The sequence below is a fragment of the Engystomops pustulosus genome, chromosome 1, assembly GCF_040894005.1.
Source record: "Engystomops pustulosus chromosome 1, aEngPut4.maternal, whole genome shotgun sequence".
Taxonomy (NCBI): Eukaryota; Metazoa; Chordata; class Amphibia; order Anura; family Leptodactylidae; genus Engystomops; species Engystomops pustulosus.
Window position 1 is genome coordinate 301,817,942 of NC_092411.1, and position 144,179 is coordinate 301,962,120.

The 144,179-nt window shown below is 45.0% G+C and overlaps 1 protein-coding gene and 1 pseudogene across 1 annotated transcript; one reads left to right on the top strand and one right to left on the bottom strand.

The window, feature by feature from the left end:
* Positions 1 to 27,309: 27,309 nt before the first annotated feature.
* Positions 27,310 to 27,449, bottom strand: LOC140087450 (U2 spliceosomal RNA; annotated as a pseudogene).
* Positions 27,450 to 28,118: 669 nt separating this feature from the next.
* On the top strand, positions 28,119 to 83,338 carry LOC140133433 (vomeronasal type-2 receptor 26-like). The gene is made up of 5 exons (XM_072153662.1): positions 28,119 to 28,432; positions 29,095 to 29,269; positions 52,086 to 53,042; positions 64,219 to 64,342; positions 82,431 to 83,338. The coding sequence occupies exons 1-5, from the start codon at positions 28,119 to 28,121 to the stop codon at positions 83,336 to 83,338; spliced, it is 2,478 nt and encodes an 825-aa protein (XP_072009763.1).
* Positions 83,339 to 144,179: the final 60,841 nt, after the last annotated feature.

Below are 144,179 nucleotides of genomic sequence, written 5' to 3' on the forward strand. Positions count from 1 at the left end.
AAATCCTTGGAGCTACGGGATGACCTCCAAGGGAAGAAACTTTAAGTCCCCGAGATTCCAACTGGATGCCCAGGTTCGTGGGAACTCGTCCCATGGTTCATGTAACCATCTACGGAATAACCCTACCGGCCTTAATTGATACTGACTCTCAAGTGACTACCCTCCGGAGTGCTACCTTCAAAAGATGCCGAAAAGGAGCATCCTTGACACAGCCTCCCAAGGCTTACTTGTACATTATTGCTACCAATGGAAAAACTGTACCCATCCGCTGCTACTGGGAACCCACACTAACCATTGGAGACACCGAGTTAACCAGGCAGGGCGTAGTGGTGACACAAGTGCCCGAAGACATTAACTTCTCCCTCGTACTGGGCACCAACGTCCTCCGCAATTGCTACCCTGAAGTGCTCAAGGCTCTCCACAACACTCTGCCAACAGTGCACAGTGATTCCCGGAAGGCAATTCAGGAGACTATGCAAGTCCTAGCGGCGCAACAGAAGTTTGCTGGCCCTAAAGGAGAAATCTGCAGAGCCCGGATCAAGGATCTGCAACCTGTCCGCCTTCAACCTGGGACTGAGACGTTAGTATGGTGCCGAGCCTGCATGGGCGTTCAAGGTCAAGACTACCACGCTATGGTAGAACCCCTACCAGCTGATGAAGACTTGCCCATTCTAGCCACCAGGAGCTTAGTCACAGTATCCAGAGGACAAGTACCCATCAGACCACTAAACGTGGGAGACTGCCCAGTGGATCCGAGAAGGTACCAAGCCGTAGCCACTCTCTTCAGCGTCCACCCTGAAGACTTAGTGGAAACCTCTCTGTCTGCCTCCCAACAGCTGGAGGTGAAACAAAGTTCTGAGGGTGAGCCTGCCAAGCAATCCTGGTGGCTGGAGCTCAATATTGGAGACGATGATATTACTCCTGCAGACCAAGTACAAGGTGTCCTGGATGTTGTCATGAAGCACCACCAGGCCTTCAGCAAACACCTGCTGGATTTTGGGCAGACTACCCTGATTCAACACACCATCCCTACAGTCTCTCACCCTCCTATCAAGGAGAGGTATCGGCCAATTCCTCCAGCCCGCTACCAAGAGATGAAGACAGCCAATGTTATCTGGGAGAGTAACAGCCCATGGGCTGCCCCGCTGGTCCTTGTGAAAAAGAAGGATGGAACCCTTCGAATCTGTGTTGACTATAGGAAGATCAACAATATCAACCACAAGGATGCTTATCTGCTGCCTCACAGCCCTGGGGTCAGCTGCCTACTTCTCTACCCTGGATCTGACCAGTGGCTACTGGCATGTGGCCATGGCGCCTGAAGATAGGAAGAAGACGGCTTTCACCACCCCAATGGGCCTGTTCGAGTTCAACAGCATGCCTTTCGGCCTATGCATTGCCCCAGGCATGTTTCAGCAGTTAATGGAGAGATGTTTGGGTCATCGGAACCTTGAGACTGTCCTCCTGTACTTAGACAACATCATCATCTACTCCAAGACCTACGAAGAGCACCTCCAACATCTGGCTGAAGTCTTCCAAATCCTGACCCAGCATGGGTTGAAGGTAAAGCCGTCAAAGGGCCATCTATTGCAGTCTAAATTTAAATAGAACGGAATCAATCCCAAAAATAAGGGAGCCATATCAAATGGTGCTACACACATGAAAAATAGCACATGAGAACCAAAGAACTATAGCAGTCTAGCGTAAAGTACCTAGGACATGTGGTGAGTGCTGATGGAATCAAGCCAGACCCAGATAAAATTGCAGCTGTCCATAACTGGCCTACCCCATCTACTATCCGGGACATCAAGAGCTTCTTGGGATTTACCAGCTACTACAGGTGTTTTATCCCGAAGTTTGCCCAGTTAGCAGCCATTGATTGGACAGCCGCACGAGAAGCAGCCTTCCAAATGCTTAAGCAAAGGCTAACTGAGCCTCCGGTGTTAGGATACCCAGATTACAATCTGCCCTTCATACTCTACACTGATGCCAGCAAGCAGGGATTAGGAGCTGTACTATCCCAGCTTCAGAATGGAACTGAAAGGGTCCTAGCCTACGCAAGCCGTTCCCTTCGAGAACCGGAACAGAACAACCAGAATTACAGCTCATTCAAGTTCATTCTGGCGTTAGTCTGAGCTGTGACTGAAAAGTTCAAAGACTACCTAGCTGCTTCCTTTATCACTGTCTTCACAGACAACAACCCCTTGGCGCATCTAAACACCGCCCGGCTTGGAGCCCTGGAGCAGCGATGGGCTTCCAGGTTAGTGAACTTCAACTTCACTATCAAGTACCAGGCTGGCAAGACCAACAACAATGCTGATGCTCTGTCCCGTCTCGTTGATCAGTGGGAGGTACCCTCCATGGATGCTCAGTGGGAAGATGTGGAGATGCCAGCGTTTTATGCCCGGTTTGTGCACCAAGAGGCCCAGAGAGTCTACTCCTTACCCTCAGACGCAGTACCAGCTACCCCACCAGAAAAGTCTGCGCCACCAGCAGAAAAAGACCTCTGGATGAGTCTGCAGGCTGAAATCCACGCCATATGAGAACTTATGGACTATCTCTCTAGTGGGCGAGTGCCTGAATGGATTCGGAGGAGGAGGGCTGATGGAGAATTGTCCCAATTGTGGCGCCAAAGGAAGACTCTGAGTATGCATCAGGGTCTTCTGAAAAGGATAACTGTGGATCCTATCACCTATGACCGACTGTACCAGATTGTGATCCTCCGGAGGGACGCCAAGATAGTGCTGGATATATACCACGACCAGTCCGGACACTTCGGCACTCAGAAGACTGAAGCTACCCTCTGGAAACGCTGGGTGAACATGAAGCCCGACATCGAGGCCTTTTGCCAGGAATGCCCGGCCTGTGCCATCGCTCAAGGAGAGCGACACAATCAAAGGGCCCCTCTACATCCCATTGTGAGCCAATGGCCTCTGGAGATCCTGGCTCTGGATCATGTGGAGACCAGTAGATCTGGTCACACTTATGCTCTGACAATAATCGAACACTACCAAGTTTGTGGTCGCAGTAACAGTCAGAGATTTGTCCGCCAGGACCACCACAGCGACCCTGTGGAAGAGCTTCATTCTCCCTTATGGCTGTCCGGATAAAATCCTTACGGACCAGGGAACTGCATTTGAGTTGCAAGTGTTCCAGGAGCTATGTACCCTCTACAGCTTCAAGAATCTGAGGACCACAGCCTACCATCCTTAGGGCAATGGGCTCTGTGAGAAAATGAACCAGACTCTCATCAACATGCTGAGAACCCTGACCCCTGCGAAAAGGGATAACTGGCCGAAGTAACTACCGGAGCTAGTATACCTGTACAATAATACTACCCATTGCTCCACAGGACACGCTCCCTACTACTTGAAGTTCAGAAAACTTGGCAATCTCCCTGCAGATTTGGCTTTGGACATGGAAACCCCCGATTCCCAATCTCTACTCCCCCAGACTGATTGGGTTCAGGAACACCAGAAGCGCCTGGTGGATGCCAGAGAAATTGTGGACCTTCGGGTGAAGGAAGCCCGAGACACACAAAAGACCGCAATGCCTGCGCTGAGCCCCTTGCCCCCGGAGAACGAGTGTGGCTAAAAAACAACCATCCCACCAGTAAGTTAGATGGGCGTTGGGAGTGTGAGCCATACATAGTTAGGGACAGGCTTTCCCATGATATCTACGAGATTTCAAGAGGAAACCGTCCATCACTCCGGGTACACAGGAACCGGCTGAAGAGATGTCTATGATCCTTTGCCCCTGTGTCAAGTCCTCTGGCCCCAACTTCCAGTCCAAAAGCCCCATTGTGTTCATCTACTCGCAGTTTTCTTGAACTTCTGATTGTGCCTCAATTTTGTGTGATTGTCTCTACTCCAGCGAGAGTTACTCCAGAGAGGTCACCGTCCCCGCGGCAGTCCCCAATGCTGCTGCCTGTGGAGGATGACCCTATTCCAGAACCTGTTGCCCCCGTTGTCTCTGAGGAGCCTGCGATCCCTACTCCAGTGCCTGGTTCTGGAGACGACGATGAAGAAATGGTAATTTTCTCTCAAAAGGAACTCAGGAGATCTCAGCGAGAGACAAAAGGGAAACCTCCTGGGTATCTGCAGGAGTACCAGCTGTCCCAACACAAAGGTCGGAAGTCGATGGCTGTCTGCTTTCCTGAGGTACTCACTGCTACTGACTGCAAATCTGATACAGAGTATTCCCTGATGGGCTGTAGCCCTTAACAGGTAACTGTGTATATACCATCTTTGTCTGCTACTTCCAGTTGGACTGAGCCCCTTATATCCTCTTAGCCAGAGACTTTCCTGGGACTCTTTCCCCTATTTATTATACAGTCAAGAGACTCTTCTTGAACTGCTCACTATTGGTATATGCTATGTTAGCATCAACCTCTGCTGACACAGCGCCACATCTCCACAAAGGATTCTGTCCCTCCACATCCAGAGGAGCCCCTTTGTTCATCTGCACTTTTCCCCGCATCAAGGGCTGGGCACAGAAGATGGACTTTGTCTTAAAGGCCTTCTGAGAGACTTTTAGCCATTCGCTACCAGGAAAAGTTGCTAATGACTTTGTATATTGCACTGATTGCCTTCATTTGCAGGAATGGACATTCTGTCTGCAATTTCTATGCCTTTTTCTCCACAGGAAAAGAGACATTATTTATCATGTTATCCTGAGTAGCCATTCTCATGTAACGTTTGTTACGTTAAATGTTCAAGCAATTTACCCATTGGGCTGCTAAAAGCCCATGTGCGTAATATAATGTTTGCACAACTGTCAATGCCATTTGTCAGTAAGTTTGCACTTAACATTTTCATAGGCTTTGCATGTGATAATATGACTGTGTTGGACCATCTTATTTGTAAATACTGACTGCAAGCTTACGCCTAGAAGCTGAGCTTAGTCATTGTGTGGCTTCTGTAAACTGCGGGTCTGTAGGGGACCGCGGGTGTTCATCCAGTAGCACCTAGATGTCATACACTCAGGGTAATACCGTCAGACGGCAGGTAAAGTGTACTGTATGCATTGCATGTACTTAATTGTATTACTATTTGTCGCCAAGGAAGAAGAGTTTTCGAACAAATAGTCAGGCCTTGGTGCAAGGAGTGGATTACAGGACATGACACCACACCTTTCCCTACTATACAGTTGGTTTAAGGGCGTTAGCTACCAACTGTCACATATGTTTGTATTTGTGTACCTTGTCCAACACCAACCCAGGTGCCTATCTCCAGGACCATGGGCGGTTTGTCCCCTACACTGCACATAGCCAGCACTTCTAAGCAAATGCATCCTATACCATCTACACCCCTACCGGCTGTTACACACCTGGACCCTCCGGAAAACATCTGCTGCTGGCCAGCATTGGTTCTCATTTCTCACATCTGGTCCAATAGTCGAGCCGTGGGCGGCTCTTTCAATTGCCCTGGGAGTATGCAACATCCCTGCCAATGCAAGGCAGAGGAGTTGTTGTGAATAAGCCCCCGAATGTGGGTTCCCCTGAATAGAGAGTCTAATCAGCTCCTCTGAAGGACACTACATATATACTTAGGTAAAGGTAATTGTGCAGCGGTAGATTCTGCCTGGATAGGCAAGGGTTAAATGTTATTCATTGTTATTGTCCAATGATATGCCTCAATGCACTTAATTGTGAACTGGAGTGTGAGTGGAGGAGGAGACCACCTGACCAGGGATTAACTAAACCCTTGGACAGAGGAGAAGTTACCTTTCCTGAGTCCCAGCTCTTCTAGAGAGAAGACCTAGTCTTAGGATCTAGCTTCTGACTGAGAAGCACCACCTCAGACACAAGCTCTGTCCACAGGCCTCCTAGGCCTCAGCAACTACACACTGAGTGACACAGGACAAACAGGACAAAGCTGCAGCTTCCAGCATTGGACACAGCTACATCCCAGCCTGCCCCTGCATCCAGGCTGGTGACACAACTCCTGAGGTTCCTTCTCCAAGATCACTCCAGTACTGCCTTCGTACAGAATCGTTTGGATTGTTGTTGCTGTTGGTTCGAATAAAGAACTGTAAGTTACTTTTATGCACAACATTGCCTCCGTCTGGTCCCTGCTACGGCTGTATCACCATCAAGGGCGCCCCATCTACCTACCATGGACACATACTACAGACTCTAAGGGCTGCCCCAGGGAGAGCCAGTACATCAGCCTCTCCCTCATCTAATTTCTTGCATACACCGCCTGCTGAAGACCTGCCAGGCTGCAGGACAGCCCTCCGGTCCTCATACCAAGCACCGTGCCACTAGCGTGCCTAGGCCGCAGCCGCCAGCCACTCCGGTATTCTGGGCCCCTGGCTGCCTCCAGGCCCCAAGAAAAGGCTAGGCTCCGGTGGGGATGTTGCACTTGTTATGTTACATTTTGTACCAAATGATGTATTGGGGGGGAAAAAATTTAAAAAATGTTCCATCTTTATAAAATGATGAAACTATTATGAGGGAGCCAATCAAATGCCAATATACAAAATAATTTGGAAAAAGGAGGAGGAATTATTTTTCGAAATGGAATAGTGTCAAAAGATCTCTCTTGTCCTTTGACGGGGAAGAGCTTCTGCTAAAACGATGGGAAAACAAACTTGTTGAATAAAATGCAATGGCAAATTACCTTGATGTCCTCACCGCCCACAGATAATGATTCACAACTGACCCCAACAGGTCCAGACCAGGCAAATATGTCCCCCAATCCCACCCCCAGTACAGCTGTACCAAGGTCTACTCAGCCATCCAAATAGTGAACTGGAACCAAAAGTGGAGTTTATTGCTCAGATCCTACAGTAATGAGGAAAAGCTATTGTCCCCAGGACTATCGCTCCTGCACTTCCTCTACTCCCTTCATTTTCATGGGTAGCCACCAGAGGTTGGTACCACTCCTGCAAGAAGCCTTCCTTCCTGTCACTACATATAGAATACCAAAGTTTAGCCAAGATTAACCCCTATCAATCCCAGGATCACCAAGGTGCAGGGAAAGGGACACCAGATGGAGGACAAAATGCTGAACCCGCTGCCATTTTAACTCTCTTGTCACTCTTTACATTTAGATACATTTTTATTTGCTATTCTAGATAATGTAAGAATTATAGAAGGGAAGGGTCAATCTATGTTGCAGATATGAATCTGCCGCTGCATCTGTATCCTTAGGTCCTATAGTTTTCCTTCTGTGTGTATGAGGATTTATCAGGGACATCAGTAGATTATGGATTCAGAGATAACACAGGTGAAAGAATAACCCGGACAAGAAGAGGCTGCGGATGGTTATTTCTTCTTCTTCATCCCTTTCTACATTTATCCAGTGTAAAGACGGATCAGGACACAATCACCGGGAGCAGATCCAGAATGATGTGAGATGAGATCAGACAATGTAAAATATCTCCCATCATCCTGTATAAGAAGAGGGGAGATGATAGCAGTCACCAGGGTGGCCCTGATGCTGGGAGACGCTGCCTCGTTGTGTGATTTCCTCATCATCTTCCATGCTGCTCCTGCTGATTCTTCCTTGGCTTCCTATGATCCATTTATTGTGCGATCTCAGGATCAGAGAAGTTGATGATAATCTGGAGAAATGTCACCGGGATGGAGATCTCATCATTGGGGGATTATTGACAATGAATGAGTATTTTGAGCTTGAGACAGAAGATTATTCCAGGAAACTAAAATGTGAAGGGTAAGTCCTTGCTTCATGTATCCTCATTATTATTTGTTATGATTTCCAGGGAGTTAAACATGTTAACAAGGGTTGTGGATTCAAGGGAAAAAGTGGAGCTTCCTCTGTGCGCTGCTACATCAATTTCAGGCTCAACCAATTTATTTTATACATATAGTATCGAATAATTAACAACGCGTTTTGGGGACAGACGGCTCCTTCATAAGGTTCTTAAATATTATACAAATACATAATAAGAAAATGGCAACAAAAACAGCGATAGAAAGCAAAAACTGATACAAATGCATTGGAATAAGGTTGTGGTGTGTCCAGGACTTGTTGTGTATCACTGACTCTAATGCATGAGGTGAGGAGTGTATACACGCTGGATACATGCAGGAGGCTGTACATATCACACACATGGAATTCCCCAGATATGACATTGGTTGTGTGATGTACATGTCTACTATTTGTATGAAGTCGTTTTTTGTCCTTACCGTGATCTAGTTGGAGGAGGAATATTGCTGACTGAAGAGCAGTGGTAATCTAAAAAGGAAATCGTAGGTTTCTGAGTTAGTGACCAATAAAAGCAAATTGATATGTGGGAGAAAGAAGAAATGTCTGCATGTAAAATAAATATCTAAAACGAACACATATGAATTCTATGTGCTGATACGTTCCCTCTATATATTGATACATTCCCAATGTATGGGTATTAGACAAGTATGCAGGATACAGTAGTACAGTAGAGCTGGACTGTACCATTGTGTCTTACCTAAAGTGTGGCTGATGTGTTGGTGTGGGCTACGTGGCTTACCCCGTTCCACGGCAGCAGTAAACCCTTTCTCTCCAGGGCAGAGGCGAGCCTGCAGGGCGTTGTTTTATTGGCTGTGCCTCATTATGTCGTCAGTCCTATCAGCTTTTTTTCCCCCTCCATCTCTTTTTTGGTGCAGACACGCAATGCTACAACTTTGTGAGAGCGGGATTGTAATTGGACGTTACTAATGTTAGTGTATAGTGGATGTGATATATTCACTAAGATTAAAATGTGCTGATGCTGTATAATGTTGTGGGTGTACAAGATTTCTAAAATTTAAAAAAAAATGTTTTTTATTCAATAAAAAGGAATACTATGTCCCCAGCAAGGTTAACCCCTTCATAGAAGGGCAAAAGGACTACCTCACAGACACCTAGAAGATCAACATCCTCTCGGAAAATGAAAAGAAAATTCCCCTCTATACCCTACTTTTACCACCTGCCCAAGGTGCACACATCCCTGCAGAATCCACCCAGATGGCCCATTATCTCAGAAGTAAACTCCCTCACCAGCAACCTCTCACAATATCTGGATATCATCTTACAAACTCATGTGTGCAACCTTAAGAGATTCTGCACAACTTATCGTGGAATTGAAACAACTGAAGGGGGAAGAAGACTACCCCTTGATGACACTGGATGTCGCAGTCCTACATTCGATTATAGAGAAGGACTCGGCTGTGTAGAACACTTCCTCAACAGAGACCATAGACTGACTGTGGAGCAACAAGCCTTCCTGTTAAAAGGCTTGGAATTCATCCTAACTAATAACTACTTTATCTGCCAAAAGCAGATTTTCTGATTCAGATTTTTTCATGGGGGTCGTCGAAGAGAAATGCATCTGGGCCAATGACACATGGCGTCACCATATAATGCATTTTAGACGTTATATAGATGACCCATTCTTTCTGTGGAATCTGTGGAACGCAGTATAGAATGCCTAGACATCAATGTATTTCATGAAGGAACTTCTATTATTACAAACTACATATTGTCAAAAGGTAGACGTCAACAGCTACCTGGACTTTCAAAGCGGCCACTAGAAATGGGCGAGTTTTTCAAAATTCGATTCGACCAGGTTTGCTGAATTTTCTGGAAAAATTTGATTCAACCTGAATCGAATCATGCTGAATCACATTAAGAAAAACAGGTATTTCCTGGATGCAGAGAGCCTGTAGGATGTTGTAGAACATTGTGACATTGTGTATTTTAGTATGACACGCACATGACAGCCACCTCTTCACTCTTCAATTCCATGGGCACGTACAGGGGCCAACTTAACCGAATAAGTGAAGTGGGAACACAGCCTGACAAGGTAACATCTGTGCGAGCTCGAAAGGACTGAGCTGAGGGCCAAGATCCCACTATAACATCACAGAGTGCACTCTTTTTACACTGACATCAGATGGTTCCATAGATTACAACAGAACCTATTCTGTTACACGCGGATACATGTAGTTACCCACCAAAAGAGTGGAGAGGGTGTCGGCAGTAATTCAGAATTGACGTCACTGATCATTTTGCCCTTTTTTTCATCCGTCAGTGTCCGCTTTCCATCAGTCAATAATCCATCAGTATTGCTAAAGCCAAAAACAAAAAGGAGTTGATCCACAACAGAGATGACCAGCAAATGGGATATTTGCATGTCCTCTGTGTTCTGTATCCACTCCTGCTTTTATCGATCAATACTGAGGCTTTTCATTACTTCTGACAGTTGAAATGAAGGGAAAAACCAAACATAGTGGCAACTTCATAGAGTGGTGGAGGGTGAAAACAGCATTATAGAAATCACAGGGTTTTCCAGGGAGACAGCGGTGAGTTGGCCGCAGCATGAGTAGGCAGAGTGGCACAATGACAAATTCTGGAGCTGGCGACAACATAGTAGGCCACAGTGTGGCACAATGACAGAGTGTGGAGATGGTGGCAGCAGCATGAGGCCAGAGAGTAGTGCAATGACAAATTCTTGAAGGTGGCTGCAACATGATAGGCCACAGAGTGGCATAATGACAAATTGTGAAGGTGGCGGCAGCAGGAGGTCAGAGTGTGGCACAATGGCAAATTCTGGAGGAGGCAGCAACATGGTAGACCACAAAGTGGCTCAATGACAAAGTGTGGAGGTGGCAGCAGCACCAGAAGCAGCATGAGGCTAGGGAGTGGCACAATCACAGTGTATGCAGGTGGGCGGCAGCAGTAGCAGCAGCATGAGGCCAGAGAGTGGCACAATGACAAATTGTAAGCCACAGTGTGGAGGTGGGGGCATCAGGAGGTCAGAACAAAAATCACTCCATCAACTTTGAGGATTTGAGGACTATAGATCTCTAGAACTCGATTTTTCTAGTTGGCAGATAACAGGTTTGGCAAGAATAGACCAGCTGTTTTAGGAGTTTGAAGAGGAAGTGGGGATTAAAGACTGTTAGAAGTGAACACTGAGGAGAGGGAACTACGAGATGTAGGGAGATGGGACTGTTGGTGCAGGCAATGGGACCAGCAGAGAAGCCAAGCCCGGACAATGTAATTAGAAGAGAGTGAACAGGGTGAGGAATCAGAGGGAAGGGGGTTTGAGATACAACTTTATCGTAAAGGCAGGCGGCCAGATTTGTTTGTTTTTTGTTTCCAGCTCAGCTTTATATTGGCCAATCTAATGGTCATAACAATCCATCAGATGGAGTCTTATGACCAGGATGACAGGATCTTAGAGCTGTTCACCAACATTTATTAGAGTTTCTCTTGTACTTTTCTAATCTGGAAATTTTTCTAAATGTTCATCTATTCACAGGCCAGATCTGAAGGGAATCTTTCACTTACTTATTTTCTTCTTTGCCATTGATAATATTAACCGGAATCCTGACATCTTACGCAATATTACACTGGGATACAATGTCTATGACTCGTGTCTAAATGAAAAAGTGGCGGTCAGCCGTGTGTTACATCTTCTGTCTGGTCCAGATAAGGTGATACCAAATTACTCCTGTCCGGGGCGTGGCCAGCTGGTTGGTGTCATTGGGGATCAGTACTCATCTACCACTATTCCCACAGCACAGATCGTGGGACTATACGGATATCCTGCAGACATTGTTTATTGGTGCAGTTATGACATGATGGGAACAGGATATATGATGTGTGTATACATCTATTGTGGGAACATCTGTCTCCAGTGTCTGTGGGATATGTGCGTAGGACGTCTCCTGTGATAACATAATATCCCAATGCAATGGGTTTGGACCCACCAAGTAGAACATTAACAAAACCTAATAAATTAAAAAGAGCAATCAATCATTAAACATGGAATCAAAGTTTGAAGCTTTTATACCTGAAGTGCAGGCAGTCCCCTTCTTAAGAACACCTGACTTACAGACGACTCCTAGTTACAAACAGCGGTAACAGTTATCAGAGGTGTCTGTAATTAAGCTTCATTGTTAATCCTGATTTTTATGACAATCCAACATTTTTAAAATTCAATTGTCACAGAGACCAAAAAAACTTTACAATGATAAAATATACAGTTCTGACTTGCATACAAATTCAACTTAAGAACAAACCTACAGAACCTATATTGTGTGTAACCCGGGGACTGCCTGTACTAATAAACATTGGTTCATTGCATCCTAAAGTTCTGGGACTTGTTCTTCTCTTGGACACCACCCATGTTCTTACATAGTATAGTGTTCACACTATAATCAGTAGAGCGCACATAATTCTAGAGTAAGAACCATAGGGGGAGGTTGTAGGGGAGAAACTCTACTTGGTAAACATATAGGAATCAAATGTTTATGGTTCAGTCCCTAGACAGGAATGAAGGGAACTATAGACTCCTCCGGCTCCTATAAGACTCCCTCCTGACCAACTGCTTGTCCTTGATTTTTCAAAAGCAGAAAGATGCTCCATTTTGCAATTGTATTTTAGTGAGAGAAAATTTATAAAAAACTCCTTATAAAGGGCTGATTTTAGACAAAGTGGGGCCCTGGGCAATATTAAAAGTGGGACCCCAAAATATTAAATTAACAACAGTTCAGTAATAGTTCTCCCCAACCACAGATCATTGCTTCTTCATAGTCGTCCTCCATAGTTCTCGGAGGTCTAGGTCGCTGGGCCTATAGTACTGCCAGCCAAAATAGCCAATTTTATTCTTAAAATGTCTCCTTATGAACTTTCATACGTTTCAGGTGGTGTGGCCCATGGTGAGGCTGCCACTTTGCTCTGGATACAAGCTTTCCATGGAGCGGCATCTTCTATTGGTGAAACTCAAATCTGTTCCAGCTAAAGTAGCAGCTGGCATATGTCTGTGCTGCTTTCAGGGCCGCGACATCTTAGTCAGGGTGCAGGGCCTTCTGCAGCCTGACTAAGATGCAGCAGCCCTGAAAGCAGCACAGAAGTCAGGCTGCAGAAGGCCCTGCACCCTCATGCTGTGCCCCAGACACTGGGGTGCAGGGCAGGATGAAAATTACGCCTCAGGCGGCAGATGCGGAGCCCTGAAGGAGGCAGCAAACAGCTGTGGGTGATTCGGGCACTCGACCAGGGGCAAATTGTTATAACTTCCCTCACATAACATCCCCCCCTCCCCCCGCAGCCTCTGTGAACAAACCAAGAGAAGGGAGGAATGAAGAAAGGGATTACTTTATTTTTATTTCACTGCCTCCCCCGGCAGTGCCTAGAAATTCCCAGATCCCAGACTCTCCCAATATTCCTATGTAGAAGTAGGATGGGCCTCAGTCCGACCGTTTTCTGGCAGCCCTGAAGACTGTCCCCCATAGTATATATGTTTGTGTAAATAACAATGTAGTTTATTAATTATAATATATTGGACGGTCCCTTCTATCTGCTCTTCATATTAACAAGGCTCAGTTCACACTTGTGTTTTGCAGATTCTGCTCCCCCTTCCAGTATGAAACAGCAGATAAAATATTGCTGTGGCCTGCCTCTGTTTTTGCGCTATGAATAAAGGGAGGAGCCTTTATATACATTTAAGGTGAAGGTGAAGTCTTCATGACTCTCCTAGATGTGCGCTGGGCCTTACACTGAAAATATATAACACATGCTGCTGTGTTATTTTTAACTTTCTATATTAAAATAGTCATAAAGAAAAAAACGTTTTATGTTTAATGAACCTCTTCACGCTCCACATCAGATATATCGGACACAAAGCGCAGTGACTTAACGCTCAGCATCCGATATATCGGACGCAGAGCTGTTGCCGGTTCAACTCCAGATCTGAGCTAGCCTCGGGATACATGGGGTGCCGGCTCAAAATAACAGCTGATACCCTAGTGTAACACCCGTGGTTGGAGTTGGCTCCGTTTGCGTGTGTTTAACTTGTTAAATGCCACGGTCAGAGAGACTGCGGCATTTAAAATGCGCCCCATGCTATTTTCAGGGGGCGCCGATCATTCCTATGGCAGGCCTGGGGTCCAATCAGGACCCCAGGGCTGCCTGTAGGCAGTGCCTGTAAGATGGCGGCTATGATGTGTGCATGTGCATAGGCTGACACTGCTAATACCCCACAATACCTTAGTATTGCAGAGTATTATCATGAACAAGCAATCAGGTGATCGCTTATCCATGTCCCATAGTGGAAACTGTAAAAAAGTTAAAAAAAAAAATTTATTCAATAAATAATAAATTAATAAAAATGCCCATAAGCCCCAAAACATATAAAGAGACATATAACGCACAAAAAAGTCTAAATAATAACACAAACCCCACATATATAGTGTCACCGCATTCGTAACAACCAGTAGAATAAAAGTAAATAATTATTGAACCCACACGATGAACTCCATTAAAAAACTGTTAAAACGCGATAAAAATTATGATTTTTACCTATTTAATCCCACAAAAAATGCAAAAAAAAAGTGATCAAAAAATGTGCACATACTGACTCCTTAGTAAAACAGAATTTAAAAAATTCAAGTCTGATCTCGGTAATCGTATCGACCCATAGAATAAAGTTACCATGATTATTAGGCAGGGAACACCAAAAAAAAAAAAAAAAGTTAAAAATCCAGTACAGAATTGATGCTTTTCTACTCTTGCCCCCCAAAAAAAGTTCATACATTTTCAACAATAGGAGAAACCAACCCCAAAATGGTAACACTGGAAAAAGCATCTCATCACACACAAAAAAATGCCGTCACATGACCCAATAGCTAAAGCTAAAATTTTATATCCTATGACTATGGCTGGCCCCGTACCAAGGCCTGGATCAGGCGGTACAGGCAAAAAATAATGCCGGAACTGTTGTGCAATGTCCGTTAAGTCGAAGAATGGAGACAAATTAGGAGACCGTTTTGGGGTACACGCGCAGGTTTTAAGTGTAAACAGAAGAAGAGGGGGATGAGACCGTTTGTTCCGTCGGTGTTAACTGGAAATGTAAGATCTCTAAGTAACAAAATGGATGAATTACATTCTATGATCGTGAATGATAATGAAATGTTGAAGTGCTGTATTATGTGATTCACTGAGTCAATTTTGGCATGATATGATCCCGGATAGCCTGACTAGTGTACCAGGCTTTTCCCAGGTTAGACGGGATAGGGATTGTAGAAGTAGTGGGAAGAAAAAAGGAGGAGGTGTTATCATTTATGTTAATCAGGGGTGGTGTTTAGCCGAACATATTACGGTAAGAATGAAACATTGTTGTGGAGATGTGGAGATCTTGGCACTGGTGATTAGGCCCTTCTATTTGCCGAGGGAGTTCTCAGCGGTAATTCTGGTTGGAATATATATCCCACCATGAGCCAACTATGATACGGCACTCGCAGTACTTCAGGAGGTGGTTGGTGACCTGCAAGGTAGATATAGTGATACTTATTGATCCTAACAGGGATCATTAAAGGCTGGTATATGGTAAACTTAACGCTGGTAAACTTAACGCAGTATGTGATTAGGCCAACTAGCGGAGAACATATACTTGATCTATTCTATGCTAATGCTACTGATGCCTATACATCTGTGACATTACCACCCCTGAGAAATTCGGACCACAATCTGATTTTTCTTAAACCTCGGTATCACCCGGTTCTAAAAAGGACTTCCTACAAAAGAGATAGTGGTACGTAAATGGTCAGGGTCAGTGGAAGAGGAATTGCAATGCTGTTTTGCAACAACGGACTAGGAATTGCTATGTGGGGAAGCTCAGGGTGATGTAAATCTGATCACTGACTATATCAGGTTCTGTGTAGACAGTATACTGATCCGACTGATTCGGGCTGAGCGCGGGATTTAAGATTAAAATTTAGAGATGAGCGAGCACTAAAATGCTCGGGTACTCGTTATTCGAGACAAACTTTTCCCGATGCTCGAGTGCTCGTCTCGAATAACAAGCCCCATTGAAGTCAATGGGAGACTCAAGCATTTTTCAAGGGGACCAAGGGTCTGCACAGGAAAGCTTGGCCAAACACCTGGGAACCTCAGAAAAGGATGGAAACACCACGGAAATGGACAGGAAACAGCAGGGGCAGCATGCTTGGATGCCTCTGAGGCTGCTTAATCGTACCATTATGCCAAAATGGCATAACAGAGTGACCGAATGAGGCTAGATAGCATCTAAAACATGCAATAATTGACCCTGACACTATAGGGGACGGCATGCAGAGGCAGCGGCAGCAGCGGCAGGCTAGAGAGTGTCATGGCGACATATCCTAAATGGACTCGGGCTTCACCAAAGGAGGTGAGCAAGAAGCGCTGAAATGATTTCCTATGTGAACAAAAGGTTGACGGTATATTTAGTCGATAACACAGCATGGTGGTGACATAGTGACCAAGTTCCATAACGTATCTGGTGAAACACCCGAAAAATGAGCCTGACACAGCTCTTTTGATAAGGGGACGACATGTGGAGGCAGCCATGGAGACGACTTCCATGATTAAGAGCGACAGTATGGGGCATTCATATTGCGCTGCTATGATTGCAACTTCAGGTCTCCAGCATGGCGGTGACAGATGGGCCGAGTTCCACTATGTATCTGGTGAAACACCTGAAAATTCTGCCTGACACAGCTCGTTTGATAAGGGGATGATGTGCTGCATATCCTCTCGTGCTCCAGTGTCTGGGGTAAAGAGAGTTGAAATGAGACATTGGTGGACGCTGTGGAGGATCGTGGAGGCAAAATGGACAGGAAACAGCAGGGGCAGCATGCATGGATGCCTCTGAGGCTGCCTAATCTTGGGATGGAGCTGGCGGTCCACTGCCAGGCGAGCTTTCGCCTGTCCAAGCCCCTGCATCTCGGCTCCTCCCCACCCAAAATGGGCCTGGGGGCCAGAAGCGTTTACTTTGAAAAAATTATAATTTTCAAGCAGGCCGGGTCGTTTGAATATTTCACCTAGGAATAATGGAATAGCATAGTGGTTCTATTTTTAATTGTTTTTACGGAAATGGTTCCATGATTAAGAGCGACAGTATGGGGCATTCATATTGCGCTGCTATGATTGCAACTTCAGGTCTCCAGCATGGCGGCGACAGATGGGCCGAGTTCCACTATGTATCTGGTGAAACACCTGAAAATTCTGCCTGACACAGCTCGTCTGATAAGGGGACGATGTATGGAGGCAGTGAACTAGTAGTAGATTAAAGGTGCTCCGGTAAAACTATGTTAGTTGGATATTGGGATGGAGCTGGTGCTCCGCTGCCAGACAAGCTTTCACCTATCCAAGCCCCTGTCTCTCGGCTACTCCCCAAACAGCACTTCTAAGAACCTTTTGTATAAGATCAAGTGTAGCAGCGTTCTTATAAGTTTGGGATATGGCGGGTGAGGGGAATGTAAACAGATGCGCAAGAAGCGCTGAAATAATATCGGTAAATGATAAAAGTTTGCCAGTATATTTTGTGGATTACACAGCAGGGTGGCGACAAAGTTACTAAGTTTGATGTGGAAGCCATGAAAACAACCCAAAATTCTGCCTGACACAGCTCGTTTGATAAGGGGACGATGTATGGAGGCAGCTATATGGACAACTTTTGGAGGCAGCTATGGCGATGACGTGTGGAGGTAGCAATGGAGACAACGTGTGGAGGCAGCTGAAAAGACGACATGTGGAGGCTGCTATGGAGACAATTTAATTAGGATAGTGCCTGTATGTGGCAGTCCAAAAAAGTTTTCAAACCAGAGGAGCAGGTAGGTGGTCTTCCAGAAAAATTAAATAAATTGAGTGCCTGTATGTGGCAGTCCAAAAAAGTTTTCAAACCAGAGAAGCAGGTAGGTGGTCCTCCAGATAAATTAAATAGATTGAGTGCCTGTATGTGACACTCCCAAAAATTGTTTAAAACCGAGGACCGGGTAGGTGGCCCTCCAGAAAAATTAAAAAAATAGAGTACTATAGCTAGAACCAGTTGGCCCTGGCGAAAAATAGCCAGTTTCCTCTGCTTTAGTGTACAAAGAGGAGGAGAAGGAGGACAATGAGGAGGAGGAGTGCATAAATTATTTAGGTTGAGCTTCTTTCACCTGGTGGAGAATGAAAATCCGGAGAAATCCAGGCTTTATTCATCTTGATAAGCGTCAGCCTGTCAGCGCTGTCATTCGACAGGCGTGTACAATTATCGGTGATGATGCCACCAGCTGCACTGAAAACCCGCTCTGACAACACGCTAGCGGCAGGGCAGGCAAGAACCTCCAAGGCGTACAGTGCCAGTTCGTGCCACATGTCCAGCTTTGAAACTCAGTAGTTGTAGGGAGCTGTGTGATCATTTAGGATGATGGTATGGTCAGCTACGTACTCCCTCACCATCTTTCTGTAAAGATCAGCCCTACTCTGCCGAGACTGGGGACAGGTGACAGTGTCTTGCTGGGGTGACATAAAGCTGGCAAAAGCCTTGTAAAGCGTACCCCTGCCAGTGCTGAACAAGCTGCCTGCTCACCTACTCTCCCTCCCTACTTGTCCCGCAGAAGTAAGCCCTCTGCCGCTAGCGCTGTCAGAGGGGAAATACTGTTTCAGCTTGTGCACCAGGGCCTGCTGGTATTCATGCATTCTCACACTCCTTTCCTCTCCAGGGATGAGAGTGGAAATATTTTGCTTGTACCGTGGGTCCAGGAGAGTGAATACCCAGTAATTGGTGCTGGAATAAATTCTTTGAACGCGAGGGTCACGGGATAGGCTGCCTAGCATGAAATCTGCCATATGCGCCAGAGTCCCAACGCGCAAGAATTCACTCCCCTTACTGGCCTGACTCTCCATTTCCTCCTCCTCCAACTCCTCTTCTTCTGCCCATACACGCTGAACAGTGAAGGACTAAACAATGGTCCCCTCTTCTGTCTCGCCAACATTCTCCTCCTCTTCCTCCTCATCCTCCTCCACCTCCTCCGATATGCGCTGAGAAACAGACCTAAGGGTGCTTTGGCTATCAACAAGGGAATCTTCTTCCCCCGTCTCTTGTGACGAGCACAAAGCTTCCGACTTCATGCTGACCAGAGAGTTTTTCAACAGGTCAAGCAGCGGGATGGTGAGGCTGATGATGGCGGCATCGCCACTGACCATCTGTGTTGACTCCTCAAAGTTACTCAGCACCTGACAGATATCAGACATCCACGTCCACTCCTCATTGTAGACTTGAGGAAGCTGACTGACCTGACTACCAGTTCTGGTGGAAGTTGACATCTGGCAGTCTACAATCTCTCTGCGCTGCTGGTAAACTCTGGATAACATGGTTAATGTTGAATTCCACCTCGTGGGCACGTCGCACAACAGTCGGTGAGTGGGCAGTTGGAGGAGGCGCTGCGCTGCCCTGAGAGTGGCAGCATCTGTGCTGGACTTCCTGAAATGCGGACAGATGCGGCACACCATCGTGAGCAAATCAGACAGATTGGCGTATGTCTTGAGGAAACGCTGAACTATGAGATTTAACACATGGGCCAGGCACATGTGTCAGTCTGCCGAGTTGGAGAGCCGCCACCAGGTTACGGCCGTTGTCACACACAACCATGCCTGGCTTCAGGTTCAGCGGTGCCAGCCACAGATCAGTCTGCGCCGTGATGCCCTGTAATAGCTCTTGGGCGGTGTGCCTTTTATCGCCTAGGCTCAGCAGTTCTGTCGCTTAGCGATGGCACTGCTGCTGTGCCTAGAGCTACCGAATGAGGGCGCCATGCCCACGGGTGGTAATTCGGAGGAGGAGGAGGGGTGGGAGGAGGAGGAGGCATAGTATGCCTTTGAGACCAAGACCGAGGTAGGCCCCGCAATTCTCGGCGTCGGCAGTATATGACCAGCCCCAGGGTCAGACTCGGTCCCAGCCTCCACCAAGTTATCCCAATGTGCCGTCAGCGATATATAGTGGCCCTGCCCGGCAGCACTCGTCCACATGTCCGTGGTCAGGTGGACCTTGTCAGAAACGGCATTGGTCAGGGCACGGATGATGTTCTCTGACACGTGCATGTGCATAGCTGGGACGGCACATCGGGAAAAGTAGTGGCGGCTGGGCACCGAACACCGAGGGGCGGCCGCCGCCATGAGGTTTCGAAAGGCCTCGGTCTCTACCAGCCTATAGGGCAGCATCTCCAGGCTAAGCAGTTTGGAGATGTGGACGTTGAGGGCTTGGGCGTGTGGGTGGGTTGCACTATACTTCCTTTTGCGCTCCAGCGTCTGGGGTATGGAGTGCTGAACGCTGGTGGATGCTGTGGAGGATCATGGAGGCGAAGATGGGGTTTTCGCACGGGAGGTGTTTGGGCCGGGGTCCTGGGCAGGGGGCTGACTATCAGCTGACACAGGGGAAGGAGCAGTGGTGTGCACGGCCGGAGGTGAATGGGTTTGGTGCCATTGAGTGGGGTGTTTAGCACTCATATGCCTGCGCATACTGGTGGTAGTTAAGCTAGTAGTTGTGGAACCCCTGCTGATCCTGGTGTGGCACAGGTTGCACACCACAGTCCGTCGGTCATCCAGTGTTTCTTTAAAGAACCTCCAGACTTCTGAAAATCTAGCCCTCGCCACGGGAGCTTGACTACGGGAAACATTTGGCGCTGATGCACCAGCTCTGGCCCTGGCTCTCCGTCTGGCCCCACCCCTGCCTCTTCCAACCTCTTCTCCTATAGGACTCACCTCTGTCTCAGAAGCACTGTGTTCACCCGGCCTATCAACCCAGCTTGGGTCTGTCACCTCATCATCCTCCGATCCCTCAGTCTGCTCCCCCCTCGGACTTCCTGCCCTGACAACAACTTCACCACTGTCTGACAACCGTGTCTCCTCATCGTCCGACACCTCTTTACACACTTCTTCCACTACGTCAATAATGTCATCATCACCCACAGACTGTGACCGGTGGAAAACCTGGGCATCGGAATATAGCTCAGCAGCAACCGGACAAGTGGTTTGTGACTGTGGGAAGGGTCCAGAAAACAGTTCCTCAGAGTATGCCGGTTCAAATGCTAAATTTTGCTGGGAGGGGGCAGACTGGGGGGAAGGAGGCTGAGGTGGAGGAGCTGGAGGAGTGCTGATTTCGGTGACATGGGTGGACTGCGTGGAAGACTGACTGGTGGACAAATGGCTAGAAGCATTGTCCGCAATCCACTACATCACCTCTTCGCACTGTTCTGGCCTCAACAGTGCTCTACCACGAGTCGCAGTAACTTGAGACATGATAAACCTAGGGAGTGTAGCTCTGCGGCGTTCCCCTGCTCCCTCATCAGCAGGTGGTGTCTCACCCCGCCCAGGACCACGGCCTCTGACCCCTGCAGTAGTTGGACACCCACGTCCACGCCCTCATCCTCTACCCCAAGCCCTCGGGTTAAACATTTTCCAAATTAAAGTGTAAACTTTATTTATTTATTTTTGTGTTTATTTTTTTTATTTTTATTTTTTTTTAAACAAAACGATGCTATCTTATTGCTATGGCTAGTTTCTAACCTACACTGACAGCACACAACTGGATTTTGTGCTGTGCCTGATGACTTTGAGTTATAAAAAGAAATAAACGTAAAAAATAAATAAATCAGCAGACTGTACCTAATTCAAATCAAACCCCTAATAAATTGTCCCACTTCGGTGTTTGAGATGGATATGTGTGTCACTAAGAGCTAAACACAACGGTCGCAAGTCTCCCTGAAAATTCCTCACAATATGGTACTAGCTGCACTACTAATGCCAGCAAGCCCAGCCACAAGCAAACAAAAAAAAGTAAAATATAACGCTGTTGTAGGCCTAAGTAAGCCGTTGGGGTTCTCCTATGGCTATTTTGTAGCTTACACTGAAAGCACACTGCTTTGCCAGATTACTTTGAGCTATAAAAAGAAATAAAGGTAAAAAAAAATAAATCAGCAGACTCTTCCTAATTCAAATCAAACCCCTAATAAATTGTCCCACTTCGGTGTTTAAGGTGGATATGTGTGTCACTAAGAGCTAAACACAACGGTAGCAAGTCTCCCTGCAAATTCCTCACAATATGGTACTAGCTGCACTACTAATGCCAGCAAGCCCAGCCACAGGCAAACCAAAAAAAGTAAAATAAAATGTTATTGTAGCCCTAAGAAGGGCTGTTGGGTTCTTGGAGAATCACTCCTGCCTAACACTATTCTAATAGAACAGCCTAACGCTTTCCCTGACCAGCAGCAACTCACTCCCCAGCGGCATCCAGACAGAGAATGATCCGAGCAGCGCGGGCAGGGGCTAGTCTATTCCAGGGTCACCTGATCAGACCAGCCAACCACTGTTATCGACGTGTAAGGGTACCATGTCATGCTGGGTGGAGTGCAGAGTCTCCTGGCTTGTGATTGGCTCTGTTTCTGGCCGCCAAAAATCACAACGGCGGGAGATGCCATTTTCTCGAGCAGGCGAAGTATTCGTCCGAGTAATGTGCAGTTTCGAGTACGCTAATGCTCGAACGAGCATCAAGCTCGGACGAGTATGTTCGCTCATCTCTAATTGTTACGTTTTAGGCTACAGAGCTGGTTGATGGCTTGTTTTTTGCATGGCATGTTGTATTTTGCAACAGTATCATTCTGGAGTACACATGTTTTGTTCATCACTTTTTATTGCATTTTTAGTGGGATTCAATTGGTTAAAAGTCATAATTTTTGGCGGGTTTTTAAGGCGTTCATTGAACGGGATCAACAGATATTTAGTTTTATTCTGTGGATTGTTATGGACGCAGTGATACTATGCATGTGGAGTTTGTGTTAGGATTTAGACTTTTTTGAGCGTTCTATGTCTCTTTATATGTTATGGGGCTTATGGACATTTTTAGTGATTTATAAAGTTATTTATTATTAAAAAACATTTTTTTTACATTTTTTTACCATGGTACACCATGGTACATGGTTCCACCATGTTACATGAACAAGCAATCATCTGACTGCTTGGTCATGGTAATATTCTGCAATACTTATGTATTGCAGAGTATTAGCAGTGTCAGCCTCTGCACATGCATAGGTTGACACTGTGCCTTTGAAATGACGTCACAGACGCCATCTTAAAGGCTCTACCTTCAGGCATATCTGGGGTCCCGATCAGACCTCATAGATGCCATAGCAGCAATCGGCTCCCCCGAAAACGGCACGGGGACGCCGATCGTGGGGGAAAAACCCCCAGAAGGCAGGTTAAATAATGCAGTCGCATTGACCGCAGCATTTAACGGGTTAAACACCCACAATCGTAGCCCACTAGATTACCGCTGACATCCCGCGACCCCCGATGCCGGTTCAGCTCTGCACCGGGGGCATCGTCTCTGCGCAGTAGCAGTACTGCGCTGAGCGCTATTCGCAGGACTCAGCGCAGTACAGCTATGGTGCAGAGCGCTAAGGGGTCAAAGAACAACCAGGGATTGGTCCTTCAATAGCTACTGCAGATGCATGAAAGTCAAACAGATTTCTTCCTATTCGATTTTGTCACTAAATAGAACTGCTATTTGGGGTATATAGAACCCCCTTAAAGAACAACCTGGGATCGCAGCAGGAATCGCTATTGCACAGAACAGTAGCAGCAGCTACACGCTACAGGCAGCACATGAAGTGTGAAGTGCTGATGTAAAATGGCTGCGTTTATAGGGCTGTGTGACATCACATAAGCCTGCCGGTCACTGATTGGCTTACAGGTCTGCAGATGTCATCGGGGGTGTTCCTTTCTTCTTCCCAGAGTTCTCTGCCCCTTGTAACACATTGTTCTCGTGCCCATTTAGCTGAAAAAAGAGGGGAAAAACCAACTTCGTTCCAGCGAATCAGCATAAACTTCGGTTTTGTGATGAACCAAATTTTTCCTGAAATTTTAACCGAAGCTAGAATCTTTAGAATCGATTCACCCATCTCTATTGCCAATATATTGACAGAGAAATCGCTCTCCACCAAAACAGCATGTCGACTACCTTGAATACCCTTCAGAAGACAAAGCAACTGAACATTTTACGTCCAAAGCATGTTGGCCACATACACCATGGTATTATATGGATCTTGCAAATGTTCTGCCTTCTAATGGACAACATGAGTTGCAGAGGTATCCTGAAACTGGGGTACTTTACTTACCCGATCCAGTCGCGATCCCGCGGCACGTTGTCTGACAAGAATTCGGATCTGCAGGGATTCACTAAGTTTGTGCGCCGATATCCAACAGGTGTCGCTACTCCGCCATGGAGTTCGCCTTCTTCTTCCTGGTGCATGTAAGGTGTTCTTGTGACACAAATTGTTTTTTAAATTCCATGGTTTTTCAGAATCCGTTGGGTTGTCCGATGGCCACGCCCCCCGATTTCTGTCACCAAAACGATGGTGAACTCTGTTGGACCTGAGCTGGGAATCGACATTCATGATATCAGGCACACAATCTTAGTGAATTGCGGCACAGCGCATTATACTTGGACAATGCACAGTGAACTCCAGTGACTGGGTAAGTAAATGTGTCCTAATGACCTCTGTACCGAACTAGAGGAAATTGTTACCAGAACTGTTGGTGGAGGAACAAAACCAAAGGTGAGAACAGATGGTTTGAGTTCATCCGAACATTCTCAAGAAGTGAGGATATTTGGCTATGCTACCCACATCAGTAATGGGAAGTGCTGTATTCATTTTATAGTGCTCTGAATCTCAAGGGGTGCACCTCATTTGAGGGTTGCCAAGAAGTGCAGGGGCCCATCTATGAGTCCCTGAGGAGATGTTCCCGAGTACAAGCTCTCTTTCCTTCTACCTTTCCCAAAAATCCATCTGATTGAAAAACTGACAAGAACAGTTTTATTTTTTTTAATCGAAAGAGCCTTTATTCACATGTACACAGTAAAACTCCCGGACAGCATGTGCCATGTAGCAGCATGGGCTTTGTACAAAGCACACAATACATTAAGATAAGCTCCTAACACTATGGCAGTATAAAGTGCTACTCTAGCATTCTAGCTCAGGCAAACAAAAAACATACAAATAAAGCAACTGCCTGGACCTTGGAAAACAGATAGGAGGATGCCTCAATCTGTGAAGAAAGGGGCAAAGTCCCATAACTCTCTAAATAAGGTCCACAATTAACTAAAAATGGTAAGGTCAACAAGAGAAACAAAAGTGAAGAAGTGGGCATGTCAGTCCTCTTCTTCTGAGTCCATCCAGCTGTCAGAGGATGCATAGTCTCTGAGCTGGCTAAAGACTAGCCAATGACAGTCCTGGATTAAGAAAGTTTCTCTGTGCATGGTATGGAGCCTCCTCCCACACTGTGGGTGCCTTGAAATAGAACAAAAAGAGCAGCGTGGCAAGTCATGGTGTTCGTAGGCACAGAAATCCAGGGCTTTCAACAGGCCCCGAGGAAACGGGAATTCCCAGAACAAGTGCAATGATGTCTCCTCAGCAAAGGCACACCAGGGGCAGTATTGGGTCTTCCGCAGGTTGTAATCCATAAATGACCGGGTGGGGAGGCCCCGGTGAATGACCATCTATGACAAATCCTTGTGCCAGTTGTAAAGCCTTTATACGTGACATGTTGGACCACACGGTGTCCATGGTGCTGGAGGCCAGCCCCGAAACACACTACATGATGTCCTTGGCTCTGATGAGTTTTTGGATATCTATAGGAAGAAAGAAAAAGTGCTGGCACTCACCAATAAAATGTAGTCTTAATTCCAAAAGTAGTCTAAGGATACAGCAGGAGCCCACTGAAGGAAAAAGTCTGTTTCTTAAATGCTTTACAAGTGCTTAATCCTGGCAGGTACCTTACGGACTGTTTGAGCTAGAGAACCTCCTGTCTCATGCATCCATGTATGCTACACCTCATAATGGTGAACTGAATTTATATATACGTCTCATGTAAGATGTTTGGTAACAGTGCCCCTCATATTCCTTCTTCTTGATGAGTTTGTGGATAGTCTTGGGCTTCTACAAATCCGGCTTGAGTCCCTACAGATGTTGATCGCTCAGAAATTTCACCGCCCTGGCATAGTACCAGGGAGGATCCCAGTTGAAGGGAAGGAGCTGTTCCACTTGTCCCAGCCAAGACCCTGTACCAGGGGAAGAAGGAAAAAAAGGGACACAGACTTTCCGGCAGTGTCCCTTGGTGTTCTCAGAGTTCTTCAGACGCAGTCATAAACAAAGGAAATCCCTAGCAAAGTGGGGATGTTGGGGATGCCCCTACCATCCTAGCGAGGCTCCTTGTACATGATTGACCAAAAACACTTAAACACAGTCCTGGTAATGGCTTTGCTGACTTCGGCCATGGGTGGCCATGCCTGTACCGTGTAGTGTAGCACAGGTAGCACCTCGTTATGCAGGACCAGTGCTTACCCCATGAGGGTAAGGTGTCTGAGGGCCCACAGTCAAATCCGTTGGTTTACCTTGGTCATGCATTCTTGCCAAGACTTTGTGGCTGTTCCGTCTTTCCCAAACCAAACCCCCAAAACTTTGTGCAGAATATGCAAGATGCCAGTCCCTGAAGAGCATGACCTCTGACTTCTTGCAGTTGACTCTTGCCCCAAAGCTTGTCCGAACAGCTCACAGGTCGAGCTCCATTACCAAACACTGGTCTGCACAGAAGACGGTCATGTCGTCCATGTAGAGTGAGCACTTGACCAACACTGTGCTGCAAATATCCGAATACATCAGGTTAACATAGGTACAAAACATTTTTCCCAGACCAAGCTTGCGCAGTTCTTTAACCATGAATTCATGCGAGACTTGGTTGAAGGCCTTCTCCTGATCATGGCTGACCAGAGCTGCACGGATGCGGCAGCTTCTGATACAGTGTACCGTGTCTCTCCTGAGGGCTTGACTGTCTGCAATCCTGCAGCCTGGGATGCCGCAGGTCTGGTTTTGGTCGATGATCTCCCCTATGACGACCTTCAGTCTGTTTGCTAGGACCTTTGCCAGAATCTTGTAGTCCAAGTTAAGAAGCGAGATGGGACGCCAATTCTTCAGATCACACCTCTCTCCCTTACGCTTGTACAGGATCGTGATCATTCCTTGCCTCAATGATGGCAGCATCCTGCCCTCCACCACCATCTCCTCAAAGAGCTCCAGCAAGTCCGGGCAGATGAGGTCCCCCAGTGCTACATAGAGCTTGGCTGGGAAACCATGACTGCTTGGAGTCCTGCCAGGCCTAAAGGATTTAGCAGCAGAGAGCAGCTCGTCCACCGTCAAAGGGTCATCCATTGCCATAGCACCTGCAAGATCAAGGGGGTTAGTGATACCTACTAGGAACCTCTCAGCAGCTTCTTGGTCTGTGCTTTTCGAGGTGTAGAGGCTGCTGTAGAAGTCGGCGATGACTCCCATCGTGGCCTCCTTGCCCCGCTGCATGTTTCCAGCTTCATTGCGCAGTTCAGTAAGGGGCGTGTGGCTGACGTGGACTCTCCTGAAAAAGAAAGAGTAACATTTTTCACCCCTCTCCAGGGAAGTTCTCCACCGTGAGGGCTAGGGGTTCAGCTAGGGGATGAAGGTTTGGGTTAGTGCCGCTGATTCCTGGGGGTTGCCTTATGGGCTGGTTTCTGAAATGCTGAGACCCCGACTAGGGGGGTGATGGTGGTCTCAGTGAAGGGAAGGGAGGGTTTGGAGTTGGTTGGTCTGATAAGAACAGATACTACACTTGATCTTAGCCAAAAGGCCGAGTAGCGATCACAGCAAGGAGAATTTTGGCCAACCCTATGATGATAAGAGTTCATAGACTGACAAGGCCTTCTTCCAGATTCACTAATTTAAACCCAGTGGATTTTTAAACCCCTGGCTGAGATTTCACTGAGAGGGGGAAGTCTGTATTTCCTCCTCCCTCCAGAAAGGTACCTTCTGTGTCTGGGTTTTTATTAAAATCTTATAACATTTGATTGGAAGATGGCACAACCATCACTTCCAATAATTAGGGTACCTCGCTACCTCTCACACTCTACCAAATTGGGGTGTCTAGGCCTAACATTAGGTGTGTTCTGGGTTTCCATGCAGCTACGTTTTTGATACGCTGGCCAGGAGGGCATCTAGATCCTTTAACTCTCACATGTAACTGAGGGCACATAATTATGAATTATGTCCTAGTTATGGGACAGCTATGATACCTCTTTGTCCTGTCCTGGCATTTGGTAGGAAAGCAACACTTTAATCCCCTCATCTCAGGAATAAATCTGTATAACACTAGGACGGCTGGAAATGGTTAATTCTTCTTCTTTCTTCTTCTACATTTATCCAGTGTAAAGACGGATGAGGACACAATCACCGGGGATCAGATCCAGAATGATGTGAGATGAGATCAGACAATGTAAAATATATCCCATCATCCTGTATAAGAAGAGGGGAGATGATAGCAGTCACCAGGGTGGCCCTGATCCTGGGAGCCGCTGTCTCTGTGTCACCATCACATCGAGCACAGGAGATTGTTCCATCATCATCTTATTCCTACAAGGAGATGTTCAGTCTCTTTCTTCTGCTGCTTCTTCACTGGTTTCCTTTCACAGAATTAGGTTGTGATCTCAGGATAAGAAAAGTTAAAGATTATGAACATAACACTCACCAGGATGGAGACCTCATCATTGGGGGGCTGATAACAAAATATAAATCTTCATATAATCTACTACTTCCATCAGAATACTTCCCAGATATACGTTGTGTAGTGTAAGTCCTTGTCATTCTGTATATCATGTTCTGTAGTGTGAAGGAGCTCGTGTTTCTGGGGTCTCCTTTCGGACCCTCTGCAGACAGTCTCCTGGTACCTACATGCAGTGTACGGCTTCTATTATATCATCACTGATATCAGATGTGTAGGTGGTTACATCCACTCCCTGATCCCTCACATCCCTCGTCAGATCAGTTCTCTGTCACCAGACACTTCATGTACAATACAGCTGCTGATCTGTGGGGTCTGGATTGTTAGACCCCCCAGTCTGATATGGGGGCCTAGTCCATGGACAGCTCATTATCTATATAGAAAAGCTCTTTATGGTGTTACTGCACATATACAGGGGGTGCACAGTACAGGGGACATCATGTACATTGTGAGCTGTAGGGTGTAGGATCCTGTGAATATGGAGCCTCTCATCATGTGTTTTATCATCAGTTCATGTCACTTCCATCCTGATGTCACATCTCTGTATAATACGAGGCTGTTATATGGAAATGTAAGGGGAAGCTATTAGGAGGTCAGGAAGGGGGCACATACTTATTACTGTATTGTATAAGGTAAATCTGCAGTAATCTCTCATCTTCCTGAGGTGTGTAGTACAGACATGTCCTCTAGTCACTTACTCATCTGGATGTGTCTTTATCTTTATTCACAGGCATGAGTTTGATGGATTTCTACATTCTCTGATTTTCTTCTTTGCCATTGATAATATTAATCATAATCCCGACATCTTACCCAATATTACACTGGGATACAATTTTTATGACTCGTGTCTAGATGGACGAGTGGCGGTCAGCCGTGTGTTACATCTTCTGTCTGGTCCAGATAAGGTGATACCTAATTACTCCTGTCCGGGGCGTGGCCAGCTGGCTGGTGTCATTGGGGATCAGTACTCATCTACCACTATTCCTGCAGCACAGATCCTGGGACTATACGGATATCCTCAGGTACTGGATACTGCAGTCATTATCTATTGGTACCAGCAGGTGCCCCATACAGGAAGCTTTTGTGCCCCCGTCCACCGCAATCCCAGGGCACACATTACTGATCACCACTGTGACCCATATGACAATGTCACACACACTAGGAGGTTAGTCAGTGACTACAGCACAGATCCTGGGACTATACGGATATCCTCAGGTACTAGATATTGCAGTCATTATCTATTGGTACCAGCAGGTGCCCCATACAGGAAGCTTTTGTGCCCCCGTTCACCCCAATCCCAGCACACATTACTGATTACCACTGTGATTCATATGACAATGTCACACACACTAGGAGGTTAGTCAGTGACTACAGCAAAGATCCTGGGACTATAGGGATATCCTCAGGTATTGGATTGTGTAGACGTTGTCCATCGTGTAATATGGGTGATACAGGATTACAGCGCTAGACCGGGGTCAGACGGGTCTTATCATTACACAAAATGCAAAGTAATTCTGTATTCTCTGCATTCATGTCACTCACAATCTATACAATGTTATAAATCTGGTAATTCCCTTTGTATTGTACATGTCTGTATCTTTTTATAACATCTGACCCTTCTCTGACCCTTCTCGGTCCACCCTTATGTGATAAGTCTCCTAGAGTAATTGTTGTACAAGCTAAATCAGGGCCGGGTCTCTTGTGTATACATTTAGTGGTGATATTGGATACTTGTATCCATTGATAGTTTGCAAAGAATATCATATTCTGAATATATACGATACAGTCTTTATAAGGATGATGCAGTTATACATTGCAGGAGACAGGTAAGGCGCCAGGGTCTGCACAGGGAAGCTTGGCCAAACACCTGGAAACCTCAGAAAAGGATGGAAACACCACGGAAATGGACAGGAAACAGCAGGGGCAGCATGCATGGATGCCTCTGAGGCTGCTTAATCGCACCATTATGCCAAAATTATGGGCAACAGCATGGCGATGACAGAGTGACAGAATGAGGCTAGATAGCATCTAAAACATCCAATAATTGACCTTGACACTATAGGGGACGGCAGCGGCAGCAGCGGCAGGCTAGAGAGTGGCATGGCGACATACCCTAAATGGACCCAGGCTTCAAACCAATGGGTGGCAGAGAGGAACCAAAGGAGGTGAGCAAGAAGCGCTGAAATTATTTCCTATGTGAACAAAAGGTTGACAGTATATTTAGTCGATAACACAGCATGGTGGCGACATAGTGACCAAGATCCATAACGTATCTGGTGAAACACCCGAACAATGAGCCTGACACAGCTCGTTTGATAAGGGGACGACATGTGGAGCCATCCATGGAGAGGACTTCCATGATTAAGAGCGACAGTATGGGGCATCCATATTGCTTCTATGATTGAAACTTCAGGTCTCCAGCATAGTGGCGACAGATGCGCCGAGTTCCATTATGTATCTGGTGAAACACCTGAAAATTCTGCCTGACACAGCTCGTTTGATCAGGGGATGATGTGCTGTATATCCTCTCGCGCTCCAGCGTCTGGGGTATAGAGAGTTGAAAGTTGCGCATGGAGACATTGGTGGACGCTGTGGAGGCGAAATGGACAGGAAACAGCAGGGGCAGTATGCATGGATGCCTCTGAGGCTGCCTAATCTTGGGATGGAGCTGGCGGTTCGCTGCCAGGCGAGTTTTCGCCTGTCCAAGCCCCTGTCTCTCGGCTCCTCCGCACCCAAAATGGGCCTGGGGGCCAGAAGTGTTTACTTTGAAAAAATTATAATTTTCAAAGCAGGCGGGAGCTACATACAGCACTTCTAAGACCCTTTTGTATAAGTATAGTAGTGTTCTTATAAGTTTTGGTTATGGCGGATGAGGGGAATGTAAACAGATGCGCAAGAAGCGCTGAAATAATATCGGTAAATGATAAAAGTTTGCCAGTATATTTTGTGGATAACACAGCAGGGTGGCGACAAAGTTAACAAGTTTGATGTGGAAGCCATGAAAACAACCCAAAATTCTGCCTGACACAGCTCGTTTGCTAAGGTAACGATGTATGGAGGCAGCTATATGAACGACTTTGGGAGGCAGCTATGGAGATGATGTGCAGTGGTAGCAATGGAGACAAAGTGTGGAGGCAGCTATAAAGATGATGTGTGGAGACTGCTATGGATACAATTAAATTTGGATAGTGCCTATATTTTGTAGTCCAAAAAAGTTTTCAAACCAGAGGAGCAGGTAGGTGGTCCTCCAGAAAAATTAAATAGATTGAGTGCCTGTATATGAACGACTTTGGGAGGCAGCTATGGAGATGATGTCCGTGGGTAGCAATGGAGACAAAGTGTGGAGGCAGCTATAAAGACGACGTGTGGAGACTGCTATGGAGACAATTAAATTTGGATAGTGCCTGTATTTTGCAGTCCAAAAAAGTTTTCAAACCAGAGGAGCAGGTAGGTGGTCCTCCAGAAAAATTAAATAGATTGAGTGCCTGTATGTGGCAATCCAAAAAATTGGTTAAAACACAGGACCGGGTAGGTGGCCTTCAGAAAAATTATATAGCTACAGCCAGTTGGCCCTGGCAACTGCTTTAGTGTACAAAGAGGAGGAGAAGGAGGAAAATGAGGAGGAGGAGTGCATACATTATTCAGGTTGAGCTTCCTTCACCTGGTGGAGAATGGAAATCATGAGAAATCCAGGCTTTATTCATCTTGATAAGCGTCAGCCTGTCAGCGCTGTCAGTCGACATGCGTGTACGCTTATTGGTGATAATGCAACCAGCTGCACTGAAAACCAGCTCTGACAACACGCTAGCGGCAGGGCAGGCAAGAACCTCCAAGGCGTACAGCGCCAGTTCGTGCCACATGTCCAGCTTTGAAACCCAGTAGTTGTAGGGAGCTGTGTGATCACTTAGGACGATGGTATGGTCAGCTACGTACTCCCTCACCATCATTCTGTAAAGATCAGCCCTACTCTGCCGAGACTGGGGACAGGTGACAGTGTCTTGCTGGGGTGACATAAAACTGGCAAAGGCCTTGTAAAGCGTACCCCTGCCAGTGCTGGACAAGCTGCCTGCTCGCCTAATCTCCCTCGCTACTTGTCCCGCAGAAGTACGCCCTCTGCCGCTAGCGGTGTCAGATGGGAAAAACTGTTTCAGCTTGTGCACCAGGGCCTGCTGGTATTCATGCATTCACACACTCATTTCCTCTCCAGGGATGAGAGTGGAAAGATTTTGCTTGTACCGTGGGTCCAGGAGAGTGAATACCCAGTAATCAGTGCTGGAATAAATTCTTTGAATGCAAGGGTCACGGGATGGGCAGCCTAGCATAAAATCTGCCATATGTACCAGAGTCCCACCTCACAAGAATTCACTCCCCTCATTGGCCTGACTGTCCATTTCCTCCTACTCCAACTCCTCCAACTACTCTTCTTCTGCCCCTACACGCTGAACAGTGAAGGATTGAGCAATGCTCCCCTCTTCTGTCTCCTCCTCCACCTCCTCCGATATGCGCTGAGAAACAGACCTGAGGGTGCTTTGGCTATCAACAAGGGAATCTTCTTCCCCTGTCTCTTGTGACGAGTGCAAAGCTTCCGACTTCATGCTGACCAGAGAGTTTTTCAACAGGCCAAGCAGTGGGATGGTGAGGCTGATGCTGACCATCTGTGTTGACTCCTCAAAGTTACTCAGCACCTGACAGATATCAGACATCCACGTCCACTCCTCATTGTAGACTTGAGGAAGCTGACTGACCTGACTACCAGTTCTGGTGGAAGTTGACATCTGGCAGTCTACAATCGCTCTGCGCTGCTGGTAAACTCTGGATAACATGGTTAATGTTGAATTCCACCTCGTGGGCACGTCGAAAAACAGTCGGTGAGTGGGCAGTTGGAGGGGGCGCTGCGCTGCCCTGAGAGTGGCAGCATCTGTGCTGGACTTCCTGAAATGCGCACAGATGCGGTGCACCTTCGTGAGCAAATAAGACAGATCGGGGTATGTCTTGAGGAACCGCTGAACTATGAGATTTAACACATGGGCCAGGCATGGCACATGTGTCAGTCTTCTGAGTTGCAGAGCCGCCACCAGGTTACGGCCGTTGTCACACACAACCATGCCTGGCTTCAGGTTCAGCGGTGCCAGCCACAGATCAGTCTGCGTCGTGATGCCCTGTAATAGCTCTTGGGCGGTGTGCCTTTTATTGCCTAGACTCAGCAGTTTGAGCACCGCTTGCTGTCGCTTAGTGATGGAACTTCTGCTGTGCCTAGAGCTACCGGCTGATGGCGCCATGCCCACGGATGGTAATTCGGAGGAGGAGGTGGAGGAGGGGTGGGAGGAGGAGGAGGCATAGTAGGCCTGAGAGACCTCGACCGATGTAGGCCCCGCAATCCTCGGCGATTGCGGTCCCAGCCTCCACCAAGTTAACCCAATGTGCCGTCAGCGATACATAGTGGCCCTGCCCGGCAGCACTCGTCCACATGTCCGTGGTCAGGTGGACCTCGTCAGAAACGGCGTTGGTCAGGGCACGGATGATGTTGTCTGACACGTGCTAGTGCAGGGCTGGGACGGCACATCGGGAAAAGTAGTGGCGGCTGGGGACCGAATACCAAGGGGCAGCCGCTGCAGCATCTCAGGGCTAAGTAGTTTGGAGATGTGGATGTTTAGGGCTTCGGCGTGTGGGTGAGTTGCACTGTACTTCGTCTTGCGCTCCAGCGTCTGGGGTATGGAGAGCTGAACGCTGCGCATGGAGACATTGGTGGATGCTGTGGAGGATCGTGGAGGCGAAGGTGTGGTTTTCGCACGGGAGGTGTTTGTGCCAGGGTCCTGGGCAGGGGGCTGACTAGCAGAGGCAGCAAATGACACAGGGGAAGGAGCAGTGGTGGACCCGGCCGGAGGTGAATGGCCTTGGTTCCATTGAGTGGGGTGTTTAGCATTCATATGCCTGCACATACTGGTGGTGGTTAAGCTTGTAGTGGTGGAACCCCTGCTGATCCTGGTGTGGCACATTTTGCACACCACAGTCCGTCGGTCATCCGGTGTTTCTTTAAAGAACCTCCAGACTTCCGAAAATCTAGCCCTCGCCACGGGAGCTTCACTACGTGAAATATTTGGCGCTGATGCACCAGCTCTGGCCCTGCCTCTCCGTCTGGCTCCACCAGTGCCTCTTCCAACCTGTTCTCGTTGAGGACTCGCCTCAGTCTCTGAAGCACTGTGTTCACCCGGCCTATCAACCCAGCTTGGGTCTGTCACCTCATCATCCTCCGATCCCTCAGTCTGCTCCCCCCTCGGACTTCCTGCCCTGACAACAACTTCACCACTGTCTGACAACCGTGTCTCCTCATTGTCCGACACCTCTTTACACACTTCTTCCACTACGTCAACAATGTCATCATTACCCACAGACTGCGACCGGTGGAAAACCTGGGCATCGGAAAAGAGCTCAGCAGCAACTGGACAAGTGGTTTGTGACTCTGGGAAGGGTCCAGAAAACAGTTCCTCAGAGTATGCCGGTTCAAATGCCAAATTTTCCTAGGAGGGGGCAGACTGGGGGGAAGGAGGCTGAGGTGGAGCAGTGCTGATTTCGGTGACATGGATGGACTGCGTGGAAGACTGACTGGTGGACAAATGGCTAGAAGCATTTTCCGCAATCCACGACATCACCTGTTCGCACTGTTCTGGCCTCAACAGTGCTCTACTACGAGTCCCAGTAACTTGAGACATGAACCTAGAGAGTGTAGCTCTGCGGCGTTCCCCTGCTCCCTCATCAGCAGGTAATGTCTCACCCCGCCCAGGACCAAGGGCCTCTGACCCCTGCAGTGTTTGGACGCCCACACCCACGCCCCTCGTCCTCTACCCCTAGCCCTCGGGTTCAACATTTTCAAAATTAAAGTGTAAACTGTAAATTTTTTTTGTTTTTTTTGTGTTTTTTTGTGTTTTTTTTAAGAAAACGATGCTATCCTATTGCTATGGCTATTTTCTAACCTACACTGACAGCACACAACAGGATTTTGTGCTGTGCCTGATGACTTTTAGTTTTGAAAAAAAAAAAAAAGAAAAAGCAGACTGTGCCTAATTCAATCAAACCCCTAACAAATTGTCCCACTTAGGTGTTTGAGATGGATATGTGTGTCACTAAGAGCTATACAGAACGCTGCAAGACTCCCTGCAAATTCGTCACTACTAGTGTCAGCAAGGCCAGCCACAAGCAAATCAACAAAATATACATATAACGCTATTGTAGGCCTAAGAAAGCCGGTTGGGTTCTTGTATGCCTAGTTTCTAACCTACACTGACAGCACACAACTGGATTTTAAGTCACTTTAAGTTTTGAAAAAAAAAAATCGTCAGACTGTGCCTAATTCAATCAAACCCCTAAGAAATTGTCCCACTTAGGTGTTTGAGATGGATATGTGTGTCACTAAGAGCAAATTCCTCACAATATGGTACTAGCTGCACTACTAATGCCAGCAAGCCCAGCCACAAGGAAACCAAAAAAAAGTAAAATAAAACGCTATTGTTGCCCTAAGAAGGGCTGGTGGGTTCTTGTAGAATCACTCCTGCCTAACACTATTCTAATAGAACACCCTAACGCTATCCCTGACCAGCAGCAGCTCTCTCCCTAGCGGCATCCAGACAGAGAATGATCCGAGCAGCGCGGGCAGGGACTAGTCTATTCCAGGGTCACCTGATCAGGCCAGCCAACCACTGCAATCGACGTGTAAGGGTACCACGTCATGCTGGGTGGAGTGCAGAGTCTCCTGGCTTGTGATTAGCTCTGTTTCTGGCCACCAAAAATCAAAACAGCGGGAGATGCCATTTTCTCGAGCTGGCGAAGTATTCGAGTGTGTTCGCTCATCTCTAGATATAACCTCTTACAAATCTCTGCAGCAACTCATGTCTCTGTTTTTTCTACTAATCTCTCGTAATCCATGCCAACCTTCAAATCCTTTTTTACACTTCACACAGAAACCCTGCTAACTTTATTAAGATTCCATTCTTCTCCACCCACAATTTCTTTTAAATATGCCCTCTGTGATGATGTGTGCAATAAATTTGAATCTGTGCATCTTTCTTCCTTAGTTCCTCTTAAAAAATGGATCCAGCTAAATGACTCTGCCTCCCCTGCTGCTTTGTCCTATGACTGACTGCTTCAAACCTGATAATAGGTAGGGTGGAGGAGTGTCCATGTACCATAATGCAATTTTCAGGTCATTCCTTCTGTATCCTCTCTCACCTTTCCATCTTTTTAGGTCAACATCATCAGGCTTTTCTGCCCATTCTTTTTTTCATGTGGTTGTAGTATATTGTCCTCCTGGCTTACCAGATCAGTTCTTTGACCACTCTGCCTCTTAGCTCCCTTGATTTCTAACCTATGAGATTCCAACCACCATCATGGGAAACTTTAACATTTTAACTCTCAATCCGTCCTCCTGCCTCTCAGCTCTTATCACTAACTTCCTCTCTAGATGTTTTACAACTCTCTGATTCTCCCACCCATAAAGAGGTAAACACTTTCTCCAATATCTAATTTACTAATTCTTCCTCTATACTTTCAAACCATAACTTTCTTTCTTATGTTGCCAATCTTTACCTTCTCACAATCCATCCACTTACCGATCATACCTGAACCCACCTGCCATCGTTACTCACCAAGTCATAGAAGCCTTACAGTCTTTAGTATCCCCATATCCTCCTTCACCTGTCCCAACCTGCCAACTATCCATTATAATCATATTGTCAAAATCACCCAGGATGAGATAGTACCACTCTCTATCTGAAATTTTTGACGCTGATGAAGCCACCTTGACATACAAACCTGTTTGCTTTGGAAGGGCTTCAGAAGTGCCAAATATGTGGGGAAAATCATGCACATCTGCAGACTTCCTGGTGCAGTGACTTCCTGGGGCAGGATATTGTGCATGAACACATCTTAACCTGGCTCGACACCACTTAGCCCTAAAACCAAAATTTTGGGGTTCTTTAAACTCCTCTGATGTGTCCCAAGAGTAAATGTCACCTCCCTTATCCATTGCTGGAACCCTCAGTGCTGGAAACGACCCTCTGAGAAACCCTGAGTCTGGTCCCACTCTGGCAATCTCTGGCTGTCCGGGTTTCCACAGAACATATTGGGAGCTGTGTGCAGATCCACTAAAGCCCAAAATCGCTGCAGCCTGACATTGCTGCAAGGAGACGCTGCAGCCTGACATTGCTGCAGCATTTCTCCTCTGCGACCACATGGGAGACAGCTGGGACCCAGCAGTGCATCTAGGGATGGAAGCTGCCTAGCAGAGAAAGAAGACAGGTTATATTATTCATTGGATTATGACTTCCTTCAACCCCCACATGGTACCAAGTTTAGTAAAACTGCCATAAAACAGTGAACTGGTGGACCGATGAAAGCTGACCACTGTCATCTGCCTGCAAGGGGTTACTCACAGCCCTGGTGGGGATGCCATCTGACAGAAAAGTGAGCTGCTAGCATGTACTCTTCTATAGTTATTTTGCTGTCTTCAGTTCTGTTAGTCTGATGTAAAGATAGGCAAATTTTTCAAAAATTTGATTTGCAGAGTTCTTCGAATTTTCCGACAATTTGTTTTCGAATTTTCAGGTATTTCCTGGCTGCAGAGAGCCTGTAGGGTGTTGTAGAACGTTGTGCCATGCTTAAATATGCATAGGGAGCGTGGTTTGGTCTTCAAACAATGCTGTGTTTTAGTATGACACGCACATGACAGCCACCGCTCTTAGTATCGCTTCACTCTTCACTACCATGTGCACTTACATAAGCCAACTTCCCCAAATAAGCGAAGCGGGAACGCAGCCTGACAAGGTAACGTCTGTGCCAGCTCAAAAGGACCGAGCTGAGGGCCAAGATCCCACTATAACATCATAGAGTGCACTCTTTTTACACTGACATCAGATGGTTCCATATATTATGACAGAACCTGTTCGCAGTAATTCTGCATTGACAACACTGATCATTTTGCCCTTCTTTTCATCCATCAGTGTCCGCTTTCAATCGGTAAATAATCCATCAGTATTGTTAAGGCCAAAAACAAATAGAAGTTGATCCAAAACAGAGATGACCAGTACATGGGATACTTGCATGTCCTCTGTGTTCTGTATCCACTCCTGCTTTTGGCTATCAACCCTGAAGTTTTTAATTTCTTCTGACAGATGAAATGAACGGGAAAACCAAACATAGTGGCAATATCATAGAGGGATGGAGGATGAAAATAGCATTATGGAAGTCACAGGGTGTTCCAGGGAGACAGCGGTCAGTTGGCAGCAGCATGAGAAGGCCGCAAAGTGGCAAAATGACAAACTATGGAGACGCTAGCAACATCGTAGGCCACAAAGTTCCTGAATGACAAATACTGAAGGCGGTGGCAACATTGTAGGCCACAGAGTGGCACAATGACAAAGTGGAGAGGTGGCTGCAGCAGCAGGAGGTCAGAGAGCTGCACAATCACAGTTTATGTAGGTGGGCGGCAGCAGCATAAGGCCAGAGAGTGGCACAATGACAAATTCTGGTGGTGGCAGCAACATGGTAGGCCACAGTGTGGCAGAATGGAAGAGTGTGGGGGAGCCAGCAACAGCAGAAAGAAGTCAGAAAGTGTGGAGGTGGGTGACAAATCCAGTCCCTGGTAAAGATGATGGGAGGCAGATGAAGCAACTGGCAGCAGATGTGTGGCATCAGGTGGGTGGCAGCATCAGAATAGTGGCTGAGGCAGGTCGTTATAATCCAGAATCATTTCTCACCATTTGGAGGAGACGTCATGGATGATCTAATCTGATGCATTAGGCATTGGTGAGTTGAGATTCTGGCCGATCCAAGCCTGACAAAGGTCAGTCTCTCCACCTTACTGGTGGACAAGCGGGTTATCCTTGGGCTAACGATGGTCCCTGCTGCACTGAACACCCGCTCTGATGCCACACTACTGGCTGGGCAGGACAGCTTCTCTACTGCAAACTCCGCAAGTTTCGGCCACACATCAAGTTTGGCTGCCTAGTAGTGCAGTCCAAGTAGGGGTGGGGTGGTAGAGTGCTGTCCAAGTAGGCCACCACCTGCTGGTGCAAGGTCTGCTCCATGTCCTGCTGCTGGTGGCAGGTGGCATCTATCCTACTCACTAGGCGGATGAAAGAAGCTGCTCATTAAGCACCCCAAAAGCTGACATCCTGGACTTTGAGAAAAAATCACTCCAGCAACTATGTGGATTTGACACAGATTTCTTTATCTCAACTTTAGCAACAAAACAGAATTGAAATTTGGGGTATACAGATCCCCCAAAACAGACACCCTGGACTTTGAGTAAAAATCACTCCATCAGCTACTCAGTACGAGCAGCTAGATGCTACAGACAGCACATGCAATGTGAAATGACGGGATTGCAAATGGCCGTCTCTTTATATAGGGCTGTGAAATCACATAAGCCTGCCGGTTGCTGATTGGCTTACATGTCTGTACATGTGATCAAGGGTGTTCCTTTCTTCTTCCCAGAGTTCTCTGCCCCAGGATTGCGGGGCCTACTATGCTTCCTCCTCCTCCCACCCCTCCTCCTCCGAATTACCATCAGTGGGCATGGGACCATCAGTCAGTAGCTCTAGGCACAGCAGCAGTGATGTCGCTAAGCGTCAGCAAGCGGTGCTCAAACTGCTGAGCCTAGGCGATAAAAGGCACACTGCCCAAGAGCTATTACATGGCATCACGGCGCAGACCGATCTGTGGCTGGCACCGCTGAACCTGAAGCCAGGCATGGTTGTGTGTGACAACGGTCGTAACCTGGTGGCGGCTCTGCAACTCGGAAGACTGACATTTGGGCCAAGCCTGGCCCATGTGTTCAATCTGATAGTTCAGCGGTTCCTCAAGACATACCCCAATCTGTCTGATTTGCTCACGAAGGTGCGCCGCATCTGTGCGAATTTCAGAAAGTCGACCACAAATGCTGGCACTCTCCGGGCAGCGCAGCGCTGCCTCCAACTGCCCACTCACCAACTGTTGTGCGACGTGCCCACGAGATGGAATTCAACATTAACCATGTTATCCAGAGTTTACCAGCAGCGGAGAGCGATTGTAGACTGCCAGATGTCAACTTCCACCAGAACTGGTAGTCAGGTCAGTCAGCTTCCTCAGGAGTGGACGTGGATGTCTGATATCTCTCAGGTGCTGAGTAACTTTGAGGAGTCAACACAGATGGTCAGTGGCGATGCCGCCATCATCGGCCTCACCATCCCGCTGATGGCCTGTTGAAAAACTCTCTGGTCAGCATGAAGTTGAAGAAGTTGACGAGGGAAGAAAATGTCCTTGTTGATAGCCAGAGCACCCTCTGGTCTGTTTCTCAGCGTGTATCGGAGGAGGTGGAAGAGGAGGAGAATGTAGGCGAGACAGAAGAGGGGAGCATTGCTCAGTTCTTCACTGTTCAGCATGTATGGGCAGAAGAAGAGGAGTTGGAGGAGTTGGAGGAAATGGACAGTCAGGCCAGTGAGGGGAGTGAATTCTTGCACGTTGGGACTCTGGCGCATTTGGCAGATTTAATGTTAGGCTGCCTATCCCGTGACTCTTGTGTTCAAAGAATTTATTCCAGCACCGATTACTGGGTATTCACTCTTCTGGACCCATGGTACAAGCAAAATCTTTCCACTCTCATTCCTGTAGAGGAAAGGAGTGTGAGAGTGCATGAATACCAGCAGGCCCTTGTGCACAAGTTGAAACAGTATTTCCCTTCTGACAGCGCTAGCGGCAGAGGGCGTACTTCTGCGGGACAAGTAGTGAGGGAGAGTAGGCGAGCAGGCAGCTTTTCCAGCACTGGCAGGGGTACGCTTTACAAGGCCTTTACCAGTTTTATGTCACCCCAGCAAGACACTGTCACCTGTCCCCAGTCTCGGCAGAGTAGGGCTGATCTTTACAGAAAGATGGTGAGGGAGTACGTAGCTGACCATACCATTGTCCTAAATGATCACACAGCTCCCTACAACTACTGGGTTTCAAAGCTGGACATGTGGCACGAACTGGCGCTGTATGCCTTGGAGGTTCTTGCCTGCCCTGCCGCTAGCGTGTTGTCCGAGCGGGTTTTCAGTGCAGCTGGTGGCATCATCACCGATAACCGTACACGCTCTCGACTGACAGCGCTGACAGGCTGACGCTTATCAAGATGAATCAAGCCTGGATTTCTCATGATTTCCATTCTCTACCAGGTAAAAGCAGCTCAACCTGAATAATTCTCATGTATGCACTCCTCCTCCTCATTGCCCTCCTTATTCTCCTCTTTGTACACTAAAGCAGAGGAAACTGGCTATTTTTTGCCAGGGCCAACTGGCTCTAGCTATAGTACTGTATGTATTTAATTTTTCTGGAGGGCCACCTACCTGGTCCTCTGTTTTAAACAATTTTTGGGAGTGCCACATACAGGTACTCTATCTATTTAATTTTTCTGGAGGGCCACCTACCCGCTCCTCCGTTTTGAAAACTTTTTGGACTGCCACATACAGGCACTATCCAAATTGAATTGTCTCCATAGCAGCCTCCACACGTCGTCTTTATAGCTGCCTCCCAATGTTATCTCCATTGCTTCCTCCACACGTTGTCTCCATTGCTGCCTCCACACGTTGTCTCCATTGCTGCCTCCACACGTCGTCTTTATAGCTGCCTCCCAATGTTATCTCCATTGCTGCCTCCACACGTTGTCTCCATTGCTGCCTCCACACGTTGTCTCCATTGCTACATCCACACATCATCTCCATAGCTGTCTCCAAAAGTCATCCACATAGCTGCCTCCATACATCGTCCCCTTAGTAAACGAACTGTGTCCGGCAAAATTTTGGGATGTTTAACGGCTTCCACATCAAACTTGTTAACTTTTTCGCCACCCTGCTATGTTATCCACAAAATATACCACCAAACTTTTATCATTGACCGATATTATTTCAGTGCTACTTGCGCATCTGTTTACGTTCCCCTCCCCTGCCATAACCAGGCCAAATACTTATAAGAACACTACTACACTTGATCTTACACAAAAGGTTTTTAGAAATGCTGTTTGTAGCCCCCGCCTGATTTGAAAATGATAATTTTTTCAAAGTAAACGCTTCGGGTCCCCAGTTCCATTTTGGGTGGGGAAGAACCGAGAGGCAGGGGCTTGGACCGGTGAAAGCTCGCCTGGCAGCGGACCTCCAGCTCCATCCCAAGATCGAACTAACATTTTTTGAACTGCAGCAACCTTCAACCTACAACCTGTAACCTTTTACCTCTAAAATCTATCTTTTCACTCCTCTTTTCTCACCCCCTTACATTCACCTCAGGTGCTATAATCGTCCCCATTGCCACCGCAAGTCGTCTACATAGCAGCCTCCACACGCCGTCTCCACAGCTGCCTTCACACGTTGTCTCCATAGCAGCCTCCAAAAGTCGTCTCCATAGCTGCCTCCACATGTCGTCCCCTAGCAAACGAGCTGTGTCAGGCTCATTTTTCGGGTGTTTCACCAGATACGTTATGGAACTTGGTCACTCTGTCGCCACCATGCTGTGTTATCGAATAAACATACCGTCAACCTTTTGTTTAAATAGGAAATAATTTCAGTGCTTCTTGCTCACCTCCTTTGGTTCCTCTCTGCCGCCATAACCAGGCCAAATACTGATACGTACAGTGCTACACGTTATCCTCACCAAAAGGAATTTTTTTAATTGGTTTGAAGCCAGAGTCCATTTGGGGTATGTCGCCATGCCACTCTCTAGCCTGCCGCTGCTGCCGCTGCCTCCGCATGCCGTCCCCGATAGTGTCAGGGTCAATTATTGAGTGTCTTAGATGCTATCTCGCCTCACTTTGTCACTCTGTCATCATCATGCTGTTGCCCGTCATTTTGGTATAATGGTGCGATTAAGCAGCCTCAGAGGCATCCATGCATGCTGCCCCTGCTGTTTCCTGTCTATTTCCGGTACTTCAGGTACTGTCAGGTCGGCTAAACCCTCACCTGCTGGACTTATTATTGCTTCACCAGATTCCCCAGAGGCCAGTCACTAAACGGGTTACAGGTCTGCATACTCATATTACATCACTGAGTTCCCATAGTTCACAGGTTTGTAAACTGGTTCTCCAACAGGGCATCATCCTACACTCTTGGCACTTCTCCTGTCATGGTTCTTACCACCCGGATGCCCATCTAGGACATGGTGGACTTGATGAGGGGGACCACACAACACGCAATAAGTGACATAAGCAAAATCACAATTCCCAATTTCCCACCCACTTAAGTCAAGAAAACCTTCCAATTCCCCAACCACAAAGTGAAGGACAAAGTGTCCACTCTAGAGTTTCTCTTGAGTTCCCTGGATCGTCCTTCAATCTTTTCAAGGTCAAAGGTAATGGATCAATAGGGGGCGATGTCATCTGGGATGTACATGCAAAAAGCCACTTCCACCATCTCACAGACTCCTCCCTGCTCAGCTAGGGTATTCTGGAGAATAGCACCTAAGAAAAGAACTGTTGAAGTTATCAGACTCTGACCTCCCTTCAAAATCAACTTTTTCAAGTGCTTTATAACAGAGATACTCAAATACCGGATACCTCAGTGTCATTAGCTACAGACATTGGAGAGGAGCACCTTTGGTGAGATATAATTATTTCTTTTCCCAGAGCATTAGAACTGAGGTCATGTGGTCTTGAAGACCAACTTTGGTGAGACCTTACTAATTTTTACCTCAGGTTTGGTAAACACAGAAATGCTATTGTATTTCCCTATTATCAGGTCCTTGAAGCAGTGGAGATAAATCCTCTCAACTTTTTTAGAAACCACAACAATTGTCTTGCACCTTGCAAGAGTATAAAATCATCCTTAATGACTTCCACATACAATAATTCCCCCTTCTTATGGCCACTCAACCCCCGACCCTCGGTGACCCATACAACACCCCCTTCTGCAACTCCTGGCCTCCTCCATGTCACTTCATATATTGGCCTAACATCCTCCTTCATCTCCCTTCAGTCAGATGCCCCCTATCCTCCTTCTTCTCCCATCATACAGTGGCCCCCTGGCCTCCTCCATCTCCCCTCATATAGTGGTCTCCTGTCATCCTCCATCTCCCATCATATAGTGACCTCCTATCTTTCATTTCCACTCATATTGTGACCCCCTGTTCTCTGCCGAATCTGGGATGGCTAGGAGCTATGGTGGAGTTGTTTATCCATGCTAGAATTGTGCCTGGTAAGATGATCCGTTAGATACGAGCATATATATGTTTGTATGTATGTATGTGTGTGTGTGTATGTGTGTGTGGGGGTATCTGTTAAAGGAATCTGCATCATCCTTTACAATGACCAAAGTTTGCACAACTGCTTCGTGATTTTGGGGATTTTATAGACTCTGTTTTGAGTAGAAATTTTAACAATGCCCTTTTCAAAATACAATTATTAACCACAATCTACAGGAGCCATTGTTTGCTGCTGCTGTGGCAGATAGAAGGTGAACCGTGATTGGTTGCAGTTTTGCCACAGGTCATTAATATGAGTTCTGAGCCGTGACTGGTAACTATATGCAATGAGTATAAGACAGCTTTTGTGTGAGGTAATATGGTTAGGACTAGAGAGACAGACAAAGTGACAGTCATGCAAAAAGACAGTCAGAGATAATCAGATATAGAGGCAGTCCGAGATAGTCAGAGAAAGACACAGTCAGAGTCAGTCAGTCAGAGACTGTCAGGGTCCAAGGCAGTCAGTCAGAGATTGAAACAGTCATTCAGAGACAATCAAAGTCAGAGACAGTAAAAAATAGATAAATATAAAATATTTTTTTGTTACTGCTAAAAACAGTACTATCCCGGGCGATACCGGCAGCTACCGCTTGTTGTTAATAATATTCTAACCCATGGGACAATACTTGAGAACTGTTTTGTTTATAAATCTGTGGCTACATTACAGCACTTTTGAATCTTTGTAGATAGTAATCTTGCTAGTGTTTATACTTCTATTCCTGTGTGCACTTTATGCTCCATGGAGTGTCGGTGGATGTATAAAGTTTTAGTAGCCCCCTTAGATGTATCATAATGCTACCCAACAATACCTGGGGGTGGGCTACATAAAATGTGGAAGGTATCTCCTGCAAAAACAAGAGAGACTCCTAAAGAAGGATTCCAGGGAGCAGAGGGTGGTTCTAGGTGTGCAGCACTACCAATGGAAGAAATCGTGCAATTATTGGGGGAATTTTGGGCAGAAATTTTAGCAGACATTAGAAAGACTCTGTGAAGTTAAACTCCAGAAAACAGTTGCATGAACCTTGATGATCAGGTGAAAGAAATTAGATTAGAGATGGAGGGTTTCTAAAAAGATCATAAAGGGCAACAGGAAAAACAGATCTAGGCATTCAGACTGGTGAACAATTTTGGTACTTTGGCTTTCGAAATAGAACATGCCCAGAGGACTCCCTTAAGAACTTTCCCCCTGACTCAGCTCTTCTGAATTATCAAGATCAAAGTTTTATTTTAAAGAGTAAAATAACCAACCCACAAAATAATTGAAAATCTTGGTGAATAGATCCATTTTTTCCTGATTTTTCAAGGGATATCAAAAGGCCTGAACAAGGTAGAGGGAATTTAAGAAGAGGTTGATTGTGGACAAATTGCAATATTGTTCTCTCCTAACTAGTGTGTCATCTGTAAACATGGTCGCTATCAGGGGGGTTAGGTGAGAATTTGTTCAAGAGGCCCTGACTAGAGAGGGGTCTCGACCCCCTGGAGTCCAATGAGAGTAGTACAGTTTGTTCTGTTTTATCCCTTTTCACTGCAGCAACAGTGAGAAAAGAGAAGAGTGGGCGGAGCACAGAAGGAGATCATGATGGGCTCAGGGAACAGGAAGAGGAAGCAGAGGGAGGTATTTAATCCTTTGTCCCCCCCAAATAGCCTCCAGCAAGCTGGATTGCCCTCCTGCCTCTCCTACCTGCGCTCACTGTGGGTAAGTATGTATGACATGTGTCTGTATGTATGTGTGTGAAATACATGGACATACAGTACATAACCTGTGTGTGCATATGTCTGGCATACTGTACATATGTGAGTGCATATTCCTGCATGGAATCATATATATTTGGGGTCAGCGGTACATTCCATGAAAAATAATACTTTTATTTTTCAAATGAGTTGCAAAATGAACAGAAAATACAATCCAGACATTGACAAAGTTTTAAATAATATTTTTTTCTTTAAAAAGTTGTTTCTTTGCTGCAGTTCCTGCATTGCAGACCTTTGGCCTCTAGCTGGTAATTTGCTGAGGTAATCTGGAGAAATTTCCCCCCATGCTTCCAGAAGCCCCTCCTACTAGTTGGATCAGCTGGATAAACACTTTTTGTCAAGCTGTTCCCACAACGGCTCAGTGGGGTTGAGTTCTGGTGACTGGGCGGCGGCTACATTGGATAGATACCAGCTGCCTCAATCTTCCCTTAATAGTTCCTGCAGAATTTGGAGGCTTTGGGTCATTGTCCTGTTGTAAGATGAAATTTGCTCCCAACAGGCATTGTCCACAGGGTGTGGCATGGCGTTGGAAAATGGAGTGATAGCCTTCCTTATCCAAAATCCCTTTGACCTTGTACAAATCTCCCCCTTTTACCCCAGACCACCACATGACCTTCCCCCAATGTGACAGATGGGTTAGACATCTCCCAGCATCTTTTTAGTTGTTGGGTGTCTCTCAAATGTTCTTCTGTTTGATCTATACTTCTCAAACTTTTTTTCCAATCTTCCTCTGTCCAATGTCTGTTCTTTTCCCTTTATTAATTTATTATTAACCAGTCTCAGATATGGCTTTATCTTTGCCCCTCTGCCCTGAAGGCCAGCATCCTGGAGTCGCCTCTTCATGGTAGAGGTTGACACTGGTGTTTGGCGGGTACTATTTAATGTAGCTGCCAGATGAGGACCTGTGAGGCATCGGTTTCTCAAACAAGAGACTTGAATCTACTTGTCTTGTTACTTAGTTGTGCAGCAGGGCCTCCCATTTATCTTTCTACTCGGTTTAGAACCAGTTTATCTTCACCTCTGAAGGGAGTAGTACACAATCTTTAGTTTCTTTGCAATTTGTCATAGTATTCTAAGAACAAAAATAGACTGTGGAGTTTCACAAGAAAGTTGTTTTTTTTTTCTAGCCATTGTGAGAGTTTCGTAGAACAACAAAGGGCATTCTTCAGTTTTTCAACCAGCTCAAAGGAAGGCCAGTTTTATAGCTTCTCTAATCAGTCAAAATGTTTTCAGCTGTCTAGCATGTTTTTACAAGGGTTTTCTAAATATCCATTAACCTTATTACACAGTTAGAAAACCCAAGGTACAGTTAAACTACTGAGGTTGTGGTTGTTGGAAATGGGCCTATATACACCAATGTAGATATTGATTTAAAAAACAGACATTTGCAGATATAATTGTCATTTACCACATTAACAATTTAAAGAGTGTATTTATGTTTCATTTAATGTTAACTACATTGAAAGAAAATTAAAGAAAATTTGAAATAAGGACATTTCTAAGTGACCCCAAACTTTTCAGATATGGTATATGTACACTAGATTTTGTCTAGCAGGATTTCTGCTGATATGTACTAGGGCAGGGGTACACAATCCAAAGCCTGCGGTGCAGTGGAACAGAAGGCTGCTTTAGGATTGAACCAAACAAGAAGGAACAGATCGAGGGGAAAGGGAAGAGGCAATGAATTATGAGTGTATAGTACTGGATCACTCACTCAGTGCCCAAGTGGCACCCCTCATATGGTGTACGCATGAAGTCTGGTACCTCAGACAATTAATGAAACCAATGGTATCCCCCCAACGAAAGTGGAGGGAAAAGAGGAAGGACTGATTTATGACAGTGATGTAAAAATGGAAATTTTATTTATGCCAACAAAATATTGCATAAAATATGGCAAATACATAAACAAGATACATAGCACACAGTGCGGTGGGTCACAGAAAAATGGCAGTCAAGAACCGAGACAGTACAGGAACATGATGGTATAAAATATTGAGTAGACCCCCATATTACTGATTTATTGGTCAGGCACGGTATTCACTACAAGCAAGCACTTTAGAGGTCCCCTCGGAATGTATAGTCAATCCAGTCCTGTATAATATTTTATACCATCATGTTCCTGTACTGTCTCGGTTCTTGACTGCCATTTTTCTGTGACCCACCGCACTGTGTGCTATGTATCTTGTTTATGTATTTGCCATATTTTATGCAATTTTTTTATTTCATTGTCATAAATCAGTCGTTCCTCTTTTCCCTCCACTTTCGTTGGGCGGCTGCTTTAGGATGTAGAATGACAACATACAAGGTCCCGCTGCACAAGTTGCAAAAGAAGCACATTAAATGACCCTCCCACTTCCCCACTATACAGCAGTCTGCTGACAGTGAGGATGGGGACTAAATCTGGGGGGAAGGGGAAACCAGACCTCGGTGGGGAGCCTTAGGCTTTTCTCCTCAGCAGTACTTGTTGCTTTTTCTACTGCCTCTCGCCGCACAGCGGCTCATCATCATCCTCTTCCACACCTTGCAATCCGTGTCTGAAGAAGGTCTATAGTAAAGACCGAAACGTTCCATGAATTTGGATTGTCATACTTTGTACACCAATAAAATTCCTTTTTTTACATAATCAAATGGAGTTCCAAGTCTTTTATTATTAAACCTGGGGTGGGGCTTGCTATGTGAGACATGGGGGGGTTTGCTGACATGGAAGGGGGTTTACCTGAGTGAGTAGGAAGGCAATAGCTGGGGTCTAGTCTTCTCTCTAGAAGTTATATTCTTAGGGACAATATCATAGTAGTTATATTCCTGTACAAATGGGCAGTAATATAATATTTATTTTGTACATAGGGGGCAGTTTTATAGCATTTCAGCTAGAAAAACAACAACAGTAGGCTCTAGAATTTCACCTAGTTTATTTAGAGAACTAACTACTCCCAATATGAACAATGCCTTTAATTTACAAACAAAAGGCTTGTATAGTTGAGGCCATTCGGCCATATTTGTGTTTTAGCCCGTCTAATAGAAGGACTTCTTTTAGATCATGCACCACAGGTAATATGTATCCTAGAAAACTTACTGCACTACTCCATTTGTGGTTTATTTAGTAACATCCACTGCTTGTAATCAGCAATTTTGCATTTCTGAGATGTCACCCTGAGTTACGGAAGCATCTTTATTAACTTAACAGGCATCTCCCCTCTTCTGCTCAACCTCCCCAGGTCTGCCCCACACCTTCTTAAAACAGCGGGAGAGACTATATGCTCCTCCGCACCCTGAACAAAAGCGACGGTAACACCAGTCTGCAGATTCCTTTGTTAAACGGCCAACAATAGCCCTTTCCCGAAGCGGTAGTTCGGGAGGGGGGGTGGACTAAACCCCCCCGGGAATTCCCGAAAGGACTGCCCCACCTGCAGCGCTGCAATCAATCGCAGGATTGATATCCTTATGGTCCCATTTAATTGCTGGGTGCACCGCATTATGCTGACAAAACATAGTGCAGCCATGCATTACCCCCATATATCCGGTGTGCCTCCCTAATGGAATCTATGTAACAAAAAAACCTGTACAATTTTCCGGCACTTTCTCCCCAATCACCACCACCAGAATAGCAAAAGCCTGCAGCCAATTTGAGAAAGTCTGTGGTATTAACCGATACTGCCAGCGTTCCTCCTCCTTCTTACTCTCCTCTGGCTTAAGTCTTTCTAAGTTAAATTTTTCTAACGGAAGTAGGGAAAAAATCTTCACCTCTTCCCCATTCCAAATGCTTTCCGCACCTCCGGCTTCAAATGATCCCTCAGCAGACCCTCATAGCACACGTAAACCTCTCCCTTTTCCTCTTCTGACATACATACATCATCTACTAGCTTACTCGCCACCACCGGTGCTTGCGTAGTTTCTGATGCCTCCACCAGTGTTGGTCCCAGCCGCTGTCACTGGCGACACCACAGCCACAGACAGTCCAATCCCGATCCCCGCTCCACCCATCGGCCTGTAGTCTGGCACTGCACTGGAGCTGGAGCCCGGGCTTCCTCTGCTCCGCTATCGGACTCATCGTCCGTGTCATTCTGAACGGGACTGGGGGCGAGGCTTTCGGCGCCCACCTGCAAAACTGGAAGTTCGCCGGCATGCTACCTTTCCAAAGATGGCTGACGGAGCCCGACTTCAGGCAGCTCTGTGCTCCCTGTATGCCGGGTTAGGGAAAGGGCGATTTCTTGCTCCCCATCCTTGGGACCACGGGAGCCTCTTATCCTCGGTGCTCTGACCCGCTGCAATGAGTGCGGCTGCTGCTTAACACTTTAGCTTGCAAGCCAGCTGTCTCCTTGGTATCACGATCACGGCGCCAGGGGGGGCGGGAAAAGGTACTGCCAGGGCCCCTGTGCTCCTCTCCCCTGTCACAGCCCCGGACGGACGTCTCTTGGAGGAAGACAGAGGGTCCTTGCTGGGGTTCCGACAGTGACACAGGGGACGGGAAGATACCTCTGGACTCCTGGTGGGAGGACAAGACCTTCTGCTCCTCCTTGGCAGTTCATCCTCAACCACTGGCACCGAGAGAGCTGCTGCGATCCCCGCCACGTGATGCTTGATCCACCCCGGCCCATGCTGCTGAATCGGCTCCTGGACACGCCTCATCAGATCCTGGACATCAGCCTTAGCTTCTGGTAAGGGAAAATTGTTCTTTTCTCCCCAGATTCCAGTGACAGACTGACTCTACCTTGTGTATGTATATTTACAAAATATTCTAAAAAACTCCCTTGTACGTGACTGCTCCAGACTTACTCTAAACATCTGGCCCTCCCAACTCTCACCTTCTCATAACCCCATATGTAAGCTTAAATGTAACCCCATGTCATGCCGCTGATTCTGTTACATTACTTTCACTACAGTCCTCCTTTATGAGAGTCTATTGTTTGTCCCTGATCTAGCCCTTCATTCAATAGTTTTTACACTAATAAAAAAAAACCTACAGCCATTTTGCTGCCGCGATGTGGCTTCCTATGAGGTTCGTGCCCGTCTTCTTATTCAAGTTCAAATGATTGACATATCCTAAGTCCAATTCGAATTTTTCCAATCTATGGATAAGCTTATAGCTTTGTTCTCTCATTATTCTTGGATTTAAATTGAAAGCTAATGATGAGAATCTTCAGCTCTTAAAAATGTGTTTGAAAAGTAAATGAAAGAGAAAAATTTTCAAAGATATAAATTACAGATCTCTTTTATATTTATCTATTCACAAAAATATATTGATTCTCTTACGCAAAATAATTACATTTCATAGAATTTTAGGTTTTCTTTCTTCCACAGGAAAACTGGTGGAAATGATGTTGAATGGATATTATTAAATTATTATTATATTATTCTTATATATTATATCAATTTCTACCTTTTATACATTAATATTAGAATTACTTAAAGATCTCTCTTACTTCTCTTTTTCTTTTTACCATCCCCCCCCCCTTTCTTTATTTCATTTTATTTTTCTTGTTATTATTTATTTTTATTATTTATTCATTGAAGTTTGGATACGCCAGGTTTGGGGTCAATGACTTTTAGCACCTGCACTACTCCCCAATGCAATAAACTACAATAAGTACTTCCTAGAGACATATTGCCTCGCAGTTCACCAATATTTAAACAGTTAATTCATTATTTCTTCCCAATTCCGTTGGGTAAAAATGTGTTTTGAAATTTAGCTGCTCTCAGACAGAAATCTGTCCAGAATGATTGTTGTTTTGTGTCTTGTAGATCAGCTATGGAGCCATCGACCCCTCGTTATCTGATAGACTCCTCAATCCACATGTTTTCCGAACAATCCAAAGTAGCCACACCCACAATATGGTGATCATTGAGCTGTTGAAGTATTTTGGCTGGACCTGGGTCGGGATTTTAGTATCAGATGATGATAACGGAGAAAGAGAACTGCAGATACTGACAAAGTACATGAGAGAGAACGGGATCTGTGCCGCCTTCATCATAAAAATTACTCGTGAGAATTCTGACTTTGATTATGAATATAATGATGAGATTTCACATGTTATAAGAAATCCACAAGTCAGTGTCATTATAATGTGTGGGACCATGTCTAATAGGGAAATACTTTTACTAGAAAACCATCAACTTGTATTATTGAATAAAACCCTCATCCTCCCCCCATCCTGGGTCTCCAGTCCTGTCCTTCTGCAGATTTACTACGACAACCTGAATGTGAGTCTAGCGGTGGACTTCTCATCACAGCCTTTTGTAGGAGAGGAAGATTTTGTGAAAAATTACAAGAAATTACCCAAAATATCTCAGGATGAAACCTACTGGGAAATATTAGATTTTATAGAAGAAAACAAAAAATATCATTACTTTATTTCGATCTACATAAACACAAGTGGAGAAATGATGTTGTATCCCTATAGTTCCCCAAATCTGAGAACCCTCCTCTCCTCCGGGGTGACCCCGCGATTGTATGAGGCAGTAGAAATCCTGGCAAAGTCTCTACATGAAATGTTCTTACATATAAAAGACAAATATAAAGATAACCCAATAACTGGACTTGTACAATACACAGGGAAGTTACAGCGCTACATACAGAGGATGAAGAATTCCCGGGACCCAATGTCTCCTTCATATTACTTTACTGACCAGGGGGAAGCGCTACATCCATATAAGATCATGAATAAGATGTTTGTAGATGAGGCCACAGGGGACGGTGAAGTAGGAAATTTTACCCCATGGGCTGTCAGTGGTCAGAAGCTTTACATAAATCCCCAGTCTATAACCTGGAGACACACACAGGAGGTAAGTAGCCTTACATTATGTGTATATGAATGAGTAAAGCTTTGGTTTGCTGTTGATCCTCATATACTGCAGGTTACATATAGAAGTGACAGTTTTATATAGGGAAGAGAGTAGACACCATATTAGGGATGACCACAGGGACCTCTTGCTTACTAACCTCTTCCCAACATCTGATATTGTAATACATCATGGTTGGCAGTAAATTCCTGACACAAGACTTAATACTATGTTCAGTTTCAGGCACCGTCTGTACCAGAAGCTGTGAGTGTCAACTGTAAATAACAGCTGACACCGCCTCTAAAACCCATGATCAGAGATTCCTCCGCTGGTGGGTGTTTACCCCTTATACACCGCAGTCCTGTAAGGAGTTTCTGAATTTTCTTCAATAATATAGTAAAAAAGACAAAAATCAACCTAAAAGAAATTTAACAGTGTGTGCCTCCCTGTGCCCCCTTCTGTGCTGTCTCTCACAATGTGGTGTGCGTGTCCCCACCTCCTAGAGCGTGCTTGCGCAGGCTTCTCGGGATTTAGTGGGCCAGCGTGGCGCTGAATGGTTCTGGACATTCCAGGTTTTTATAAATTACCAGTCTCTTCCTGCAAGCCCTGGCAGATCTTTGTGCTTTTGAGAAATCTTTGTTCCTTGCCCTGTGTGTTTAGACTGATTTCCCGTTGTGACCCTGGTTCTGTTTCCGATCTTGCTTCTCCGCTGCCTGCCCTTACATTGAACCTGTGCTGCCTGTCTCAACCTCCTTCCTTTCCTGACCACGATTCTGCCTCATGACTCTGTACTGTGCCTTGGCTGCAATCGTGGACACAGTCGTGCCTGTGGAGCGACCTGGTGGTGCCATGACTCAACAAGTCCAACCCACTTTGAGATGGGCTCTGGTAAAAACCTGGTGCCACTTAGATTCCAATCCCAGGTGTCAGCTTTGAGAGTGGTACGCAGAGTTACTGTGGGTCCACTACCCATGAATCCTGACAGATATATATGTATATATTTATTTAAGTTAGTTGCCAAGTATGGTAATAAAACTATTCACAGGGACTATCCATGTTTCATGAATAGTAATTATGCATGAAAGATGAGATCATGATCACCAAGAAGAATAAATTCCAAAGGGACAGTTTTTATTATTCCCAAGATCAATTTTATGAGTGGGGATTGTGGGAGCGTCCTACTCGCAAACAAAAATTAATCCTCAAAAAGAACCACAAGCGCCTCAATTCAAGCAGCCATGTGAGTTTCCCATCTTCAGAAGTGGATTCCTCAGATGGAAATACTGATCAATCATCGGCAGATCCTCAGAAGATTGTGCTGCATCTTCATAAAAAAAAACACTTAGTGGCCGCAAACACAAGCACCGTGGAGTCCGCACCGAGAAAACTATGGAGCACCAAGTAACAACAGAAACTGTGGATGTCTTGAATCTCTCCTCAAATCAACTTACCAAAGAACAAACTGAGGTACTTTGAAAGGGTATGAACATTGTACCCACTGATGATTTAATCTTTTTTTCCACTATATGTGATATCAATAAGTTTGTTCGCAATTTAACTGGAAACGAAGGCTCAGCCAGAGCCGAAACGCGCGTCGGGGAGGCGGTCCTCCCGGGTGGTGGAGCGTAACCATATACAATAGGTAAGAACTGATAGCCCGACTCAAAGGTTCCCTGGTATATTATACCCATATCCCAGAGGCCACCTGTTCGCTATGTACACCAGCACAGACACAGGACAGTCTTTATAGGACACCTTCCTCTTGGCCACTAGCTCACCATACCCCACATATAGATACACTAGTTCCACCCTGCCCGGTGTTAGACCGCCCTTTTCTTTCTTTGTGTCCCACCACCTGATATTTTACAGTATCTTGTGGATATCCTCCACGGAGAGGCCACACTTGTTGTCTTCATGGTTTTTTATTGTATCACACTTTGTAGCATTAATAAAGATTATTCTTATATTTTAAATCCAATTGTGCATTGTAGTAGTGTCCTTTCTTTCCCTTCTTGATTGGAGGGTATCCTTGGTTTCTATTTAGCATTGGTTGTGGCACTATCCAGGTGCGGTGATGTGAATTAGGGGGTTTTAACTACAATAGTAAGACAGGTTATATGTACCACATGTAGCTGTCGTCAAGGTCGCCCTCAACACCTGATCCTATTTGTAAGGTCGCAATTTAACTGTCAAAAGACATTTCTTAGTGGGAGATCAGGGTGACAACAGGGGCATAACTTGAGGGGGTGCAGAGGTTGCGGTCGCACCAGGGCCCAAGAGATTTAGGGGGCCCTTATAGTGTCACTTTCGGATATGAGAAGACTATTACTATAAACCAAACATTACAGTCGGGGGCCTGGCACACACTTTGCACTGGGGCCTATCAGCTTCTAGCTACGCCATTGGGTGACGCGATTAGTACCAATCAGCCATCCTCTATAATTAATGATAAATTTAGCAATAATGTATTTTGTGAGCTTAATTTCCAAGAACAGTTAACTTTGTTAAATCTTATCTTGCTAGACACAGAAATAGATAATGTTTTATCTCTGGTAGATCAATCTATTGATTTTGGAACTAGTAACTGCTATTTTTATCCATTGGAATCACGTACTCTATTCCATGAATACCTTTCAAGGCAAAATCATACGAGATTTATTCGAGTTACATCAACACAATATTCTCCCCAAAAAAGGTAATTTGTCCAGGGGACAATTCTGTGCCCTGTCTGAATAAAAAAAAAAAAAAAATTAATAATTAAAATGTCAGACACGGTTGTGCTCATGGACGAGGATACCTATTGTCTATGCTGTCAGATCACATGACATATAGGGAGTTAACACACAACCCAACCACTATTTTCAAACAAATTTTTTTTTGCATCATTGAGGAAGGCCATTCTTTGTGCCTTATTACTTCTGAACAAAAAGATTATTTGCTTGTGCATGAGCCAATAATTCAATTTGCCCAAAACACACAAGGGAAGGATCACTGAAAAGGGAAAAACTACGCGAATGATTGGACACATTACTCCAGCCACTCGTAAAAAGGGTCCCAGGTTACTTACAGGATTCATCTGATGTCCTGAGGACTCTGGGCAGCTATATTTGGACAGAAAGTGGTAGTTGGTTGGGATGTGATGTTGTCTCCCTGTATACTTCAATTCCCTATTACATTGCAATAAAGGCTTTAGAGTTTCATTTGAACTCCTACAGTAAATATACCAGAGATCTAACAGAATACATCATGCAGGTCACCCATCACCTCATGTCACATAATTATTTTATGTTTGCAAACAAATTATTTTTACAGATCCAGGGGGTGCCAATGGGGGCAAGTTCGCCCTCATTGGCCAACCTGGTCATGTCATGGTGGGAATTGCAGGACCTCCTCCTTACTGATTCACACCAATACATAGGGGCACATTTACTTACCTGTTCCGGCAGAGATCATGCGCTGTGCCGCAATTCACTAAGATTGTGCGCCCTATATCCTGCATCTGTAACTTCCCCGCTCAGGTCCCCAAAGTTCACCTACTTCTTCTCGGTGCATGTAAGTGCATTATATGTGTGTAACGCGCTGTCCGGCGAGTCACTAAGATTGTGCCCCCGATATCCTGCATGTGTCGCTTCCCCGCTCAGGTCCTCGCAGTTCACCTTCTTCTTCCTGGTGCATGTAAGTGCATTGTCCGTGTATAATGCGCTGTGCGGGGAGTCACTAAGATCCTGTGCCCGATATCCTGCATGTGTCGCTTCCCCGCTCAGGTCCCTGGAGTTAACCTTCTTCTTCCTGGTGTACGTAAGTGCATTGTCCGTGTATAATGTGCTGTGCGGGGAGTCACTAAGATCCTGCGCCCGATATCCTGCATGTGTCGCTTCCCCGCTCAGGTCCCTGGATTTAACCTTCTTCTTCCTGGTGTACGTAAGTGCATTGTCCGTGTATAATGCGCTGTGGGGGGAGTCACTAAGATCGTGCACCCGATATCCTGCATGTGTCGCTTCCCCGCTCAGGTCCCCGGAGTTCACCTTCTTCTTCCTGGTGCATGTAAGTGCATTGTCCGTGTATAATGTGCTGTGCGGGGAGTCACTAAGATCGTGCACCCGATATCCTGCATGTGTCGCTTCCCCGCTCAGGTCCCCGGAGTTCACCTTCTTTTTCCTGGTGCATGTAAGTGCATTGTCTGTGTATAATGCGCTGTGCGGGGAGTCACTAAGATCGTGTGCCCGATATCCTGCATGTGTCACTTCCCCGCTCAGGTCCCCGGAGTTCACCTTCTTCTTCCTGGTGCATGTAAGTGCATTGTCCGTGTATAATGCGCTGTGCGGGGAGTCACTAAGATCGTGTGCCTGATATCCTGCATGTGTCTCTTCCCCGCTCAGGTCCCCGAAGTTCACCTTCTTCTTCCTGGTGCATGTAAGTGCATTGTCCGTGTATAATGCGCTGTGCGGGGAGTCACTAAGATCCTGCACCCGATATCCTGCATGTGTTGCTTCCCCGCTCAGGTCCCCGGAGTTCACCTTCTTCTTCCTGGTGCATGTAAGTGCATTGTCCGTGTATAATGTGCTGTGCGGGGAGTCACTAAGATCCTGCGTACGATATCCTGCATGTGTCGCTTCCCCGCTCAGGTCCCCGGAGTTCACCTTCTTCTTCCTGGTGCATGTAAGTGCATTGTCCGTGTATAATGCGCTGTGTGGGCAGTCACTAAGATTGTGACCACCACAGGATTACAGGACCGCCACAGGATTACAGGACTGCCACAGGATTACAGGACCGCCAAAGGATTACAGGACTGCGGGAACACCACAGGAACATGGATTCGTCTAGAAAATCTCAGGAATCATGGAGGGCTTTCTCTTCAGCAGAATCACCTGGAAGATCCGGCAGGGGATGCTGGGAGTCGCCGGGCTATATAGGAACCCGGAAATGCCAGTGCCAATAAGGAGGACGCTGGCTCTTTAAATTCCTGGAGAGTCGGGCGGGAGCGCACGGCAAGGAAGGAAAGAAGGCCTACACGTCGGGACCCGAGCGGAGCCAGGAGCCTGGAGAGGTGAGTACAGGCGGGGGGAGCAGGGGCACTGTGCAGCGCATGGATCGTGGGGTCACCAGTGACAGTATCCCTTCCTTCAGGGCTCCTCTTCTCTTCTTCTTCAGCCTTGTCTTCTTCTTCCGCTTCCTCCAATTCTTCTTGGTGATGAGACACCTGTGGAGGAGAGCAGGAACAATGAAGACTGGACCAAGCATGTTGAGTAGTTGTACAAGCTGTGTAGTGTAATACAGTCTATGGAGGATGGGTGTAGTAGTACAAGCTGTGTAGTGTAATACAGTCCATGGAGGATGGGAGTAGTAGTACAGGCTGTGTAGTGTAATACAGTCTATGGAGGATGGGGGGAGTAGTACAATCTGTGTAGTGTAATACAGTCTATGGAGGATGGGAGTTGTAGCTGCAGGGTGACTTGGACAAACTGACTGTTTGAACCTCATGTGCCAAGTTGATGACCAATGTGGATAAATGTAAGGTTATGCACCTGGGGGCTAATAATCCAAAGGCTATATATGTCCTTGGGGGAGTAAATATGGGAGAGTCCCTTGCTGAGAAGGACCTGTGGGAACTAGCAGATCTTAAATTGAATAACAGCCTGTAATGTCAATCAGCTGCCTCTAAAGCCAGTAGGATCTTGCCATGTATTAGCAGAGGTCAGGACTCTTGGGATAGGGATGTAATATTACCACTGTACAAGGCATTGGTTCAGCCTCACCTGGAATATACTGTCCAGTTCTGGGCACCGGTCCATAAAAAGGAAGCCCTGGAGCTGGAGAGGGTTCAACGTAGAGCCACAAAAATGATAAGGGGTGCGGAGGGTCTCAGTTATGAGGAAAGATTAAATCACCTGGATTTATTTAGTCTGGGAAAGAGACGACTACGAGGGGACATGATTAATTTACACTCACCGGCCACTTTATTAGGTACACCATGCTAGTAACGGGTTGGACCCCCTTTTGCCTTCAGAACTGCCTCAATTGTTCGTGGCATAGATTCAACAACGTGCTGGAAGCTCCTCAGAGATTTTGCTCCATATTGACATGATGGCATCACACAGTTGCCGCAGATTTGTCGGCTGCACATCCATGATGCGAATCTCCCGTTCCACCACATCCCAAAGATGCTCTATTGGATTGAGATCTGGTGACTGTGGAGGCCATTTGAGTACAGTGACCTCATTGTGATGTTCAAGAAACCAGTCTGAGATGCTTCCAGCTTTATGACATGGCGCATTATCCTGCTGAAAGTAGCCATCAGATGTTACAGGGGACATTGTGCTCATAAAGGGATGGACATGGTCAGCAACAATACTCAGGTAGGCTGTGGCATTGCAACGATGCTCAATTGGTACCAAGGGGCCCAAAGAGTGCCAAGAAAATATTCCCCACACCATGACACCACCACCACCAGCCTGAACCGTTGATACAAGGCAGGATGGATCCATGCTTTCATGATGTTGACGCCAAATTCTGACCCTACCATCCGAAAGTCGCAGCAGAAATCGAGACTCATCAGACCAGGCAACGTTTTTCCAATCTTCTACTGTCCAATTTCGATGAGCTTGTGCAAATTGTAGCCTCAGTTTCCTGTTCTTAGCTGAAAGGAGTGGCACCCGGTGTGGTCTTCTGCTGCTGTAGCCCATCTGCCTCAAAGTTCGACGTACTGTGCATTCAGAGATGCTCTTCTGCCTACCTTGGTTGTAACGGGTGGCGATTTGAGTCACTGTTGCCTTTCTATCAGCTCGAACCAGTCTGCCCATTCTCCTCTGACCTCTGGCATCAACAAGGCATTTCCGCCCACAGTACTGCCACTCACTGGATGTTTTTTTCTTTTTCGAACCATTCTCTGTAAACCCTAGAGATGGTTGTGCGTGAAAATCCCAGTAGATCAGCAGTTTCTGAAATACTCAGACCAGCCCTTCTGGCACCAACAACCATGCCACGTTCAAAGGCCTCAAATCACCTTTCTTACCCATACTGATGCTCGGTTTGAACTGCAGGAGATTGTCTTGACCATGTCTACATGCCTAAATGCACTGAGTTGCCACCATGTGATTGGCTGATTAGAAATTAAGTGTTAACGAGAAGTTGGACAGGTGTACCTAATAAAGTGGCCGGTGAGTGTATATAAATATATGAATGGTCCATACAAAAAATATGGTGGTAAATAGTTTCAGATTTAATCCAATCAAAAACAAGGTTTAATCACCAGAGACGACAGGGCGTTTTCAATATGAGAACTGTCAATCTGTGGAATAGACTGCCTCAGGTGCTGGTCACAGCAGGGACAGCAGAGAGCTCAGGAGCAGAGCACAGAAGGGACAGCAGAGAGCTCAGGTGCTGGTCACAGCAGGGACAGCAGAGAGCTCAGGTGCTGGTCACAGCAGGGACAGCAGAGAGCTCAGGCGCTGGTCACAGCAGGGACAGCAGAGAGCTCAGGCGCTGGTCACAGCAGGGACAGCAGAGAGCTTCAAGAATGGTCTAGATGCCTTTTAACACCTAAATAACATTGATGGTTGTTATATAGAATTGTTTCCCCTAAATCCCTTCCTTATCCATTCCCTTCCTTCCTTGGTTGAACTTGATAAACATGTGTCTGTTTTCAAACGTAGAAACTATGTAGCTATACAACTATAAATTTTTGAGTATTCAAATAGGTATATTTTCTGACAATGTGTGTGTGTGGGGGGGGGGGGGGCATTCAGAGGTTTGCTATGGGGTCCCTGCCTCTCCTAGCTACACTCCTGGCATATAGTGTCCTAACTAAGCCGCCTTTTGGAACAGGGTTTGTATCTTTTCTGAGTCCTTCCTATCAGTCTTTGTTGACCTGGTACACCGCTCGGGGACATTTAATCCAGAGGTACTAGGGCCCTGTCCTTCTTGTCTAAATATTAGTGCCTTAATCACCACCACTTGAAAATGGAGAAAAGATACGGCATGACCTGCACGTAAGAGCTATACAGTGCCATCTGCACAATGTACACGGCAGCTTCTTGTACCATATCTTCACTTCCGCAAGGGAATTTTTAGCATAATCCTCTGATCTGAAAGATCAGCCCCACCCATGTAGCTATGGTTAGCCAGGATTCTGTCTGGCTTGGGGGCAGCAGTGGAGGTACCTCGTACAGGCGAGAGGGGGCTGGAGTCCCTATGATTTGTGGTCAGAACAAGGACATCCCTCTTGTCCTTATACTTGACCAACATTTTGACCTAATTGCTGGGCGCCTTGATGTCCTCCTTTCTAAATGGCTGCCTAACAAGGGTTCCAGGGGATCTCTCTTATTTTTGTGTACAGTGCTGCCACACAGTACAGAACCTCTGGAACTGAGGGATTGGAATAGTGGAACGCTGGGATAAAAGTTATCCACATTCAGGTGGCAACCCTTCTCCAGCGGTGGGTGCACCAGATCCTACAAAGCTTGCCACTAACTCCTAGGACAGGGGGGCATTGTGGGTGGCTATTTTTTTTGTATTTTCCCACATAAACCCTAAACCTATGTGTGTACCCTGTGGTACCTCTCGAACAGTTTGTACATTTTGATTCTGTACCTTGCCCTCTTGCTGGAAAGGTACTGGCGTAATTTTACCTCCCTTTGTTATGTACAAGTGATATTACACAGATATTATGTAGAGGGTCTTTGCCTCCAATTAGTATTGGCCTCATTTTATATAGACGGTCACATGACACTTTGCTTTGGGGTGGGCGTTGTGCCAACCAGTGATGTGTGTCACCGATCTGCACTTAGAGGTCACAGGGCACAACTGACCAAAACCCCCCAAAAAAATTTTTAAAAAATCACTCATGTAAAAGAAAAAACATTTACAGAAGCGGAGGATGATACAAGTCACTGATCAGTGCCCGGCGGTTACAGGGTGCACCCATGGAGTTAATGCAGGGGAAAAATTGGGGAAAAAAATTTTAAAAACTGCAACAATGAATACCCAGGGGCAAATTTACTAAGGGTAGCAGATCGCACTTTCGTCAGACTGTTCACCATTTTTGTGATTTGCGCAACTAAGAGAGATATTTAACATGGGTTTGCACGCGATCAAATTGGGACGATCCGGCTGATTCGGACTGAGCGTGGGATTTAACTTTCAAAACGTGTTGCAAGACAATGCACTTACATGCACCAGGAAGTAGAAGGTGAACTCCGGGGACCTGAGCGGGGAATTGACACATGCAGGATATCGGGTGCACGATCTTAGTGACTCCCCGCACAGCACATTATACACGGACAATGCACTTACATGCACCAGGAAGAAGAAGGTGAACTCCGGGGATCTGAGCGGGGAAGCGACACATGTAGGATATTAGGGCAAGATCTTAGTGACTCCCCGCACAGCGCATTATACACGGACAATGCACTTACATGCACCAGGAAGAAGAAGGTGAACTCCAGGGACCTGAGCGGGGAAGCGACACATGCAGGATATCGGGGGCAGGATCTTAGTGACTCCCCGAACAGCGCATTATACACGGACAATGCACTTACATGCACCAGGAGGAAGAAGGTGAACTCCGGGGACCTGAGCGGGGAAGCGACAGATGCAGGATATTGGGGCACGATCTTAGTGACTCTCCGCACAGCGCATTATACACGGACAATGCACTTACATGCACCAGGAAGAAGAAGGTGAACTCCGGGGACCTGAGCGGGGAAGCGACACATGCAGGATATTGGGGCATGATCTTAGTGACTCTCCGCACAGCGCATTATACACGGACAATGCACTTACATGCACCAGGAAGAAGAAGGTGAACTCCGGGGATCTGAGCGGGGAAGCGACACATGTAGGATATTAGGGCAAGATCTTAGTGACTCCCCGCACAGCGCATTATACACGGACAATGCACTTACATGCACCAGGAAGAAGAAGGAAAACTCCAGGGACCTGAGCAGGGAAGCGACACATGCAGGATATCCGGTGCACAATCTAAGTGACTCGCTGCACAGCACATTATACATGGACAAAGCTCTCTCGGTGAACTCCACTGGACCTGATAAGTAAATGTGACCCACAGTCTCAGCGTCACAGGACAAACACAGGGAACAGGGGTGGGGGTCCAGAACAGGATTTGGGACATGGAAATTAGGGATCAGAAACATAAAAGCAAATCAGATGATCGCACAGGTGGTGCCCAGAAAGGTGCCACCAGGTCTTCTAGAAGGTTCATCAGCACAGAGGGGGGGGGGGGTACACACTGCCATAAAACAGTAAACACGGTGATTGGTAATACTGCCATGGTTGCTAAGGGGCTGCCTGATTAGATGCTTCAGCAGTTAATAGAGCAGCTTTGCACTTTTTCCCAAACACTGACCCCAAACTCATATAGTGGATCCCGGGTCCATGGGTGCCGAATCCATAAAATTTATTAGGGATGCAGTTTGGGTCTGCTCATCCCTTCTTACCCCCTAGAAAGTTCATCTCACTAGAGTTTTTCTGCGTTTTGATTGATTTATCACCAGGACCCAAGTGTTGAAGTCTTTTAGTTCTCACACAGCTTTAAAATTTCACAATTTGGTGCACAACAAAAGCTTCACACTGCTGCTGGCGTAGGCTACTGTGCTGAATGGAGTGTGCGGAAAGGTGTGACTTTCTAATAAAAACAAATGGCCAAAATTTCCAGACTTAAGACAAATGACCCTGAAAGTCAATAAACAAAAAATATACAAAACCCAAGCGTTCATCAGGTCTAAAAGTATCAGACTCAGGAAGACATGACAATGACTGGCCGCCTCCTCCAGGCTGAGAGATGTTACATATCTAACAACCTGCTGAGAAGGGTCATCGCCTGTCCCTCCAGCCAGAACCACCAGCAGGTGACATGATAGTAAATATACTGATAACAAAGGGGACAATATCCTCTTATTATCTGTCCATCCATCAGGGTTATGTCTCCTCCAGCTACTTATTGTGAGGTCAGGAGGAAACTTCATGTGACTGGATCCTTCACCTTCTCTAGTCCTTCCTCCCAGGTCTCCTCATCACTTGTATCACATACGCACATTTTTATGTGTTATTCTGGTTAAGGTTCTTGTCTTTCCCTCAGATCCCAGTCTCCCGCTGCTCAGATCCGTGTTTACCTGGAAGCAGGAAAAAGCCAAGAGAAACCATTAACATCTGCTGCTATGACTGCGCCCCATGTTCAGAGGGAGAGATCTCCAATATAACAGGTACATGGTAGTAGGAGGAGTAGTGTCTGACCAGCGCTGAGGAGGACAATGATGTCCTAGAGGGGGGACAACACAATCACATCTGGGATTGGGTCACACATTGGCCACATTTATTAAGGTGTCTGCACCAGTTTTAGGTCTCGGCTGCACTATACCCGACACGCCACAAAATTCTGCACATGAAGGGGTGTTCCGGTGCAGAGTCTGACCGTGCCCCACATTTATTACAGCAAATCGAAAGAATTGTGTTTCACGGTCAATGTTAAAGGTGCACCATATTCATGAATAGCATGCACCACTTTTCATGAATCTGGCGCCCCCTACACACGCCACAGGATAACTGCGCCACAGACGCCACAGACTACACTGGTTTTGATAAATATGGCCCATTGTGTCCTTATAGATATTAAAATAATCAATTTCTTACTGTTATAAGAAGGGTTAAATTATCTACTAATACTTACTAATAGATGTCACTGATCTCAAAGGGGTTTGCCACGGAAATTTTAACCCCTTACTTTACAATATTACTCAGTGTTATTGCTGCTTTTGCTCCTATCCCTGCATTAGATGCTCAGTGTAAGAGTCAGCTCTGTGGGTGATATTAGCTGAGCAGACACTTCCTGATTCCTCTGTGCTGCGCTCATGCACCAAATGCTATGTGCTGATACAGGATTTAGCTTCACTTTTATTTACCTTCTGAAGATTCTACTAATATCTGACACATAGTAAAAGAGATGAGTCAGATGGATATAACACACAATGACACTCTCTGCTCTGCTCTCACGACTCTAATACCAGCGTACTATCGCATCGTGCTGATACTACGCTACTATGGTTACGCCGGCATCACTTCTGGCTATGATGGCCAGCTTGCGTACTGCGCAGAGCCCTGACAGCACTCACCGTTTTTTCCGGTGCGGGGGATGGAGGGATGCGCAGGCGCACGCTACAATGTGTCGCATCCTCACCTCCTGTCATGTAAGTCTTTGTCTCATTTAAGAGAGCATATAAGAATGAACTTGTGTCTATGCATCATTACTTTGTCCTTAATTTGAAAAAAGATTGAGTTCCCGAAACACGTCATATTGGACTAATTAATAGGTACTAAATTTCATGTCTTTTACGTGTGTTTTTTAAATAAATGTAATTGTTATTTAATATATATAGCCTTATCGGTATTATGGAAATTTGGGGTACTGGCACTGTTAGCGCCCCAAGTGTGCTCCCTAACTTTTTGCAATTCTTTACACTTGGTCAGGTCAGTCAGGGGTGCCGCTATTGTCACAAAATCAGGAATAAATTGGCGATAATAGCCCACTATGCCTAGGAAAGCCCTCACCTGCTTCTTGCTCACAGGTCGTGGCCACTGCTGTATCGCCTCCACTTTATTTACTTGGGGTTTGATGACATCTCGCCCAATACGGTACCCGAGGTAACGTTCCTCTTCCAGACCATGTGCACATTTTTGGGGGTTTGCCGTCAACCCTGCTGCCATGAGGGAGTCTACCACTGCTTGTACTTTGGCTAGATGACTCTCCCAATCATTACTATAAACTATGATGTCATCCAGGTAGGCCGAGGCATATCTACGGTGAGGTTTTAGCACAAGATCCATTAACCTCTGGAATGTGGCGGGAGCCCCAAGTAGCCCAAAGGGGAGTGCAACATACTGAAAAAGCCCATCAGGAGTAACAAAAGCCGTCTTCTCTTTAGCCCTGTCAGTGAGGGGTACCTGTCAATACCTTTTCGTCAGGTCAAGGGTGAAGAAGAACCTAGCCTGTCCCAGTAGTTTTATCAACTCATTAACTCTAGGAAGTTGAACGAGGTATCTAAATTTGATTACTACACTATGCCCAAAGTCATTGCAGAACCGTAGGAAACCATCAGGCTGGGGAATCAACACAATAGGACTCGACCAGTCACTTTTAGACTCTTCAATAATCCCTAGGTCTAACATCTGCCTGACTTCTTCAGATATGGCTTGCCGGCGCGCTTCAGGAACCCGGTAGGGTTTTAGGTGTACCCGAATGTGGGGTTCCGCTATGATGTCATGCTTGATGACTGAAGTACGGCCTGGTAACTTAGAGAACACATCAACGTTTCGGAGCACAAACTCCTTCGCTTCCTGAATCTGGGCCCTGAAGAGGGACTCCGAGATCTGTACTTCAGGCACCTTGGCATCAGGTACACCTACCTCTGGTGTCACATTTTTGGGGACAGACACTTTTTCTACTCCCACAGCTATCAGGGACTCTCTTTCCCTCCATGGCTTTAGGAGGTTCACGTGGTATATCTGTTCGGGTTTCCTCCTCCTCGGCTGATATACCTTGTAGTTAACCTCCCCCACTTTCTCCATGACCTCATATGGACCTTGCCATTTCGCCAAGAACTTACTCTCAATGGTGGGCACAAGAACTAACACTCTGTCTCCTGGGTTAAAGGTCCTGAGTCTGGCTGATCTATTGTAGACCCTACACTGGGCCTCTTGTGCCCTTGTCATGTGCTCCTTTACAAAGGGCATTACCGCCGCTATGCGATCCTGCATAAGGGAGACGTGTTCGATCACACTACGGTGGGGGGTCCTTTCCTGTTGCCAGGTCTCCTTAGCTATGTCCAGGAGCCTGTGTGGGGAACTGCCATTTAACAACTCAAAGGGTGAGAAAACTGTGGAAGACTGGGGAATCTCACATATGGCAAGCATCAGATGGGGCAACAAAGAGTCCCAGTCCTTTCTATCTTTGCTGACCACCCTCTTTAGCATCCCCTTCAAGGTCTTGTTGAACCTCTCGACCAGGCCGTCTGTCCGAGGATGCTATACAGAGGCATGGAGCTGTTTAACCTGCAGTAATTTACATATGTCCTTCAATACTTAAGACATGAATGGGGTCCCCTGCTCAGTGAAGATTTCCTTGGGGAGGCCTGTGTGGGAGGCGTTTCATAATCGCCTCTGGATACCGCATAGCGTAGTCTAGGATAACCAGGATGTACTGGTGCCCCCTTGTTGATTTTACAATGGGGCCAACCAAATCCATTGCAATCCGTTCAAATGGCACCCCTATGATTGGTAACGGGACCAGAGGACCCCTGAAGTGGGACACCGGGGCAGAAGCTACAATACTGGTTTACCTCCTCCCACACCCCAGCCAGTAAAATATCTGCAGGATCTTCTCTCGGGTCTTCTCTGCACCTAAGTGACCTCCTAGCACATGTTTAGGTGCCAAATCTAGCACCACATCCAAGGTAAAATTGGGGTACCACAAGTTGCTCAATCTCCTCGCCCCGTATCTGGTCGACCCTATACAACAGTTTCCTAACAATCACTGTATATTTTTTCAACCTCTGGTATTTGGAGCACCACATTTATCACTTTAACATTCTCCTGTGCTTTAAACAAGGTAGGGTCCTGGAGCTGTGCAAAATTTTCACAGGAAATCTCAAGGTCCGGCATTTCGGCCACCTCCTCCTGACCCTCGTCCTGACCAGCTAGGACCTCTAGGGGAGAGAATTCATCACCTGGGGTCACCCCTAATGCTGGGGGGGATACTTTGGCCTCAAATTTTCAAGGGCCAAGGCCGGACATATACGATGTCCATTATCTGCAATAGCACCTTCTGCACTGCAGCCCTTGCGGAACGCTGGACAACTGGGTACTCTTGCAAACCAGTATGGGACCCCTCAGTAGTCGTCGCTTGCGGATGCTGACATAATGACAGAACTTTTCCATCATCAGCTTGAACATGGCTCAGGACTCTTCCTGCTGTTGCTGGAGCATGGCTTCCTGCAGATGTCGATCAGCTTGGGACTCCTTCTGCTGCAGCCGTCGATTAGCCTGGGACTCTTCCTGCTGTTGCTGGAGCATGGCTTGCTGCAGCTGCCGCTTAGCTTGGGACTCCTTCTGCTGCAGCCGTCGATTAGCTTGGGACTCTTCCTGCTGCTGGCGGGACCTCTCCTCCTGATGCTGGAGCATGGCCTGTTGCAGCTGCAGATTAGCTCTGGCCTCCTCTTGCAGGTATTTAATGAAGTCCTCCATCTTGGCTTTACTCTGCAATTCGCCTGCTGCTTTCACCCAGGCCATACAATGTTGCAGGATGTAGCAAGCGTTTTTGGGTGTGTGTCTTTTGAACTGCCCGCATCCGAAGCACCATATGTGGGAGATTTGGCCCAGTAGAGACTGAGGTAGCGGGGTTTGTGATGCAGTTCAAGACAGTGACACCAAGGTACAGTCCAAAACAGGTCTTGCCTGCATTTATTCCAGCAGCAGGTACAAAATTAAACAGCCTTCACATACAGGCATCAAAACAAACAAAATCCTACCCGTCTGGGCGCTAACTAAACAGAGTTCCCATAACTCACCACTATAACATAAAGGATGTCGCTGCTCCCAGCACAGAAGTCAGGGCTCTGCACTCTCCAGCCTCCTCTCAGAGCTCTGCCCAGCCCTGGTTAGGCTGCTACCACCACCTGTGTCCAAGGTGCTGGACAACACAACACAACTTGCATAGTAGGAAAACCCAAGGGAAACATATTTACCATTGACAGTTAACCCCTTCAGTGTCTCACCCGATATACACCCGCAGTTACTGCACAATAACATATTATCAGTATACGCCCACCGTTACTGTCACTGCGTTATAACACAGTACCAGTATACACCCACAGTTATAGTCACTGTACTATAACACGTTACCAGTATACACCCACAGTTACTGTCACTGTACTATAACACGGTACCAGTATACACCCACAGTTACAGTCACTGCACCATAACACGGAATCAGTATGCACCCACAGTTACAGTCACTGCGCTATAACACAGTACCAGTATACACCCACAGTTACTGTCACTGCATAATAACATGGTATAAGTATACACCCACAGTTACAGTCACTGCGCTATAACACGGTATCAGTATACACCCACAGTTACAGTCACTGCACCATAACACGGTATCACTATACACCCACAGTTACAGTCACTGTACTATAACACGGTACTAGTATACACCCACAGTTACAGTCACTGCATAATAACACGGTATCAGTATACACCCACAGTTACTGTCACTGCACTATAACATGGTACCAGTATACACCCACAGTTACAGTCACTGTACTATAACACGGTATCAGTATACACCCACCGTTACTGTCACTGCGTTATAACACAGTACCAGTATACACCCACAGTTATAGTCACTGTACTATAACACGGTACCAGTATACACCCACAGTTACAGTCAATGTACTATAACACGGTACCAGTATACACCCACAGTTACTGTCACTGTACTATAACACGGTATCAGTATACACCCACAGTTACTGTCACTACACTATAACATGGTATCACTATACACCCACAGTTACTGTCACTGCTCTATAACACGGTACCAGTATACACCCACAGTTACAGTCACTGCGCTATAATACAGTACCAGTATACACCCACAGTTACAGTCACTACACTATAACATGGTATCACTATACACCCACAGTTACTGTCACTGCGCTATAACACGTTACCAGTATACACCTACAGTTATAGTCACTGTACTATAACACGTTACCAGTATACACCCACAGTTACTGTCACTGTACTATAACACGGTACCAGTATACACCCACAGTTACAGTCACTGCACCATAACACGGAATCAGTATGCACCCACAGTTACAGTCACTGCGCTATAACACAGTACCAGTATACACCCACAGTTACTGTCACTGCATAATAACATGGTATAAGTATACACCCACAGTTACAGTCACTGCGCTATAACACGGTATCAGTATACACCCACAGTTACAGTCACTGCACCATAACACGGTATCACTATACACCCACAGTTACAGTCACTGTACTATAACACGGTACTAGTATACACCCACAGTTACAGTCACTGCATAATAACACGGTATCAGTATACACCCACAGTTACTGTCACTGCACTATAACATGGTACCAGTATACACCCACAGTTACAGTCACTGTACTATAACACGGTATCAGTATACACCCACCGTTACTGTCACTGCGTTATAACACAGTACCAGTATACACCCACAGTTATAGTCACTGTACTATAACACGGTACCAGTATACACCCACAGTTACAGTCACTGTACTATAACACGGTACCAGTATACACCCACAGTTACTGTCACTGTACTATAACACGGTATCAGTATACACCCACAGTTACTGTCACTACACTATAACATGGTATCACTATACACCCACAGTTACTGTCACTGCTCTATAACACGGTACCAGTATACACCCACAGTTACAGTCACTGCGCTATAATACAGTACCAGTATACACCCACAGTTACAGTCACTACACTATAACATGGTATCACTATACACCCACAGTTACTGTCACTGCGCTATAACACGTTACCAGTATACACCTACAGTTACAGTCATTGCACTATAACACGGTACCAGTATACACCCACAGTTACTGTCACTGCACTATAACATGGTATCAGTATACACCCACAGTTACAGTCACTGCGCTATAACACGGTACCAGTATACACCCACAGTTACAGTCACTGCGCTATAACGCGGTACCAGTATACACCCACAGTTACAGTCACTGTACTATAACACGGTACCAATATACACCCACAGTTACAGTCACTGCTCTATAACACGGTACCAGTATACACCCACAGTTACAGTCACTGTACTATAACATGGTATTAGTATACATCCACAGTTACTGTCACTGCAGCATAACACGGTACCAGTATACACCCACAGTTACTGTCACTGCGCTATAATACGGTACCAGTATACACCTACAGTTACAGTCATTGCACTATAACACGGTACCAGTATACACCCACAGTTACTGTCACTGCACTATAACATGGTATCAGTATACACCCACAGTTACAGTCACTGCGCTATAACACGGTACCAGTATACACCCACAGTTACAGTCACTGCGCTATAACGCGGTACCAGTATACACCCACAGTTACAGTCACTGTACTATAACACGGTACCAATATACACCCACAGTTACAGTCACTGCTCTATAACACGGTACCAGTATACACCCACAGTTACAGTCACTGTACTATAACATGGTATTAGTATACATCCACAGTTACTGTCACTGCAGCATAACACGGTACCAGTATACACCCACAGTTACAGTCACTGCTCTATAACACGGTACCAGTATACACCCACAGTTACAGTCACTGTACTATAACATGGTATTAGTATACATCCACAGTTACTGTCACTGCAGCATAACACGGTACCAGTATACACCCACAGTTACTGTCACTGCGCTATAATACGGTACCAGTATACACCCACAGTTACTGTCACTGCGCTATAATACAGTACCAGTATACACCCACAGTTACAGTCACTGCGCTTTAATACAGTACCAGTATACACCCACAGTTACTGTCACTGCGCTATAATACAGTACCAGTATACACCCACAGTTACAGTCACTGTACTATAACACGGTACCAATATACACCCACAGTTACAGTCACTGCTCTATAACACGGTACCAGTATACACCCACAGTTACAGTCACTGTACTATAACATGGTATTAGTATACATCCACAGTTACTGTCACTGCAGCATAACACGGTACCAGTATACACCCACAGTTACTGTCACTGCGCTATAATACGGTACCAGTATACACCCACAGTTACTGTCACTGCGCTATAATACAGTACCAGTATACACCCACAGTTACAGTCACTGCGCTTTAATACAGTACCAGTATACACCCACAGTTACTGTCACTGCGCTATAATACAGTACCAGTATACACCCACAGTTACAGTCACTGCGCTATAATACAGTACCAGTATACACCCACAGTTACAGTCACTGCGCTATAATACAGTACCAGTATACACCCACAGTTACTGTCACTGCGCTATAATACAGTACCAGTATACACCCACAGTTACTGTCACTGCCCTATAACACATGTCCGGGGCAGGGCTGAGCCGAGGGGAAAAAAGGGGGGAGGGGGGATAGCTATTAAGCAGAAAGGCCTACCTATCATACACTAACTAAATAAAACACAGACAAAGTTATGTTGGAAAAGTGCTGGTCACAGCTTTATTTAAATCTTGTAACAATCTGTAAAACATAAACTTAAATAAAAATTAAAACATAATAATATAAATGACCTTTTATTCAACAAACATATCAATATTATTAAATTAAGTGGTCGAGTACTTGACAACAAAGCTGGATCACTTTTAAAATTAATAAGTAACACCTAAGTCCGGCACCATTACCAACCAACCATAGTTGTAATAACGCTCAAAAATCACGCTCAGCGTGTAAAACCACAACTACCATATCCACAAGCCGCTAACCTCCTGGCGAGTGGCGAGAGCAGAATGTGGCTACCAACCAAACATATAACCAAACCAACTGCTGAGGGTACACCCCTTCAAGCAGTCTATGAAGAACTTTTATTAGTGAAGCCGGACATGACCAAAATCATCACCACCAATTTACCTTCTTACCGGATAACTGTTGCCAAGTACCCGCCCACCTTTACAGGAAGCATCCTAATCTCCCTAGCACCGCCTTAACATGAGGATCTGAAACTAAGTGTATCCCTCCTCCCCGGTGAACGCATAATGCAACCCTAATACAAAACATCTAATGGGGAGGTTGGGTGGGACAATTTTGCTCTGCCACCAAAGATGGCTGGCCCTTTCTGTCACCCCTTAAAAAACCCCATTAACTCCTCCCCCAAAGCAAAACCCACCTATCACATCAACCTTTACTCCAACCCCCAAGAATCCAACCACCTTCCCCCCCCCTCCCAGCCCGCCCCGTCATGGCCGCGCTCCGCCTACCTACGGATGGCTTCATGCTAACATTATCAGTATACACCCACAGTTACTGTCACTTCTCTATAAGATGATCTTGGAATATTTATTGCATATTTTCCACAGGTGTGGATTACGAAGGGTAATACCCCAAAATAAGTATGTTTGGAAAGTGCAGATACGCTATGAGTATAACATGTTTTGTTGAATACGATCAGACAATGCGTTACACATCCGCCACAACGGTGCTTTATCAGTTCTAAGACAATGAGCAAGAATACTTGTAAAAAATCATATTTATAAAAAATATATATGTACCTACTAGAGATGAGCAAACACTCGTCCGAGCTTGATGTTCGTTTGAGCATTGGCGTACTCGAAAGGAGAATGATGAGGTGACAGACCCAAGCTGGGTTGATAGGCCGGGTGAACACAGTGCTTCTGAGACGGAGGTGAGTCCTATACCAGAACAGGTTGGAAGAGGCAGTGGTGGGGCCAGACGGAGAGGCAGGGCCAGAGCTGGTGCATCAGCGCCAAATGTTTCACGTAGTCAAGCTCCCGTGGCGAGGGCTAGATTTTCAGAAGTCTGGAGGTCTTTTAAAGAAACACCGGATGACCGACAGACTGTGGTGTGCAACCTGTGCCAAACCAGGATCAGCAGGGGTTCCACCACTACTAGCTTAACTACCACCAGTATGCGCAGCCATATGAATGCTAAACACCCCACTCAATGGCACCAAGCCGGTTCACCTCCGGCCAGGCCCACCACTGCTCCTTCCCCTGTTTCATCTGCTAGTCAGCCCCCTGCCCAGAACCCCGGCATTCGGTGCCCAGCCGCCACTACTTTTCCCGATGTGCCGTTCCAGCCCGTGCCCTGACCAATGCCGTTTCTGACAAGGTCCACCTGACCATGGACACGTGGACGAGTGCTGCTGGGCAGGGCCACTATATATTGCTAACGGCACATTGGGTTAACTTGGTGGAGGCTGGGACCGAGTCTGACCCTGGGGCTGGTCATATACTGCCGACGCCGAGGATTGCGGGGCCTACCTCGGTCCAGGTCTCTCAGGCCTACTATGCCTCCTCCTCCTCCCATCCCTCCATAACCTCCTCCTCCGAATTACCATCCGTGGGCATGACGCCATCAGTCAGTAGCTCTAGGCACAGCAGCAGTGCCATCGCTAAGCGACAGCAGGCGGTGCTCAAACTGCTGAGCCAAGGCGATAAAAGGCACACCGCCCAAGAGCTATTACAGGGCATCACGGCGCAGACTGATCTGTGGCTGGCACCGCTGAACCTGAAGCCAGGCATGGTTGTGTGTGACAACGGCCGTAACCTGGTGGCGGCTCTGCAACTCGGCAGACTGACACATGTGCCATGTGCCATAGTTCAGCGGTTCCTCAAGACATACCCCAATCTGTCTGATTTGCATTTCAGGAAGTCCAGCACAGTTGCTGCCATTCTCAGGGCAGCGCAGCGCCGCCTCCAACTGCCCGCTCACCGACTGTTGTGCGACGTGCCCACGAGGTGGAATTCAACATTAACCCTGTTATCCAGAGTTTACTAGCAGCGCAGAGCGATTGTAGACTGCCAGATGTCAACTTCCACCAGAACTGGTAGTCAGGTCAGTCAGCTTCCTCAAGTCTACAATGAGGAGTGGACGTGGATGTCTGATATCTGTCAGGTCCTGAGTAACTTTGAGGAGTCAACACAGATGGTCAGTGGCGATGCCGCCATCATCAGCCTCACCATCCCGCTGCTTGGCCTGTTGAAAAACTCTCTGGTCAGCATGAAGTCGGAAGCTTTGCGCTCGTCACAAGAGACGGGGGAAGAAGATTCCCTTGTTGGTAGCCAAAGCACCCTCAGGTCTGTTTCTCAGCGCATATCGGAGGAGGTGGAGGAGGATGAGGAGGAAGAGGAGGAGAATGTTGGCGAGACAGAAGAGGGGACCATTGTTTAGTCCTTCACTGTTCAGCATGTATGGGCAGAAGAAGAGGAGTTGGAGGAGTTGGAGAAGGAGGAGATGGACAGTCAGGCCAGTGAGGGTAGTGAATTCTTGGCGTTGTTACTCTGGCGCATATAGCAGATTTCATGCTAGGCTGCCTATCCCGTGACCCTCGCGTTCAAAGAATTTATTCTTATTTATTTACTAAATATACCGTCAACTTTTTGTTGACATAGGAAATCATTTCAGCGCTTCTTGCTCACCTCCTTTGGTTCCTTTTTCCCACCATTGTTTTGAAGCATGAGTCCATTTAGGGTATGTTGCTATGACACTCTCTAGCCTGCCGCTGCTGCCGCTGCCTCTGCATGCCGTCCCCTATAGTGTCACGGTCAATTATTGGATGTTTTAGATGCTATCTAGCCTCATTCGGTCACTCTGTCATGGCCATGCTGTTGCCCATATTTTTGGCATAATGGTACGATTAATCAGCCTCAGAGGCATCCATGCATGCTGCCCCTGCTGTTTCCTGTCCATTTCCGTGGTGTTTCCATCCTTTTCTGAGGTTCCCAGGTGTTTGGCCAAGCTTCCCTGTGCAGAGCCTTGGTCCCCTTGAAAAATGCTTGAGTCTCCCATTGACTTCAATGGGGCCCGTTATTCGAGACGAGCACTCAAGCATCGGGAAAAGTTTGTCTCGAATAACGAGCACCCGAGCATTTGCGTGCTCGCTCATCTCTATTACCTACACAGATAATTCCAGCACTGGATATTTTGGATATAAATGTATCCTTATATTGGTGATCCAGCAGGGTGGCCATCTATTAATCACCACTGGTGCAAATGGGGAAGAACTGGCTCACAGCCTAGATGCAGGGACAGATGTCCTTGGTGGGACATGACTCCTCCTCCTCCTCTTCTGTATCTCCTCAGCCATGCTCCAGTAATTTTTGATTGAAAAACTTTATTCAAAATTCCCCCAGAAATCTTATATATTGCGTCTCATTTACCAAGGGTCTGCGCCTTTTTCTCGGCTTTCCCAATGATTTCCGAGTTGCGACGCAATTAACAGGGAATTTTGGCACACTCGATCGGATTTTGGCACACTGGCGCCGGCTTGCACACAATCCGGGGGGCGTGCCGTTGGACAACAACGGATTCGGACTAGGCGCTGGATTTAACATTTCAAATTGTGTCGCAATTACATGCACCGGGAAGAAGAAGGTGAACTCCAGCGGACCTCGGCGGGGAAGCCACGGATGCAGGAACTCGGGTGCTAGAGCTACATAAATCGCGCCGGACTTCATCTTTGTCGGACCGTCCGGATCGGGGATCACGACAGGACCGTGTAAGCAAATTTGCCCCTTTGTGTGTGCCATGACATAGCATGGGCTTTGTACATGAACACACAATAATTTAATATTCACTCCTATCATTGCAGACACAAAGCAAAGATAATGACATCCTAACTGCCAAAAATGCTGCTCTAACAAACAAGCCAAGCAAAAACACACATGTGCAATCAATGAAAACTACTGACCTGTGTAACAAAACTGGGTAAAGGGGAAAAATAAATCAAAGGAAGAGGTGTACAGGATGTTTTGTTCACAGGTCCAAGACTTTATTCAAAAACACAGACACGAGAGGGAAGATATGGAGGAAATAGAAGCTTGTAAGGTCTCCACTTCCTGTCTGCCTCATGCACTTGAAGCTGAGTCCCATAATTCCCTGCACCGGAGCAAGAGAGTGGCGGTTCTCAGTGAAAACAAGCATGAATCAAGTGCAGATGAATGACTTCACATGTAAACGGCCAAGTCCATGGTGAAAAAGCAATAAAACTATTTTGTGCAGGATTCACCCTAAGGTGGTGGATGAGGTCCTCAGGGTTCCTGACTCACAACAGGGTCTTTTCTTAAGTTGGACTTCTGTCTGACTTGTACTTATTAGGAAGGAAACCAAGAATGACCAAAGTGGACTATCTGGAGAAGTGTGAGAAGTAACTCTTTCTTTTTCAGGAAAGTCCACGCCAGCCACACCTCCCTGAACAAACTGTCAGATAAAAGCAGATGCACACAAAGGGAAAAGCAGGCTGTCATGGGAGTTGTTAGAGACTTCTACAGTGACATTTAGCTCTACAAGGAGATGATGGCGGAGGGCCGGATGCTGCCGTCACTGAGGCAAGGACTGGTCATTGTCTTGTACAAGCAGAAAAGAGAGAGGTGCGACATGAAAAACTGGCACCCCATCTCTTTGCTCAACGTGGACTATAAGATCCTGGTCAAGGTGCTGGCCAACAGGCTGAAAGGAGTCATTGGTAAGATTGTCCACCTAGACCAGTCCAGTGGCGTCCCCAGCCCCAGGATCAAAGACAACCTGCAGTAGGAAGTAAGCTGCTGCATTTACACGGCCTGGTCTGCTTGGACTAGAAGAAGCCCTTCGACCGCGTCATGGTCCGGGCCCTGTGTAGGTTTGGTCTGGGTAAGACCTAATGTACCTTGATATCCACAGCTCAGTGTTGCTGAATGGCTGGAAGACTGACCACTTCCCTGTGTCAGACAAGGCTACCTTCTCTCACCTTTTCTTTTTGTTTACGTTATAAAGCTGTTCGCGGAGTATACCTGGCACTACAAAGAGATCAGAGAGATCACCGCACCAGGACCTGTGCTGGACAATTTTGTGCTGACCGGCGTTCGGTGATGATGCTCGTCCAGACCTGCAAGGAGTTCCGACAGCTCTTCTTGGAGGGGAAAACTCTTGTCCTGCGTAACAAGGTGCTGCCCATAATCCAGTATGTAGTGCTGCAGTGGCCACCCCCATCTGCAAGGTGGTTACCAAGACTGTTTTTCCTTTTTGGGGGGCTCAAAGATGGACCGAGTCAAGCGAGCTGTCATGTTAAAGGAGCCAAGCAAGGGTACAAGGGCATCCTGGACATCTCCATCTTGCTTTGAATTTCTTTTGTTTGTGACTGTGTGTGCAGGACCCTGAGCAACTGTGACAGACCTAAGGGAAAGCTCATGTCTCACTTTTTCCTCCTTCCCCTCTTGAGGGGCCTCAACTCGGAAAACTGGGATGCACTTTGGTACTATGCCCAGGCTGTCTGTTTTGTGAGGGATCACCAACTGGAGGGACTCAAACTTGCTCAGTGGATTCCAAAGATGTGTTGGAATCAATTCCGGGAGTCACCCAGGACACGGCTAGGATTGTTTGGGTTAATGTGTCTTGGAGCAGACTGTTCAACAGGCACAAGAACTTATTGTGGATGGGCATTCAGGGGGGGCTGCCCCTCCTTTTTTCATGTATGTCCAAAGACTGAGCAACACTCCCTACTGCCCCAGGTGCCCCTGAAAGGAGGAAACTCTGATGGCACCTGTTCTGGGAGTGCCCATTTGCTTGGAGCCTGCTGGACACCCTGGAACCTGAATTTGCAGACTCTGTGCCCAGGAGCTCCATGCCGTACCATGCGGTACTTTATGGACTGTTTCAGGGCACTTATGGCATTGAGGATATCAAAGATGCCATCTGGTACGCCAGCAGACTCTGCACTTGGCACAAGACAACCCGTCAACATTGGACTGCTTCACACTGGTTCTGTATCTCTACTGCAAGGAAGCAGTGAGAGCAGTTCAGGCTATGCTCAACTTGATGAACCCCCTGCTGTGAGCTGCCTCGACACCCCCAAAACTCAACACTTTACTCAGGGAGAATCCCAGCAGCATCACCATCCGGCTACCACCAAAAACCCATTCTGCACTGTTTTGGACTTTTGCAGGGGATTTTGGTTTTTGCATAAATTAGACAAATTGAACAAACCAGGAAGTAAACTTTTTGCAGGTTCCCCTTCCTATTTTTTCCCCTTGTGAGTCTGTATTTCAATAAAGCATCAGGCCAGTGATCTCCCGACACTTTCCCCTTTCTCCCCATACTCTTTCCCAAATTCAAACTAGGTTGTCGCCATAATTATGTGTGTTTAGTTAGATACATTGACCGAGCAGTGTGCCAGTGTAGCATTTTCATGGCATGGTTGGGCTAGATACTCTGATGTGCTGTAAATGCTAGGAGTAAATCTTAATATATTGTGGTCTGTGCTGTGGCAGAGTATGTGGTGTATGTATGTATCCTTAAATATTGCACATATCACTATAATGTGACTTATGCTCTATAAATAAAGCATTAGATAAAAAATACCCCCTTTTGCCAGTGTTGTTTTTGATGGTGGTAAGAGAGAAAGAGAAGGGTGGCAGGCTGACCCATTGCATTCTCTGTGAAGAAGAGGATAGGCTTGCTTCTGTTTCTGCTTTGAGGGAGTATAGAAATGGTATAGTCCATATCATTCCCTTCAGGGGAGAAAAGATAGGGAATTGGAACAGTCCATAATGCTGCATTTCGGCATTCCTCCTTGAGGAGATGAGACTTTTATACAGTACATAAATACTCCCTTGTATGATGGAGTGGGCTAGGCCAAGTCCTCTTCTTCCTTATAGAAATCTTGGTGTCCCAGATGGCATAGTTCCTTAGGGCTTTAATGACCAGTTGGTGATAGTCCAGAGTGGAAAGGGTCTCTCATGCCAAGTGAGGCGTCTACTGGCATACCAGATGGCATCCTTAAATCAGTTTGTAAGGCACCAGGCATCCTGGATAGTTCCCGCTGTGTGTGTCCCTTAAAACAATCCATAAAGCACCGCATGGTGGGTCATGGTATTCCTGGGCACAGAGGCTTAAATTCCTGCTCCAGGGCATCCAACAAACGCTGAGCAAAAGGGCACTCCCAAAACAGATGCATGGGTGTTTCCACCCACCTGGGACAGAAGCATGTCTTGCTCAGCCTCCGGGCATACATGAAGGCACTTAGGGGTAGTCCCCCCTTGATCGCCATCCCTGATAATTCCTTGTGCTTGTTGGAATAAGTGCTTGAGTTCCCTATGATTTACTAAAGAGATGCAACCAGGTGGAAACAGAGCAGTCTACAGTTGGGGATCTGTTCCTTCTGCAATAGATATACTGCTTTGGCCTAATCCCACATCATGCTATTAGACTTCTTGTCAGTCTTGGTGTTTTGTTAGAATCAAAGCAGAAAAGTTCTATTTTTATTTTTTTTTAAGAAAGGTTTTATTTAACCTCTGAAATGCTGTGAAATTGGTGAAAAAATGCATTTCCACCGTATTCTTGTGGGCTTGGATTTTACGACTTTCATAGGGTGCCCCAAATGACGTGTCTGCTTTATTCTTTGGTTCGGTGCAATCACAGGGATATCAAATTTATATAGATTTTATAATGTTTTCATACATTTACAAGAATTAAAACCTCCTGTACAATTTTTATTTTTTATTTTGCCATCTTCTGGCGCTTATCACTTTTTCATACTTCAGTACACAGAGATGTTGGTGTTGTCATTTTTTGTGTCGTTTGATGAAGTTTTCAATGCTTCTATTTTAGGACTGTATGGCCTTATGATCATTTTTTATAGAATTTTTGAATTTTTTTCAAAATCGACGCAATTTTTTTTACGTAGTCAAATGCTGTGAAAAAACATGATTATATTTTGCTTTTTTAATTAATTTTTTTAACTATTTTTCAGACCCCCCCCTCCCCAGGGTACTTTAACTCTAGGTTGTCTGATTGATCCTAAGGCAGTATATGGGGATTTTGCTCCTCATTCATTACAATGTGTGAATCGCAGATTGTAATGAATGGGTTAAAATGAGACAGAAGGCTTCAGAAAACCCAAGGTTGTCATGGAGACAGATTGGCGCCCCTATAACGTCACATGGAGCAACGATCTTTACCAAGATGGCAACTCCATCTTATTGAAGCCATCAGCAAAGCCCCAACTAGCACCTGATGAGTAACTCTGGTGAGTTACATAGTACGACGCATCCGATGTGTGTAGGTAGAGGTTAAGGACGCAGCCAGTGTACAAGTTAAGGCTCAGCCACGCTCCAGTGATGCTCATTAACTATACTGGGAGTCAGCGGTGTCAAAGTGCTTCATGCCCTGGGACCAGTGACTGCTACAATAACCCATTGGCCAGTAAAGGAGATGCCCATGCTTACTTTCCATCTGCCCAAACAGCATTACACAGTGTATGACTCTTGGTGCAGTGCAGGGACCTACTGAAAAAAGTAGTGGTGGCTTGGAATGATGTGTTGTGGGAAACCTGCCACAGCTACTCGATTGCTTTTTGAAGCTGTTTGTCTCAACCAGCCAGAATAGCAGTTATAAAAAGGGCAGCAAATTTAACATGTTAGAACCAGGGCTTGTGGGTGGGATGGGTCAAACTTCTGCTTTTTATCCATTGTTTTGGTATTTGTGAGATGGTAGGGACAGGCTTGGTGATGGTGGTGGTGCTTGTATTAGTAGTGTCACATCCTGCCTTTGCGAGGAGAAAGGTTGTCAGAGGGACCTTCCATGTTATTTTTGGTGTGTCATCCACAGCAGCTCATGTTATGTTTTCATGAGCCTGGTCACACATATGGTGTAAATGGTGCAATGGAGACCCTCCAGGCTAACCTTTTGTGCCCTTACTCTTCCACGTATTCTTCTGGCTACCTCGAGCTTTGTGACCACCACCTTTTCCTCAGAACAGTTCAGCTCATCGTCTTACAGTCTCTGTGTCAGCCTATGCAATCGCTGAGAGTTAAAAAACCCTGCAACACATCAGGACTGTATGAAGCAAAACAATTTGGCCCTTTGGAACCCATCATCACTAACAAAATGCCCTTAAATAGTCTTTAACGCCTGTGATTGGTGCCAGCACCGATAGTGGGTGTTATCTGGGTGTGTTTGCTTCAATATGCTCTGCCATACACCCGGCTCGGCGGTGTCCGTTGTACAAGACACGTCGGGTAGGAGTTAAACAATTATTTCTTTGCTACTTCTTGTTTTTTTACCACATCTGACAACAAGTAAACTACTGTATATAGTAATATAAATTATATCAATAGCAAAAATCAGATAATATCTATAAAATTGTAATCCGTCAATGATGGGTAAGGGATCCACTGCTGCACTGGTCCATACGTCGCCTTCTAACTGCTGATGTGATGTTTCACATCATATATACTTTATATATAGGGGCTGCTCTTATGCGCAGTTAGTAAGCTGTGTTGTAATATTAAGTGTCTACAATGTTTTCATTATGTATAACAACAAAATGCATATCTTTCGGTGCCAAAACGCCTTGGAAGCAAAAGTGTGTCCTTTCCCCAATCCATATCCACACCTGTCATTCTCCTCCCCAGATACATAGATATTATTACCTTGTAATATATTATTATATAATATGTAGTATATTATTCCTGCAGATGCCGACAACTGTGTACAATGTGAAAGTGATGAATGGCCGAATGCAGAGAGAGACCGATGTCTTCCCAAAGTGATAGAATTCATCTCTTACCAGAATGACCCAATGGCTTCTGTATTCTCCTGTCTCTCGCTCTTCGGATGTCTTGTGACCGGCTCCATATTCAAAATATTTATTTCCTACCAGGACACTCCTATTGTTAAAGCTAATAACCGGAACCTGAGTTACCTCCTCCTGGTCTCCATCTTCCTCAGCTTCCTCTCTGTCTTCTTGTTTCTTGGTCGTCCCAGTGATGTCACTTGTAGATTACGTGAAACCAGTTTTGGAGTTTTCTTCTCAGTTGCCGTCTCTTCACTTCTCGCCAAGACTGTGATGGTTTGTGTGGCTTTTAAGTCCACCAAGCCTGGAAGCCCCTGGAGAAGATGGCTGAGTGTGAAGCTGCCCTACACCATAGTGTTGTTGTGTTCATCCATACAAGTGGTCATCTGTGTCATCTGGTTGTCTATTTCTCCCCCATTCCAGGACCTGGACACTCAGTCTTCTCCTGGGAAGATCATCATTCAGTGTAATGAGGGGTCAGATATCTGCTTCTACTCCATGTTGGGTTATATGGGGCTCCTGGCAGCGGGCAGCTTTCTTCTGGCTTTCATGGTGAGGACATTACCGGACAGTTTTAATGAGGCCAAGTACATCACCTTCAGCATGCTGCTGTTCTGCAGTGTCTGGATCTCCATGATCCCGGCTTATCTGAGCACCAGAGGGAAATACATGGTGGCTGTGGAGATATTTGCAGTAATGGCTTCCAGTGCTGGACTCTTAGGTTGTGTGTTTTTCCCAAAATGTTTTATCATTTTATTTAGATCTGAAAACAATAAAAAAATGGATCTGCTGGGGAAAAGAAAGGAATGACTCTAGAATATTAGCCTCAGTATTACAGCATATAATAGAAATCCTAATCATTTTTGCAATATGGATTATAGGTAGGAAATCCAGAGGACGCGCCCAGTGTTCCCCACCATCCTGCCTGCTTTACTTCTGCTACAAAAGAAGAAATATTAGTGTCCTGAGGACACCGATACTACTGAGTAATATATAGTACAGGGAGTTGTAAACTCCATGCACGATCCTTGCTCCAGGTCATTGTAGACAGTACTTTCAAGTTGGAGGTCACGTACACCACTCCACCCAGTTTCTGAAATGGAAGACTCTCAGTGCTTCAGAGCTTGGCCATTGCTCCCTGTCATGATGTATGCTGTCCACATTAACCCCTTTGCAAAATCTCACTTTTGAATGGGAAAAGACAATCATAGATCCTATAGATAAGAGATAAGCAAATCAAGTCACCGAGATTAAGAGAGATCGGTATTTATTATCAGACACTCACAAACATTGTTTTAAAGTATCGCTTATAAAGTTTAAAAATTCCACTGGACGCCACAACACCTCGCCCGACCTCAGGTTTTGCCTCTTCAGGCTTCTTCCAGGGCTGGTGCCCCCCATAAATACACGTGTGGTGACAGGTTCATGTGTCCTTTTGTTACAAATCAGTCTAATAGCAGCGATTCTTCTGTGAATTCTTTCATATGTACAAAAAAAATACAGACAGAGTCTTACACTACATAAAAACATACATAGATAAATAAATAAGTTAAATTCATTCCCCAAGGGTACCCAAAGTCCTGTGTAATTTAACCCTTCATTCCCCCTACTGCAACAACAAACAGCATGTTGCACAAAACACACATTCCATTTTTAACTCTTCTGTTTCCTAACCTCACATATTGTTAGACCTCTATTATTTTGGATAAAATATTATTATTTTTTATTCTTATTTACTAGCCTCACATGTTGTTAGTGCTCTATTATGCTAGATAGAGCCCAAAGACCACATTATATATGGGAAAAAAAGAGAAAGAAAAATGTCCTATATCTGAATCATCAGACTCCAACACATTACACATTCTTAGCCAATCCTTGTGTAGAGCATGAAACACAGACCCCCCCCCCCCCTCCTCATGGCCAATCACATTCTATTCCTAGCGCACACCTCCATAGTCACTCATAATCAGGGAGAGACAAGCCTTCTCCTAAGGGCCAATCACAATCCTTTCTGGTACAAACTCCCATATCAACAAGAACTCCTCACTGCTACCCAACTCACGCAGTCTTCCTTCTAATGGTCTATTCCTATTTATCCATTAAAGTTATAGCTTTCTTTGGATACAGGGAGTTTAGATGTTTCTTATGAAAAGCTCCTCTATGTAACAGAGGAAATAAGGCAATAAAGGTTTGTCAGAGATTGCACGAAAAACACTGGGGCTTATTTACTAAGAGTTGGCAGATCGCACTTTGGTCGGATATTCTGACATTTTCGGGTTTTGCACGGCTGGGACAGGTATTTAGAAGGGGATTTTGGTGTACACGATAGGATTTTGGCACAATCGTGCTGCCTTTCATGGAACAGAAATTGGGGGGCCGGCCCGTTGGACGATCCGACTGATTCAGACTGAGCGTGGGATTTAAATGTTTCGCATCCAATGCACTTACATACACTGGGAAGAAGATAATGAACTCCGGCGGACCTGAACAGGGAAGCGAGACATGCAGGATATCGGGTGCACGATCGGCACAAGGCATTCCATTTGGACAATCCGGATCATAGAACGCACCAGGGACTGGTAAGTAAATGTACCCCACTAAGATCCAAAAAACTTCTCTCATATTCAACTTTTTTTTTATATGCTCACCCTTCCAATCTGCTATTACCTCCTCTAGTCCAAAAAAAGATTAAACCTGTAGGATTTTGGTTATGTGCAGTTTTAATGTGTGCCGAAAGACCATTAGAAGGAAGACTGCGTGAGTTGGGTAGCAGTGAGGAGTTCTTGTTGATATGGGAGTTTGTACTAGAAAGGATCGTGATTGGTCCTTAGGAGAAGGCTCGTCTCTCCCTGATTATGATTGACTATGGAGGTATGCGCTAGGAATAGAATGTGATTGGCCCTTAGGAGGGGGGGGGGGGTCTGTGTTTCATGCTCTACCCAAGGATTGGCTAAAAATGTGTAATGTGTTGGAGTCTGATGATTCAGATATAGGACATTTTTCTTTCTCTTTTTTTCCCATATATAATGTGGTCTTTGGGCTCTATCTAGCATAATAGAGGACTAAAAACATGTGAGGAAATAAGAATAAAAAATAAAAATGTTAAAAATGTTAAAAAAGTTAAAAATGGAATGTGTGTTTTGTGCAACATGCTGTTTGTTGTTGCAATAGGGGGAACAAAGGGTTAAATAGTAAAAGGACTTTGGGTACTGTTGGGGAATGAATTTAACTTATTTATTGATCTATGTATGTTTTTAGGTAGTGGAAGACTCTGACTTTATTTTTTTTGTACATATGAAAGAATTCACTGAAGAATCGCTGCTATTAGACTGATTTCTAACAAAAGGACATATGAACCTGTTACCACATGTGTGTATTTAATCGCCTATCGTTATGGGGGGAACCATCCCTGGAAGAAGCCTGAAGAGGCGAAACCTGAGGTCGGGCGAGGTGCTGTGGTGTCCTGTGGAAAGTTTTAAACTTTATATTTTAAAACAATGCATGTGAGTCCCTGATAATAAATACCGATCTCTCTTATTCTTGATGATCTTGGTGATATTTACTTATGTTTTAGCATCAGTGAGAGAGCGTCCTTTTTACCAATTGCTCCTCTTGCAAATACCTTTTCCCTCTTTTCCCTCAGGAAACACTTTTTCAGGTGATTGTTTTTACACCCTAGACACGGCAGAGGGGCAGAGCATCCACCACGCTTTCCCAGGACTACAGAAAGGAGAACGGTGCCCTTATTAATTTTGATTAAACTGTATATTCAGTGTCAGTTTTCTGGCATTACTGTAACTCCGAATTAATTGGGAATTAACCATCTGCTCAGATCAGAGTGAACAGGACACTGTCCCTGTCCTTTCTCATAAAAATCGGTAGGGGTGCCCGCTCTCCCCTACCCTTTTCATACTATACATAGAAGTGCTTAACCAGCACATACGACAAGACTCTCCGGTCAGGGGGATGGTGACAGGAGGCAGCACCTTTGATCTAGCCGCATTCGCAGACCACCTAATATTTCTAGTTTCTAACCCTAAAGAGACTTTACCCCTGCTGTGTGAACACGTGGAGCTGTTAGCTGACTTTAAAATAAATATGAACAAGTCAGATATCCTGAACATCTCAATATCCCCGTCGTTAGTAAAGGACCTTAAGCTTGAGTCTCCTTTCATCGGGCAGTTGGAGTCCAACAAGTTTCTAGGTGTTAAAGTCTGGAGTGACCCAAGTCTCTATATAAGTAAAATTTTTTCCCGACTTCTGGCTACCATTTATTAGATACTAGAGAAATATGAATTACCGAACATCTCATGGATGGGTAGGAAAAATGTGCTAAAAGTGTAAGATCTTATACCCTCTGCTGATGCTACCAATACCCGTCCTTGGTAGGTTCTTCAAAGAACTTAAGAAAATGTTTTCTGCCTATCTATGGAAGTGCCTATAGACTTGCACACTCACTGTTGACACATTAGAAATGAGAGGGAGATCTGGGGCTACAGGATGTGAAATCTTTTTACTGGGCGATTCATGCAGCAAGGGGACTCTCGTGGTGGGCTAGGGAGGAGACCTCCTCACTGCCTCCAGCTAGGTCACAAATGGAGAATGCTTATGGGGAGTTTGGTGGTCCTGTTCCCACATAACCATGTTTTGGCAGGAAGTACAAAGCAAACCAAAGTTCAGATCTCATTTCCAGTCATATGTATGCGGCTAACACAGGGGGGGCACCAAATTGTCAGGAGCGGATTTGACAACACATTTATTGGCGGCGGCAGAAGCTCTGATACCCCTGCACTAACGGTTTTGTATGTAATGTTTTTTATGCAGACCTACAGACAACATTACAACCCTTTATGATGTCAGTATGTGTATATATATATTTGGCTCTCATCTCGATGTATAGAGCCAGAATGTAATCTTAATTGAAAAAAAAGAAAACATTGGGGTCTGTGCAATTTCTTTTTATGCGAATGAGTTTGCCTATTGTAGAGTTTTAAATAACATGCTTCAGAGGACACATAACTTCACGGAGTATCACATTACAAGCAGTGGGTTTGGTATATGGGGAGATGTTTATGGTTTTATCTTCTGTAAAAGAAATGACTAGAAAGTTGATGCTTTTGCCGTGTACAGCAAAAGGAAATTTTAAATTCATGCAACTGGATTTTATATAGTTCACAATCTCTATGGCTTCTTGTCTGGCGCCTCCCCATACCGAAAGGAGGCCATCGATATACCGACCATACCACCTGATATGGAGAAGAAAAGGATTACTTTATGAAAAAAGAAAAAGCACTTCCGCGATGTACATGCAGGTAATTGCGATTCCTATAAAGTAGTTGCTAACGATAAGGTAAATAAACCTAAAAGAGTTGGAAACCATAAAAAGTGCTTACGTAAGCGAGAAACTGGATCTTCCACCTCAAAACATGCACTCTGCTAGGTCTGTAGAAGAGACAAGATGTCATCTATTTTTACAGATTTTTGAGGCATTCTAAATACTTTTCTTTCTTTCTAATTGTGTCTAATACAGTAGTCTGTAGTCATGTGACACCAGTTCAACAGTGGAATATAAGTCAGTCTAGCAGATTGTCCCAGCTGCTACTAACCTTGACGGTTGGATGATATATGTCTTCACCAGCTTCCCTAAGCACTTACAAGTGCTAGTGTATAGAGCCTGCAAGCCCCCCGATCTTCACCAGAGTTCTCCGCAAACCGCAATGGGTTTCCCTGCCAGCGGCAGATGGTAAAAGCTTGACCGGTGGCGGCAAGTAGGGGCGAAGACAGGCGAATGGCAGAGCAGACTCAGGAACAGGAAATTGTCACGGAGTAATGGACACGAACATAGGTTTTGAAGTACAGAAGCGCACAGAGCAAACTGAGCAGACAGAGGGCTGGAGTACATGATAGAGACCTGTTACACAAGCAAAGGCTAATGGCTCAGGAAACACATTTTTAGCCCATCCTACAAAGTGGATCAAGTGACTTCAGGAGGAAGTTGCAAGATAGGGCAGCAGTGCAGAGCATGAGCCACCAGAGGGAGTGCAGTGAACAATTTGGATATTCGCCACAAGAGGGAGTCAGAATGCAGAATCATGACTGCAGGCAACATGCATACTTGCCACTAGAGGGAGATAGAAGGCAAAGACAGCAGAATCATGACAGTACCCCCCTCTGACCACAAGATAGAGACTTCCTTTAAACATCTGGGAGTCTATGATTTAATCAATCTCATATTCTTAATGGTCTTCCACGAGAACTGGCTTGGGTGGCATGTTGGACGTAGAGAAACTATTGAGTATTAATAGCTTCAGAAGTGATACATGGAAGACATTGTTGATCCATAAGGATGGTGGCAAAGCAAGACAATAAGGCACAGGATTGATTACTTGGGTTATAGAGAATGGACCAATGAAACAAGGAGCAAACTTCCTCCTAGTTACTCAGAGTCGATTAGATAACCAGACTTTATCTCCAATAGACAATAATGGAACTGAGCGTCTCTTTTTATCCTCATGCATTTTGTATTGGGCTGGCATTTTCTGCAGGCTAGCTTGGACCTCTGACCAAATGGTGTTAAATTTCTTAATCTTAGCATCAGCAGCTGTTACAGCGGAGGAAGGCATGGTCGGAAAAGCAGGTAAATGAGGATGCTTACTGCAGTTGTCAAAGACAAAGTTGTCAGTAGTTGACAAAGAAAGGAGATTCAGAGGAAGACTCATGAAACAGATTATTGTGTGCAAACTCGGCCCATGGTAGTAATTCTGTCCAATTATCCTGGGCTGTGGAGAGATATAACCGCAGGAACTTCTCCAGTTCTTGATCTATCCTCTCAGTTTGCCCATTGGATTGTGGATGATGAGCAGAGGAGAAGTTGAGTTTGATTTCCATTAGATCACTAAGAGCTCACCAGTAGAGATGAGCGAACACTAAAATGCTCGGGTACTCGTTATTCGAGACGAACTTTTCCCGATGCTCGAGTGCTCGTCTCGAATAACGAACCCCATTGAAGTCAATGGGAGACTCGAGCATTTTTCAAGGGGACCAAGGCTCTGCACAGGGAAGCTTGGCCAAACACCTGGGAACCTCAGAAAAGGATGGAAACACCACGGAAATGGACAGGAAACAGCAGGGGCAGCATGCATGGATGCCTCTGAGGCTGCTTAAACGCACCATTATGCCAAAATTATGGGCAACAGCATGGCCATGAAAGAGTGACAGAATGAAGCTAGATAGCATCTAAAACATCCAATAATTGACCCTGACACTATAGGGGACGGCATGCAGAGGCAGCGGCAGCAGGCTAGAGAGTGTCATGGCGACATACCCTAAATGGACTCAGGCTTCAAACCAATGGGTGGCAGAGAGGAACCAAAGGAGGTGAGCAAGAAGCGCTCAAATAATATCGGTACATGATAAAAGTTTGCCAGTATATTTTGTGGATTACACAGCAGGGTGGCGACAAAGTTAACATGGAAGCCATGAAAACAACCCAAAATTCTGCCTGACACAGCTCGTTTGATAAGGGGACCATGTATGGAGGCAGTGAACTAGTAGTAGATTAAAGGTGCTGCAGTTAAAACTATGTTAGTTGGATCTTGGCATGGAGCTGGCGCTCCGCTGCCAGGCGAGCTTTCGCCAATCCAAGCCCCTGTCTCTAGGTTACTCCCCAAACAGCACTTCTAAGAACCTTTTGTATAAGATCAAGTGTAGTAGCGTTCTTATAAGTTTAGGATATGCCGGGTGAGGGGAATGTAAACAGATGCGCAAGAAGCGCTGAAATAATATCGGTAAATGATAAAAGTTTGCAAGTATATTTTGTGGATTACACAGCAGGGTGGCGACAAAGTTAACAAGTTTGATGTGGAATGCCCTGTAATAGCTCTTGGGCGGTGTGCCTTTTATCGCCTAGGCTCAGCAGTTTGAGCACCGCCTGCTGTCGCTTAGCGACGGCACTGCTGCTGTGCCTAGAGCTACCGACTGATGGCGCCATGCCCACGGATGGTAATTCGGAGGAGGAGGAGGTGGAGGAGGGTTGGGAGGAGGTATAGTAGGCCTTTGAGACCTGGACCGAGGTAGGCCCCGCAATTCTCTGCGTCGGCAGTATATGACCAGCCCCAGGGTCAGACTCGGTCCCAGCCTGCACCAAGTTAAGTGTAGTAGCGTTCTTATAAGTTTGGGATATGGCGGGTGAGGGGAATGTAAACAGATGCGCAAGAAGCGCATGATGCGCATGGAGCTGGCGCTCCGCTGCCAGGCGAGCTTTCGCCAATCCAAGCCCCTGTCTCTAGGCTACTCCCCAAACAGCACTTTTGTATAAGATCAAGTGTAGTAGCGTTCTTATAAGTTTAGGATATGCCGGGTGAGGGGAATGTAAACAGATGCGCAAGAAGCGCTGAAATAATATTGGTAAATGATAAAAGTTTGCCAGTATATTTTGTGGATAACACAGCAGGGTGGCGACAAAGTTAACAAGTTTGATGGGGAATCCATGAAAACAACCCAAATTTCTGCCTGACACACCTCGTTTGATAAAGGGACGATGTATGGAGGCAGCTATATGGACGACTTTTGGAGGTAGCAATGGAGACAACGTGTGGAGGCTGCTATGGAGACAATTTAATTTGGATAGTGCCTGTATGTGGCAGTCCCAAAAATTTTTCAAACCAGAGGAGCAGGTAGGTGGCCCTCCAGTAAAATGGAATAGATTGAGTGCCTGTATGTGGCAGTCCAAAAAAAATTTTCAAACCAGAGGAGCAGGTAGGTGGCCCTCCAGAAAAATTGAATAGATTGAGTGCCTGTATGTGGCACTCCCAAAAATTGTTTAAAACAGAGGACCGGGTAGGTGGCCCTCCAGAAAAATTGAATAGATTGAGTGCCTGTATGTGGCACTCCCAAAAATTGTTTAAAACAGAGGACCGGGTAGGTGGCCCTCCAGAAAAATTAAATGCATAAAGTACTATAGCTAGAGCCAGTGGGCCCTGTCAAAAAATAGCCAGTTTCCTCTGCTTTACTGTACAAAGAGGAGGAGAAGGAGGAAAATGAGGAAAAGGAGGAGTGGATCAATTATTCAGGTTGAGCTTCCTTCACCTGGTGGAGATTGGAAATTATGAGAAATCCAGGCTTTATTCATCTTAATAAGCGTCAGCCTGTCAGCGCTGTCAGTCGACAGGCGTGTACGCTTATCGGTGATGATGCCACCAGCTGCACTGAAAACCCGCTCGGACAAGACGCTAGCGGCAGGGCAGGCAAGAACCTCCAAGGCGTACAGCGCCAGTTCGTGCCACATGTCCAGCTTTGAAACCCAGTAGTTGTAGGGAGCTGTGTGATCATTTAGGACGATGGTATGGTCAGCTACGTACTCCCTCACCATCTTTCTGTAAAGATCAGCCCTACTCTGCCGAGACTGGGGACAGGTGACAGTGTCTTGCTGGGGTGACATAAAGCTGGCAAAAGCCTTGTAAAGCGTACCCTTGCCAGTGCTGGACAAGCTGCCTGCTCGCCTACTCTCCTTCGCTACTTGTCCCGCAGAACTACGCACTCTGCCGCTAGCGCTGTCAGAAGGGAAATACTGTTTCAGCTTGTGCACCAGGGCCTGCTGGTATTCATGCATTCTCACACTCCTTTCCTCTGCAGGGATGAGAGTGGAAAGATTTTGCTTGTACCGTGGGTCCAGGAGAGTGAACACCCAGTAATCGGTGCTGGAATAAATTCTTTGAACGCGAGGGTCACGGGATAGGCAGCCTAGCATGAAATCTGCCATATGCGCCAGAGTACCAACGCGTAAGAATTCACTCCCCTCACTGGCCTGACTGTCCATTTCCTCCTCCTCCAACTCCTCCAACTCCTCTTCTTCTGCCCATACACGCTGAACAGTGAAGGACTCAACAGTGGTCCCCTCTTGTGTCTCGCCAACATTCTCCTCCTCTTCCTCCTCATCCTCCTCCACCTCCACCTCCTCCGATATGCGCTGAGAAACAGACCTGAGGGTGCTTTGGCTATCAACAAGGGAATCTTCTTCCCCCGTCTCTTGTGACGAGCGCAAAGCTTCCGACTTCATGCTGATCAGAGAGTTTTTCAACAGGCCAAGCAGCGGGATGGTGAGGCTGATGATGGCGGCATCGCCACTGACCATCTGTGTTGACTCCTCAAAGTTACTCAGCACCTGACAGATATCAGACATCCACGTCCACTCCTCATTGTAGACTTGAGGAAGCTGACTGACCTGACTACCAGTTCTGGTGGAAGTTGACATCTGGCAGTCTACAATCGCTCGACGCTGCTGGTAAACTCTGGATAACATGGTCAGTGTTGAATTCCACCTCGTGGGCACGTCGCACAACAGTCGGTGAGCGGGCAGTTGGAGGCGGCGCTGCGCTGCCCTGAGAGTGGCAGCATCTGTGCTGGACTTCCTGAAATGCGCACAGATGCGGCGCACCTTCGTGAGCAAATCAGACAGATTGGGGTATGTCTTGAGGAAACGCTGAACTATCAGATTTAACACATGGGCCAGGCATGGCACATGTGTCAGTCTGCCGAGTTGCAGAGCCGCCACCAGGTTACGGCCGTTGTCACACACAACCATGCCTGGCTTCAGGTTCAGCGGTGCCAGCCACAGATCAGTCTGCGCCGTGATGCCCTGTAATAGCTCTTGGGCGGTGTGCCTTTTATCGCCTAGGCTCAGCAGTTTGAGCACTGCCTGCTGTCGCTTAGCGACGGCACTGCTGCTGTGCCTAGAGCTACCGACTGATGGCGCCGTGCCCACGGATGGTAGTTCGGAGGAGGAGGTGGAGGAGGGGTGGGAGGAGGAGGAGGCATAGTAGGCCTGAAACACCTGGACCGAGGTAGGCCCCGCAATCCTCGGCGTCGGCAGTATATGACCAGCCGCAGGGTCAGACTCGCTCCCAGCCTCCACCAAGTTAACCCAATGTGCCGTCAGCGATATATAGTGGCCCTGCCCGGCAGCACTCGTCCACGTGTCCGTGGTCAGGTGGACCTTGTCAGAAACGGCGTTGGTCAGGGCACGGATGATGTTGTCTGACACGTGCTGGTACAGGGCTGGGACGGCACATCGGGAAAAGTAGTGGCGGCTGGGGACCGAATACCGAGGGGCGGCCGCCGCCATGAGGTTGCGAAAGGCCTCGGTCTCTACTAGCCTATAGGGCAGCATCTCCAGGCTAAGCAATCTGGAGATGTGCACATTAAGGGCTTGGGCGTGCGGGTGGGTTGCACTATATTTGCGTTTCCGCTCCAGCGTCTGGAGTATGGAGAGCTGAACGCTGGTGGATGCTGTGGAGGATCGTGGAGGCGACGATGGGGTTTTTGTGGCAGGGTCCTGGGCAGGGGGCTGACTATCAGCTGACACAGGGGAAGGAGAAGTGGTGTGCACGGCCGGAGGTAAACGGGCTTGTTGCCACTGAGTGGGGTGTTTAGCATTCATATGCCTGCGCATACTGGTGGTAGTTAAGCTAGTAGTGGTGGAACCCCTGCTGAGCCTGGTTTGGCAAATGTTGCACACCACAGTCCGTCGGTCATCCGGTGTTTCCTTAAAGAACCTCCAGACTTCTGAAGATCTAGCCCTCGCCGCAAGAGCCCTCGCCACGGGAGCTTCACTAGTTGACACATTTGGCGCTGATGCACCAGCTCTGGCCCTGCCTCTCCGTCTGGCCCCACCACTGCCTCTTCCAACCTGTTCTGGTCGAGGACTCTCCTCCGTCTCAGAAGCACTGTGTTCACCCGGCCTCTCAACCCAGCTTGGGTCTGTCACCTCATCATCCTCCGATCCCTCAGTCTGCTCCCCCCTCGGACTTCCTGCCCTGACAACAACTTCCCCACTGTCTGACAACTGTGTCTCCTCATCGTCGGACACCTCTTTACACACTTCCACTACGTCAAGAAGGTCATCATCACCCACAGACTGTGACTGGTGGAAAACCTGGGCATCGGTAAAATTGCTCAGCAGCAACCGGACAAGTGGTTTGTGACTGTGGGAAGGGTCCAGAAAACAGTTCCTCAGAGTATGCCGGTTCAAATGCCAAATTTTCCTGGGAGGGGGCAGACTGGGGGGGAGGAGGCTGAGGTGCAGGAGCTGGAGGAGTGGCGATTTCGGTGACATGGGTGGACTGCGTGGAAGACTGACTGGTGGACAAATTGCTCGAAGCATTGTCAGCAATCCACGACATCACCTGTTCGCACTGTTCTGGCCTCAACAGTGCTCTACCACGAGTCCCAGTAACTTCAGACATGAACCTAGGGAGTGTAGCTCTGCGGCGTTCCCCTGCTCCCTCATAAGCAGGTGGTGTCTCACCCCGCCCAGGACCACGGCCTCTGACCCCTGCAGTAGTTGGACGCCCACGTCCCCGCCCTCGTCCTCTACCCCTAGCCCTCGGGTTAAACATTTTTAAAATGAGAGTTATAACTTTAATTTTTTTTTAACTTTTTTTTGTGTTTTTTGTTTTTTTTTGTGTTTTTGAGTTTTTAAAAACAAACAATGCTATCCTATAGCTATGGCTATTTTCTAGCCAAGTATGAAAGCACACTAATATGCCAGATGAGATGACACTGAGTTATTAAACAAAATAAACGTAAAATAAAAAAGGACAAATGGCAGACTGTGCCTAATTGAAATCCAACCCCTACTAAATTTTCCCACTTCGGTCTTTGCAATGGATATGTGCGTCACTAAGCGCAAAACACAGCGGTCGCAAGTCTCACTACAAATTGCTCACAATTGGCTAGTAGATGCACTGCAGCAAGTACAGCCACCAGCAGATCAACCAGAAATCAAATATATAACGCTACTGTAGGCGCAAGTAAGCCGTTTGGATTCTCCTATGGCTATTTTCTAGCCAAGTATGAAAGCACACTAATATGCCAGATGAGATGACACTGAGTTATTAAACAAAATAAACGTAAAATAAAAAAGGACAAATGGCAGACTGTGCCTAATTGAAATCCAACCCCTACTAAATTTTCCCACTTCGGTCTTTGCAATGGATATGTGCGTCACTAAGCGCAAAACACAGCGGTCGCAAGTCTCACTACAAATTGCTCACAATTGGCTAGTAGATGCACTGCAGCAAGTACAGCCACCAGCAGATCAACCAGAAATCAAATATATAACGCTACTGTAGGCGCAAGTAAGCCGTTTGGATTCTCCTATGGCTATTTTCTAGCCAAGTATGAAAGCACACTACTATGCCAGATGAGATGACGCTGAGTTATTAAACAAAATAAACGTAAAATAAAAAAGGACAAATGGCAGACTGTGCCTAATTGAAATCCAACCCCTACTAAATTTTCCCACTTTGGTGTTTGAGGTGGATATGTGTGCCACTAAGAGCTAAACACAACGGTAGCAAGTCCCCCTGCTAATTCCTCACAAAATGGTACTAGATGCAAATAAAAAAAAAAAAAAGTAGAACGTTATTGTAGCCCTAAGAAGGGCTGTTGGGTTCTTGGAGAATCACTCCTGCCTAACAGTAAGCTAATAGAACACCCTAACGCTTTCCCTGACCAGCAGCAGCTCTCTCCCTAGCGGCATCCAGACACAGAATGATCCGAGCAGCGCGGGCAGCGGCTAGTCTATCCCAGGGTCACCTGATCTGGCCAGCCAACCACTGCTATCGACGTGTAAGGGTACCACGTCATGCTGGGTGGAGTGCAGAGTCTCCTGGCTTGTGATTGGCTCTGTTTCTGGCCGCCAAAAAGCAAAACGGCGGGAGCTGCCATTTTCTCGAGCGGGCAAAGTATTCGTCCGAGCAACGAGCAGTTTCGAGTACGCTAATGCTCGACCGAGCATCAAGCTCGGACGAGCATGTTCGCTCATCTCTACTCACCAGAATCGAGATGTGAATTGTGTTCGCCTGATACAATCTCATTAGGACACCCATGTAGATTAAATATATCTCGGACGAAAATGAAGGCTAGTGTAGCGGCAGAAGTTAATCCCTTTAAGGGGACAAAGTGTACCATTTTGTAGAATCAGTCAACCATGACCCAGATGACGTTGTACCATTTAAACGGTGTCAGGTCTGTAAAGGGATTAGAGAGTCTGGAGAGGGAAGAGGTTGAAAAAGACCAATAGGCTGCCCAGGTACATTGTTATGTTGAGTACACTGAAGACAGGCAGCATCGTATTCATGTACATCTTGGAGAAATAGACGGCCTCAAATAGTTCCTTGATAGAAATTCGAGAGTCTTTTTGACTCTTGCATGTCCACAAAAGCGAGATGAATGTGCCCAAGCCATCAACTTTGGTCGCAATTCAGATAGAACTAACTTTTCCCAGGTGGTGGAGTCGGAATTCTTTCAGGAGCAGTGGCAAGTTGTATACTCCTAGGATCAAGGATATGTTCTGGGGTGGCTTGAATCTCTTTATCTGCCGCATCGCAAGACCTGGAAAGGACATCTGCATTCCCATTCTACCAGCCCGGGCAAAAGGTAACTCGTAGATTAAACCTGGAGAAGCTTCGAGCTTTGAGGTTTCAGACGTCGGGCTGAATGTAGGTACAATAGATTCTTATGATTCTTATGGTCAGTGTAAACTTTGACTGAATGTAATTCTCCTTCCAACAGATGTCTCCACTCCTCTAATGCCAGCTTAATGGTGAGAAGCCCCTTGCCCCAATGCCGTAATTTTTCTGTTACAGAGAACTTCTTGTAGAAGAATCCGCAAGGATGAGTTTTTCCAGAAAAAGCTGGTTGAGAGAGCACTGCTCCAACCACAAAAAAAGAGGCATCCACTTCCAGAAAGAATGGTAGGAATGAATCCGTCTTTTTAAGAATAAGGGCCAAAAGGAAAGTTTGTTTAAGCAGCTTGAAAGCTTGGACAGCCTCTGGAGGCCATTTCTGGGGGCTAGCTAATTTTCAGGTGAGAGCAGTGATAGGAGCAATAATGGATAAAAATCCCTTGATGAATCGCCTGTAATAGAAAATCCCACAAATCTCTGGATAGCCTTTAAACCTGTAGATTGAGGCCAATTCTGGATGGCCTGGACCTTGCTTGGATCCATCTTAAGGCCTGAGCCTGACAGAATATACTCCAGGAACAACATAGATGGTTGTTCAAAGAGAATTTATTTCCAATTTGCGGTAGAGCTGATTTTCACTGAGCTGGGTCAGAACCTGTTAAACATGATTGCGATGTTCAGGACCCAAACAAGAAAAAATTAAAATGTCATCAAGATAAATTACAACAAGGAGTAGAGTTCATCCCAGAAGATTTTGTTCATAAAACGTTACACAGACCGAATGGCATAACCAAGTACTCATGGTGGCCATCACGAGTGTTGAAGGCTGCTTTCCATTCATCCCCGGGTTTAATTTGGATGAAGTTGTAGGCACCCCGTAAATCCAGCTATGTAAAAAAAAAGTGGCACCATGGATTCTTTCTTTTGATAGTAATTTCATTCAGCCCGTGATACAGGGTCGGTGATCCCCATATTTTTTTTCTACAGAGAAGAATCCTGTGCCTGCCGGAGATGGATGTTCTATGGACAGTATTTTAATGAATTGGAAAATAAAATATACAAGTTTTTATCTTCTACATTGAACCTGAAGCTGAATAATTTTTTACTTTGGAGTAAGCATTTACCTTCTAAACCCAATGGGGCAGATTTACTTACCCGGTCCATTTGCGATCCAGCAGCGGGTTCTCCGATGCTGATTCGTGTCTTCCGGCGAAGTTCACCAAGCTAGCCTGAATGCAGGTAAGTGCGTGTCAAGCGACACATTTTAAAAAAAAATACGGCGGTTTTTCCGAATCCGTCAGGTTTTCTGATGGCCAGGCTCCCCGATTTCCGTTGTGCGCATGCCGGCGTCGATGCACCACAATTCAATCGCGTGCGCCAAAACCGCGGGGCAATTCAGGGAAAAACGGTAATATTCGGGAAACACGTCGGAAAAACGTGATTCAGGCCCTTAGTAAATGACCTCAAATGTGTCACCGTGAGCTGACTTTTCCTTGTTTCTACTGACAGTGTAGAAAGCGTCTCGTATGTAGGTAACTTTCTGCAGCATTTACTATGTAGGCCGAAGGTTGCAGCAGATCAGTATTGTAGGACTAGCAGTACTTATATATTCATGAGGCGCTGTGTACAGTATCCTACAGCTATAAGTTGTTATATATATGCATTGTTATATAATGCACCCATTTGTAACTTACATTTTACAAATGAGTATATTTTTAATCATGCCTGTGTTAATGTCCGATGCATTTATGTATAAATACTGTACCTGTCTCATCGAGCCTTTTTTTAGTTGTATCTGTGTATATGTGCCCATGTACAATATCACAACATGGATGTGCACATATTAGGCACCTGATTCATTTAACCTCATGTATATGTGCCTGGTTGATTGTTCTTGTCTCTCTCCCCCCTCCCGGTTTGTGGTTTTGTTACCGATCATATCTTAAGTACAACTCACCTGCTAAAATATTTCATGCTGCGCTACAAACGTACAAAGAGTATAAAGAGGGCTCATCACAGTCATGTGACATAGTGGCAGTGATGCGTCTGCGCATAAAGCTTGCCCTCGTTACCCCACCACGGATGCACATACCAACAGGACGAGGAGAAATGATGCGGCGGAATCATATGCCGCAGCGTTGCACTTCTATTGGCCAATTAACTATTTATGTGGTTACCTTGACCTGGATTCACCCAGGACTCAGGAACCGGCATAATCGATATGGGTAAGAAAGTCTTTCTTCCTTACTTTTTTTGTTTTCCCAAGTCTGATCCACTGAATGCTGTAAATGTAAATGCCAGTGGTTTGCGCAGGGCATTACTACCCCTGTGACTAGACTAGTTGAGGCCTGTATAGTCTGTGCACACCATAACCCGGGTAAAAGCTGACAAGGGCGGCCACGGTCAGGGACTTGGTGGAAGAATTCCCGAGGGATGATGATGACGTTTCTCTCCAGACACCATCTTGTTCACTGTCATCCATCTCATGTTCAGCCGCCATCTTGTGTAATATCCCTAGAGTTAGTTTGTCTTTGCAGCTTCTGTTTTTCTGTAGTTTCTGCTTATCTTGTTTTATCTTCTGGGGAACTTTCAATGCCTGCTAAGTTACAGGTGGTTCACAGGTGTTTACCACGGTGAAGGAAGCTGTAGAATGGTTGGACAGCAGGGGATTTTAATAAGGGGAATATGAAGTTGTCAAAAATCATATATTGTATGTGGCTGCGGGGGGGGGATGACCTATATTGCCAAGAGTTAGATACTGGGAGCCAGGACCTTTGTGCAGGGGTGAGGGTGTGGGGTGGGGAGAGGATGGGACCAAGGGGCAGGACATTGTTTATTTATTTATTTACTTATTTATTTTTTCCTTTTTTGTATTTGGTATCACCATGGATACATTTTTTGTATTTGGTACTACTATGGATAATAATGACTGTTGCACAAAGGTAAATGACAATAATTAATCTTGTTACATGGAATGTTAGGGGGCAGCGTACAAGACTAAAAAGGGTAGCAATATTTGACATGTTGCAACAATCACTGCCAGCAATAATATGTCTGCAGGAAGCACTTCTTAGAGCTGAGACAATTAAAACTATAACAAAAAGATAGATTGGGACGCAATACACTCTGTGCATTCAGATTACTCTAGAGGTGTCTCTATAATAATACACAAAAATATCAAAATTAAGATTCATGAGCAATGGATTGATGATTATGGTAAATATGTGTTCATATATTGTACCGTATATGGAGTTAAATTAATAATTGCAGGAGTACATATCCCTCCACCTTCCTCACTAATTTTTGTACAAAATTTGTTGGATGTCCGATGATCTTATTGGGGGATTTGAATATGGCGATGTGTGAGAAATTGGATAGACTTAGGGTAGGTAATTTGGGGGGGATGGGTGGAGACACTATATTACACGAATTCAAAAGGGAGGTTGGGTGGATAGATATATGGAGAGATAGAAACTCACAAGATAAAGTCTTTCATGCCACTCTAAAACGCATCAAGTATTCTCACAAGTTTGAAGTAAATTTAAAGTTTGAAGTGAATTTGAAGTTTGAAGTCAATTTGAAGTTTGAAATGAATTTGAAGATTGAAGTTTGAAATGAATTTGAAGTTTGAAATGGATTTGAAATTTGAAGTGAATTTAAAGTGAATTTGGAGTTTGAAGTGAATTTGAAGTTTGAAAGAATTGGAAGTTTTAAGTGAATTTGAAATTTGAAGTAAAGTTTGAGTTTGAAGTAAATTTGAAGTTTGAACTGAATTTAAAGTTTGAAGCGAATTTGAAGTGAATTTGAAGTTTGAAATGAATCTGAAGATTGAAGTTTGAAATGAATTTGAAGTTTGAAATTAATTTGAAGATTGAAGTGTGAAATGAATTTGAAGTTTGAAATGGATTTGAAATTTGAAGTGAATTTAAAGTGAATTTGGAGTTAGAAGTGAATTTGGAGTTTGAAGTGAATTTGAAGTTTGAAAGAATATGAAGTTTTAAGTGAATTTGAAGTTTGAAGTAAATTTGGAGTTTGAACTGAATTTAAAGTTAGAAGTGAATTTGAAGTGAATTTGAAGTTTGAAGCGAATTTGCATTTTGAAATGAATTTGAAGTTTGAAGTGAATTTGAAGTTTGAAGTAAATTTGAATTGAATTTGGAGGGTTTTTTTTAATTGTCAAAAGAGCTTTTATTGTGTATCACATTATAACTACAGTTTGTGTGCATAGTTTTCTTGCTATACAGAATAACTGTAGTTGAAACAAACAATTATTGTTTGAAAAAGTAGGAAGGGTTATAAAAGGGGGGAGGTGTTGTCCTTTCTTTGCTTCATCACGCAGAACTTGAACAGTTCGAATGGGTTATAAGTCCATAAGGAGGGAGCATGAGATGTTAGAGGCGAGATGATGAGAAGGGGGGGAGGTGGTAAGGGATAACTATCATGGAATTATCCCTGTGCATTACTTAAATTGCTAGAACAATACAACTAACAGTAACTACACAGGTAACCAATTTTGAACCAAAGTAGCCTCGGAACAAGCCGAAGTATATTGGGGATGGTTCACGTCTCTGTTTGCTATATTCATATTTTGTTCAAGTCGAGTCTTCCTCTTGAATTTGGAGTTTGAACTGGATTTGAAGTTTGAAATGAATTTGAAATTTTAAGTGAATTTGAATTTTGAAATGAATTTGAAGTTTGAAGTGAATTGGAAGTTTGAAGTGAATTGGAGGTTTGAAGTGAATTGGAAGTTTGAAGTGAATATGAAGTTTGAAATGAATTTGACATTTGAAATCAATTAAGAGTTTGAAATAAATGTGAAGTTTGAAATGAATTTGAAGTTTGATCTGAATTGGAAGTTTGAAATGAATTTAAAGTTTTAAATGAGTTTGAAGTTGGAAGTGAATTTGAAGATTGAAATGTATTTGAAGTTTGAAGTGAATTTGAAGATTGAAATGTATTTGAAGTTTGAAGTGAATTTGAAATTTGAAATGAATTTGAAATTTGAAGTGAATTTGGAGTTTGAAGTGAATTGGAAGTTTGAAATGAATTTGAAGATTGAAGAGAATTTGAAGTTTGAAGTTTGAAATGAATTAGAATTTCGAAATGAATTTGAATTTTGAAATGAATTTGAAGTTTGAATTGAATTGGAAGTTTGAAGTGAATTTGAAGTTTGAAGTGAATTTGAAATTTGAAATGAATTTGAAGTTTGAATTGAATTTGAAATTTGAATTGAATTTGAAGTTTGAATTGAATTTGAAGTTTGAAATTAATTTGACGTTTGAAATTAATTTGAAGTTTGAAATGAATGTGAATTTTGAAATGAATTTGAAGTTTGGAAGTTTGAACTCAATTGAAAGTTTGAACTCAATTGGAAGTTTGAAATGAATTTGAAGTTGGAAGTGAATTTGAAGTTTGAAATTAATTTTAAAATTGAAATGAATTTGAAGATTGAAGAGAATTTGAAGTTTGAAGTTTGAAATGAATTTGAATTTCGAAATGAATTTGAATTTTGAAATTAATTTGAAGTTTGAATTGAATTGGAAGTTTGAATTGAATTGGAAGTTTGAAGTGAATTTGAAGTTTGAAGTGAATTTGAAATTTGAATTGAATTTGAAGTTTGAAATAAATTTGAAGTTTGAAATGAATTTGAAGTTTGAATTGAATTTGAAGTTTGAAATTAATTTGACGTTTGAAATTAATTTGAAGTTTGAAATGAATGTGAATTTTGAAATTAATTTGAAGTTTGGAAGTTTGAAATCAATTGAAAGTTTGAACTCAATTTCAAACTCAAGTTTGAAATGAATTTGAAGTTGGAAGTGAATTTGAAGTTTGAAATTAATTTTAAAATTGAAATGAATTTGAAGATTGAAGAGAATTTGAAGTTTGAAATGAATTTGAATTTCGAAATGAATTTGAATTTTGAAATGAATTTGAAGTTTGAATTGAATTGGAAGTTTGAAGTGAATTTGAAGTTTGAAATAAATTTGAAGTTTGAAATGAATTTTAAGTTTGAATTGAATTTGAAGTTTGAAATGAATTTGATGTTTGAAATTAATTTGAAGTTTGAAATTAATGTGAATTTTGAAATGAATTTGAAGTTTGGAAGTTTGAACTCAATTGAAAGTTTGAACTCAATTGGAAGTTTGAAATGCATTTGAAGTTGGAAGTGAATTTGAAGTTTGAAATTAATTTTAAAATTGAAATGAATTTGAAGATTGAAGAGAATTTGAAGTTTGAAGTTTGAAATGAATTTGAATTTCGAAATGAATTTGAATTTTGAAATTAATTTGAAGTTTGAATTGAATTGGAAGTTTGAAGTGAATTTGAAGTTTGAAGTGAATTTGAAATTTGAATTGAATTTGAAGTTTGAAATAAATTTGAAGTTTGAAATGAATTTTAAGTTTGAATTGAATTTTAAGTTTGAAATTAATTTGACGTTTGAAATTAATTTGAAGTTTGAAATGAATGTGAATTTTGAAATTAATTTGAAGTTTGGAAGTTTGAAATCAATTGAAAGTTTGAACTCAATTTCAAACTCAAGTTTGAAATGAATTTGAAGTTGGAAGTGAATTTGAAGTTTGAAATTAATTTTAAAATTGAAATGAATTTGAAGATTGAAGAGAATTTGAAGTTTGAAATGAATTTGAATTTCGAAATGAATTTGAATTTTGAAATGAATTTGAAGTTTGAATTGAATTGGAAGTTTGAAGTGAATTTGAAGTTTGAAATAAATTTGAAGTTTGAAATGAATTTTAAGTTTGAATTGAATTTGAAGTTTGAAATGAATTTGATGTTTGAAATTAATTTGAAGTTTGAAATTAATGTGAATTTTGAAATGAATTTGAAGTTTGGAAGTTTGAACTCAATTGAAAGTTTGAACTCAATTGGAAGTTTGAAATGAATTTGAAGTTGGAAGTGAATTTGAAGTTTGAAATAAATTTTAAAATTGAAATGAATTTGAAGATTGAAGAGAATTTGAAGTTTGAAGTTTGAAATGAATTTGAATTTCGAAATGAATTTGAATTTTGAAATGAATTTGAAGTTTGAATTGAATTGGAAGTTTGAAGTGAATTTGAAATTTGAAATGAATTTGAAGTTTGAATTGAATTTGAAATTTGAATTGAATTTTAAGTTTGAAATAAATTTTAAGTTTGAAATGAATTTTAAGTTTGAATTGAATTTTAAGTTTGAAATTAATTTGACGTTTGAAATGAATTTGAAGTTTGAAATGAATGTGAATTTTGAAATGAATTTGAAGTTTGGAAGTTTGAACTCAATTGAAAGTTTGAACTCAATTGGAAGTTTGAAATGAATTTGAAGTTGGAAGTGAATTTGAAGTTTGAAATAAATTTTAAAATTGAAGTGAATTTGAAGATTGAAGTGAATTTGAAGTTTGAAGTTTGAAGTGAATTTGAAGATTGAAATGAATTTGAAGTTTGAAATGAATTTGAAGCTTGAAGTGAATTTGAAGTTTGAAGTGAATTTGAAGTTTAAATGAATTTGAAATTTGAAATGAATTTCAAGTTTGAAATTAATTTGAAGTTTCAAATGAATTGAAAGTTTCAAATGAATTGGAAGTTTGAAATGAGAGATGAAACATGCATAATACATTACAATTTTCCTGAAACTATTATATCTTTGCCAAAAAAGAACTGCAAAGGTGGCAGCAGCAGCATGAGGTCAGAGAGTGGCTCAATGACAAATTCTTTAGCTGGCAGCAACATGGGAGGCCACAGAGTGGCAGAATGACCGAGTGTGGAGGTGGAAGCAGCATCAGAAGCAGGAGGTCAGAAAGTGGCTCAATGACAGAGTGGAGGTGGCAGCAACATGGTAGGCTACAGAGTGGTAGAATGACAAAATATAGAGCTGGCAGCAGCAGCAGGAGGTCAGAAAGTGGCACAATGTGGAGTGGAGGTAGCGGCAACATGGTAGGCCACAATGCAAGTAGAAATGGAGAGAAAAAGAGAGTCAAGTAGCGCTCCTAAAGTGTAATCCTTTTTTATATGGTTATTGGTGAATTAGTGTATAGACACACTCACCTGACGGGGTTGAGCATGAAGGGCACAACTCCTCGTAGCATTTATATGGAGACCTGATGCTGCTGCCGCGTTCCACTGATTCCTCCAGGTATTTCAACACCTGGTAGATGGTGTTTTTTCCAGTGAAGAAAAAATGGTGCAGGCTAGGTTGGATTAGCGTTGGTAAAAAAAATTATTTTTATAGAAAAATTAATCAGAGTAAAAAAATAAACATTATATATATATATATATATATATATATATATATATATATATATATATATATCATAGTATCATATATAAGATCGAGGAAGTTCAGCTCACCTTGTGTAGATAACCCCCTTTCGCACGGACAGCGAGATGAACCCCACGGACTTAGGGTCTATGATATGATATCAAACGAAGAAGAACGATCCAGCGTCTCAGGGGAGTATGATGATAAAACTTTGCTTTTATTGGAGTTCCAAAAAACATAAAAACATTAGGCAAGGTACACAGCCTCTATTGTCATGGTCTGCAGGAAATGACCTACGCGTTTCGCTCAGGTGAGCTTACTCATGGTAAGCTCACCTGAGCGAAACGCGTAGGTCATTTCCTGCAGACCATGACAATAGAGGTTGTGTAGCTTGCCTAATGTTTTTATGTTTTTTGGAACTCCAATAAAAGCAAAGTTTTATCATAGTATCATAGTATATAAGGCTGGAAAAAGATGCAAGTCCATCAAGTCCAACCTTTAAGAATTAAATAAATGTTTTATCCCCATAACCCGTGATATTTTTTCTCTCCAGAAAGGCATCCAGGCCTCTCTTGAACATGTACATAGAGTCCGTTATAACAACCTCCTGCGGCAGATAGTTCCACAGTCTCACTGCTCTTACAGTAAAGAGTCTTTGTCTATGGTGATGGTAGAACCTCCTCTCCTCTAGGTGTAGAGGATTCCCCCTGTCTATGGTGATGGTAGAATCACTTCTCCTCTAGGTGTAGAGGATGCCCCCTGTCTATGGTGATGGTAGAACCTCCTCTCCTCTAGGTGTAGAGGATTCCCCCTGTTTATGGTGATGGTAGAATCGTCTCTCCTCTAGGCGCAGAGGATGCCCCCTTGTCCTGGTTACAGGCCTAGGTATAAAAAGATCTTTGGAGAGATCCTTGTACTGTCCAGTCAGGTATTTGTACATTGTAATGAGGTCTCCCCTCAGTCGTCTTTTTTCTAAACTGAATAATCCCAAATGTTGTAATCTGTCAGTGTATTCTAGTCCCCCCATTCCCCTAATAATCCTGGTTGCTCTCCTCTCCACCCGTTCCAGTTCTGCTATATCCTTTTTATACACTGGTGCCAAAAACTGTACACAATATTCCATGTGTGGTCTGACCAGGGATTTGTATAAGGGAAAAACTATGTCTTTATCATGAGAATCTATTCCTCTCTTGATACATCCCATAATTTTATTTGCTTTAGCAGCAGCCGTCTGGCTCTGGTCACTAAAATTAAGTTTACCATCCACCAATACCCCCAAGTCCTTTTCAGCTCCAGTTTTACCAAGTAATTGACTGTTTAGAACATACTTATACTTTTTGTTTCCATGGCCCAAGTGCATAACTTTACATTTATCTACATTAAACCTCATCAACCATTTCTCTGCCCATCCCTCAAGCTTCCACAAATCCCTCTGTAATGCTAAAGGGAACCTACCACCACGGATCTACCTATAAAGGTAGATCGGGTGGTAGGTGGATCAATAGGACGTGAGGATAGCCCTTTTAAGGGCTAATCCTCACGTCCCCGCACTGTTTTATCTCTATATTCAAATTTCCTTATGCGGCTACTGGGGAGTGGAGTAGCCGCATCTGGGGAGTGGAGTAGCCGCATCTGGGGTTACGCGGTGCAGCTACTCCGCGCCCCGGTAGCCTCTTTTCTCCTCCTACCGAAAATCTTCGGCGCGCAGCTACAAGGAGCTGTGCGCCCTCATCTGACGAATCTGCGCAGAACAGCAGGCCCGTGCCTGTGCAGCTCTGGCTTTGGAGCAGTGACCGCGCAGGCGCGGGCCTGCTGTTCTGCGCATGCGCAGACAGCAGGTTCGTCGGATGAGGGCGCGCAGCTCCTCGTAGCTGCGCGCTGAAGATTTTTGGTAGGAGGAGAAAAGAGGCTACCGGGGCATGGAGTAGCTGGCCCGTGTAACTTCAGATGCAGCTGCTCCATGTCCCAGTAGCCGCATAAAGAATTTGAATATAAAGATAATAAAAGTTATCGAAACTGTGTGTGGACGTGAGGATTAGCCCTTAAAAGGGCTATCCTCACATCCTATCGATCCACCTACCACCTGATCTACCTTTATAGGTAGATTTGTGGTGGTAGGTACCCTTAAACTATTGGCCTCAGTATTTATTACTTTACAGAGCTTAGTATCGTCTGCAAATATTGAAACTTGACTTTGTAAACCCACTACAAGGTCATTAATAAAAATATTAAAAAGAAGTGGCCCCAATACTGACCCCTGTGGCACTCCACTGTTAACGTCAACCCAATCTGAGAATGTGCCATTAATGACAACCCTCTGTTTTCTATCACTAAGCCAATTACTTACCCAAATACACAGATTTTCTCCTATTTCTCATTTTATATACCAACCTTTTATGTGGCACGGTGTCAAATGCCTTTGAAAAGTCCAGATATACAACATCCCCAGCGTACCCCAGGTCCAGTCTTGAACTTACCTCCTTGTAGAAACCAATCAGATTAGTCTGACAGGACCGATCTCTCAAAAACCCATGCTGACACTGGGTTATAAGGTTATGCACAGTGAGATACTCGAGGACAGCATCTCTAACAAACCCCTCAAATATTTTCCCCACCACAGAAGTTAGACTCACAGGTCTGTAGTTTCCAGGATCGCTTTTTGATCCTTTTTTGTATATTGGTACCACATTTGCTATGCGCCATTCCTGTGGAACATAACCAGTCCTCAGTGAGTCTTCAAATATTAAAAATAACGGTCTGTTTATCATGGTACATAGTTCATGCAGAACCCGGGGGTGTATGCCATCTGGCCCCGGTGATTTATCTATCTTAGTGGTTGTGAGGCGGCGCCGTACCTCTTCCTGGGTTAACCTGTTGACATTCCAAAGAGAATTTACGTTATTCTTCATTGTGTCTTCCACCAGGGGATTTTCCTGGGTAAAGACAGTTGAGAAGGCGACATTCAGTAGATTGTCCCTTTCCTCATCTCCTTCCACCATGACCCCCATATTATTCCTAAGGGGACCCACACTCTCTGTTTTTAGTTTCTTAATGTTTATATACTTGAAAAATAACTTGGGATTATTTTTGCTCTCCCTGGCAATATTTCTCTCAGTCTCTATTTTTGCGGCCTTTATCTGCTTTTTACAGGATTTATTTTTCTCTTTATAATCCTGTAATGCCTCATCGCTACCTTCACGTTTTAGCACCTTAAACGCCCTATCTTTCTCGCTTATTGCTTTCCTTACAAGACTAGTTACCACATTGGCTTTTTCTTGTTCCTTTTATGCTTTTTCCCATATGGTTCGTGTTTCTCACAGGACTTTTTTAGAATATATGATAAAAAGTCCCATTTTTTGTCTTTGAGAACATTGTGCCAGTCTATGCCTTTAAGGTCTTCCCATAGTTGCTGAAAATTTGCCCTCCTGAAGTTTAGAGTGTTGGTTGCCCCTTCCCTAATGCTCTTAGTAAAGCCTAATACAAATCAATGATATTATGATCACTATTCCCCAGGTTCCCCCCAACCTGTAGTTTTGATACCCTATCAGGTCTGTTGGTAAGGATAAGGTCAAGCAGTGCCCCCCCCCCCCTCTTGTTGGCTCCAGGACTAGTTGTGACAGGTAATTGTCTTTTGCTGTTGACAAGAACCTGCTGCCTTTGAAGGACCTGCAGGTTGGTGCCCCCAGTCAATATCTGGGTAATTGAAGTCCCCCATGATAAGTACTTCACTATGCTTTGAAGCCGCATCCATTTCACTTATCAGCATTTCCTCTGCTGCCTCCATTATATTTGGAGCCTTATAACAAACCCCTAGTAATATTTTATTATTCTTTTCCCCTCCCCTTATCTTTACTCATAGGGACTCCACATTTGCATTTGCGTTACCGATGTCATCTCGCAGAACAGGCTTGATGCAAGAATTCACATATAAACAAACCCCTCCCCCTTTTTTATTTATACAATTGTTTCTAAAAAGACTATAACCATCTATAGTAACAGCCCAGTCATAGCTACTGTCCAGCCATGTCTCGCTGATTCCCACTATATCATATTTCCACTCCAACATCAAGAGTTCCAGTTCCTTCATTTTGTTTGTGAGGCTTCTGGCATTTGTGTACATGCACTTTATATGGTTTTCCCTGTCCGTATTCCTTTTGTTCTTATTCCCCAATCTCATTCCAGCCCCCCCCCATGGACTATGACTCTTCCCAGTTCTCTATCTACACTGTCTATTTGCACTGCACAGGTGTAGTTGCCCTCCCCCCAAGTCTCTACTTTAAAACTTCTCCAACCATCTAGCCATTTTTTCCCCCAAAACAGCTGCACCCTCCCCATTGAGGTGCAGCCCATCCCTACTGTAGAGCCTGTGGCCGACAGAAAAGTCAGCCACTTATTTACCTCCCTGATCTCCGGCTGCCTTTCTGGTGTGGCACGTGGTACAGGTAGTATTTCGGAGAAAACTACCTTTGAGGTCCTTGCCCTGAGCTTATGGCCTAAATCCCTGAAATCATTTTTAAGGACCTTGCACCTACCTCTTACTTTGTCATTAGTGCCAATGTGGACCATGACCACTGGTTCCTCACCAGCCCCTCCCAATAATCTGTCAACCCGATCCGCAACATGCCGAACCCGAGCACCCGGCAAACAACACACTGTTCGGTATGCACGGTCTTTGTGACAGATTGTCCTTTCTGTTCCCCTAATAATCGAATCTCCCTCTACCAGCACCTGTCTGACCTTGCCTGTGCTCCCATTACCCTACTTACTGGAGCAGACAGTCCCCCGGTTGCTAGAGGCCATGTCTTGCTGCAGCATTGCTACCCCACAGTTGATATCCCACTCATCCGCCAGCCTGGCAAACTTGTTGGGGTGCACCAGATTAGGACTAGACTCCCTACAACTCTTCCCCCTACCCCGCCTTCTACATGTTACCCAACTAGCAGCCCCCTCACTCTGCACCTCCATACTTCCCTCCCCACACCCATCTTCCCCAGAGAGTTTGTGCTCCAGGAGCAGCAAACTTCGCTCCAAATTGTCAATTGCCCGCAGCCTTGAAACTTGCTCATTTAGATCCAGAATCTGGGCTTCCAGGTGAGCAATTTTCACACATCCCACACAGCAGTATATACCCCTTGAACGGCTGTTCAAGGAAAGCATACATGGCACAGGATGTACACTGTGTAGCAATGCCACTTATGGAGTCCATTGTTCTAATGGGGATTACAATGGAAATATGCACGAAAAGAAGAATTTACAGTCAAAGTAACACAAAATACAGCAGTTACCTGCTAAAGTCCCTCAAACTTAAGTTCCTTAAGCCTAAATCCCACTTTGGACACTGCACACACTTCGGATCAATGCACAGTCGCCACCAAGCTCGACACTCGCTTTTATTATGCTTTTTGAAAGGTTATCTGCCACAAAAATCTGCTGTGCTCACTGCAACAAGATCTGGCTGCAAACCACCAAACAAACTGACCACAGAAGTATATAAAGGCTGCTAATTAGATATTCACCCCCCACTATTAATTAGGCAGCACCTGTGCCTATACTGTCTAGATAAGCAAGGTGAATGCCTTCCTATACCCCCCACACAATATACAGATTATGCAAGGAAAAATACCTTCAGATCTACTTGGTTGCAATAAAACTCACACAATGAATATCAGGAAATACAAATGTAGATGCACTTATCTATCTGTTGCTGGATCCAAAAAGTAATCCTTCCTTAAACCTAAGTCCCACTTTGGACACTGCACACACTTCGGATCAATGCGCACTTGCCACCAAGCTCGTACACTCGCTTTTCTGATGCTTTTTGAAAGGTTATCTGCCACAAAAATCTTCTGAGCTCACTACAACAAGATCTGGCTGCAATAACGCATTTTGCGCTTGTACTAAGCCCTTCGTCAGATTCTCTGACCTCCACACTCTGTCATTGTGCCACTCTGTGGGCTCCTGCTGCTGCCGCCACCTCCACACTCTATCATTGTGCCACACTGTAGCTTACCATGTTGCTGCCACCTCTACACTCGTCAGATCGATCTGACGTGAAGCATGTTATTCCTTAAATATTTATATATATATATATATTTTTACTCTGATTTTTTTTTATGAAAAAAAAAATTACCAACGCTAATCCAACCCAGCCAGAGCCATTTTTTAGCGTTCTTCACTGGAAAAAACACCATCTACCAGGTGTTGAAAGACGTACCTTTACAGTGGCACAATTATAGAGTGTGAACGTGACAGCAACATGGCAAGCCACAAAGTGGCACAATGATAGAGTGTGGAGGTGGCAGCAACCTGGTAGGCCACAGAATGGCACAATGACAGAGTGTGGAGGTGGTGGCAACATGGTAGGTCACAGAGTGACACAACGACAGTCTTGAGGTGGAGGCAGCAGCGGCAGGTGGTCAGAAAGTGGCACAATGACAGAGTGTGGAGCTTGCGGCAGCAGCAGCAAGAGGTCAGAGAGTGGCACAATGACAAATTCTTTAGCTGGCAGCAACATGGTAGGCCACAGAGTGGCAAAATGACACAGTGTGAAGGTGGGGACAATTCCAGTCCCTGGTAAAGATGGTAGGAAGCAGATGGAGCAACTGGCAACAGATGTGTGGAATCAGGCGGGTGGAAGCATCAGAATTAGAGATGAGCGAACATACTCGTCCGAGCTTGATGCTCGTTCGAGCATTAGCGTACTCGAAACTGCTCGTTGCTCGGACGAGTATTTCGCCAGCTCGAGAAAATGGCATCTCCTGCCGTTTTGCTTTTTGGCGGCCTGAAACAGAGCCAATCACAAGCCAGGAGACTCTGCACTCCACCCAGCATGACATGGTACCCTTACACGTCGATAGCAGTGGTTGGCTGGCCAGATCAGGTGACCCTGGAATAGACTAGCCCCTGCCCGCGCTGCTCGCGTCATTCTCTGTCTGGATGCCGCTAGGGAGAGAGCTGCTGCTTGTCAGGGACAGCGTTAGGGTGTTCTATTAGAATAGTGTTAGGCAGGAGTGATTCTACAAGAACCCAACAGCCCTTCTTAGGGCTACAATAACGTTTTATTTTAATTTTTTTTTGGTTTGCTTGTGGCTGGGCTTGCTGCTATTAGTAGTGCAGCTAGTACCATATTGTGAGTAATTTGCAGGGAGACTTGTGTTTAGCTCTTAGTGACACACATATCCACCTCAAACACCGAAGTGGGACAATTTATTAGGGGTTTGATTTGAATTACGCCGAGTCTGCTGATTTATTTTTTTTTACGTTTATTTCTTTTTAGAACTCACAGTAATCTGCCAAAGCAGTGTGCTTTCAGTGTGGGCTAGAAAATAGCCATAGGAGAACCCTAACGGCTTATTTAGGCCTACAATAGCGTTATATTTTCATTTTTTTGTTTGCTTGTGGCTGGGCTTGCTGCCACTAGTAGTGCAGCTAGTACCATATTGTGAGGAATTTGCTGGGAGACTTGCGACCCTTGTGTTTAGCTCTTAGTGACACACATATCCACCTCAAACACCGAAGTGGGACAATTTATTAGGGGTTTGATTTGAATTAGGCACAGTCTGCTGATTTATTTATTTTTTACGTTTATTTATCTTATAACTCAAAGTCATCTGGCACAGCACAAAATCCAGTTTTGTGCTGTCAGTGTAGGTTAGAAACTAGCCATAGCAATAGGATAGCATTGTTTTGTTTAAAAAAAAACACAAAAAACACCAAAAAAAAAATTGTAAGTTTACACTTTAATTTTGAAAATGTTTAACCCGAGGGCTAGAGGACGAGGGCGTGGACCTGGGCGTCCAACTACTGCAGGGGTCAGAGGCCGTGGTCCTGGGCGGGGTGAGACACCACCTGCTGATGAGGAAGCAGGGGAACGCCGCAGAGCTACACTCCCTAGGTTCATCATGTCTCAAGTTACTGGGACTCGTGGTAGAGCACTGTTGAGGCCAGAACAGTGCGAAGAGGTGATGTCGTGGATTGCGGACAATGCTTCTAGCCATTTGTCCACCAGTCAGTCTTCCACACAGTCCACCCATGTCACCGAAATCAGCACTCCTCCAGCTCCTCCACCTCAGCCTCCTTCCCCCCAGTCTGCCCCCTACCAGCAAAATTTGGCATTTAAACCGGCATACTCTGAGGAACTGTTTTCTGGACCCTTCCCACAGTCACAAACCACTTGTCCGGTTGCTGCTGAGCAATTTTCCGATGCCCAGGTTTTCCACCGGTCGCAGTCTGTGGGCGATGATGGCATTATTGACGTAGTGTGTAAGTGTGAGAAGTGTAAGAAGTGTGTAAAGAAGTGTCGGACAGTGGTGAAGTTGTTGTCAGGGCAGGAGGGGGGAGCAGACTGAGAGATCGGAGGATGATGAGGTGACAGACCCAAGCTGGGTTGATAGGCCAGGTGAACACAGTGCTTCTGAGATGGAGGCGAGTCCTATAGCAGAACAGGTTGGAAGAGGCAGTGGTGGGGCCAGACAGAGAGGCAGGGCCAGAGCTGGTGCATCAGCGCCAAATGTTGCCCGTAGTCAAGCTCCCGTGGCGAGGGCTAGATTTTCAGAAGTCTGGAGGTTCTTTAAAGAAACACCGGATGACCGACGGACTGTGGTGTGCAACCTTTGCCAAACCAGGATCAGCAGGGGTTCCACCACTACTAGCTTAACTACCACCAGTATGCGCAGGCATATGAATGCTAAACACCCCACTCAATGGCACCAAGCCCGTTCACCTCCGGCCGGGCACACCACTGCTCCTTGCCCTGTGTCATCTGCTAGTCAGCCCCCTCCCAGGACCACGGCCCAAACACCTCCCGTGCGAAAACCCCATCTTCGCCTCCACGATCCTCCACAGCATCCACCAGCGTTCAGCTCTCCATACCCCAGACGCTGGAGCGCAAAAGGAAGTATAGCTCAACCCACCCACACGCCCAAGCCCTCAACGTCCACATCTCCAAGTTGCTTAGCGTGGAGATACTGCCCTATAGGCTGGTAGAGACCGAGGCCTTTCAAAACCTCATGGCGGCAGCTGCCCCTCAGTATTCGGTCCCCAGCCGCCACTACTTTTCCCGATGTGCCGTCCCAGCCCTGCACAAGCACTTGTCAGAGAACATCATCCGTGCCCTGACCAACGCCGTTTCTGACAAGGTCCACCTGACCACGGACACAGGGTCACTATATATCGCTGACGGCACATTGGGTTAACTTGGTGGAGGCTGGGACCGAGTCTGACCCTGGGGCTTGTCATATACTGCCGACGCCGAGGATTGCGGGGCCTACCTCGGTCCAGGTCTCAAAGGCCTACTATGCCTCCTCCTCCTCCCACCCCTCCTCCACCTCCTCCTCCTCCGAATTACCATCCGTGGGCATGGCACCATCAGTCCGTAGCTCTAGGCACAGCAGCAGTGCCATCGCTAAGCGACAGCAGGCGGTGCTCAAACTGCTGAGCCTAGGTGGCAAAAGGCACACCGCCCAAGAGCTATTACAGGGCATCACGGCGCAGACTGATCTGTGGCTGGCCCCGCTGAACCTGAAGCCAGGCATGGTTGTGTGTGACAACGGCCGTAACCTGGTGGCGGCTCTGCAACTCGGCAGACTGACACATGAGCCATGCCTGGCCCATGTGTTAAATCTCATAGTTCAGCGTTTCCTCAAGACATACCCCAATCTGTCTGATTTGCTCACGAAGGTGCTCCGCATCTGTGCGCATTTCAGGAAGTCCAGCACAGATGCTGCCACTCTTAGGGCAGCGCAGTGGCGCCTCCAACTGCCCGCTCACCGACTGTTGTGCGACGTGCCCACGAGGTGGAATTCAACATTAACCATGTTATCCAGAGTTTACCAGCAGCGCAGAGCGATTGTAGACTGCCAGATGTCAACTTCCACCAGAACTGGTAGTCAGGTCAGTCAGCTTCCTCAAGTCTACAATGAGGAGTGGACGTGGATGTCTGATATCTGTCAGGTGCTGAGTAACTTTGAGGAGTCAACACAGATGGTCAGTGGTGATGCCGCCATCATCAGCCTCACCATCCCGCTGCTTGGCCTGTTGAAAAACTCTCTGGTCAGCATGAAGTCGGAAGCTTTGCGCTCGTCACAAGAGACAGGGGAAGAAGATTCCCTTGTTGATAGCCAAAGCACCCTTAGGTCTGTTTCTCAGCGCATATCAGAGGAGGTGGAGGAGGATGAGGGGGAACAGGAGGAGAATGTTGGCGAGACAGAAGAGGGGACCATTGTTCAGTCCTTCACTGTTCAGCGTGTATGGGAGTTTTTGCGCGTTGGGACTCTGGCGCATATGGCAGATTTCATGCTAGGCTGCCTATCCCGTGACCCTCGCGTTCAAAGAATTTATTCCAGCACCGATTACTGGGTATTCACTCTCCTGGACCCACGGTACAAGCAAAATCTTTACAGTCTCCCCCCTGGAGAGGAAAGGAGTGTGAGAATGCATGAATACCAGCAGGCCCTGGTGCACAAGCTGAAACAGTATTTCCCTTCTGACAGCGCTAGCGGCAGAGGGCGTACTTCTGTGGGACAAGTAAGGAGGGAGAGTAGGCCAGCAGGCAGCTTGTCCGGCACTGGCAGGGGTACGCTTTACAAGGCCTTTGCCAGTTTTATGTCACCCCAGCAAGACACTGTCACCTGTCCCCAGTCTCGGCAGAGTAGGGCTGATCTTTACAGAAAAATGGTGAGGGAGTACGTAGCTGACCATACCATCGTCCTAAATGATCACACAGCTCCCTACAACTACTGGGTTTCAAAGCTGGACATGTGGCCCGAACTGGCGCTGTACGCCTTGTAGGTTCTTGCCTGCCCTGCCGCTAGCGTGTTGTCTGAGCGGGTTTTCAGTGCAGCTGGTGGCATCATCACCGATAAGCGTACACGCCTGTCGACTGACAGCGCTGACAGGCTGATGCTTATCAAGATGAATAAAGCCTGGATTTCTCCGGATTTTCATTCTCCAACAGGTGAAAGAAGCTCAACCTGAATAATGTATGCACTCCTCCTCCTCATTGTCCTCCTTCTCCTCCTCTTTGTACACTAAAGCATAGGAAACTGGCTATTTTTTGCCAGGGCCAACTGGCTCTAGCTATAGTACTCTATGTATTTAATTTTTCTGTAGGGCCACCTACCCGGTCCTCTGTTTTAAGCAATTTTTGGAAGTGCCACATACAGACACTCAATCTATTTAATTTTTCTGGAGGACCACCTACCTGCTCCTCTGGTTTGAAAACTTTTTTGGACTGCCACATACAGGCACTATCCAAATTAAATTGTCTCCATAGCAGCCTCCACATGTCGTCTTTTTAGCTGGCTCCACACGTTGTCTCCATTGCTACCTCCACACGTCATCGCCATAGCTGCCTCCAAAAGTCGTCCATATAGCTGCCTCCATACATGGTCTCCTTATCAAACGAGCTGTGTCAGGCAGAATTAGTTTTTTTTTTCATGGATTCCACATCAAACTTGTTAACTTTGTCGCCACCCTGCTGTGTAATCCACAAAATATACTGGCAAACTTTTATCATTTACCGATATTATTTCAGCGCTTCTTGCGCATCTGTTTACATTCCCCTCACCCGCCATATCCTAATTTTATAAGAACGCTACTACACTTGATCTTATACAAAAGGTTCTTAGAAGTGCTGTTTGGGGAGTAGCCTAGAGACAGGGGCTTGGATTGGCGAAAGCTCGCCTGGCAGCGGAGCACCAGCTCCATCTCAAGATCCAACTAACATAGTTTTAACTGCAGCACCTTTAATCTACTACTAGTTCACTGCCTCCATACATCGTCCCCTTATCAAACGAGCTGTGTCAGGCAGAATTTTTAGGTGTTTCACCAGATACATAGTGGAACTCGGCCCATCTGTCGCCGCCATGCTGGAGACCTGAAGTTGCAATCATAGCAGCGCAATATGGATGCCCCATGCTGTCGCTCTTAATCATGGAACCATTTCCGTAAAAACAATTAAAAATAGAACCACTATGCTATTCCATTATTCCTAGGTGAAATATTCAAACGACCCGGCCTGCTTTGAAAATTATAATTTTTTCAAAGTAAACGCTTCTGGCCCCAAGGCCCATTTTGGGTGGGGAGGAGCCGAGAGACAGGGGCTTGGACAGGCGAAATCTCGCCTGGCAGTGGACCGCCAGCTTCATCCCAAGATTAGGCAGCCTCAGAGGCATCCATGCATGCTGCCCCTGCTGTTTCCTGTCCATTTTGCCTCCACGATCCTCCACAGCGTCCACCAATGTCTCATTTCAACTCTCTATACCCCAGACGCTGGAGCACGAGAGAATATGCAGCACATCATCCCCTTATCAAACGAGCTGTGTCAGGCAGAATTTTCAGGTGTTTCACCAGATGCATAGTGGAACTCGGCCCATCTGTCGACGCCATGCTGGAGACCTGAAGTTGCAATCATAGCAGCGCAATATGAATGCCCCATACTGTCGCTCTTAATCATGGAAGTCGTCTCCATGGCTGCCTCCACATGTCGTCCCCTTATCAAAAGAGCTGTGTCAGGCTCATTTTTCGGGTGTTTCACCAGATACATTATGGAACTTGGTCACTATGTCGCCACCATGCTGTGTTATCGACTAAATATACCGTCAACCTTTTGTTCACATAGGAAATCATTTCACCTCCTTTGGTGAAACCTGAGTCCATTTAGGGTATGTCGCCATGACACTCTCTAGCCTGCCACTGCTGCCGCTGCCTCTGCATGCCGTCCCTTATAGTGTCAGGGTCAATTATTGGATGTTTTAGATGCTATCTAGCCTCATTCGGTCACTCTGTCATGGCCATGCTGTTGCCCATAATTTTGGCATAATGGTGCGATTAAGCAGCCTCAGAGACTTCCATGCATGCTGCCCCTGCTGTTTCCTGTCCATTTCCGTGGTGTTTCCATCCTTTTCTGAGGTTCCCAGGTGTTTGGCCAAGCTTCCCTGTGCAGACCCTTGGTCCCCTTGAAAAATGCTCGAGTCTCCCATTGACTTCAATGGGGTTCGTTATTCGAGACGAGCACTCGAGCATCGGGAAAAGTTCGCCTCGAATAACGAGTACCCGAGCATTTTAGTGCTCGCTCATCTCTAATAATAATCCATATGCAGCTTCTGCTGGTTATCCTGCAGGGGTCACCCCAACTCCATATGCATTAGTAGACCAGTGGAATGAGGATGATGATGCAGATAATAACCAGACTGGTAGACATTATCACATCTCACCAGACGCCACCCCAACTGGTCCCATACTGCCAGTACCTCGTGTGCTGTTTCCAGTCCCCCCACAGCAAGGACAACATGTACCACAAACAGTTTAAGTGACTGAATACCATCCTTGGAAGACAGGAGATCAACTGTCTATGTTAAAAATATTGCCTGATCCCTATGGAAAGCCACTAGAATTTGCCAAACAATTAAAATATATATATTCCTCTTATGATTGTACATGGCCGGATTTATAAGGCCTGGTGAAAGTAAAAGCTGACTCCCCACTCGCATACATTCTAGGGCAGCATAAAGACTCTCATAAGAATGCTAGACTGAACACAGATGGTTGGAGATGGTTGCAAACTAGACCTTCAGGAATAAAGTACTGTGCACTGATACATAATTGGGAGAGCAATCTGTAATAACAATGCTTTATTTATATAGCGCCTACAGATTAAACAGCACTTCACAAAGCATGTCAAATTGGTCCCTGTCCCCATGGGGCTCACAATCTAAACAGGTAGGTTGTTTAGATTGTGAGCCCCATGGGGTCAGGGACAAATTTGCCATGCTTCGTGCAGCTCTGCGTAATCTGTAGGCGCTATATAAATAAATAATAATTATTATAATCTGTTAATTTAAATGATATCACTCAGGAGAAAGGAGAAAGTGTTGAAAAGTTTTTTGCTCGAATGCAGATGAGATGGTCAGACATGGGGTACTCTTCCTATCAAATGTTGGATGTTAGACTGTTGGGAAGTGCCTTTGTGGTTGGTTTGCAAAAACCTTTGGGGGATGGACTTGTAACTGCCCGGCCTGCATGGAGGAGCTTAGATCCTAAAGATTTACTCCAGGAGGCAAAAGGAGTAGAAAGCCATTGTAGTAGAGGACCAAGGGGTGTGTACGCCTTTCAGGGGAGTGCCTATGGAACACAATGCAGAGGACAAAGAACCAGGAGGCATGTAGGTTGTTTTAACTGTGAAAAACTAGGCCATATAGGGAAATTTTGTCCTGATACACCTTACCAGACAGACTCCAACCAGAGAGCGGCAACTGCCCAATAGGAATTTGGCAACCCAGTAGTAGACGTGCATGTTGTTGTATTTCCACCCAAACTTGTACCTGCATCCATGGTAAATTTTGCTTTACCAGAAGGGAGGGAACTTGACTTTCTAATTGATACTGGGGTAGCCAAGTCTGTTGTGCACGCTGATAACATCTTTCCTTATGAAGTGACTGATGATTTTGTTTCATGTGTGGGAGTGGATGACCGTCCTGTTGACAACTCTTTGTCCACTCCCCTCCTAGTTTCTATTACACCCACACATAAAATAATTACACAATTCTAGTGAAACTTTTCCTGTTAATCTCTTAGATGCTGATGTCTCAAAGGCTCTGCATGCTCATATTCATTTTGAGCCAAATGGTACTGTACCTTTAACTCCACGAGTACATGATGATCATGTATGTAGATTAGGAGCCGTTGTGTTTTTGTCTGAGTTAAATATTGACCTACATATATAAAGAGTACCAACAACTCTGTGGGCCCAGAACAAAACAGATATTGGTAAATTGCCTGTGCCTCCGGTAACTGTAAATGTGAAACCAGGAGTAAATCTACCCAGAAACCTGCAGTATCCCATCAGTCCTGCACAGGAGGCTGCTATTGAAGTGACTATTCAGGAACTCTTAAAAGCTTGAGCTATAAAACCTACTGTATCCTCCTGTAATACCCCACTGTATCCTGCCAAGAAAAAGACCAGCCTGTCACTTACACGATGGTTCATGATTTGAGGGCAATAAATGCAGTCACTGAAGCCATAACACCAATTGTTCCCAACCCTCATACCTTGCTTGCACAAGTGCCTCCAACAGCCACCTATTTTACTGTCATTGATTTAACCCCTCAAGGACGCAGGGTTTTTCCGCTCATTTCTCGCTCTCCACCTTCAAAAATCCATAACATTTTCATTTTTATGTGTACAGACCTGTGTGAGGCTTATTTTGTGCGTAAAAAAATTTTACTTTCCCTTAATGTTATTTATTTTAACATGCCGTGTACTGCGAAGCTGGAAAAAAATTCCAAATGTGGAAAAACTGAAAAAAAACCGTAATGTTCTTGTGGGCTCAGTTTTTTCGACTTTGACTGTGCACTCAAAATAATACGTCAGCTTTATTCTTTGGTTCAGTGCGATCGCGGTAATACCAAATTTATATAGGTTTTATTGTGTTTTAATACATTTTCAAAAATTAAACGAATGTGTACAAAAAAGAAAAAACATTTTTTGCCATCTTCTGATGCTAATAACTTTTTCATACTTTGGTGCACGGAGATGTGTGAGGTGTCATTTTTTGCGAAATGAGCCAATGTTTGCATTTCTACCATTTTGAGGTCTATGCGACATTTTGATCATTTTTTATTTCATTTTTTATGTGATGTAAAAAGGTGTAAAAGTGGCATTTTGGACATTTGGGCGCCATTTCCCGCCTCGGAGGTCACCGCCGCCCGTAACCGTTTTTATATTTGGATAGATCGGGCATTTTGGGACGTGGCGATACCTAATGTGTTTGTGATTTTTACTGTTTATTATGTTTTATATCAGTTCTAGGGAAAGGGGGGTGATTAGAATTTTTCATATTTTATTATTTTTTTTTATTTTTTAAACTTTTTTTTCCCACTATTTTTTAGACAATCTAGGGTACATTAACCCTAGATAGTCAGATCGCTCCTACCATATACTGCAATACTTCTGTATTGCAATATATGGCATTTTTGCAGCACATTCATTACAATGAGCCACTGGCGCCTGGAAACATCAGTGTCACTCCTTTGTTTTCTTGCAGAAAATGGATGCAAGGCTTCTAAGTTCAAATTACAGTTTGGTCAACAAAAGGTTGTTTTTCTAGGCCATTGTATTTCTGCAGGAGCCTGACATCTTACTGAGGAGAGGAAGCAGGCTATAAGTTGTAAGCGGCAGAGGGTAAGATGACTAATATTTATACCGATTCTAGGTATGCCTTTGGAATTGCGAATGACTATGCCCCAATTTGGAGAGTTTGAGCATTCCTGACCTCGAATGGTAAGCCAATCAAAAATGCTGAGAGATTTAAACAGTTAATGGAGGCCTTGATGTTACGCAAAGAGCTAGGTATAGTAAAAGTCAAGGCCCAAACTAGAAGTGATACCTCTGAGGAGAGAGGAAATGCTAGAGCAGATGAAGCGGCTAAACTAGCTGCTAAGAAGCCTAGGGAAAAGGAGCCTATATCAGTACAGTCCATAATACCCCCTGGCCCAGTAGATTTGTCTATACTTCAGTATTTTCAAAAACAGGCTCCACAAGGTGAGAAACAAGATTGGATCAAAATAGGGGCCCAGGAGGCGGAGGATGGACTATGGCAAAAAGGTGACAAACTGTGTCTGCCAAAGGCTCTTTATCCTATGATGGCTCAATACTAGAGATGGGCGAATTTGTTAAAATTTGTTTCGTCCCGATTCACCAAATTTTTCGAAAAAATTTGGTTTGGCCCGAATCGAATCAAAACAAATCACGTTGAAAAACAGGCATTTCCTGGCTGCAGAGAGCCTGTAGGGTGTTGTAGAACGGTGTGTCATGCTTAAATATGCATTGGGAGCGTGGTTTGGTCTTCAAACAATGCTGTGTTTTAGTATGACATGCACATGACAGCCGCGGCTCTTAGAATCGCTTCACTCTTCACTTCCATGTGCGCTTACATAGGCCAACTTCCCTAAATAAGCAAAGCGGGAACGCAGCCTGACAAGGTAACGTCTGTGCCAGCTCGAAAGGACCGAGCTGAGGGCCAAGATCCCACTATAACATCACAGAGTGCACTCTTTTTACACTGACATCACATGATTCCATAGATTACGACAGAACCTGTTCTGTTACACGCGGATACATGTAGAATCCCCAAAAGAGTGCAGAGGATGTTGGCAGTAATTTTGCATTGACGTCACTGATCATTTTGCCCTTCTTTTCAAGCATCAGTGTCCTCTTTCAATCTGTCAATAATCCATTAGTATTGCTAAAGCCAAAAACAAACAGGAGTTGATCCAGAATAGAGATGAGCAGCAAATGGGATACTTGCATGTCCTCTGTGTTCTGTATCCACTCCTGCTTTTGGCTATCAATCCTGAAACTTTTCATCCTTCTGACAGATGAAATGAAGGAGAAAACCAAACATAGTGGCAACGTCATAGAGTGATGCAGGGTGAAAACAGCATTATGGAAATCACAGGGTGTTCCAGGGAGACAGCGGTCAGTTGGCAGCAGCATGAGTAGGCTGCAGAGTGGCACAATGACAAATTATGGAGGTGGCGGAAACATAGTAGGCCACAAAGTGGCACAATGATAAGAGTGTGGCGGTGGCGGCAGCAGAAGCAGCAGCAGAAGCCCACAAGTGGCAGCAACATGGTGGCAGCAACATGGATAGCCACAGAGCGGCACAATGATTTAGTGTGGAGGTGGCATCAGCAGCAGGATCCCACAGGTGGCAGCAACATGAAGGCAGTAACAGGGAAAGCCACAGAGTGGCACAATTATATAGTGTGGAGGTGGCATCAGCAGCAGCAGCAACAAGAGGCCACAAAGTGGCACAATGATAAGAGTGTGGAGGTGGCGACAGAAGAAGCAGCAACAGGAGGCCACAAAGTGGCACAATGATAAGAGTGTGGAGGTGGCGACAGAAGAAGCAGCAGCAGGAGTCCACAGGTGTCAGCAACATGGTGGCAGCAACAGGGAAAGCCACAGAGTGGCACAATGATATAGTGTGAAGGTGGCATCAGAAGCAGCAGGAGCCTGCAGAGTGGCACAATGATATAGTATGAAGGTGGCATCAGAAGCAGCAGGAGCCTGCAGAGTGACACAATGATATAGTGTGAAGGTGGCATCAATAGCAGCAGGAGCCTGCAGAGTGGCACAATGATATAGTTTGAAGGTGGCATCAGAAGCAGCAGCAGCAGGAGCCCGCAGAGTGGAACAATCATATAGTGTGAAGGTGGCATCAGTATCAGCAGCAGCAGGAGCCCGCAGAGTGGCACAATCATATAGTGTGAAGGTGGCATCAGAATGTTAATATTACTTAAGATACTATTGATACTACCCCTTGGAAGAACTTTCAATGAGATATTGAGCGGGGATTGGGATGATTTGCTCATTAAGCATCACCAAATCCTTTTAAAAGATATGAGAGATGATGTATTACCCTAAGATTGTTGGATTTGTACCCCCAGTCCTGTCAGCTCTCGCAGTATGCCTTATTTCGCTATACCAGTAACTTTAGAGGAAACATCTTCTATCTGTGAGAATACAGATAGAGGATATTTTTTCCCATTTCTGGCCCCTGATTTCTGGAGCATGAAAGCCAATGCAGCTGCGCCACAATCTTATTGTGTGTGACACAACTGCGTGCGGCCATCACAGCCGTGCAAATAGCAAAAAACAGGGCTCCATGGAATGTTTGAGTTTGTGAAATAGTTTTGTTTCCAACTCCAGCTTTAACCCCTTATTACCAACGATTGTTTTTAGCTCAATGAACAGACTCGAAATTAAGAATCTGCCCTGTGTCATGATAATTGGTTACAACTTCGGAATTCTTTAACATATCCAGGTGATTTTGAGATAGTGTCCTCGAGACACATTGGGGAAGATTTATCAAGCAGTCTGAAAGTCAGAATATTTCCAATTGCCCATGGCAACCAATCACAGCTTCCCTTTAAAATATTCATGAACACTGGTGAAATGAAAGCTGAGCTGTGATTGGTTGCCATGGGTAACTGGAAATATTCTGACTTTCAGACTGCTTGATAAATCTGCCCCATTATTCTTCATGATATTCATAAAATTTAAGTGATAAGTTTTGCATTTTATTCCATAAAAATGAAAATTTCGCCAAATTTCGGTAAAAATCTTCATTTTCAAAGTTTGAAATTTTCTACTTTCCATGCAGATTTCCTGAATGCCTACCTTATGTTGGGATATTTTATGTGTCCTCCCCTTTTTTTAGGATGTAATGAGGCGCATTAAAATCGCCAAAACTCACATTTTGAGGGACAACTCAGCTTTCAAGTCATTTTGAAAAGCCTAAATAATAGTAAAACCCTATAAATTACCCCAATATAAAAGCTACACCCCTCAACATATGTTAACGACATCTATTGAGTCTATTAACCCTTTAAATGTTTCACATGGGTTAAAACAAAATGGAAGTATGATTTAGAAAATTTAGATTTTTTTAAAAAAATACATTCATTCAGGCCAAAAATGACACTTTCGTAATTAATAAAATGATGAAATGCTCTGCAGAGTTTGATGCCCAAATTCTCCTGAGTGTAGCGATACCCCACATGTGGTAATAACCTGCTGTACGGGGGGCACACGGCCGGGGATGGAATGGAAGCTGCGCCATTCGCAGCAGATTTGTATGGTCACATTGTACAGACTGTAAAACTTTTTTTTTTCCTTTTTTTTAATAGAAAATTTTATTAATACATTATCAGAGAGGTCACCAAACATCATACAATATTTCACAAATATTTTTTTACAGCACAAAAAAACACATTGTAACCCAAATTAATTCCATCATTAAACCTATTTCACGCCCTCCATGCGGGGGAATCCGAAAAGAAAAAGCAGAAGAAAAAAATAAATATATATATATGTTTTTTCCCCCAACATTTTCCTTTTCCATCCCTATACACCAGATATTTTTCCATTTATCCATGTACCCTCCCCTGACCTCCATCCATTTCTCATACTTTTTACATTTCTCTACCTCTGCCAAAAATTCTTCGGGCATCCCCACCTCCGTACAATGACTAATCTTGCTAAGAGGAGGACCTTATTAACCACAGACTTTTTTACCCTTTCCCCGTTATTTAGTTGATTAGTTGACTAAGTAGGACAACCTGAATAGAACAAGAGATCTTTACATTAAATGTTTCTTCCAAATACAAAAAAAACCTTAGACCAAAAAAAATTCTACTTATTACAGACAAATGCCACATGGGTAAAATCCGCATTCTCCAGGCAGCACCTCAAACACTTAGAATTATCTTTCAGTTTCTTCCTAAATAAACCATAAGGAGAGTTATACCGTTGGTGCACAGAATTAAATTGAACCATTCTATGGTTCCAGGAGAGGGAAGACAGCCCAATACCCCATAGCATTTTTCCCAGTCTGCATTGGACAGGTGCCCCACTTGGTCGTGCCATTTTATCTTAGAAGGATGAGTGACTCCTTCTGCAAACCCGTAAATCACATATCTATATACATGTGAAATCACCTTATTAGGTGTCCAAGATCCAATTAAATATTCTACCCCTGCATCTGTGCACAAATTGAACCTACTTTTCTCGACTACCAAGCTTTAGGCATGCTGAAGTTGAAAAAATCTTAGGAAAAAAAATGTGTCAGACCCTTTAAATTAGGTAATAAAATCTGAGAGATCCCATGAGTGCTGATAATCTATGAAAAAAAAATCACCCCCCTTTTTATCCAATATCCACTATCCGGTATAGATCCAAACTCCTCAAAGTGATAGCTCCCCCAAATTGGTGAAAATCGCCCTAAATATCCCTAATTTTCTTATAGGCAGCCCAACTCTTATCCATCAAAACTCCCATGTGAATACTGCTGTATCTATTATGTCCAAGTTCCCCACTTTCTAAAAGTGAAAAAATAGAATCCATAGGGACCTCACTGATTTGAAATAACTTCCCAAAGGAACTGCAATCCCTCCTTGTGGCCAAAAATACGAGCTGAGCGGCTATAAAATAACTGAAAAGGAATGGGACCCCAAACCCCCTTCTTCAGGGGGACAGCAAAGAGAAGCCAACCCGCTCCTGGCACATTTACCCAAAATTAGATCTCCAATTGACCCCTCCATCAACCTAAACAGTTTCTGGAGGAGCCAAACTGGAGAAATCGAAAGTGGGTACAGAAGCTGCAGAAGGAGTGCCATTTTCACTATCCCTACCCTGTCAGCTCTGGAGAAGGGCACTGTAAGCCGGCCCATAATGCTATGTCTAATTTTAGCAATGAGAGGCATAATATTCAATAAACTGAGATATTAATCCCCAGATATTTAAAAGACTCATCCCTTTTTAGGACATTAACCAAATCTCCTCCCTCCTGACCAGTGTTATCCAAAGGGAGAAGGATCGACTTCTCCCAGTTTATACTCAAACCTGAAAAACGCCAAACCCATTCACCAACTGGATAACATCATGTATGGTGCTACCTGTCTTCTGAATAGTTAACAGGATGTTCTCAGCATAAAGCAAAATTTTTTCGCCTCCCCCCCCCACACCCCCAACCCTTAATCCAGAAAGGATGAATGGACAGCCTGTAAAACTTACATTTTTTGGTGATGGGAACATATGAGGCTTATTATTTGAGGGATGAGATACAATGTATAAATAGTTAATTTTTGGGGAGTCTTTCGCTTATTCATGAGATTTTATTTCAAGGGGGATACAACAATATTAGTAATTTTTATTTTGCATTTTTAGCACTTTTTTTTCCGCTCATCTTAACATAAAAATAATATTTTATCGCCATCTTTTCTGACCTCCTAGGGGCTGAAAGAGCGGAGGGCATACGCATCGAGAGGATTCACAGAGCGCTTAGACCCTTACCAAAGCGAGATCACCCACCGCGAGACGTTATCTGTGCCTTACTTTTTTATCCCGATACCGCTGCGATCCTACAAGCAGCAAGAGAAAGAGGAGAAATCAAACTAGAAGATGCTAAAATTGATCTGTTCCAGGACTTGTCAGCATCAACGCTCAATAAGCGTAGGGCCTTGTGCCCACTTACAGAGATGCTACGCCAGCGGAAAATATTGTTCAGATGGCTGTTTCCATTTGGACTATCATTCCAGCACAAAGGACAGCACTGCACTATAAGGGCCCCGGGGGACCTGCAACAGGCTTGGGATCTCCTAGACACGGACCCGTTAGAAATTAACTCTTGGTTAGCGGTACCGGAAACCATGCTAGAGCTGCCACCGCTCCCGCAACGAGAGAAATGGAAGCAAGTTCCCAAAAATAAGTCTCCGAAAGTCAAGAAGCTTCCCAGCAAGGATTGAAAGGTCCTTGCAGTTGTTAACACACAATAAGTACCTCAAAGTTGGACTCCTTCATTCCGTCTTTAACAAGGGACGCTACTAACCAGGTGAACCTGTTCAGGTTATGATCACCCCCCTCTGCTCCCCAGTGAGTCCTAAAGTCCCCCATTGATGTGGAAGGTAACCCCCCCTGGTCACCAAAACTGGCCCAGATAGCTCCCCTACCACAAGCGAGGGTAAAGCTAATTTTTGCCGGTTCGGGGAACCTTCACCACCGATCAGGACTAACTCCCACCACCCCCCAACCCCAATACCATGTGGCAGCTACATCAGCCCACTCTCCAGAGAAGGAGGACGTGGTCACCATTTATGTTATTTTGTAAGTTTAAAATGTTAAAATGTATCTGTTTGTTTACAGCCATTAGACCAAGTACTTACCTATTAGTGCCATGGCGACCTTGACGCTAACCACCTTCAATGTCAAGGGGTTAAACACGCCCCAAAAAAGATCTCACGTACTAAGATTGCTTAAAAGATACAAAACAGACATATGTTTCTTTCAAGAAACCCATTTTAAAACAGATAAAATCCCATCCCTCCCCACACATCATTTCAAATACTGGTTCCACAGCAGCTACACCTCCTCGGCCAGAGGAACCAGTATAGCTATCGCAAAAAACATGCCCTTTGAACACCATATGACCTATCCTGACCCAGAGGGCAGGTTTTTATTTGTCATTGGAAGTATTGGGAGAGTCAAGGTCACCCTGGATAACTTATACGCACCGAATAACAATCAGGCGCAATGGCTGAAAGATGTATTGTATAAGCTTAATGATTATGCAGAAGGAATCAGAATAGTTGGGGGAGACCTCAACATAGCTCTCAATCCATTGGTAGACACATCTACAGGCAAATCCGCTCACTCACAAAAATCTCTAGCGAGCCTACACAAAGCCCTGCAGAGAGCGTCATTAGTAGATACATGGAGGTACTTGCATCCAGATGGAATAGATTTCACTTTCAACTCTTTAGTTCACAACTCTTTTCAACGGCTGGACTACCTTTTCATCTCTAAAGACCAACTTGAGATTGTCACCAAAACCACAATAGAAACTATTACCATTTCTGATCATGCCCCCGTTCATATGCAATTACGCCTATCTTCTCTACCAATACCAAACTGGAGATGGAGATTAAATGAAACTTTAATAGACAACACAGAACGCATCACCCAAATTCAGAGTAAACTAGATACATATTTCTCCAAATATGCTGACGATTCCTTAACATGCGCATATAACTGGGAGGCCCACAAGGTTTTTATAAGGGGGGAGTTCATGTCACTGGGAGCGTGGGTTAAAAAACAGAAATCCAAAACAATAGACAGCCTACTGGCGAAAATAGCTAAACTAGAAGCTGCGCATAAAAAATCGAAAGTAATATCCTGCTTGCCTGAATTACAGGAGGCTAGGAGGGAACTTTTGGATCTCTTGAATGTTAAGACAGCCCGTAATTATCTTAATGCTAAATTTCGGTACTACGCCCACGGCGATAAGGGAAATAAGATGATGTCCATGCTACTTCAAAAGAGAAGGGACGCCGCTTTCATTAAAAAAATAGTCACAGACGAAGGGGAAACACGAGAAGACACCCTAGGTATCGCCTCAGCGTTCCAGGAATATTATGAAAAGCTCTACAATCTTAATACCCATACTAATACTAACACAACCCATGCTAAACTAGCAACCCAAAAATTCCTGCAGAAGCTACAACTTCCTAGGCTTTCAGAAAGAGACCTAGAAGAACTTGAAGCTCCGGTTACCTCAGATGAGGTTTTAGGAGTAATCAATTCAACTCCAAAAGGGAAAAGCCCAGGCCCGGATGCCTTACCAATAAGCTATTACAAGACCTTCTTATCCCCCTTGCTGCCCAAACTGACAGAGTGGTGTGAATCTCTCAGACAAGGAGCCACTCTCCCTGCCCAGGCACTTGAAGCTACAATCTCTATAATACCTAAGGAGGGGAAAGACGCCACAAGATGTTCAAGTTACCGCCCTATATCACTACTTAACGTAGATATTAAAATCTGGGCTAAAGTTTTAGCGAATAGACTGAATAAGTCACTGCCAAAACTCATTCATTTTGAGCAAGCTGGCTTCGTGCCGGGCAGGGAAGGCAACCAGAACTCTAACAGGGTCCTTCATGCCATCCAGTGGGCTAAAACTAATAAGATCCCCCTGGTCCTTCTCGGCACTGATGCCGAGAAGGCCTTTGATAGAATTAGTTGGGAGTTCTTAGTCGAAACCTTGAAGTCCTTTGGCCTCCCCCTCACATTCATTGATGCCATCATGTCGTTATATTCCAGACCTAGCGCTATGGTGCGTGTTAACAGTATTCTATCACCTACATTCAATATAAAAAACGGTACCCGACAGGGTTGTCCATTGTCGCCATCCCTCTTCGTACTAGTCATGGAGACATTCCTCCAAGCCCTAAGAGATAATCCACAAATAAAAGGGATTCAGATAGGTAACTCTACCCATCTTAATGCAGCTTTTGCGGATGACTTGCTTGTGATGCTTTCCAACCCGGAAGAAGCATTCCCTGCAATTATGAAGCTACTTCAAGAATTTGGGGCAGCATCAAACTTTAAGGTCAATTTAAGTAAGTCCGAAGCTATTAGCATTACCGCCCCCCAAGCTGTGGTCACCCGCCTCATGAACACCTTCCCGTTTAAATGGAAATCGGACTATATCCAATATTTAGGAGTGTCAATTACTAAATCTCCGTCCTACTTATTTCAACACAACTATGCTAAATTCCTCCTACACCTTCCACCTAAACTTAAGTCTTACAACATACCATTTGTGTCATGGTTAGGGAGAAAAAACATCTTATGTGCCTACATTATGCCGAAACTTCTATATACCCTACAAATGGTTCCAATCTTCCTACCCCGCACCTTCTTTAACTCTATCAAGACAATCTTCCACAAATTCTTGTGGAAAGGGAACCACCCAAGACTTGCTTATAATAGATTAATCTTGAAAAGATCTAACGGAGGGATAGGTCTTCCTGACCCGCTAACCTACTACCAAGCGACTCACATGAAGAGATGGATCCTTCTTCACGACACAAACACCACACACCCTGAATTTGAAATTGAGAAAGCTCTAATAACTGATCAACAGTGGGCATGGGCGTGGGGACTCACTTCGGGGACGAATTTACCCATTGTCAGTAGCATCTCTAAAGGCACACTTCAAGTGGCTAGGAACCTCACAACGGACCCTATCTTTTACAACAATCCCTCTCCTGCCATGCCAAGTAAATTGTTACCATTCTATCTCAATCCTGGCTGCCAAGCTACCTCAGGGGTTTGGTCGCTCATACAGGACCAAAATGCACAACGCTTATTAGACCTGGCCAGGCAATCAAAAGACATCCCCAGCAGTGTGGCAAACCTCTTCCTTAGCACACATTTCCTTCATAGTATGGAAATAACTATGATTTGTCACCAATTGAAGGCGAAGCAAATACCTAAGCCTTAAAATACATGGCTAGAAGACCTTACTCTAAAACAGCCCCCGAAAAGGGGTCTTATATCTTTGTGTTACCACAAACTTCTGGGGAATCCTAATAACATGGTAAAGCCAGCATATATCGCCCAGTGGGAGAGGGAACTAGACATTACGTGTACACCTCAAGACATAGCCAAGATACATAAGCACTCACATGGGTTCTCAAGATGTGTGAAAGTCCAAGAAAACTCATACAAAATCATTACAAGGTGGTACAGAACACCAAGCTTTTTAAAACAAATTGGTTTATGTCCCTCAGATGAGTGCTGGAGATGTGGACACACAGAAGGGACCCTCTCCCACATCTTCTGGTCTTGCCTTCAGATTAGACCATTCTGGGAAAGTGTAGAGGAACACATAAATAAACTTGCCCCATCACAAATATCACTAACCCCGGAATCTGTACTCCTTTGGCTTCCCAACGCCACATGGAACCCAAGGAAGTCACACTTAGCTACTATCCTTGTACAGGTGGCTAAATTGCTGATCCCACTGAATTGGCTCCAGAAAAGTGCCCCCACAAAAGACCAATGGTTAGACAAAATTGACCACTTCTACCGGTTAGAAGAATTGGCAAGCTGGGCAGAGAGGAGACACGATAGGTTTATGAAACTCTGGGCGCCCTGGGTAGCAGCTAGAGGAATAGGTGGAGAAGCAGTAACATAAGTGTACCCAGACCGCTCCCAACCTCAAAACTAGGCGGGAGCTCCACAACCCCGAGGTTTACTTAGCCAGAAGTACTCATTGTGATAGGGTAGATAAGAAGCATTTTCCTCCCCCCTTGAGGGTCCCGCAACCCCCCCCCTTCAAACTGACATATGAAGGATGATTAATAAACCACTACTAGCACAAAAGAAGGTAATAACTAAGGTAATCACCTAGCATTACTTCTCATCAATGGTCTATGGCTGTATGTTTTCGTTCTGATCCCTTATTTTTGGTTACTTGTTATCAGTTAGTATATAGGTACAATCTCCTCGGCCCTCTGTTTTGGACCAAACACAAGTAAGACCCTGGATACTTTATACCCTAAAGCGAGCACCATTTAATTGTACATTTAAATGTAACCTAAACTGCCTATTAATGTCACGATTAATGATATCGGGCTATGCATTTGATTGTCATGCATGTATGTAACCTGTATTTTGGAAAAACCAATAAAAATATATATACAAAAAAAAAAATAATATTTTATCTTTATTCCCTGGTCACTAAGATTACGGTGATTTATATTGTTTTTCTTATCTTTGCTCAATTTTACTGAGCAAAACCAATATTGGAGAACATCTAATTTTTTTTTACTATCGACAACTATTTAGGGGCAGAACTTTTGTATTTTTATGTCGACAGATCTGGTTGAGGGCTTATTTTTTGAAAAAAGAGTTGTTCTTTTCAGTCGTTTAAAAATGATTAAAAATTGTATATTACGGGAAGTTTTTCTTGTTTTAGAACCGAGCAGGTTCTATATTGTTTTAGATTTATTGTACAGATTGATACAGACGCAATGATATCAAATATGTACTTTTTGTGTGTTTTATATACTTTATATGGATTTTATAAGTAATTGGGCTTATTAGGGGACTTTTATTTTATTTAATTATTATAAAATGATTTTTATTTATTTATTATTGGTTTTTATTTTTTTAACTTTTTTCTATTTTCCAGACTTGGGCTTGATCAAGCGCTCATCCGATCCAATGTAAGTAACTGAGCACGCTGGCGCTAAGGCTGATGCTGCGCATGCTCAGTTACTTACATCCGGGTCCTGCCCAGAGGAGGAACCCAGCGTGAAGAGGAGCTGGCAGCCTCGGAGCAAACGCCAGACCCCGGGACTGCTGTAGGATGGATCGGATCCCCCAGCGAGAAATTCGGGGGGGGGGGGGCATCCATGGGGGACACACTTACACACCGCGGTCATGCTTGACTGCGTCGTCTAAGCGGTTATACAACCTGGATCTGAGTTTTTCCAATCCCAGATGTTAGTGCTGGGTCTGGGCTGTAATGTCACAGCCTGACACTGGCACCAGCGAGACCCGGTGTACTGCAATCTTCTTCTGATATACCGCCATAGAAAGGAGTCGAGTCCGAAGAAGTACTCTTAATGACCGCCGCAAAAAGCCGATAGGGTGGACATTAAGGTTTTGGTAGCAGATGAAGCAGTAACACAGCTGCCTGTAGTACAATCATTGTACTAAGATGAAGAAACTTTATCCTGCAAGTATCATGAGATGTGATATTTCTATTCTATGCTATATTACTGAGGCTCATATTCTGCAGTCATTCTCTTCTTCTCACCAGTAGATCTGTTTTTCTATTGTTTTCAGATCTAAATAAAATGATAAAACATTTTGGGAAAAACACACAACCTAAGAGTCCAGCACTGGAAGCCATTACTGCAAATATCTCCACAGCCACCATGTATTTCCCTCTGGTGCTCAGATAAGCCGGGATCATGGAGATCCAGACACTGCAGAACAGCAGCATGCTGAAGGTGATGTACTTGGCCTCATTAAAACTGTCCGGTAATGTCCTCACCATGAAAGCCAGAAGAAAGCTGCCCGCTGCCAGGAGCCCCATATAACCCAACATGGAGTAGAAGCAGATATCTGACCCCTCATTACACTGAATGATGATCTTCCCAGGAGAAGACTGAGTGTCCAGGTCCTGGAATGGGGGAGAAATAGACAACCAGATAACACAGATGACAACTTGTATGGATGAACACAACAACACTATGGTGTAGGGCAGCTTCACGCTCAGCCATCTTCTCCAGGGGCTTCCAGGCTTGGTGGACTTAAAAGCAACACAAACCATCACAGTCTTGGCGAGAAGTGAAGAGACGGCGACTGAGAAGAAAACTCCAAAACTGGTTTCACGTAATCTACAAGTGACATCACTGGGACGACCAAGAAACAAGAAGACCGAGAGGAAGCTGAGGAAGATGGAGACCAGGAGGAGGTAACTCAGGTTCCGGTTATTAGCTCTAACAATAGGAGTGTCCCGGTAGGAAATAAATATTGTGAATATGAAGCCGGTCACAAGACATCCGAAGAGCGAGAGACAGGAGAACACAGAAGCCATTGGGTCATTCTGGTAAGAGATGAATTCTGTTACTTTGGGGAGACATCGGTCTCTCTCCTCATTCGGCCATTCATCACTTTCACATTGTATACAGTTGTCGGCATCTGTAGGAATATATAACATAGCTTATATGTTTAGGAACTATCAGGGTTAGCACTGTATATTCGGGTGTCTAGTTTACAGTGAACTATTTCAATAACAATTTTGCTATATGAGATTTTGGACACATTAAAGGGGTTTTCCCACAAACATGAGTTAGGCCCTATCCACAGGATCTTAATTCTAGGAGTGTTGATAAAGGTTCATAAAGCAGGGAGGGGAAAGAGAGAAATTGTGGAGGATTAAAAACTAAGCATAAATAGGGCAGCATGAGGAATATAAACCTCAGATCTATGCATGCAGAGACCCGTATATAAATTCAGCATGTACTCCCCCTTGGATTGAGGGGGTACTTGGAGGGTACTATGCACAGTATAAATGAGAGTTGGCAGTATGTTTTTATTAGTTTTGGTATCATAATTGATAATCTGTCTGTCTAACATAGTGTAGCAAAGTCTAGAGCCGCCAACCTTGATTTGTTTCTTCATTGCAGCCGACTAATGAGTGCCCTGCAGTTGTCATCAGAATCTAGATGGGCTGTACGCGGGGGAGGAGCATGTGAGTGGACATGATGTCACACCACCCTGCTTCCGCCCACCAAGACCATGTGGAGCTGTGAATGCTGTCTCTGAGATAGGGCCCACAATATGGAGGGAGAACCCAGGAGCTGTGGCCCTCTGGAGCCGCTTGCTCAATTGTGAGTTATGGCCGTCCCAGCAGGATTGGAAGCGATGCATTGATCATAGTAAATGTGGAATATGTTGCCATAGTGAGGGAACGCTGTGGACTGGAGCCCACCTGAGGCAAGGACCCGTGTGATGTTCCAGGCTTCCCGGGAAGGTGGGCCTTGCTGTCCTGGAGAGGAGGTACGGAGGCTGCTTGGACCACGTGTTCTGGAGTTACGGGGGGCCCGTGAGGTTTGAGAAATGCGTGATCCTCAGTGTTAGAGTGTGCCGGAGCACTAAGGATGATAATGATGATGCATTGACACAGTAGAAAGTGAAAGATACATGTTTTTCCGCCATAAACGATTGTGATGTACTAGTCCTACGTATAACTGCATTAACCCCTTTATCCTATGTCCTATGTGGTAGTAAGGAGCTGCTTGGAGGATTATATGTATGTGGACCCGGAGGAATAGTAATATATCTGATCCCGGCTTTGCTGTTGTGTATTAACATTTACTTGGTTCACACCTTTGCAAGATTATTCTCTTTTTATTTGCTGCACTAAACTGGAAAATGTGAACTAATCCTTAGATTCTGTGCTGCTTTCTTTGCTTCATAAAGGTTTGTGCTATATTAACCCTTCTTGGGACTGTGCAATTTTAACCCTTTCTCGCATGCTGCAATAAGGATGTACTTGGACATAAAATCTATAAGAACCTGGCGGAACATTAATTTAGTGCATCAGGAACGATTGTGGAATTTGTTGGGAGGGCAAAGTCTATTTGGTCTTGGCGGAATATCAATAGTTTGGGGTATTACTGATAACTGTGGAATACAAAATGAGTTTTTGACAGTACAATATTACCTCTTTTGTTATGTGGGGAATTGACTGGGGTATTTCTATCCCATCCATGTCCCATGGTTTTACTGCTCCTTCTTATTCTGTATTTTGGGGTGTCAGGAAGAAGATTTTTTGAGGCTTGGAGCATTATAAATATCTATATGCGCCTTGTGTTTGTGTCTTGACATTTGTAGCACTTGCTTTAAAGGGGAAGAGGTAGAAGAGAGAGAAAGAGAAGGGAGGGCAGAAGGGGGAAAAGAAAGCAAGACGACTCGACCAAAAGAACAGGCAAGGCTACGGGTAGTTCTCCATTGTCATCTCCGGTTAAAACCCCTAAAACCCAAAATTAAGTTGAGAAAATGCAGTAAAGAAGTTGGACAGGTTGGGCCTTTCCACCAAAACTGCTGGGTAAGGTATCAAAGGAGCAAGATTTGGGCCCTACTGAAGATTCTGGTGAGAATGTGTTGATTGAGGAAAAAAAGAAAAAAAAGGAGTGCATCAGACTGAGGACATGGAGGAGGGTGGGGTGATGGGTAATTCGGAGGTTGGATTTACGGAGAAACAAGAAACGGGGGGAATACAACACCAACCCTGAATGAGATTTTTGAGGCCATCTTGAACTGTAAGGGTGCAACTAATTTGACTATGGAATTGGGACAATCTAAGGAAGAACTTGTATTATTTAGGGATGATATGCAAAAGTATGGGGAACGATTATCTCAAGTAGAGCATACAATATCGGACCTAGAGCATGGGGTAAATGAAAAGCGAGGAGAGTTAAAAGCAGAAAAAATTTGTAACAGGAATAAAAAAAGAAGTTAATTGATCTGGAAAATAGTTTGTTCTTACCCTGGAGGAGCAGAAGGGGATGATACAGGGAAATCTATGATGGACTGGCTAAAGGATATTATGGGAGAAGGATTTAAAGTTATTCCTACATAAATTGAAAGGGCCCATCGGGTTCCTGGTAAAGCTCCGATTCCTGGAGGTTTTCCTCGACCGATATTGATCAAGTTATTTATGTCAAAGGACAGAGCCATGATTCTCAAAACATTGAGACCTGTGGATACGGTGGAGTACAATGGAAATAACAGTAAAGTATTCCCTGATTTTGCAGTTGAAACGCAAAACAAGAGGAAAAATTTTAGTCAAAAACAAACTTAGATAAAAAGATACCCAAGATGCTACATGCCATGTTTCCAGGGAGATTAAGGGTTATATGGAAAGTGCCAGAAGTGATGGAGTGTCCAAACCAGACTGTAAAATAAAATGTGATAGACTAACATGTGGTATTGGGGGATTGGGGTGGATGGGATTGCCTAAGTAAGAAGTCAGGAGATTGGGTCCAGGATATGAGGGTAACCTTTGGCTCCATGATGTTGGTTGGTGGTGGTGGGGGGGGTTGTTGTGTCCCTCACTCTTCCTTTACTCTCTCTCGCGCTTCGTTTCATCTCCCCTGTTCTATTCTTGCTGTATTTTTCCCTCATGCTTAGAGCAGTAGGAGATCTTATGTGTTGTTAGATAGAACAGGTTGATTTATGAAAGTTCTATCATGGCACCTAAGGGGTTTGGGATCTGTAATTAAACAGGTTGCAGTATTCGATCTGATAAGGTGTCATAGACCAGACATTGTTGCTCTGCAAGAAACCCAACCTGATGTCCGGTTTCCTCCCACACTCCAAAACATACTGGTTGGTTGATAAGATTGTGAGCCCCATTGGGACAGTAAAATCTGTGTGCGGTATATAAATAACGGAATTATTATTATTATTATTATTATTATTATGTACATGAATGTTTTAAGAAAAAGTTGGGAAGGGAAAGTACGTCACTACAATTATACAATTATAATTTGTATGGATTTTTAAATTCATAAAGGAAATAGCCAAGATTGATATGGAGGGTTGTTATGTTTTTTGTATGGGGTATCGAAGGGGAAAAGCTGGGTGACTGCAAATTTATATATCCCCTGCCTTATTCTCCACAGATAATTATTCCGTTATACAAGCAGTCCCTACTTAAGGACACCTGACTTACAGACAACCCCTAGTTACAGACCGCTCTGCCCACCGTGACCTCTGGTGAAGCTCTCTGGATGTTACTATAGTCCCAGACTGCAATAATCAGCTGTAAGGTGCCTGTAATGAAGCTTTATTGATAATCCTTGGTCCCATTACAGTAAAAAAAAATGTGAAAATCCAATTGTCACTAGGAGAAAAACATTTTTTGTGTGGACCTACAATTATAAAATATGCAGTTCCGACTTACATACAAATTCAACTTAAGGACATACATAAAGAACCTATTCTACGTACCTGGGGACTGCCTGTATACTTTTTGCACAGGGTTGGGAGATCCTCACGTATTGGTGGTAGGGGATTTGAACACAGTGATGAATTTTTACATTTATACATATCAAGTTAAAGACCAGGCTGTATCATCACATAGAAATTCTACATTGGAATGAGTGCTACCCAGAAAAGAGGGAGTATTCACGTTTTTCATCTCCTCATAGGGTATTTTCAAGACTTGATATGGTTTTGTCGGATAGTAAGTGTCACGGGTGTCCCTGCTTGCGTGCTTACTCATGCCCCTTTACGTGGTGGCACCCTCCCCTTCCCTCACTTACCTCTCCACACTCCCGCTTCCTTCCCGGCCGGTCGGCATGTGTTTCCCCACTCCCTAGGGCATGCACGCTCCGGATCTCGAAGACTTAAAGGGCCAGCGCACCGCTGATTGGTGCTGGCCACATCTGGGTTTTCTATTTTAGCCGGCTGCTCCCTTCTACCCAGGCCGGATCTTTGTGCTACATGTTACAGCTTTGATCTCCCATTGTGACATCTGACCTGACCCTGACTCTGCATCTCTGCCAGTTCCTGACTTCGAGACTGTCCACTGTATGGTACTTTGATCTTGGCTGCCACAGTGCACAAGTCACACCTGTGGAATGACCTGGTGGTACCCTGCCGCAGCAAGATCATCCTGCTTTGTGGCGGGCTCTGGTAAAGACCATGTACCACTTAGATTCGGGTCCCAGGTGTCGGCTTGTGTCACCGTCAGCGCGGGTCCAGGGAGATCTTTGACCCCTAGCCCTGACAGTAAGGCACTACAACTAGATCATAAAATTAAGTATAGGATTAGAGGTATATGTGAGCATTCGCCATTGACAGTGGAGATAATAAAGTTTACATTTCAAATGAATAGAGGATAAAGAATGGCATCATTTTGGTTTTGGTTTATTGGGTAAACAGGAATGGATTAATAAGTGTATAAACAAACATTTACAATTACTTACCGGTGATTTCTTATCCCCGCACCTGCCAAAGCGGCCGAACTAAAGGATATCCTCCTCTCCGGGACAGGAAACAAGGACCGAAGCAAGCCTTTATAATGTCCCCCCCCCCCCTTCTCCCGGCTTTCCTTACAGAGAACCTTATTGGATGCCAGCAAAACACGTTTATTAACAGGGCAAAATTAATACAGCTATATAACCTTGAGTAATCCTCCGATCAAACTATCAAAACATAACATCATATGGGGAATGAAACTTTGCCAACGTGGAGGTTATGGGGAAAAGAAATTACAAGTAAGTAATTGTAAATCTTCCCCCTCACCTCAGTGGCGGACCTACTGGAGGAATATCCTAGGGTGGGAGAACAGCAGACAATACTTTTCACCCAGAAGACAAGTGAGCATTAGCAGAAACGTCCAACTTATAATGCCTGAAGGGGGAACCATATAAATTCACACCAATAGGAGTGAAAAATCACAGGTGAGTAGCTGCTCCAGTAATATGCAGCTTATGCGGTCCTGAGCGTCTCTTCCATGGACCTGAAATACTGCCACGGACCCGGGCACGTAATCCGTTCACATGGGAGCGGGATCACTTGACCGGGGAAAGCAGGCGCACCTCTGTCCATGTATCGAGGCGAAAGAGAGCACACACCAGAGTGTTGGAAAACATAAACACAGTGCAGCAGGTACAGGAATGAGTGCTATATGATGGAAGAATGTGAGAAATGTGTGTATAACTGTAAAAGTGAACATGTTGGTGAATGAGGAATGCGGAGAGCTACCTATGAACAATATCAAACGTAAATGTAGTGGCTAAATGTAGTGAAAAAAAATTAAAAAATAAGATATGAATGCTGCAAGTTCATGTATAGGTCATGACTATGTGATAAGGTAATTAGGAGTATAATAATGGATTAAAAAACAAAAAAAGTGCAAGAAACGGTATTACAATACAAAGAATGCAAAAAAGCAAAAAAAAATCCACGAGTGAAGTGAATGTAAAAAGGGAGAAAGAAACTTCGCCACGGAAACATCCAGTGGCTGAGCCACGCAAACTACAGAAATAACTAAATTGAAGAGAAAAAACAGAAATAATTTTTATACATTTCAAAAGAACAATAAAAGATTATATATATGCACTGTCATTAAATCTATTATAACCTAATCCCACCCCTAAAATAAAAGAGGAAAATACCTAACAGTCAGAGAAATGAAGCAAAGCCCATTATCTCAAACCCTTTGGTTGAACTGTCGTGAGTCTCCAAATCCACTTAGCCTCTTAGCGGAGAAGGATCCTCCACGATATTTTAAGTCCAGATGATCAATGCCTTTGACCATAAACAACAGGAGTCACATTTGTGATGTAGAAAGAAATGTTTGGGAAGGGTTGTAAATTGTTCCACATCCTCTGGTTTTGTATCTTTAGCTGATTCAATCCCCAGCACTTGTTCTCAAATTCTGACCTTCACAGCTCTTGTGGTCAAACCTATATAAATTGTATCACATGGACATACTGCATAATATATCACGCCTGTCGTTGTACAAGTAATGGGCCATGTAATCTTAAATTTCTTAGTACAGAAAGTCACAGAAGATGTCAGAACAAACTATATTCGGACATGCAACACACTTGCCACATGGGGAGCATCCCCATTTGGATTTGCTGCCCCCAAAAATTGGTTGTGTTGGTTTTGGGTTGTAATAACTGTGTACTAGCATATCCTTCAAATTTTTGGAACGTGTAGTTGACATCATCGGGGTAGCTGGTAAAATGTTCAATAGCCTGGGGTCAGATAACAAAATACGCCAATACTTAGCTAAACATTCTTTCATCTCATCTCAGCGATTGTAAAGGGAATTAACAAATCTCATGGTGTCATCGTTAGGACGCTGCCAAACCTGTAGAAGCTGCCTTTGGCTCTTCTATACACTTTGGAAATACGTTGTCTTTTATAGCCTCTTTCCCGAAAATGTTTGGTGAGATCCAAGGCCTGTTTGTTAAAATCCTCATCCTGCAAGCAAATTCTCTTGGCCTGCAGAAATTGGCCAATTGGGATCCCTCTTATGGTGTGGCTCAGCTGGGCAGAGGATGCATGCAAAAATGAGTTTCTGCTGTTTCTTTCCTGTTAAAATCCATTTGAATTAATCCATCTTCATCCCATTTTATTATAACATCTAAGAATTCAATATAAGAAGTGTCACAGTTACACCCGGGATCCTCAGTACGGATCGTGGGTGCACCTGTGCCCTCATCTGTAATCCCCGCTGCCGCTGTTCCCGCTCCCCCGGGTCCGCACTTACCTCTTCCAGCTCCTGATGGCTCTGCCATGGCTTCCATGCCTGCCCTGCTTGTTTCCGGTGTTCCCAGAGGCTCCGGCCTTCCAAGAGGCCATTGTAGAGTCTCTGACCTTCCCAGAGGCAGCTTCAGAGTCTCTGACCTTCCCAGAGGCAGCTCCAGAGTCCCTGGCCTTCCCAGAGGCCGCCCCAGAGTCTCCGGCCTTCCCAGAGGCCGCCCCAGAGTCTCCGGCCTTCCCAGAGGCCGCTCCAGAGTCTCCGGCCTTCCCAAGGGCCTTCCCAGAGTCTCCGGCCTTCCCAGAGGCCACTGTAGAGTCTCCGGCCTTCCCAGAGGCAACTGTAGAGTCTCCGGCCTTCCCAGAGGCTGCTCCAGAGACTATGCTCCTGTCTCCAGTGTGCCTAGAGCCTCTTGCAGAGTTGTCCCAGCCTCTGGTGTGCCTAGAGCCTCTCCAAGTGTTGCCCCAGCCTCCGGTGTGCCTAGAGCCTCTCCAAGAGTCACCCCAGCCTCCGCAGCTTCCGAGTGCTGCTACATCGGCTCTTCATAAGTCGTCCCAGCCTCTGCAGCTTCCCAGTGTTGCTCCAGTGGCTCTCCAAGAGTCCCCCTAACCTGCACAGCTTCCCATTGTTGCTCCAGCAGCTCTCCTAGAGTCGCCCCAGCCTCCGCAGCTTCCCAGTGCTGCTCCAGTGGCTCTCCAAGAGTTGCCCCAGACTCTGCAGCTTCCCAGTGCTCAGACAACAGAAACAATAATGAGTCCAGTAATCAACCTGTCAAGTTATATCAAAACTCAGGAACAAGAGGAGGTTTTATCAAATGGTTTAAAGTTCTCTCTCAATATCAATTTTGATATTTTTTGTACTCTATTCGATGTAAACAGATTTGGTAGAAATGTTACACTTCACTAGCATCTCCATGTTCCTGATGCAGAGAATGATAACAATGTTTTACTGCAGATTAAGGAAATATATTGTCACTCAATAAAAATATGAGCTCGTTAAGATCAATTTCATCCGTCAATTAAATGGTGAATCTATGATGGAAAATAAACAACATATAAATCTCACATTTATTACTCGTAACCAGTTTTTCTTTCCCATTCAGTCTCGATCTTCTGGATTGGAAAAAGTGGAGAATGACTTTAATTCAGCTAAACAACATCTGCAAATGGAATCACCTGCCAGTAATTTGAAATCCACACACAGAAAAGCCATCAAGGACCTGCAAAATAACAGGGACCTCCCCATGCAACAAGCCGACAATGGAGGAGCCATTGTCCTCATGAATGCAGGATTACATAAAATGTCCAACCATGATTTACTATCAGAGACAGACACATATAGGAGTCTAAACTGCAATACCACATCCTATTACAGGAGAGAGTGGAAATAGGAGAACTCACTCAAAAAGTTGCTGACTATATTTGTGAATTTTCAAAAGTTCCCATCTTCTACTCTTTCCCAAAAATAGACAAACAAATATTTCCTCCTCCACTTAGACCAATAGTAGCCGGTATACAGTAGGCTCAGTTATTGAGAAATTCTGAGAATGGGTGGATCACCTACTCAAGCTTTTTGTAACCTCTATTCCGGGGTATATCAGGGATACAAAACATGTGGTGGGCTTACTAGATAAGTAAAAGCAGAATTTAAATAGTTGATATGTGACGTTATAGGTTTATATCCATCAACAGTTTGCATTTTGCCCTCAATAAATATAGTCCTCAGTTTGCACGGACTAAGCTCCGTCCCCTGCACATACAGCGTGAATCCTGCCTCAGAGCTCTGTGGCGCAGGAGATAATTCAACCTGCCACAGCTCCTGGCAGGAAGGACTTTGCTGCTGCCAGTTAAACTGGCAGGGAAGCCGGTATACCCCTGGGTTCCTTCCACCATGGAGGCTATCTTAAAGGAGCCCAAGACTCCAGTAGCCATCACTGACTAGTCCGTGGAGCATCCAAGACCATCTGCCAGGAGGCCCAGGCTGTCCGGTGAAAATGTCATGACAGCTACAGAGGACATCCCCGCCAGCTCAGCAGCGCCCCCAACAGCTGCAGGTCAGTCTGAGATGGCACTCCTCCATCTGTCAGCAGTGGAGAAGAATCTAAGCTCCTGCGGCCATCATCATGGGCTCTACAGCGCCCCCAGCTACTGAAGGTCTGTCAGAGAAGTTTCTGTCTCCTTCCTTCACTGAGGTGCCTAATGCAACAGATGACCTTCCCGCTGTTCCAGCTACAGCCACATACAGCTGACATCCAGGCTGCTTCTGCACCTATCTCGGCAGTTCCGGTTTCCAGGATACATCGTACTCAGTGAGTAATTCCTGATGGGCTGAAGCCGCTTATGATGATGTATATATCTGGCTGCTTTTGGTCTCTACTCCCAGTTGGGCTGCGCCCATTATCCCTCATGGGTCCAGAGACTATCCTGGACTCTCCTCCATTGCTTATAATCCAGAAACTGTCCTTGACTTCTCCCCAGTTTTGCTGTGAAAGCACCTTTCTCTGATGACGCAGAGTAACAACTCCTTCTACAAAGGACTGTGTCCCTCACATCCAGAGAAGACCCTTTGCTTTATTTTTGCTGCTTTTTCCTTCACCAAGGACTGTGCCAAGAGGATGGACTCTCTGAAGCAGAGCTCTCTGAGAGACTTATAGTCAGATACCCTAAGGAAAAAGGAAATTTATTTGCACTTTATGCCTTCCCTTACAGAAAAGAGACATTACATGCTTTTTTTCAGGAATTGGACATTGTCACCCTTTTTGCTCCTCAAAGTAGTCAATATGTT

What these genes read in the sequence shown, in the direction of transcription:
- LOC140133433 (XM_072153662.1), top strand. Translation starts at nt 28,119, where the DNA reads ATGATAGCAGTCACCAGGGTGGCCCTGATCCTGGGAGCCGCTGTCTCT. An exon ending in CCAGATATACGTTGTGTAGT is followed by an intron (nt 28,433 to 29,094) that starts GTAAGTCCTTGT and finishes CTTTATTCACAG; the next exon opens with GCATGAGTTTGATGGATTTC. An exon ending in TTCTGTCTGGTCCAGATAAG is followed by an intron (nt 29,270 to 52,085) that starts GTGATACCTAAT and finishes TGTGTCTTGTAG; the next exon opens with ATCAGCTATGGAGCCATCGA.